Consider the following 144,179-nt stretch of genomic DNA (forward strand, 5'->3'; position numbering starts at 1 on the left):
TAGAAGCTACTGAAATCCTTGCATCTGATTGGCTCAGAACTAATAATAAGTCAGTGAAAGTCACTCACAAGATACTTCATTAAATACTGATGATGAAAGAGGTAATGGGGCAAATTGCATGAAAGGTGCAATCAATTGAAAGTCTATTTTAGGTCCTGAAATCATTTACAACTCTTGTGAGGAAATGCAAATTTGAGATTGATTGCTGATCTTCTTCTCACAACCGCAACTATCATGAATGATTAATATTAATTTAGCTACATCTTTCAATTGCAAATTTGCATGGAAATTTGCCATCAATCTCAAATACAACAAATTTCTGGTAACAGCCTCAGAGTTTTTTTTTTAAAAGAAACAAATCATAATGTGGTCATCTGCTTTAAAGTTTAGTGCTATTATTTATGGAACAACTTTTATCCATTGATAAGCCTGTTCACGGTTGTAAACTGCGCACGAGCAGAAACCAGTTTAATGAAATGAAAAATGAAAATCCATATTTTATTGTTCGAAAGATACATGAAATGAAATACTCCGAAAATTTGCTCTGCCCAATTGATCGTGGGGCCGGCAGCCGCTGTGCAGCGCCAGATCGACGAGGCTCTATCCCTTTAATCATTGAACGCCAAACAGGGTAGCAGCAACTCCCATCTTTTAACGTCTTTTGGTCTGACGCGGCCGGGGTTTGAACCCCCACCTCCCGGTTGTAAGACGGACGCTCTACCAACTGAGTCAACACACCGTTGGCTCACTGTGTAATGGAAGTAGTCTTGGAAGCAATCTTAACCCTAAATAGACTGGGCTTTTTCGACGCCTAAGAAGACGGGGGGGGGGGGGGGGGGGCTGAATCAGCCTACCTTATGATCTCGGCCGTTTTATGTATTCTATTGTTTTCTAAATTTCTTTTGTATTTCTTTTTTTTCGACTTTTTGTTTTTTATTGTTTTTTCAATGGAAATTGTCGGGGACTTTATTTTGACCATAAACAAGATAAAATTAATTGATTTTAAGCAGCAAAAGGAAAAATAATACATTTTATGAATTTTGGCTAAAAACACTATTTGCATTGGATTTGTACACAAATTCATGTTTTTGAGTAATTTTGGGTCTGCATGCTCTTACAAAATGTTGCGGAATTTCGGAACCGCGTACCTGGGGGTCACAATTTTGGTCTCAAAAGTTGCGTGAGACTTGAAAATAAAAAGTCAGAGAGCGACGCGGTCAAAAAATTTCGAGCGGCGGATTTATCGTGAAAAATGTTGAGGGGAGGGGGCTGAACCAGCCCCCCCCGTCTTCTTAGGGTTAAGTGGTCTAATGAACCAATTTGGAAAACCACCTTGCAGTGTGGTTTTCAAGACCACTTTGCCTTGTTAAACTAGTTTAACTGTTAAACTAGTTTAAGCATAGGTGAGGACACAACCGTTCTTCGGGAAGTGATCTTCGCCTGGAAGTACGAGTGTGTGCATGTTAGGTGCAATACTGTGTGTAGTATGCTTAACTTGCATTGCGATACATGTGACTCCACCGAGAGCATTCCCATAGCAAAAGGACTTCACTTTACGTGAAGGGGTTCTAGGAATTAGTTCAGGAGCCTGCGATGACGCTAGTGAAGCAATCTTCTAAACTGGTTCCCTAAACAGGTTCAAGGTAATCCACTTCAAGAAAATAGATGAGAATGTGGTCTTGGTCTCCTTTCTGTTCCATCTCACATGGTCTAATCCTAGTTTGTCTATCTCAGCTCATCTACCAACCATTTGGCCTAATTGCCACTGAGCGTGAGCCCACTTACCATTGTGTCTAATTTCCATTTAGGCTATTACAATATCTTCTTTTATCAACTTGAATTAACATTAATCTATAATGATTGGATGGAATATTCCTGACCAAATTTTCTTTTGAATAAGTGAAAAATAATAAGACGACAAAGTAAAAATCAGACCATCTGTGCTTGGACTAAACGATAGTTAGACCAAGTGGGTATTAGACCAAATGATGGTTGGAGCAACTGGTACTTACAACCACGTGAGTTGATCCATCTTGGTATTAGAAAATCTCAGATCACCCTATCTGCTATTAGACCATAAGGGTATAGCCATGGTGGTAGACAATCTCAGATCACACTATCTGCTATTAGACCATGTGGGTATAGCCATGGTGGTAGACAATCTCAGATCACACTATCTGCTATTAGACCATGTGGGTATAGCCATGGTGGTAGACAATCTCAGATCACATTATCTGCTATTAGACCATGTGGGTATAGCCATGGTGGTATACAATCTCAGATCACATTATCTGCTATTAGACCATGTGGGTATAGCCATGGTGGTATACAATCTCAGATCACATTATCTGCTATTAGACCATGTGGGTATAGCCATGGTGGTAGACAATCTCAGATCACACTATCTACTATTAGACCATGTGGGTATAGCCATGGTGGTAGACAATCTCAGATCACACTATCTACTATTAGACCATGTGGGTATAGCCATGGTGGTAGACAATCTCAGATCACATTATCTGCTATTAGACCATGTGGGTATAGCCATGGTGGTAGACAATCTCAGATCACATTATCTGCTATTAGACCATGTGGGTATAGCCATGGTGGTATACAATCTCAGATCACATTATCTGCTATTAGACCATGTGGGTATAGCCATGGTGGTAGACAATCTCAGATCACATTATCTGCTATTAGACCATGTGGGTATAGCCATGGTGGTAGACAATCTCAGATCACATTATCTGCTATTAGACCATGTGGGTATAGCCATGGTGGTAGACAATCTCAGATCACACTATCTGCTATTAGACCATGTGGGTATAGCCATGGTGGTAGACAATCTCAGATCACACTATCTGCTATTAGACCATGTGGGTATAGCCATGGTGGTAGACAATCTCAGATCACACTATCTGCTATTAGACCATGTGGGTATAGCCATGGTGGTAGACAATCTCAGATCACATTATCTGCTATTAGACCATGTGGGTATAGCCATGGTGGTAGACAATCTCAGATCACATTATCTGCTATTAGACCATGTGGGTATAGCCATGGTGGTAGACAATCTCAGATCACATTATCTGCTATTAGACCATGTGGGTATAGCCATGGTGGTAGACAATCTCAGATCACATTATCTGCTATTAGACCATGTGGGTATAGCCATGGTGGTAGACAATCTCAGATTACATTATCTGCTATTAGACCATGTGGGTATAGCCATGGTGGTAGACAATCTCAGATCACACTATCTACTATTAGACCATGTGGGTATAGCCATGGTGGTAGACAATCTCAGATCACATTATCTGCTATTAGACCATGTGGGTATAGCCATGGTGGTATACAATCTCAGATCTTCAGAATTAGGGAGGACTTGCAACCGACACCAAATTATGTGCGCATACATGTAGCGCACATCTCGAGCGCGGAGCGCTCGACCCTTGCGGCCGGGGTCCAGCTCTGGGTTTCTAGATGCTCTCTGGTGCAATCTGACCCTTATTTTGGAGCATTTCACATGTTTAAAAAAAAACATTGTTCCCACTTTTTTAACATAAAAATTAAAGAAAAATATCAAAAAATGAGGGGACAATAGAAGAAAAGTACCTGTTCAACAATAATAATGAGGAATTATCCTCTTTATTATTATTAAAGCACGGGTAACGTCTTCCTCCTCGCTGGTCCCTTGCTTGGTGAAATAAGTCAACAGGGTACTAGTGGAGCTCAAAAATCTCGTCTTCGCAATGTCCGTATGCCGTTTGCTCCCTACGTGCTTCCGAATATCAATCATCACGACCTGAGCCGTGCTCAACTGAAATGTCCACGCTGCAAATTGTGCAAAATGCATGGTAAATTCCTCTTTCCGACTTCCGAATACACGGGTACTGGAGACTGTTTTCAGTCTTATACTTCTGAGACCATTTCTTGGTCTTCTTTTGTTGATTTTCTGCCATTTCGTGTCAATATCAACAAATCAATACGCCGAAATCACACACCGATATTCCAGCGCACGACTTGACAAATCAAGCGGCCGCGAGACTGGTGCACAGTGGATTCCCGTTGGGCATATCACATGCACCAGCTTTTTGCTGCTCCTTATTTGTCTGCCTTTCACACAGAATTTAGTAGCAGCGAACGTAATGGAGTTACTACATGCTAAAGTTAGCAGATGATACATGTACTTCCAATCCAATTTGATCAATGCAAAAAATCGTAATTTCGGGAGGATAAGGATGGTAATCGTAAGGGCGGGAGTTGGGATGAATTTTCGGGAGCCTCCAGATGAAATCGGGAGGGTTGGCATCTCTGAGTACACCAATAAGGCTTGGCACCAATAACTATGTATATTGCCCTTTTGGCCAACACGTAAAGCTAAAATCTATTTGAAAGAAGAAAAATGGATATCAATCCTACCTGTCTCATCTTTTCTATATCCTAAGACAAGGGATTTTCTGAGGTCTACTTCACTTGGTTTGGTCCATATCCAAACAGATCCATCTGAGGAATTCTGTAATCAAATGAAAAATGGCAGAAAGAGTTTAATATTACTTTTTAAGCATTTTCTACTTAAATATTGCAATCGATATATTATAGAAACATGAAGTTTTATGAAAGATATCCTACTATGAATGGGTGTTTTGAAGTACAGGTATGTATGGTAGGGGGTCCTAAAGCTATGCGGGTCCTAAAGTTACGCACCACTCATCGCGCATGCAATTTCAATGGTAAAATGTGCACTCTGTGTGTGGACCTGTGACTGCAGAGTGACGAACGATTCCTACTCAACTTTTCTATAGAGGCTGCAATAATCACTAAATTCAGAGAAAACCAGCAACTGTTTGAATTTTGGAGTTATAAACTTATATTCACTCTTTAATTTCATATTTTCCTATAATAATATGAACATACTTTAGAAATTGAAGCACAGGAAATACTATTTCCTTGCATGATAAATCAAGTGCGTACCTTTAGGACCCCTTCTACATAGGGCGGCGAAATCAAGAGGTGTTCGGAAAACACAGCGGGATTTTCATATTAGCTGAGTTTTGCAATATATTCTTCTTGGTTGAGGATCTTAAGAATATTCACCACAAATATTGAAAGATAATTTGTTAAAATATTTAAATTGGCATAGTTTTATCAATTATAAACAAAGTGCATAGCTTTAGATCCCCCTCCCATCATACAAACAACCCGATCCATTCATAACAAACAATGAGTGTTACTTATCTATTGTAATGAATATTAAACTACATTTTTTATAACAGAGACCTTTGCCTTACATATAGGGGTAAATGGGTAGACTTCATGATCAATGGCTCTCATTTGTATTAACATTTTAAAAACATTTCTTTTTCTTTTCAATTTTGTCTTTATAAAAAACACATGGGGGGTGAAAACCAAAAAAAAAATCATAGCTTGTCATTTTTTGAATTTGAATTTGTACTTTTTGGATGCCTTTTCATAGGGGTAAATGGGTAGACTTCATCATCAATGACTCATTTTTTCAATTCAATTCAATTCATTTATTACCTCTTTCAATCTTTGTATATTTACAATGATAGTTCAACATACATATTTACAAACTATAACATTTAAATCAATTTTTATAATACAATACCATGAAATCACAGGGGAAGGAGACAAACTAAAAAGGAGAACTTGTAGGGTGAAGGCCCCCTTTTACATGTATAAGTACATTTTATGAATTACAAAATAAAATTAAATAAAGAAATCAACAAAACAATTGTATTATGGGTAGCTTTTTACCACAAATTTGTACTGTTTGGATGCTCTTTCAATTTTTACTTTTCATATTCATGTCATATTTTCATAACAAATAGTCACTCTTGTCTATTAAGGCCAGGCAAGTCTGGCAAGAGAACAGAACGTGGGGCCACTGAAGACAGGTGACCTTTATAGATTATACAACACACCAAAATTGTTTCTCATTTGAAAGGATATGATATTCCTTTCACATCGTCGGCGTTCATCCGAACCGTCGCATCAGGCAGCAATTAATTTTAGTTTGTGAAATATGAGGGGATTTTCAAGGCGATGCCATGCAAATTTTTTATAAAACACACAAATCCAGATGGGAATGTGTACTGTAACAAAGCATGCAATAGCTGCGCGTACTTAATATGCAAATGCGGTCAGCCAAACTGTCGTATCTGCATTGCATTGACTTTGCAGTTGAAAAAGCGATACACGTTTTGACTGATCATGCGCACTGAAATCGTGGTTGTTGTATGCCCTATGGTGTTTTTGTATCTATAGGGAGAATCTAAACTGCTCAGATCAAAATTTAAAGCATGTAGCTCTTTTGCGATATCTTCTCTAAATTATGGTTATGTGTAAAAATAAAATTATCAATGTTAAGCACTGGTCTTTGTCTTTCCTAACAAGTATTTTTCTAATAATAAAAATCTTGTATGGCTTGGGAGAAAAAGTGCAAATTATACTTTATAGTAAACTTTTCAGTTGATTTTCTCTGAAATGGGTTTCACATGGTCATATCGGATAGCCGCCAACGAAATGGGAAACAATTTGGTGGCCACTAAAGACAGGTGAACGCTAAAAAGACAGGTTTGACTTTATACCCAGTGGTTGTGTGTCCGGACAGGTCATCTGGACATTCGATTTCAAACAGCCATTTGAAAAATTTTGCACGCAAAGTTTCTACAATTTTAGGACAAAGTGTTAGGCAACATTATAGAGAACAAATACTGACAATGTTTACAATTTTTCAATTGATAGTGTTTGTTTAATAGAAAGAAAATAGATGAGGCCTCAATATTTTTCAGTGTCTGGACACCCAACCCCCCATCCTACCTTCTTTTTATAACAGCTGGTATCTCTGGTACCTATATACCCTTTCTGATCCTCTTCTTCTTCCATGGTCAACAGAGCACGTTTGATTGAACATAAGTCTATTTATACATCAAGATTAGACAAAACTAATAGTTGACCAAAAATCAATTAATCTATCAAGCAATCAAAATGGTTTAAACCCATTTGGTATTAGACTACCTGAGAGGAAGACCAAAGCAAGTAAGATTAACCAGATGACTTACCCTCCCTGATCCACGCCTTCTTCCATGATCACCAGAGCACTTTTGTTTAAGTATACCGATAGTGTCGAACAAAGTGTCCCGTTGATTTATGACCTGTTTGATGAACTGGGCATGTTTGGTGGGCTCCTTGTCATCTGCATATGTAGAAATAAAAATAGGATATTAATTCTTTTAATGCACGTTAACCCATTGCCTACTGGAACCAGGTGGTCAATGTACAATACTTGCACAACACATGTCAACATCTCTCCCAGTCCCGGGGGGCCACTTACATTGACGAGTGGATACCATGCGCGACCAAAAAAACACATAAAAAGGATGTCCTTTTCACGATAGGGCACGTTACGTACGTAACGTGATAAGGGTGTCAAAAACACAAAAATAATGAAAAAAGGGTGTCTATTTCGCTAGGAAAATTACGTGTATAGGGTCGAATTTGCGGGAATGATAAAACAAAATTAAAATGTTTTATAAAGGATGTCCATATTGCCCCAACACTTCGTGTTTAGAGTCCGATTTGCGCGAGGTTTAGAAGGTGGGGTCGTACTAAACCAAATAAGGTAAAGCCGACGACCGAAGGACCCGTAACAATAAAACATTCCTGTACTTGTTTAGGGGTTCATTTCAGGGAATATTTGCCAAGAGTATCGTTTTGTTTCTAATACTTGTTAAGGGTAGGGTTTCACACGCCAATACTTGTTAAGGGGTGCATTTTCAGAATATGGAAATTACGTGTTTAGGGTGCTTTTCGAGACCCTATGGTCGCGCATGGTATCCACTCGTGAATGGAAGTGGCCCCCCCGGGCTCCCAGTACTAGCATTCCTTCTAATCGCTACACCATAACTAATGACAATCATCATGAATCGGTTTTATTAAGGTCAGTTAAGAAGGATTACTGAATCTTGTGCCATGATGACGGTCGCTCCTCCTACTATTTTTTGGGCTTGAGCATCTTCCTCATTCAGACCAACATTACTGCTTTCCTTCTTCCTCACTAGATCTTTCCAATATTTCGTCTTCACTTTTTCTCTTTAAATCCATCCCCTTCCATGTACTTTGCACAGTTTCACCATCTTCTTTCCTCAACACACGGCCCATCCAGCCGGGGCCAGGACAACTCGGACCTCGGGACAAATCGGACCACGGGCCGTGTTGTCCCACCCGTTTCGTGATTTTTTTCTCTCACAAATTTGTGTCAATTTTTTCGTCTCTGTTTCATGCAGCTCAAATTAATTCCAAAGAGTTTCTTCCTAGCCATAATGGTACATTTCACAGCTTTTAAGAAAAAAAGACAAAAATGCTTTGCCTGAAAAGTCAAGGTCTGTAAGCTATATTATAATAATATTTCTATCGTTCATTTCTTGAAAAGCTACAAAGTGCAAATAATTTACAATGAAACAAACATATACCCGTAGATTGCTTTACATGAATGAGATCACACAGGTATGAGAGCAAATGACCGTTAAGGGCTTTGAAAACAAGTGTACTGGTGTCTTAAACTGTCCTATGTTGTACAGGTAGCCAGTGCAGAGTGTTATAAGTAGGGGTGAGGTGTGATGGTTCTTGGGCTGACAAAAGATAAAACATACATAATGGTTTTGGAGCAGCTGACGACGATGGATGTTCTTAGCTGTAGTGCCATAGAGAAGACTTCTTATTTTTCATTTCTAACAGACAGGTGCAATTAGTAAAATAAACTATACATCAAAATGCATTTTTTTTTGTAAAAGATCAAAACTAATTCTTGATAAAAAAACCCAACATTATTGTTTCATTTCATTATCACCAGTAAACACTAAGTACATGTAATAGGTAAGGTTGAGAAATAAAAACAGTAAAGTTGTTCTGAATGAGAAGGATTCTTAAGACAGAGTGAAAATGTTGACTGGAATAAAATGATGATGAAAAAAGTGCATACCTTTTACAGTATAAAGCAAACGTGCATTCCAGCAACTCACGATGCACAAAACGACTACGCCAGCATAGAGAAGTTTGTGAAGTAGTCTTGGGCGTGGCATCTTGTTGAGTGGAGAGAACTCAGGAGTGTATGGAGAGGTGACTGCCTTTCATTTCTCAAGTCGATGTTTGTCACATCATGTATTAGTGGACCAGTCTGAAATACAACAAATCACACTTATCCAATTAGTACAATGAAAGAGATTGAGAGCAAGAGAGAGGGAGAGACAAAGAGAGAGAGAGAGAGAGAGAGAGAAAGGAATTTAGTGAAAAGGAAAATCAAACTTCTAACAGATGGCCTCTTGAAGTATCAATGGCACCAACAAAGAAAAACTTCTGGGATTGTTTTGACAACAGTTAAAGGTCACTCTGAATTTTCTGGACACTGAAAAGATCCATCCATCAATATTGACATTGCTGTTGGTAACTTATCTATTAAATGCAATGAATGCATTTCCGTTCCATAAAATTGTTGCTTGGTTTCACCTATTTATCATGCAATCAATATACCACTCTTGGCTTTCATTTCAATTGAAGGGGAAGTTCACCAGGAGAAAAAAGTTTAAAGTAAAAATGGCAAAAATATTGCCGAAGGTTTGAGAAAAATCCATCAAAGAATAAAAAAAGTTATTAGAATTTTAATTATTTGAATTGTGATGTCATATGCGAGCAGCTTTTCTACATATTGTATGGTAAAATATAAATGAAATGTCATTTTCTCAGAAAATTGAAAATGTTTTTTACTGCATCTTCAGTACATCAACAAACAAAAATATGAACCATTGAAAAATTGAAATTCATGCATGTTATATCACACAACATATGGGGCAGCTGCTCGTTTATGACGTCACAAATCCAAAACTTAAAATTCTAATAACTTTCTAATCTTTCATGGATTTTCCTCAAACATTCACCAGTATTTTTTACTATTTTTACAACAAACTTTTCTTCAGGGTTAACTTCCCCTTTTTTAAAGTATCATTTCCAAATTCGTTATATCAAAGTACAATGAGAACAAATTATATAATAAAGACAAAGAAAAGATAAAAAAAAAAAGATATAAAAAATCAACCAAGTTAACCCCTTCTGAGACTTAGATCCATGAAATTGAGCTAGTTAGGAGAGACAAATAAGGATAAAGTCTGATTGTTTTCCTGTGTATAAACTAATATTGGAATTATCCCAATAATACCATATTGAAGGAACATTTTGAATTTATAAAACTATTTAAAAAATTAAGCGGATTACATACTAGGCTACCTATACCTTCTTCATCTGAAGAAAGGAAGAATTAGCAACATGAATTCACAAATTAACTCCTCAAGTGACACAATGAATGGCTGTTTTTTTTTCAAAACTTTATACACTGTTAATCGGCCGGTGCGAAACTGCATTAGCGCCGCCTCTCAAAGTAAAAGGGCAACCGTATCACAATTTGAAAGTTTTGAAATCAATATGGCTTTCACATCTACATGAAATACATCTAGTTCAAATTTGTTTATTTTCACTGCATGTCGTTTATTTTCTCTTCACTTCAGTCGATCTCCATCCTGAGCTATAACCATGATAACAAAGATGCAAATATCCTTCACAATGTGAACAAGACAGGCAGCATATTTTACACATCATCATTCTCTGAATGATTATAACAAACTCAACAATACTTTCTAAATTTTTCGAACTGATTTGTAGTGCATTCTAAACAGCCCAGCGAACTCTGCTCGGCTGCAGCAGTGTCGAGTCAGTCGGTCGAACACTCCACTCCAAAGCCACCGGGGCGGCGGGGCAGGCATGCCGGGCGTGCCATGGCACTCACTGTTGACTTACATCAATCACCGAGCTCACGTTCACATCATGCATCACAGCACAAATCAAATCCAAAGTTACTCATGAAAGTCGATGCAAATAGACGTGCACGTCTAGTAAAAACGAGTCGGCATATCATTACTCTCGGTTCTGAGATGATACTACTGAATTTTATCACATATTTACCTTAATTTTTCAGAACTCCATTCCACATTTCCGGCTCATGAAAGGAAGTGCCAATTTTCCCTGCAACTTTCACACAAACCTCCATAGTGTTACCACCATAATGGGCCATATAGGGCCTTGCCATACGGTATCTAGCGCCCCCGATTAATTGGCCGACCTTGAGCGAGCTAGCTAGCTTTGCGCGTAATTGACCCCTGCATTTTCATTTTACCATTTGTGGTAGGGTATAGGCATAGAGATATATACTAATAATGGTCCATACACGGCCCAGATACACGGCTGTTTCACGCTTCTTCTTCTGTCTGTATAAAGGCTTAATTAATCCCCAAACTGAAACGGAACTGAAATAAATCTATTTCTATAGAGGGATTTTATTATCATCATTATTTGTTTTATCTTAATTATGTGATGTGAATGCTAAGGTATAATTTTCAATTTTTGAGACAGTGAAATAGTGTTGTTGTTGTTGTTGTTTTTTTTTTTTTTTGGGGGGGGGATTTGTCAGAAACTATATCTCGGGCGTGCCATCACAAGATTATAGCTTTAGGGGTTAGAAAAATAAAAGCACTTTAATGAGCCAGACGGTCTAAGGTGGGGGGGGGGGGGCTGCTGTGACCAAAAATCACAATCAGATGGGGCGGCTGAAGCCCATGCACCCAGCCCCCTCCCATTTTTTCGAGCCCCTGCGTTGCTATGCCAAATTACTTAGCCATATGTCAATACGTACACTATATTTTTGGTAGAATCACCCCAGTTAGAAATAACTCAAACAACAACCAAGCCGAATTGTTCTATAATATATGGATTAAAAGTAAAATTAAACAACTACTAATAGGCATCTGGGGAGCCTTTCGTAAATATTTGACAAGTTTGAGAAGTAACAATTAAGTTGTCAGATTTGATATCCCTCCTCGATTGTAATTGGCTGATCGACCAATTAGCATAAGGCCCGTTGAATGCGTACGAATTCCGGGAATTTCCCTTGCTTTCAGGCGCCTGCGCACTGTGTGCATATTTCGGCGAGACGGGGACTCCCCTGTTCAGTGGGACTCCCCCATTTTTGTACGCGCGCGCGTATTATGCATGCGCCAATTTATACGCATACATATGTAGTTTATAGGTGAACGAACTTTTTGTGTAAACATACATGACATGAAGCTAGTGACGTCATTATGTGCCGAATTTGACGTGACAAAAGGAAGGAAGCTTTGAATTTAAGGATCATCGTCAGTGGATGATGAAGGGGCGAATGCAGCCTTATATACAGGGGCCGCGCGGAACGGTTTTCAAAGTGGGGGGGGGGGGGGGCTGACCATGCAAAAATGCACAATCATATGATCATTTTTACGTTTTTGCACACGGTTTTGAGTGGGGGGGGGGGGGGGGCTGAAGCCCCCCACCAGCCAACCCCCCCCCCCGCTTCCGCGGCCCCATATAGGCCCGTATTCTGAACTTGAGTCAAAATTAAACACTGGTCTTTGGTTTAAATTTCGATAGTTTAGTTGTGACACAAATTCTCAACCATGCAGTAGCCTACATGCATGTTTGTTTCATCAATTCGTTTTTATATACTCTCAAATAAATTACTGTCTGAGAATAGTTGTATACACCATTTAAGAATAAAGAAAGATGACAGTTATATGTATGATATGATAACACATTTCGCTTCCCAGCTAGCACTGATCAGGTGTGTGGGGGGGGGGGAGTGGGAGGGGGGAGGGTTCGAGGAGTGAAGTATAATGGTTTGGGTATCGAAGCCCTCCACTTTTCTTGCAAGCTGTGTATGTCAATAATAATAATAATAATAATAACAATAATAATAATAATAAAGACGCGGACAATTAATGTTATTGAAGCTAGGCGACGTACCAGACATCGTTCTCTTAAGGAATTAAGGAGAAGGAATGTCTCATCGTCGATATTGCGATTCCAGGGGGGGGGGGCACTCGACCAAAAAAGTGGTAGGGGTGTGCCGCGGGCGAGGCAAAAAACGGGGTCCTTGGAGCGGGCTTATTGTAAAAAGGAGGGTCCTCGGAACGGGCTTCGGAACTACAAATGTTTGTGAAAACGGGGGTCCTCGAACGGATCTCCGTATCTCTGTGAGTGCGTATGCATCCCTATGGAACGGGCAATCGTGCATGACGCAGCTAGCGCGGCTGCGCTCGCGCTTAGGCGATGGTCGAAAAGCGCTCTACGGCCGCTTTTCACCAAAATTGCAGTTCCTTGTAGCAGATCAATGCGACCGGAACGGCGTAACGAAAAATATGCGAAGCTTTGGAACGGATTTCTTTTTGCTTTTTTCTCGATAAGGAAATGCTATGCCTTGGAGCGGCTTTCTTTGTTCTTTTTCTCAAAAAGACAAAAATGCTATGCCTTGGAACGGAAATTTGAGTGTAAAAATGGGGGTCCCCTCCGCGGCACATACCCACTATGCATTATATACTGAGTGCCCCCCCCCCCCCCGGGGATTCCAGCTATAGGAAACTGCAGAGAGCTTGGCGTAAAGAGAAGGAAAAGATACAGAAATATAACGACCTGGCATGGGAGCTGAGAAGGATATGGAAGGTGAAAACGAAGGTACAATAGTCATCGGAGCCTTAGGAACTGTGACAACAAGACACAGAAGCTTTCTGGCTGTTCTAGGAGTCGAGGTGTCCTTTGAAACGAAACAGAAGGCAAGCTTGCTTGGAAAATTAGCTCATCCTACGGAAGGTCTTGAATTACAAAGAGAAGTGAACAATGAGAAGAGGACCTATTTGATAGAAGAATATTTAACCCTATATTTCTGGAGGAGTCCGGTTGCTGTTCAATATACTAACAGAACATCAAGTTGTGGAGAATTAGGGATCAATAATAATAATGATAATAATAATAATAATATTAATAACAAAAATGATAATGATGATAATAAATGCAAGTAAACGCTTCATTAATACTTTCAATTGAATCTCGACCCATGCATATAAGGGAATCAATTATTTCGCTCCCTCATATTGCCGTTATATTGCCAATGGAAGGATTTCCATTCTTCCGGGGGGTGGGGGGCACTTACATTGACGAGTGGATACCATGCGCGACCAAAAAAACACGTAAAAAGGATGTCTTTTTCAAGATAGGGCACGTTACGTACGTAACGTAATAAGGGTGTCAAAATAATGAAAAAAGGGTATCTATTTTCGATAGCAACGCGTGTTTAGGGTCAAATTTGCGAGGGTATTAAAAATCAAGACTAATATGTCTTATAAAGGACATACTTTTTGCCCCAACTAGTCAACACTACGTGTTTAGAGCACTGAACTGGAAATATGGTATTTCTAGTTCAGTGGTTTAGAGTACGATTTGCGCGAGTGGGGCTCCATTGATGCGACCGACGTCCGTGACATTCAGGAAATACTTGCCAATAGTATCGTTTTGTTTCCAACTTGTTAAGGGTAGGGTTTCACACGCCAATACTTGTTAAAGGGGAATCCAGCCCTGGCCATTAAATGTTGTGTTGGGAAGGAGAAAAATAAATTAAACAGAATGGTGAAAGTTTGAAAGAAATCGGACAAGCAATAAGAAAGTTATCTCTGCTTTAAAATTGAGATCACTAATAACTATGTAGATTTCAAATTGGCAACTGGGTAAGTAAATTATGACAAGGGGCAAGGACAACTTTCCCATAGGCCATGTACTTTATTATCAGGGATTTGTGGTTTTCTCTTAAGTACCCATTCCCCTGGGGCAGTAATCTAAATATAACCCAGGTATAGTATATTGTTTTATGTCCTCATGAAAGAAAAATATAATTTGAAATAAAACTTTGGGGAAAAATGACATTTTAGCCATAATATGTATTGGAGTACATGGAAGAGTAGTCCTTGCCCTACATCACTATGACATCCCATATGTGGCCAATTTGAAGTCTCCATGGGTATAGTGATTACCAATATTTACAACTTTTGAAAATTCATAACTTTTTTGTTGTTTGTCCAATATTGTTCAAACTTTCACCGATCAACTTGTCTGATTTTTCTTTTCCTTATAAAATTAAGTTTTTATTTGGGTTGGATTCCCCTTTAAGGGGTGCAAGAGTATGGAAAATATGTTTAGGGCCGTGCTTTTTTAGACTCATGTTCGCGCATGGTATCCACTCGCCAATGGTGGCCCCCGGGTCCATTCTATACTAATGTATGCTAATAGCTTTAGTATTCTTCGATCAAGTTTCAGGTTTCATTCGCTTCAGCTATTCTATAAATTTACGGGAAAAAAAGCCCACTGAATTTTTCATTATTGAAAATACCACAAAACGCAGCAAAAGGGACAATATACACTCAGGCCTCAGGGGCGGATCCAGGATTTTCCAAGAGGGGGGGGGGTACTTTCCAGAGGGAAAAATTTGACAAGCAATACGAAAAAGGTCTTCACTTTAATTCAAAGGGGGGGGGGGGCACACTTCTGTTTTACACAAATTTTAATTTTTGCCTGTCAAGGGGGGGGGGGGGGGCACCGGCCGGCTGTGCCCCCTGGATCCGCCAGTGATAGCCCTATATTTTTATTTTTTTAAAGCTATATTGCTTTTTTAACACATGTGTTAAAAAAGCAATATAGCTTTAAAAAAAATCAAAATATATAATTACCCAGGACCAAAATCCAGTTAAAACCAATTAGGGCAAAACCAATTGAAACCAGTTGGCCAACTGGTTTCAATAGGGAAATAGGAACAACTGGTTCCAATTGAAAACCAGTTGCCAATTGGTTCCAGTTAAAACCAATTGGTTCCAATTGAAAACCAGTTGCCAATTGGTTCCAGTTAAAACCAATTGGGCAACTGGAACCAGTTGGCAATTGGTGTCAATTGGTTCCAGTTGTTCCAATTTCCCTATTAAAACCAATTGAATCCAATTGGAGGCAACTGGTTTCAATTGGTTCCAGTTGAAACCAATTGGAGGCAACTGGTTTCAACTGGAACCAGTTGAAACCAATTGGTTTCCAACTGGATCCAATTGGAACTAATTGGAATGAACTTAATTAGTTACAAATTAACTATTGCTCATATGCCAACACAGAAGCAGTATTATATGTCTATTAATACCAATGTAAAGGGCATTGATAAAATACAGACTTTCATATGTATATATTGTATGGATGCATGATCTTCAAATATATGTATTTTTATTTGATGTAATTTGGTAACAGTTAGTGGTGTACTAATTATCCTTTAATCTGTTTTAATTATAATCTATAACATTTATGAACATGGTTTTCACTGCTAAGTATTCTAAATACTTATCTTTAAAAAGTGTGGCACTTGAAATTGAAAAGAATTAAATAGATACATTGTTAATGATGATGAATCTCATAAAACATTAATCTGTGCACACTGGCAGATAATATGCAAATTAACTGGTTTCAATTGGATCCAGTTGGGTAACTGGAAAATTTCCAATTGGAAACCAATTGGAAATCATTTCCAGTTACCCAACTGGTTCCAGTTTTATTTCCAGTTACCCAACTGGTTCCAATTAGAATTCATTTCCAGTTACCCATCTTTCCAGTTAGAAGTCATCTCCAGTTACCCAATTGGTACCAGTTAGGATTTCCAGTTACACAACTGCATGGTTCAAGTTAGGATTTCCAGTTACCCAACTGGTTCCAGTTAGAAATCATTTCCAGTTGGAAGTCATTTCCAGTTACCCAACTGGTTCCAGTTAGGATTTCCAGTTGCCCAACTGGTTCCAGTTGGGATTTCCAGTTACTCAACTGGTTCCAGTTAGAAATCATTTCCACTTGGAAGTCATTTCCAGTTACCCAACTGGTTCCAGTTAGGATTTCCAGTTACCCAACTGGTTCCAGTTAGAAATAATTTCCAGTTGGAAGTCATTTCCAGTTACCCAACTGGTTCCAGTTAGGATTTCCAGTTGCCCAACTGGTTCCAGTTAGGATTTCCAGTTGCCCAACTGGTTCCAGTTGGGATTTCCAGTTACTCAACTGGTTCCAGTTAGAAATCATTTCCAATTGGAAGTCATTTCCAGTTACCCAACTGGTTCCAGTTAGGATTTCCAGTTGCCCAACTGGTTTCAATTGGTTTCAACTGGAAATTGTTAAATTCCAGTTAAAACCAATTGAAACCAGTTGAAACCAATTGAAACCAATTGAAACCAGTTGGAAATCCAACTGGTTTCAATTGGATTTTGGTCCTGGGTAGTCCTATATATATATATATATTATATGTCCAGGGCATATTTGATGCAGGGGCGGCGCCGGTGGGGGGGGGGGGGGCGCAGAAGGGCAATATAGCCCTTCTCGATGAGTTGCGTGAAAATTCTATAAGTAATAGTGGAGAATTGGCCAGAGAATTTGATAAAGAGTTTCGTATTTCAATTGGTTTTAGATTGGCGCAAGACCACGCCCATTTCGAGCTCGAGTTGTCCACATGATCGCTTAGCTTAGTCGGTTCGGGCGCGCGGGCGGGGCCGGGCTGAATCAACAACACCAACGATCGATGAATCTAGCGTGAGGATATCCCGAACCAACGAACTGGGGTCTGGGCTGTGAACTTTTGTTTCCGTGAATTGAATCCAGAATGAGTGAAAGTCTGAATATGATCCAGGCTCAGGTACGAGATTACAACGGGCCTTTTAATACTTTGATTTTTTTTAAGAGTGCTGGTATAATCAAAGCGATGCGACGTAATTAATCGGATCACATATCATCGGGAATCCAAGGTCCGTCTCCCCCCGAGTTCTGGCGTTGCGTTTGGGCGCTCGACACGATGGCTATCATTGCATAGCACACAGCCGCTGCTAGCTGCTGCCAGTGCCACATGCAAATTGTCAGCTGGTATGAGCGTATGCGTAGATCTCTACATGCGTGCAATCAAAATGAGCGCGCCAGCTGTGCGTACGCTGATGACGTACGCTTACGCAAACTGTTTTCGTATGCATAATAAAACACGCAAGCTGCCAACAAAGCACTTGCTTGGCGTACAGTATAGATCTCTAGCTTAGCTGCTCGTGTATTTGCAACGTCATGACAGTCACTGGGAGCAATAACTATTAACAGAGGGTTTGATTTCTGATCCTCAGCTTTCTCAAACTCAACTCAATTTTCGATTTTTCATCATAATCAGAATCTCAGACTCAAGATTCATGCATTTGAATTGAGTATGCCAACAAGTGAAAGATTGCTGATTCCTGTCCTGATTCATCAAGTTCTACATAGTACATGTTCAGATATATTCATTCTCTAGGAAAATACTACTACTAGTACTACTACATGTAGGCCTAGTTAAGGTTGACTAGGGTCGCAGTGCAGTCTAATGTATTATGTAGGCCCACTACAGTTCTATCCACATTTATTGATTTGGAATTTCCTTGGTTGACTGCGTGGCACATTTAAAAAACAAGAGTAACCAGCTGGATTGGAAGATAACAACTTAGTCTTGCAGTCTTGAGAAGAACGTCACATGCACTCTGCTCCCCAACTCGAAGCCCAAGCCAGGTTAAAATTCTGCGCTTGGCCTAACTGAAAGGATTTTCTAATTAATCGCTGTTATCGTATCCTCTCTGTCTGAGCTGACGTCACAAGATTAAGAAATAGAATTTGAAGATAGAAGAAAGGAGACTAAGAAAGTCAAATAAAATGTCATCCAAAGTTAGACCTCGCAAGGGGGGTGATGGGCACCTGGCAAAATTTCAACCATCTTGGAATGAACTGTTCCCATTTATCCAGCCAGTTGAGGATAGACATTTTTTCTACTGTGCAGCCTGCCAGAAGACTGTGAAATGCTACCACCAAGGCCGCTTTGATCTTGTCCGCCACATGAGAGGTAATCGACACAAGATCAACATGATGGCTGCCAACATCAGCTCGGAGGTGACACCAGAGATGCTTCGAAAGGCAGAGTTCATGAATTTCCCAACCAAGTACCTCTATGAATTCTTATCCGATGAAGTGGCCATTCCGCAATGTCCCAGCTCAGGAAGGTCTAGACGGAGAAGTCGGGTACGAACATCGCAAGCACGAGCGTCGGCACCTAGCAGAATAGCCCCCAAATCAGCAGCAGTAGGATTCTCATCTGATGGATTTTATCAAGATGTCGGAAAGGATCTACCATGTCGTAAGACTCAGCAGGATGAAAATGACAGTTATGGCAGTGAACCTGAAGATTGGCAAGAAAGAGATCCAGAAGAAGCAGAACAGTTTGATTATGTTTTTGCAGAAGAGGTGCATTTGAGTGGGTCTGATGGCGAACTTGACGATCCTTCACAAATGATCGATAGTCCAGAGATGGATGTTCCTAATGATGATGTTCCAGGGGCTTCCATCAAGATGGACCTAGTACAACAGGCAGTCAGGAGCAAGTATATGGTCATAAATGAGATCATGGAGTGTAATGAGCTTCCAGTGACAACAGCACACTCCACCCATCAAAGCATCGAAACAGAGCTCTCCGGAGAAGATCAGCCCACCAGAACCCGCATCAAGTTAGAGCAAGATGATGATTCCTTGATCCGTCCTCAGGACTACGAGATAACGACCGATGCTCCTGTACCAAAGTCGTGGAGTACCAAACCAGATAGACACAAGACTGTCAGAATGCAGAGGAATGGCATGGGTGATGGCCAAAACACCATGCAGTTTAAGGAACATCGGTGGTATCGGGCTCATTCTGATGGGATGCAAATGTCTAATCCTAGCGATTTGAGAGAAAAAGAGGAAATGTCAAGGTCAAACCCTTATGAAATGATTAAGGTACATAAATGAGAAATGTTTACATAAGATGGAAGTGAAGTATTTTAGTTACAGCGTCAAATCAGAAGTATGAGGTGCATCAAGTTTGGCTTCTTCAAAAAAAAAAATCTTGATTTTTTTTCTACAAAATTGGAATTAGTGAAATATTTGTCTCCAAGTATTTCTGTTAATTGAGTATGTAATTTGCTGATTGATTACGCACATTGAATACATTACATTTATTAAAGTGCTTTGCTGTGTATTTTTCTATAAATCTATTTTTATTAGCTATGTCTTCTTTTAATTTTATTGAGTTAGTGGTCAGCAAGAAATTAATCCACATTGTGCTGCACTCAACCCAGGTGAGGTGAATGGGTACCTGGCAGGAATTTATTCCTTGAAATGCCGAGCGCGTAAAAGCTGCTTGAGCTACAGCCAGGGTAATAATATCCAAGTCCTTTGGAAGCGCATAGAGACGTTATTCATAATGTGTTATGCGCTATACAAGAACTGACTTATTATTTGGTTAACTCAATGATTTTTTAAATGATATCTTTATTTATAAATGTAAATAAATGATCTGCTTATTCGTCTTCCCCTGGGTTGATTATGATATGCCTCCTTCAAGATTGAAGATTCTTGCAGATTAGTAGTGGGAAGTGTAGCACTTGAGCAAATTCATTATATCACTTTTATAATATTTGTAACCATTTTATCTTTCAATTCTTAGGAGCATCCTAGGTCCTTGATTCCAGAGCTTCTGAAGCAGTTCTATGGGCTTGGCTGGGTCACAGGGACAGGAGGTGGAATCTCTATCAAATATGGGTAAGTAGAACTGGGGCCCGTCTTACAAAGAGTTGCGATTGATCCGATCAATCGCAACTATGGAAAGCCAGCAAAGTCAACATATAAAATGTATGTTTGTTCAAATGATTTTCTAGATATGAATGTATATCCAAGAATTCATTGATTTCTTGACAATTTGATGTGTTCTCCTTTGCTTACAAAAGGACATTTTACAAATTTCCTGTAGGAAAAATTATGGCACTGATGGATTTCCATAGAGTTATGATTGATTGGATCAATCGTAACTCTTTGTAAGACGGGGCCCTGGAGTCAGTTGCATAAAACTTACTATTATGGTCGCTTTGCCGTCCAGTGATAACTGCCATGGTAACGCTGATCAACAGCCAATCAAAATCAAGAATTCCATGCAAGATACCATTGGATCACAAAGCTACCAAAATGGTATTTTTTTAATGCATATGCAACGGCCCGGCCCTGATGGGTGTTTCATAAAACTGTAAGTTACAAATGGCTTTACAAACGACTGGTGATCCTTTCTTAGTTGCTATCAACGTCAATTAAAAATTTGGTGTATCATTTTACAAGTTGCTCATAATTTAAGAACAGCTTTATGAAATACCCACCTGGGGAGCGTTTCATGAAAGGACTTGTCGGACGTTTTATCCGACAAGTCTCATTTTATCCGACAGTTACCATAGTAACAGTACCTCTCAGCCAATCAACACCAGAGAAAGATGTCAGATCTGACAACTTGTCGGATGAAAATGTTGATGAAACACTCCCCAGGTGGGTGTTTCATAAAGCTGTGTGTAAGTTACAAATGACTTGACAAATATCTGTCGACTAGTGACGCTTCATTATACTATTATGATATATCCTGGTTGGTGTTACATAAAGTTGTTCATTAGATATGAGCGATGCTACATATGACTGGTGATCCACTCTTTGGAGCTTAATCAGCACAGCTTTATGAAACGCCTACCTAATTTACCAGTTGTGCGTAAAGTCATGTGTCTTTACAAGCAGCTATTTTAAACGCCCACCTGGGATCTGATACCGAAAGGGTTTCAATCAAATGAAACTCCAAAAATCAAATATGGCTTGATTTCCAACCAGTTACCAGAAGTATATATTTGGGACTTAACATTCTGAGGTGCTTTTCAACGCATCTTTTTCTCCAATGCTCTGCTGAAAACTTGCGTCTTACTTTTCAGCACACTGCAGTGACTACACAAACACATAAAGAAGAGTAACCTATTTTTGGGGATTACAGGAAGAGGAGAAGGGGGAAATGGTTGTTGTTAATGTGCTCCAGTAGGCCTACTGCAAAGACTTTATGAGGCTTTAAATTAAACTTTTTTTAAGAGTTTAAGAAACCTCCAACTGGTCCTTGAAATAAAGTTTCTCAGCAGCCACATAAAAAGCTTGATGGTGCTTGAAAGTGAAAAGGGAGGATTTTTTTTTTTTTTTGGGGGGGGGGGGTCTCGGTGAGGACAGAAGTGTTTTCTTGATGAAATATTCCTTGCTTAGTAAATATCGTTTTTATGAACTTATCATTTGCTTTCCAATTTTTATTAGGCTTACATTAAAAATAAAAATAGATTGTAGGGGGAGGGGGGAGGTGGGCAAATTGGAGCTTGATTCATTCATGTCCTTTTTTTTCATTTTACAGAAAGGCTATTAAACAGTGTTTGATATTTTTGTTAACCCATAACAGTGATGAAATCTTCATTGCGCCCTCTGGAGTCCAAAAGGAAAGAGTTCAAGTAAGTACAATCATTGATATTAAAGCTGGGTGTGATTTCATGTTATAACCATTCAGAAATTACCAAAATACTTTCATGTGACTATTGAGCCTTTGGTAAGTGCCACAACAGATTCTCTATCATTTTGATTATCATTAGCATAAGTTCAAATCTGAATGCAAAGTTTATTATTTGATTAAAATTTAGGTTTTCCATGGAAGTTTGCCCTGACAAAAAGTTTATTGTGAAAATAACAGAAAAAAATATGATAAAAAAGGAAAATCCATCAAAGAATAAAAAAATGATTAGAATTTCAATTATTTGATTTGTGACGTCATATGCGAGCATCTTTTCTACACATCTTATGGTTAAAAAAAATCATTGAAATTTCATTTTCTCAGAAAATTGAAAACGGTTTTGATTGTACCTTCAGTATATCCATACAAAAATTATTTCACATCCGCTGCTAATAACAAAATTAAAAAATAAATCGTCAGGAACCATTAAGAGATGAATTTTCTCCATTTTTATTTTGCACAAGATATGGGGCAGCTGCTCGTTTATGATGTCACAAATCTAAAACTTGAAATTCTAATAACTTATTTAATCTTAAATGGATTTTCCTCAAACCTTCACCAATATTTTTAATGCTTTTTCAAAGCTATTTTTACAACAAAGTTTTTGTCAGGGTGAACTTCCCCTTAAATGACAAACTTTTACTGTATTTGGAACAATTTAGGAAAAAAGGCCTGTTTGTGTAGCTTTGTAAAGATTGAATTAGATGAATAGTCAACTTGATATGAATTTATCAATTTTCAATCCGTTATTTTTATGGGGACAGGCTTCATTACTTTAGGCAATGACCAAACTTTTTGCATTGGTGCTGCCCCAAGTCATGTGATAATCATGTACATGTATAGTATTCACTGCCAGTACAGAGAATACTTGTCCTTGTTTTTCATCACATCTTTTTTTAAAGGGATGGTCGGGGCTGAAAATATTTATATCTTATTACATAGAGTAGAATTCACAGAGCAAAATGGCAAAAATTTCATCAAAATCGGATAACAAATGATAAAGTTATTTGAAGTTTAAAGTTCAGCAATATTTTGTGAAGGCAGTTGTCATGAATATTCATTAGGTGGGCTGATGATGTCACATCCCCACTTTCCGTTTTCTTATATTATTACATAAAATCATAATTTTTTCATTATTTCATACTTGTGTGAATAATATGTCTCCCTTATAATGAAATAAGTTGCAGCAATAAATATCTAATGCACTAAATCAGTTGTCAATCCAATTTTTCTAGTTCTTGGAGGAAAATTTTTTAATAAACCTAATTTCATATAATAAAATACAAAAGCACAAGTGGGGATGTGACATCATCAGCCCACCTAATGAATATTCATGACGACTGTTTTCACAAAATATGGCTAAACTTTAAAATTCAATTTTCAGCATTTTGCTCAGTGATTTCTTCTCTATTTATTAAGCTATAAATACTTACAGCCCGGACAATCCCTTTAAGAGTAGGGCATGCATTAAAATAAAATAATAATAAATCCCTTTTGATAGGGTTCCTGTTGCATGGAGAGATGCAATCGGAAGTAACTTGATAATCAGCAGGGCTCCATACTACCAGAAGATACCCAGTTTTTCAATTTTTTATTGGTCCAAACCTAACTTTTACTGGTCCCCCAAAATAAAGAAAAACATAAAAAAGACTGAGTTTATTTTGCTGTCTACTACATGTATTGCTTATTGTTATCCCCCCCAAAATGAATAAAATAAACACACACACACAACGTAATTCATGAGAGCCATTTCTCAGTTTTAGAGAGCCAGTTTTATGATTTACAAGAGAGAAGAAAATATGATTTGTATCAGTTTGATATATTTTTTACTGGTCATGTCGGACCAGTAAATCTGGCTATTTCTGAAAACTTGTAACTGGCCCGACAGCAATTTTGACTGGACTGGGACTGTCGGACCGGTGCCAGTGTCGTGCACTGCAATCAGAAATATATTTCAGACTTGCATTTGAGTTTTGAATGCAATGAAACAGGTCCCAGAATGAATTTGAGAAGATCAACCATACTCCTTTTTTCTATCAGTTTTGAAAACAGGAAGGACACAGAATATCTAAAACACAATATTTCAGGCCCCAGAATAGAGTCACCAAAAATGCAGATAAAAATCAAGATAAAACAAAATTATGCAAACTGCCCATCAAAGCTTTTTCAGGGTTTAGCATACAGTATGCTTGCCAAGTTTTATCTGCATGGAAACCCTACATTTTTGTATGTTTATCACCTTTTTTCCCCATTTGCTTTATCATGGATTGACCATAGAAGAACACAGATTATGCTGTTTAGAACACCAGAGTATACAGAATTTTAGAAAATGAAAACTGGTGTCTTTATATTTGTCAGTATAATTTCTTTGATTGGACCCATTGTACTTTCAAGCTAATTGTTTATATTTTCAGCCAGAGGATTTATTTGTGACAAATCTCCAAGAGGAGGACGTAAGTGGACCACCGCCAAGCAAGAAACTAAAGAAGAGTCAATGTACTCCACTCTTTATGAGCTGTTACACATTAAGAGGTAATTATCTCACTCTAATCTATCCATAACTGCTCATAATGTAGTTTTGTGGAAATGTGTCCTGGGGCCCACAACACAAAGCTTAGCAATCATCATAGATCGTTATTTTAACAATTGATTGCATTGACTACAATGTACAATCGGTCGTGAAAATAACGCTTAATTAATTAACGATTAATCTGTTGTGTTATGGGACCCTGGTTCATAAACTGTTTGTAAGTTCAGCATGACTCAAGACTGGAACATGTGCTTAGGTACTGAATCAGTTACATATGTAACATAATGTAGCACAATAAAGGGTCACCAGTCGTTCATATAGTCACTCGTAACTTAGGAACAGCTTTATGAAACACTCTCCTGTACCCTGTAACATAAAGCTTAGTGCTTGATTGTGATGCTAATCTTGCGACTGATCATACTCAGTCATTGATACAATCAATCACAGAAATCAGACCTACGATCATTTGTTAAGCTTTATGATACAAGGGCTTCTGACTCTCCTTGGTCCCGGAACAAAGATTAACGATTAATCCCTAATATGAAAGAGCAATTCTGATTGGTTCCTCATCAGTTTACTGAGCAAAATGCGCATGCAACGATGATCGTGATAGGCCATTTCATTTTTGTTACGAGGCCCTGAACTTAGACCGAGACAGGAACCAAGACCAAGACCTTGAGACACGAGACGAAAGCCAAGATTGAGACACAGGTCATATGACAGCCAACACTGATAGTTTGAAGTTTCAGTAAAGGCCTGGTCACACTGGCCGACGGACACAAAATGTACTCATAACAGATACAGCGGACAAGCAAAATTTTTTGGTGACTCCATCCGGTTTCATCTGCTCCAGACAATGAACAAAATGGGCGAACAATTTAATCACATTGGACGGACGCTTGATGGATATAGAGCGTATGAAACACGTATGCAAAGAGTACACAACAGATACATAACGTTTTCCAACGGATGGAAAGATTCTTTTCCGTTTTACATCCTCTCTTCATCCGAAAGTGCAGTGGAACCAAGCCTTTAAGCAGTGACATTAAAATTGTTTAAATTGAGCTCTGCTTCAGTGTTTTGGTGTCTCGGTGATACCTCTGACCTCCATTTCTCTTAGAGAGAGAGAACTAGACAGAGAATGAGACAAGATACATAGGAGGAGGGGAAAACAAATATCTACCGCATCTTGTGATTTACTAAGGGGTATCAGGGCAGTGGACTATATCAACAGCCACAATGATAGATAAAAGGCTTTATATCCTACATTTTATAAGTTAAATCCTGTATGTTGATTGGTTTAAATAGCATCAAGTGACCAAACATATTCTCACTATTTTGCGATGATGTTGAAAATGAAACGCCCACCGAAGAAACTGCTATTTTGTGACGTCAATGATGGAATAGTCGACTATTCCATCATTGACATCACAGATCATGATGGCGATAGCACTAATACACGTTCCGCGCACTGAGCGCGTAGCTAAGCGCTTCAGGAAAAGTAGGTCAGTCAGCGCAGCTGGTTTAGTTCAGATTAAAAAAAGGATGAACTAAGAGTACAAGAACTAGATTCACAAGATCTATTGCTCTAACTTTATTAAAGTAGGATATAAAACAAATATACCTGGGGCGGTATTCTGAAAACGTTCTTATCTTAATTTTGTTCTTATCTACGTCACGATCTCAAATTGGTATTCTGAAAACGTTCTTATCTTTTTCTTATCTTTTGTTCTTATCTTGCTAAATATCCTATGCTGAGCGCGTAAATGTATTAGTCGCGCATATAATACAAAAGCGCGCTAAAAAGATAAGAACAAAATGAAGATAAGTGGTATTCTGAAAACGTTCTTATCTTTTCTCTTTCTTATCTTTCACGATATTTATGATAATATTTAAGATAGCTAGAGGGTTATCACATCTCATGATGTCCGCATTCTTTCTTGCTCAAAATCGATGGCCACTAGTAGTAACAAGTACCTACAAGTATTCCTCCCACCCTTTCTTAAGTTCACCCTTTATTTTCCCGTCACTTTTTTCTATCCCTTTCTTTCTTTCTTTCTTTGTTTGTTTGTTTCTTTCTTTTCTCTTTTTCTTCCTTTGTATCTGTCTGTCTTTCTTCCTTTCTATGTGTCTGTCTTTCTTTCTTTCTTTAAGTTCATTCTTCATTTATATCTTTTGTTTCATTTTTTTGAATATTTTAATTTCTTTACTTTTCTCTTGCTTTTTTTTCATTTATTCGACATCTTTCTTCCTTTTTTATTTTCCCTTTCATTTTATCCCTTTCTTTCTTTACTTGAATAAGTCTTTATTTCTGCTTTATTTCTTTCCCCTTTTGTCTCTTGCTATCCTTTTTTTTTCATTTTTATTTCTTCCTCCACATTTTTGCAATCTTTTTATTTCTTCCTTATTTTTTTTATTTTATTCTTTCGTCTTTATATATGCTTTTCCTTTTTTCCCCTTTTTCTTTCTTTCTTCCTTCCCTTAATTTTCTTTTTTTTTTTCCCTTATTTTTTTTCTTTTATTTATTTTATTTTTATTTTTGGGTTCCTTTTTTATTTTTTTTTCGTTCATTCGTTTGTTCTTTCTTTCAGTTTTATTAAATTTCTGCTTCCTGACACTCTTGTGTCTTATTTACTTTCTTTCTTGTTTTTTGTTCTTTATTTCGCTCATTCTTTTTTCGTTCATTCGTTATTTACTCTCTTTCTTTACTTTCCTCTCTGTGTCTTTCTTCTATTAATATTTTTAAAAATCTTTTTTTTTCTTTCCATTAATGTTTTTTCGTTTTCTTTTTTTTATTCATTCTTCACTTTTCCTGACTTTTTATTTTCCCTTTTCATTTATTTTCTTTCTTTTAATTTACTTTTCTTTCTTTTTATCTTTCTGTAGTTTTTATTTTTGCTTTAATTTTCCTTTCATTTTTTCTCTCTCATCTTTATTTCTTTGTTTCATTTTCCTTTTTTCTCTCTTCCTTCACTTTTTACATTTTGTAATTCTCCTTCTTTTTCTCTTTCTTTCTTACTGTCTTTTTTTTTTTTTTAATAACTTTTTCGGTTCTTTATTACTTCATTTTATCCTTTTTTAATCTTTTTATTTTGTCCTTTTACTTTTTTCCTTTAAGTTTCTCTCTTTTCTTTCTTTATTTTTTCTTTCTTACTTTATCATTGATGATCATTCTATTTCTTTTTCCTTCTTTTATTTTTTTTCTTCATTTTTGTCTCACCTGCATAGCAGAGTGAGACTATAGGCGACGGCGACGGCGGCGGCGGCGTCAACACCAAATCTTAACCTGAGGTTAAGTTTTTGAAATGACAGCATAACTTAGAAAGTATATGGACCTAGTTCATGAAACTTGGCCATAAGGTTAATCAAGTATTACTGAACATCCTGCCTGAGTTTCATGTCACATGACCAAGGTCAAAGGTCATTTAGGGTCAATGAACTTAGACCATGTTGGGGGAATCAACATCAAAATCTTAACCTAAGGTTAAGTTTTTGAAATGTCATCATAACTTAGAAAATATATGGACCTAGTTCATGAAACTGATACATAAGGTTAATCAAGTATCACTGAACATCCTGCATGAGTTTCACGTCACATGACCAAGGTCAAAGGTCATTTAGGGTCAATGAACTTTGGCCGAATTGGGGGTATCTGTTGAATTACCATCGTAACTTTGAAAGTTTATGGATCTGATTCATGAAACTTGGACATAATAGTAATCAAGTATTACTGAACATCCTGTGCAAGTTTCAGGTCACATGATCAAGGTCAAAGGTCATTTAGGGTCAATGAACTTTGGCCAAATTGGGGTATTTGTTGAATTACAGCCATAAATTTGAAAGTGTGTTGGTCTAGTTCATAAAACTTGGATATAAGAGTAATCAAGTATCACTGAACATCCTGTGCGAGTTTCAGGTCACATGATCAAGGTCAAAGGTCATGTAAGGTCAAAGAACTTTGGCCACGTTGGGGGTATTTGTTGAATTGCCATCATATCTCTATAAGTGTATTGGTCTAGTTCATAAAGCGTGGAAATACGAGTAACCAAGTATCACTGAACATCTGGTGCGAGTTATAGTAGTTTTCAAAATCAGCACTGCTGCTATATTGAATCGCGTGATGCAGGTGAGACGGCCAGAGGCATTCCACTTGTTTTTATTTTTAAGTTCTTTTTGCTTGCTTACTTTCGTTTACTCTTTATTTCTTTCATTATTTTCTGCTTTGTTCCTTTCATCTTTTTTTTTATTTCTGCTTCATTCTGACACTTTTCTGTCTTGTTACTTACCTACTTACTTACTTTCTTCATATTTTATTCTTTATTCTTACCTGCTCTATTTACTTTTTTCCTTTACTTTCTTTCTTTCTTTATTTTGTGCACGTGTCTCATAATCAGTCATTGCGTATAATGTCTATTTCGCGCTATGCGCCAGAAACAATGTACGCACAGCGCCCATGATATTCTCTTGACATAAGGAACGCTTCTATTGGTTAAACTGCCAATATAAAGCGCATTTTGATTGGTAATATCCTAAAAATGGGCGTGTTGAAGATAAGAAGGAGGCAGTCCTTACAAAGATAAGAACGCGTTAAGAAGATTTTCAGAATACCGATTTGCAATGATTTTAGCGTCTTCTTATCTCAATGAGATAAGATAAAAGATAAGAACAAAGATAAGAACGTTTTCAGAATACCACCCCAGGCTTTTATTTCGAAAGTATAGCAGGAATTATTCATCCTCGGTTGTACTGGCAAAATCACTATTTTTCCCTCAGGAAAAAAAAGTAATGCCAGTCCAACCTCGGATGAATAATTCCCGCTATACTTACTCAAAGCCTGGTATATTTGTTTAATAGGTTTTTTTTGGTTTTAAAGCAATGGAAACATCCACCTGCCCACTACAAAGGATACAGAGATTACAGATTATGTTTTTATAATAAAGAATGGAAGGGAGATGCAGCTATCTGCTCCATGCATCTGGCGAATGGTTTACACATGCATTCTAAGCAAGTGGTACGCTCAATTTATCTCTAGTGTTTTTAGTCCAACAAGAGTTGATGATGACCTTCTTATTCAGTAAGGAAGTGGCTTTCAAAAAGATCAATGGCCATTCTGAAGATACTCAACGCTGGTCTGCCTGTCTTTACGTCAGTCATGTATGTAAAAGAGCGTGGAGCGTTGTGGCCCAGTGGAATAGTCTTCAGACTTTGAAACAGAGGGTCGTGGGTTCGAATCCCAGCCATGGCGTAATTTCCTTCGGCAAGAAATTTATCCACATTGTGCCGCACTTGACCCAGGTGAGGGGAATGGGTACCCGGTAGGATTTATTCCTTGAACGCTTTAGCGCCTATTAATATGGCGGCTCAGCTACAGCCGGGGTAATAATATGATACCAAGTATCAAAGCGCAGTTGAGTATATGCACATAGTAACTGGGCTATATGAATGGACATATTATTTTTATTATTAAATTCATGCGATGCATTGATATCTGATTCCTGTTTAGGAGCTAAAGCATGTATCCATTCCCACTCCAAGAATGCAGTCTATGCTACTATGATGTCACAGGGCTGTGAGTTCAGTATTACACATCAAGAAATGATCAAGGGCATCAAAAAGGCAACGACAGGACAAAATTACAGGTATCTCACCCTTTTATTCAATGGAATAGTCCGATGTGCATATTTCAAATGTTAGGGTTAGAACATTATGTCAGTCAGAAGGGGTTAATGCACATTTGATACAAAGAAAAGGGGCAGTAAAGAAGATAACAAGAAAATAAAATTACAGGTATCTCACCCTTTTATTTCATGGAATAGTCCTATGTGCTTGTTTGTAATGTTTGGGTAATGTCAGTTTGTAATGTCAGACATTTCATTTGTCTGAAGGGGTTAAATTTATTTTTTATGCCAAGAAAAAGGGCAATAAAGGAGGCAACAAGAAAATAAAGTTAGAGGTATCTCACCCATTTATGCAATGGAATAGTCATATTAAAGCACATGTTTTATATGTTAGGTTTAGAACATTCCATTTGTCAGAAGGGGTAAATGGACTTGACACAAAGAAAGGAAAAATAGATAGCAACTGGATTGTGTTTCATGAAGCAATTATTAATTTCACTGACAAATGTTATAAACTACTGAAATACCACCATCTGATTGACAGAGTAAATTCATTCGTGAAATATCTGGACATATATCGTGAAATATCGTGAAACCGGTGTGTTGGCTCAGTTGGTAGAGCGTCCGTCTCACAACCGGGAGGTTGGGGGTTCAAACCCTGGCCGCGTCAGACCAAAAGACGTTAAAAGATGGGAGTTGCTGCTACCCTGTTTGGCGTTCAACGATTAAAGGGATAGAGCCTCGTCGATCTGGCGCTGCACAGCGGCTGCCGGGCCCACGATCAATTGGGCAAAGCAAATTTTCGGAGTATTTCATTTCATGTCTATTTTCGAACAATAAATTATGGATTTATCATGGATTTATCATGGATTATCATGGATCTGACAAGTTTTGGGATGATATCTAGATCTGTATGTTCCCTGAAGAGCATATCGTGAAAGGATTTATCCGGGCCTCGTCTTGCAAAGAGTTGCGATTGATCCGATCAATCACAACTATGGAAAGCCAGCAACGTCTACATCTAAAATGCATGTTTGTTCAAAACATGCATTCATTGTTTTCTTGAAAATTCAGTGTGCTTCTTTGTTTACAAAGGGCATTGTGCAAATTTCCTGGAGAAAAGTTATGACATTGGTGGATTTCCATATATTTTAGGTTGATTGGATCAATCGTTATTTTTGGTAAGACGGGGCCCATATGTACATGTATTATTTGACAAATCTGTTTAATCCAATGGCTACCATATACAGTCAGAAATCTGTGTTCGTCAGATGACAATGTTGATATAATGCTCCCCTGAACTGAGCCAGACTCTACTTGAAAGCTTGTACTCCTCCCCCTGCAGATATGATGAACGGTTGGTCGTCCCTATAGTTGAGAACACACCATTTGAGAAAGACTTGAAGGTAATCAGACGTACCCTAAATTATTATTTGGAGATTTGGTTTAGTTTCACCCATAAATAGCATGGGGGGTGAGAATAAGTCTCAATTTTCCTCTCCATAACTGTTTGCTAGTATTGCCTGAAAATGCATCAACCCATAGGATGTGGTTACAGAAAGCATCATTTCAATTCTATTTTCACAAAAGCGATAACTAAAGAACCGTTCGATGGCTCAACTTCAAACCTCGTCTGGGTATGTGGGAGTGACAATGATCTGATTTTTTTTCTCTTCTCTGGTTTTAAAATTCACATGTATGTCTGTTGCAGTATACCAGCTGACATATGCAAATTACCATCTTACATCCATAATGCCAACTCCCTTGATCAATTTAAGACCTTGCTAAAGACCCACCTTTTTAATGTATAGGTATCAGTTGTGGGTTGGTCTATATTGAGGTGCACATCTTAGTTGCATTTGTTTGTTTAAAATTTTGCTTTGAATATATCAAGGTTTTTTTTTTTTTTTTCCGGTAATTTAGTTGATAGGCAGAAAACTGAGCGCTTAGAAACACCTGTATTAAGCGCCCTACAAATGTTATAATTATTATTATTATTATTAATATATCAGATATTAATTTATGTACATGCATTTAGGGCCTATATGGGTGTAGGTACTTGCATTGTTATGGAAGGATATATCTATTCATCATATAATTTGTAATGCCTTGATCCTTTCAATTTTATATTTTTAAATATTTTTCTTTCATTTATTCTGTATGTAATTGAAAATTCCAATAATAATAATAAGAATAGGCATTTATATAGCACCATCTATCTAGAAATATTCTATTCCGAGGCGCACAAATTTTATCAATCTGTATATTTAAGGTCATAAATTAGTTTTCCATCCTCCACAATAAAATTACAACTTATCTCACTGGGGCCTGCAGTTTTTACAAGCTTACTTTCATGCAGGACCCATCATATTTCTTTGAATTAAATTAAAGGAGAATTAAACTCTTGGAGCAAGTTAGCTTTTGTGAAAGCAGAAAAATCAAAGAATAAGATCAACAAAAGTTTGAGTAAAATAGGACTAGCAATAGAAGAGTTATGAGCATTTGAATGTCAAGATCACTAATGCTGTGGAGATCCTCCCATTGGCAATGCGACCAAGATCTATGATGTCACAGATGAACAACTCTCCCCTTTTGGACACTGAAAATATACCCCAAAATCTCTTGTTTTGCTCATTCTAATCATATGACAAACGATTCATCAATTATATAATGTTGTGAAACTTCTGTACTTGTCCTCTCATAAAGAGAACACCTCACCTTGTGATAGACTCTATAAAAGTGAGAATATAAGTGAAATAAGTACTAAAGTAATGAGGGAGTTGTACGTGTGTGACATCACAGATCTTGGTCGCATTGCCAATGGGAGGATCTACATGGCATTAGTGATCTCAATATTCAAATGCTCATAACTTTCTTTTTATTCATTCAATCTTCCTCAAACTTTCAACAATATGTTTCTTTAATTTTTCTCTTTGATATGGATTCAGCTGGTTTCAAGGGTTTCATTCTCCTTTAAGCTTTTACGTTATAACTCAACTGATTTTATCATATTATGTTATTGTATACTTCTCAGTTGTTTATAATTTAATAGTCATGCATTATTGTTGCTACAATGTATTTATGTGAATCAGATGTCAATGAGAAATATGAAAATAAATGAAATTAATTGATTTGGGGGTCATGAGGTCAAAGGTCACAGAGGTCATTGTATACCTGAAACTATATTGTTCTTCCGATAATTAAAGAACAGTTTTGGGGCTCAACTACAATTAAACTTTGGGGTCACTTGCTTCACCTTGTTATTATTTTCATAGTAATCTCTGTTCAAAGATATTGTATCTTCAATATTTGAATGGAATAAGCTTGATAATTCAATTAGAACAGCTCCTTCTGTCATTTCATTTAAGAGAATGTTTAGAAGAACTTGTAATTTATAAATAACTTGCGGAACATCCACTGTTGTGCATATTATTATCAGTATTTTCAAGATGTCGTTCTTAGTTGATTTGATTTATTGATATTTGATTATACGTCAAACGAGTGCCCGTCTGCGTTTTGTTTGCTGCTAAGTTTGTTAATGTTTCGTTTTACATTCATATCCTAATGTGAATCTTAATGCCGTAACATTCTGTACATACGTTATGCATTTTGTAAATATGTTTATTGTTATTCAGGGCCCCATGGAAGACCACTACTTATTGGTGAATGGGCTACCCTGTCAAAATATCAGAAATAAATAAATAAATATACATTGTCACTGCTACAACTTCCTCACACTATAATGATTTTTCTTTCTTTCATTTGGTTTCCTAGGGTTCATTGGAGAAAGCAATGCATAAATACCCTGATACTCATGCCGTGTTAGTACGTCGTCATGGTATCTACGTATGGGGAGACTCTTGGGAGAAGGCTAAGACTATGTAAGTATTGATGTGAATGGGTCTCATTTACAATGGTTTAGAAAACCCATTGTTCACTAAGACCACAGTTTTATGGAGTACCATTAGGCATCTTGTATAACAAGTAGAAAATTTGTGAATTCTTTGGCATAAGTTGTCCAAAAAATTATTGAGATGTAAAATGAATAGAATAGGATGTTATGGACATGCCATTAATTTTAATGAATTATTTAGAACTATTTCTTGGTAAAGTAAGATAAATCCGAGGATCCATAGAAGTGGACTAAATTTCTTGTTTAGATTTCAATTTACACATAGGTTTGATTATCAGAATACCACCCAATCAGTTTAATAAAATATAGTCAGATTCATGTTTAGATTTTGCTCATGATAGGTCTGTATATGTAGCTAAAAAGCAGATGTTGATGTTAATGTAATTATCACCAAAATTGTCCATCTTTCCTCAAAAGCCTGCATAATGCATCATCAACTTTACAAGAATTTTCAAGTGCTGATAAATAGATGTGACTTTTAATGTAATTCTGTCTTATGTAGATCCAGTAAGCACCAGTTCAAATTACAATATTTTATTCCACGTCTTGAACAATAATGTAGAACTTTCTTTTCCTCGATTTTTATTTGTTATTCATGTTTGTGTGCTAATTCGGTTGAAAAACTAAAAGAAAAAAGATATAACAAAAGAATGAGTATAAGTGAATTGATCAATAATGTCTGCTAATTGTTATGGGGAAAAATATATAAAATGAGATATGAAAAGATAATTAAAGTTCATGATCGGATACTAAAGTGGCACAGAACTAAGAATTTATGAGGTGAGCAACCCTATGCAACAGAGAAGATTTGCTTGAATTAAATTCATTTAAAGAATAATCTACATGCTAAATGCTATGATTTATTGACCTAAGTTTCTAATTTTGTACAATCAAACATCCAGTCATCCAGAAAAATTAATTACAAGGAGGCTGGAGGGTATTTAGGGCCCATTATGTCTTGGGAGAAGGAAGGGACTTGATGAGTACCAACCAGAAGTAAACTGCATTCTCATTTTGATCATATAAGCTTGAAACATTAATGTTTGTTTGGGTTTAACACTCATGTGACCTATTAAGAGTCTCAGACATTGGATAGTTGAGAACTTCAACAACATGACAATCTTGAGTTCGGTCAGATTTGATCTGTCTGAATTTTTAATACATTTTGCATACGTTTCATTTCCTCATGATTTGTGACTCTTTTGTCTGTTTTTCCCCCATGATCCAGGTGTGAATGCTACGACTATCTATTTGAGATTGCTGTAGGTCTGAAACAACTCGGCATAGACTACACAAAAGGTCCAGAGGGAGGAATTGTGGGATAGAAACAGACAATCGCTTTCCTGGTTTGAAACCCCATTCATCAGATGAATTGAACAATAGATAGCAGTGTGATGCATATCCACAGCAGTAGACAAAGAGAGTGACATTAGGAAAAAATGTTTCCGATGCTATTTCATGAAGATCCAAACAGCCCCCTCTATAGTTTTATGGACAGAGGGATCAGACATGTAATATTTGACCTTTGACCTCTCCCATTGACTTTGTGTAGAAAAGCGTAGCGCAACTGCCAATATATGATGTACTATGTGCAACTCAATGCAGCTGTATTCTGTGCTGCTAACTTATACATGAGTCGATCTTTTGAGAATGACAGTATTTTCACCTTCAACTATAAATACAGAGATTTACAAGTTAAGAATTTGCACAGATAAGAGTGTAGAGAGGGAATGATTACAATTGGTTTTGAAGTTTTCATTTAAATGTGTTCTTTTTTACTTAATTTTCTTTTATTCTTTTAATACTTATTTTTTTGACTACTAAAATGCTACTTGATTAGTATTTTTAATTTGTTATCTCTTATACTGTATCTGTGTGCTGCGGATAATTTGCTTTTGTTTTGGGAGATTGTATTCATTGCTAATCTCATTTCTTATTTTACTATGACTGAGTTTGACAGTATATTTATTTGGAAGGGTTCTTGTGCAAAGGTCAACGTTGTGACATTCTCTGTATGAATGTGATGGAATCTTATAAAGATTATTTCAGTTTTTACATGTATATCTTTTGGTTTGAATACTAACAAACAAGTATTTGATTTTTACTTTCTTAGGTTAGGACTTTTGAACTGTTCCTGGTTAAATCAGATAAACAGGAAAAATTTGTTTACTTTATTTGGATATTTTATATCTGGTTTTTGTTAAAACTAAATTATATTTACTTTATTTGGGTACATTGTTTATATGTTCCTTGCAAAAAAATTGAATTATATTTACTTTTTGGGGCATTTTGTGTTTTTGTTCTTGCTTAAACAGCTAAATTATATGTATGTATAGGTGAAGAAAAGTATTTCTTATAAGTCTTCAATTTTTTAAAATACAATTCTGATTTTGTTTTGTCCCTTTTGTCTTGCTTGAATGAACTTCAGCAGAGACCGGGTTATCACTTTTTCTGTTACAAAAATGACCTCATTTCCTTATAGACTTTGTTTAAACTTTAAACAAATGATCATTAGGTATTGTCACATATATACCTACAAAGCTTACATCAAGGACAAAGCTTACATCAAGGGCCATCTTGGGGTCAAAAGGTCATTTTGCATGTTTTATTGATGGTGAAATCAGGCGAGACTCTTGGTTCATGAACCATCTTGTTTATAAGTTTCAAGCTTGATTATGGACCGATTGGGAACACCCACACTTGGACTCTTGATACAAAGCTTAATGCTAAATTACAGTAGTTGCAGTAAAACACTAATTTCGTGAGAAAGTCTGTAAAACCAAGGTTTAGTATGACTATATCATCGTGGATCTAGATCTGGTACAGTTACATAAACTGAACTTTGTGAAATCATAAAATCTAAGCTGAAATACGATCACGCTGAAGATCGCCAACACAGATAGGCACACGTGGGACAGTGTATTATTATTGCTGGAATAAAGACCCGACGGAAGTGACCGAATCCGCGCTTATTTTGCTTATTTCTCAACAATTACACAATTTCTTCCAGAATCCTTTGGCACATATTTTTTATTCATACAAACAGACACTTGGGTGGTCATTATATTAGATTCTGTAAAAAGTCATTTTGAGATCGTTACCGGAACTGGAATTTACCTTTAAAGGAGAATGAAACCCTTGAAACCAGCTGAATCCATATCAAAGAGAAAAATCAAAGGAACACATTGTTGAAAGTTTGAGGAAGATTGAATGAATAATAAGAAAGTTATGAGCATTTGAATATTGAGATCACTAGTGCCATGTAGATCCTCCCATCGGCAATGCGACCAAGATCTGTGATATCACACACGTACAACTCCCTCATTACTTTAGTACTTATTTCACTTATATTCTCACTTTTATAGAGTCTATCACAAGGTGAGGTGTTCTCTTTATGAGATGACAAGTACAGAGGTTTCACAACATTATATCATTGATGAATCGTTTGTCATATGATTAGAATGAGCAAAAAGAAATGTTTTGGGGTATATTTTCAGTGTCCAAATGGGAGAGTTGTACGTGTGTGACATCACAGATCTTGGTCGCATTGCCAATGAGAGGATCTACATGGCACTAGTGATCTCAATATTCAAATGCTCATAACTTTCTTATTATTCATTCAATCTTCCTCAAACTTTCAACAATGTGTTCCTTTGATTTTTCTCTTTGATATGGATTCAGCTGGTTTCAAGGGTTTCATTCTCCTTTAATGCTTGATCGTTGGGTCAATTTTTAGCCCTGATTATATTCAGCATCATGTCAATCAAGCATAGAAATCAATGTTATGATCAATAACTTGGCTTTGTGTTACTGGGCCCTGTTTCATAAAATTATTATTGATGAGCAATGTTACAAAAATGTTATACTGATGTTAAATTAGGCTTTTAATGATGGCATGCTTTGTCTTGACAGAGGCAAAAATTTGAGAGTTCCTCCGGCATTCTCTTGAATCTGCCAGAATGCACTCAGGGAGGCTCTGTTTAGACATAGTCAAACTTTCGGCTACAAAACGCCAAGGCAGTATGAATTCTTCATCCACAATAAGAGGAATAACAGCTAGAAAGTGGCGAATGGCATAAAGCTGGCTTACTCACCATGTTTATGAAGTGGTCTACTGGGGAGTGTTTCACAAAGCAAATAGCTATTAGTCAGCCAATCAGAGACAAGTATTTCTGTGGCTTAATAGTTGTCAGTGAAAATTACGGTTTGTGAAATATTCCACCTTTTCAGTGTGTGAAGTTTTTACTCATCATTTGTTTTGAGGGTGTGGGTTCTAAACTAATTTGAGTTATACGTAGACATTGTTTTAATGTCAGTATGTTTTATCTGTTATTTATATTTAACTGATTTATGGCATTTTCGTTTTATGTTTTACATGTTTCTTTTCTTTTACAACACCAAATTTCTTTTTATGTAAGCATGAAAACATATTCAGCCAATAATAAAGTAAAATTTTACTTATTTTATTGAAATCTGAGTACCAAATGGTGGATCTGTATGCTAATTTACTTGTCACTAATAATATTTACTTTGAAATATCTATATGTATATTTTGCAACCTGATGGGTCATTATTTGTGCCTTATAAATTAATAATTATGACCTCAATGCTTTGTTTAACTGATTTTCTTTTTGTGATGGTATACTACATTTTGTGTGAAGTTTATATGTGTATATAAATGGGCAGAAACAGACATTGAGGGTGTCAGGTGGAGAGAGAGAGGGGGAGGGGGAGGGAAGAAAGATAGGAGAGTAGAGAGAATGGGGTGAATTAGGAGAAAGATATGGAGAGAAAGATAAGATAGAAAGTAATGGAGAGATAGATAACAGATAAAGGAGAGAAAAGAGTCAAAGATAAGACAAGAGAAAGAAAAAGACAGGAGAAGTATAAAAGAAAGAATAATAGAGACGGGAAAAAGAGAGGTGGGAAGGCGAGAGAATGAATGGAATTTTGGGAGATAGGGATGTGTGTGTGTGAGAGAAGGGGGGGGGGGGGAGGAAAGAGAGGTGGGAAGGCGAGAGAATGGATGAAATTTTGGGAGATAGGGATGTAAGAAAGACAAGGATAAAACGAGAGGAGGGTAAGGACGATATGAAAGGAAAGAAAGAGAAAAAAATGAAATCATAAAAAGGTAAGAAATGACAGAAAAGACAAAGATGAGAAAAGAGTGAAAGATATGAAAGGAAAAAAAGATACAAAATAGAAAAATAAGAGAGAAAGATGAGAAAGTTAAAGGAGGGAATGGCACGAAAGGAGAGAAAGACAACACACACAAAAAAACAGAGTGAGATCGAGGGGGTAGGGGTACTGTATTTCAGTATTTGGAAGTAATTAAACACAGTATGTAAAATAGAAATTTCTTCGAAAGAAAATCAAAAGTAACAATTACTAAATGGGCAATTTGGAGGGAAAATGAAAAAAAAAAATATTTTTTGAAATATGCAGAAACATTGACCTTTTTATTTCTTTTCAATGGAATATGGGATGGGAGAAGATATAAAATGGTTCAAGAACTGGTCGCCATTTATCATTTTCAAACATTGGCTCTGATTTTCAATATTAAAATGAACTACGAGCCTTTAGACTTGTATTTGTAAACTATCACGTTTATATATCAATGCAACAAATGTAAATCTGAAAAAGTCTTCAAAAGTTGAATAAGGAAATTGACATTGTCAAATTCGCTCAGATTCTTTACTACAAAAATTACTCCATATATTGACAAGCCTTTCAGATTGGTATTTCCAAACTCTTAATGCATATACAACATTCATATCACAAAAAGGGGAGTTGCTATTCCTCTGAATTTATACCTCGCCCAATTCAAGAGTCAACTTTCTTAAAAGTAGTTATAGAGAATACTGTTTTGATAATCTAACAAACACACACACAAAAAAGCCATTTCAGGTCTAACATTTGTGATTTTTTTGGAAGATTTATTCAATTCATATGTTTGCATAATTCACCAACGTACCAATATGCAGCAACATTGCATTTTTAAATTCTTTTGATAGGGTGCATTAATTTTTAATGAATACAAATAATACTGTTAGTATTTATACATCTTTGATCTCAGTCGTAATTAACATTACCTTATACTAGTAATAAATAAATTAATTTGTTCTTTGTAGAAGAAATGAGAAATAATTTGAGAATTCTAGGAAGTACGTACATCCACGCCCCTGGATCTTCTGTAAATATTTTGAATTTTTTAGTTCATATTAGACATTGTAATGCTCTTGAATTATTATTATTATTATTTATTTTTTTTTTGGGGGGGGCGATGGTGATCTTTTACTTGACTGCAGAGAAAGCATGTCATCAAGTAGTCAGAGGACTGAAGGCTTTAGATCCTCTCCAAGGGACCTGGTTATGAGGATAAATGCCTTACCAAAGGGCACTAGTGCACCAAGCGGGAATAAAATCCGGATCACCGGATTGCAAAACCACCACTTGTCCAATTGAGCTATCATGTCTTCGAGTCCTTTTCGCAACCAATTGCTTTGTTAAAATCATGGCTTACTAAAGTACTAAGAAAATTAAAAATGAAGAAAATTAGGTTTGGAAGTACAAATGGTTACTTAATAGAACTGCCCAACTGAAATACATATTACTATACAAAAATAGAATTCTCACCTTCAAAATCAAAAGGATGATTGCCCTTTCTAAATTATCTATGTGCACTGTAATAGACCTTCTTTATACAATTACATGTACTTGTGTATCTTATAAAATTTTCTCCCTAGAAGTAAATCTATTCTGATTTTTGCCCAAGGAAAATATGAAAATGTGAATTTTCACCACTTTGCTTGGAAAACAAATTTCTAACCGGTCATTTAAACTTTAAACTTTGAATGACATTTTAATCAACCAATTGTAGTGTTTATTCAAAAGAAAATATAATTGAAAGTCTTGATTAATCCCTTGAATATTTCAGGCAAAGATAACAAGTACTTGCTCCTAACAAACGTGTAAAGATTCAAAACTCTAATCAAAACATAGCATTCTAGCCAAAGAAAAAATAACAAATTGCCAAATAAAATTTACACAAAGAACAAGAAAAAGAGTGAAGTTTTACAACTAATGAGATGTGAAAGAATATGCAAATTAGATGGCAAGTGAGAGAGGAACAATTATGAAAAATTAATAACTTGATCAACAAAATTTGTGACTATGACAACATACTTCATACCATCAAACCTCTGTCTAAATCAAGATTCAAATAAATGTATTCCTGAAGTATACTCAAGGCTGTGAATACAAGCCCAAGAAGTGTGTGTGTGTGTGGGGGGGGGGTATGTATTGCTGTACAGATGAGGAACAATCTTTGCTTAATAATTCAACAAAGAATCTTAGTAAAAAAAATGTAACTATGTACACATGAAATTTTGGAACTGGAAGATATGGTGCAATAATTAGGGGTGAATTTATATGAGTAAATCTATACGTATCCTGCTATTAAAAAACTTTACCCACATCACATATTTATCATCAGGTAATCCTTTTGATTGGGGTATACTGCTACTTGGTCTACACCCACTTTGTATATTTTACATCAGTCTCATCCCTAATGGTCTAATCCTACTTCATCTAAAACTACTTTCCCTTCAAACCATTTGGTATCATTGCCATTTAAGCCATTAACTATACTGTTTGATTTCCAGTTAATGATAAACTCTTCTCTCACAGTGAATATCACATTATGAATTCATGATACATAACTAATGTGCTTCCAAATGATTCGAATAGAATTACCCCAGCTCTAGCCTGACAACCGATTGCAGCGCACAAGCATTTCAAGGAATAAATTCCTGCTAGGTACCCAGTCACCTCACCAGGGTTGAGTGCGGCGCAATGTGGATCAAATTCTTGCTGAAGGGTACTAAGCCATGGCTTTGAACTCACAACCCTCTGTTTCAAAATCTTGATACTAATCCAACGGGCCCAAACACTCCAATTAGGCTTACATTCGTCTCCTATCAACTTGGTTTAATACCACTTAGTTTATAATAATAATAATAGCGGCATATTTACCCAGGGTAGCCACTTCAGTTCCGAAAACTGTTCTCCCAGCGGGCCCTGCTATTATTACCCCGGCTTTAGCACGGCTACCTTTATCGGGCGCTCCAGCATTCAAGGAATTTCTTCCTACCGGGTACCCATTCACCTCACCTGGGTCGAGTGCAGCACAATTTGGATAAATTTCTTGCTGAAGGAAATTACGCCATGGCTGGGATTCGAACCCACGACCCTCTGTTTCAAAGTCCGGAGACTAATCCACTGGGCCACAACGCTCCACAAATGATCTGTTTATGAACCAGTTCAATTGACCAACGAAGTGGAAATTAGACCAATTGGGCATTAGACTAAATAATAGACTTAGTGGGTGTTAGACCAAGTGACCAGTAGACCAAATGGTAATTAGACCAAATTTACAGTAGAAAGGCGGGTTTAGCCCTAATGATCTCTGAGAAGTAGACCTGCTTATTGACTAATTATAACTGGGTCCTGTGGTTAGAGCATCGGACTCATAATTGCAAGGTTGTGAGTTCGAATTCCCACTTTGATAAACAGACCTGAGAGTAATATGTGTAGTCTATATGGTCAGCCACTTTGACTTATTAACCAGATGTAAAATGTTTCCTAGGTAATTGCTTATATACGGGAGTTCATACCATTTTCAGCTGCATACAACTATAAACTATGTTCTAATTTCATAGACGTAAAAGAATATTCGATCAGTGATGTCTGTTTAATTGTTAACTGAAGAAGCTATATACCCTGTTGAAATAACACTGGAAGAAAGAGGGCTTTTACAGGGACCAACCAGTTCCAATAGGCAATGTGTTGACTACTGAATTCTGTACTTCACATAGGCTTTGTACAGGAATCACCTGGTTCCAGTAGGCAATGGGTTAACCTGTTGACTACTGAATTCTGTGATTCCCATAGGCTTTGTAAAGGGATCACTTGGTTCCAGTAGGCAATGGGTTAACCTGTTGACTACTGAATTCTGTTATTCCCATAGGCTTTGTAAAGGGATCACCTGGTTCCAGTAGGCAATGGGTTAACATGTTGGCTACTGAATTCTGTTATTCCCATAGGCTTTGTAAAGGGATCACTTGGTTCCAGTAGGCAATGGGTTAACATGTTGGCTACTGAATTCTGTTATTCCCATAGGCTTTGTAAAGGGATCACCTGGTTCCAGGAGGCAATGGGTTAACCCTCAAGCTCCCGGGGTATTTTGATTCTTGTCATTCCCGGGGGGGGGGGGGGGGCCATTATGGCCCCCCCTTAAGATCTCGGCCGCCGATCGCGCGAGTGACGCAAAAATTTGCACGCTGGTAGTGTGTGATGTAATCTACAAGGCTGTATGGTAAAATTTTCCAAAATATTGAGATTTTATTTTATATGAATTAATTATGCTAATTTATGCATAAATCATACTTTTTGCTCTAATTCACTAAATAAAGCTCCTAGAATGCTAATTTTTGGTAAAAATATTCTTTGTAGCATTCTTAACAATCGCAATTAAAAAAAACTTCGGTTTGGAAATCAATTTCTTATGTATTTTATTGTTTTATGAATTTCTTATGTATTTCTTTGTTTTTTTACTTTTGGTTTTTTATTGTTTTTTCAATGGAAATCGTTCCAGACTTAATTCTGATCATAAACAAGGCAAAATCAATTAAGTTTAATCAGTAAAATTAGAAATAATGATACATTTATGAATTTTGGCTAAATACACTATTTGCATTGGATTTGTACATGAAATCACGTTTATGAGCAATTTTGGGTCTGACATGCACTTATATAATGTTGCGTAATGTCGTAACCGCGTACCCGGGCGTCACAAATTTGGTCTCAAAATTTGCGCGAGACTTGAAAGTAAAAAGTCAGTGAGCGGGGAGGTAAAAAAAATTCGCGAAGCAGATATATCGCGAAAATTGTCGAGGGGGGGGGCCATTATGGCCCCCCCCCCCCCGGGAGAATTAGGGTTAACATGTTGGCTACTGAATTCTGTGATTCCCATAGGATTTGTAAAGGGATCACCTGGTTCCAGTAAGCAATGGGTTAACATGTTGGCTACTGAATTCTGTGATTCCCATAGGATTTGTAAAGGGATCACCTGGTTCCAGGAGGCAATGGGTTAACCTGTTGGCTACTGAATTCTGTGATTCCCATAGGATTTGTAAAGGGATCACCTGGTTCCAGGAGGCAATGGGTTAACCTGTTGGCTACTGAATTCTGTGATTCCCATAGGATTTGTAAAGGGATCACCTGGTTCCAGGAGGCAATGGGTTAACCTGTTGGCTACTGAATTCTGTGATTCCCATAGGATTTGTAAAGGGATCACCTGGTTCCAGGAGGCAATGGGTTAACCTGTTGGCTACTGAATTCTGTGATTCCCATAGGATTTGTAAAGGGATCACCTGGTTCCAGGAGGCAATGGGTTAACATGTTGGCTACTGAATTCTGTGATTCCCATAGGATTTGTAAAGGGATCACCTGGTTCCAGTAAGCAATGGGTTAACATGTTGGCTACTGAATTCTGTGATTCCCATAGGATTTGTAAAGGGATCACCTGGTTCCAGTAGGCAATGGGTTAACATGTTGGCTACTGAATTCTGTGATTCCCATAGGATTTGTAAAGGGATCACCTGGTTCCAGGAGGCAATGGGTTAACCTGTTGGCTACTGAATTCTGTGATTCCCATAGGATTTGTAAAGGTATCACCTGGTTCCAGGAGGCAATGGGTTAACATGTTGGCTACTGAATTCTGTAATTCCCATAGGATTTGTAAAGGGATCACCTGGTTCCAGGAGGCAATGGGTTAACCTGTTGGCTACTGAATTCTGTGATTCCCATAGGATTTGTAAAGGGATCACCTGGTTCCAGGAGGCAATGGGTTAACATGTTGGCTATTTTGTTTTATGAAAACAAGTTCCTTAATTTACATGACATATTTGATCTCAACCTTGGTTGCATTATGTATCAATTAAATAAAAGAGAACTTCCACTTGCCCTTGATTCATTATGTGTTAGAAATGACCAAATCCATTCTTACTATACAAGACAAGTTTCTTTTCTCCACTTGCCATTGGTCAAAACTAGTTTTCGGCTAAATACATTCGTTTATACAGGGCCAAAATTATGGAACTCCCTTCCTTCTTCATTGAAGAAATCAGTTAGCCTTAGTGTTTTTAGAAACAAGTTACAGACCGATTTACTGAAGAAATACTTAAATCAGTAAACGAATGCCTGCTTGTTATATCTCGTCTAACTTTATAAATTGTATTCTTCCCACAATTATCTATGCAAAAAGCTCTGCCTATTTTCTTTATATTTTCCTCTTTTCTTTCTTCTTTTTGAATTTTAGATTCTTATACTTTAGGTCTAATAGAATGTTTGCATTCTGCATTTCACCTTTTTGTTACTTTTTAGTGTATCTTTTGTAAATATGTATATCTGTACTTTGGTTATTTACTCAAATTTTTTGTTTGCTTGTTCTATGATGTTTTAAAATGATTGCTAATATAATTTTTTAACATTCTGGTGGCCTATGGCCCACAAGCTAAGCTTCTTAGTAGGTCACCACGTTTCATTTCCGTCTGTTCTCATGGGTGTTACTAATGTTCCATAAAAAGTAGTGCATGTATTATGTATATTATCCTGTAATTATTTACTTTTGTTCTTTGCTATTTACTTGTATCCCAATAATCTACTGTTGTTATTGTTGTTGCTTGATATCGGAATTGAAACGAAATAAAGATTCATTCAAGATTCATTCATTCATTCCCATAGGATTTGTAAAGGGATCACCTGCAACCGCGTAGCCAGGATTTCATTTTGGAGGGGGCGGTAAATGCACGCGAAGCGTGCCAACACTTACAGAGCGCGCGAAGCGCGCTCCCTAGGGGGTGGGTGCAGGGAGGGGGAGTTTCCCCCTCCCTCGCGAAGCGCGAAGCTTTCGGTGTTTCATAAATTAAAATGAAAAGGAGCCGTCTATCATGTCTCTAGTACCTGTATCAGCTCCAATTCAGTTGACTCTATTGTGATTTTGAATCTTGTTTTCAAAAGTGATTGTGAACGCACAAAAAGGGATAAAATGAAGTAAATTATAATAATAATTACCCCGCGCAAAGCGCGGAAGCTCATGCATTATATAATTTTTTGGCAAAGAAAAGGGTCCCGAAATAATGGTATTCTCTAAGTCATATTGAATGCTTCCCTCGGAAAGATTTGATTACAATTTAGCCACAGTGCATATCTTTAACTCGCAAAACAGAGGAGAAGATATGCCGGGAGAAAGATATTCTTCCCCGCGCAGAGCAATGAAACTCTGAAATTTTAAAGGTCGGACGTTTCATTACATGCAGATATCTCTATACCCATTGGCTCTAATTCAATTGATTTTCTAAGATTATTTAACTTCATTACAAGGAAAATACTGCTCAAAAAAAGAAACTTAAGTGTCATTCAAAATTTCAAACTGAGGGCGCAAAATAGGACAGGGCAGGGAAATGACATGAAATTTACTAGAATTTGATTTAAAAAATATTGTACTTTTTTATTTGATACGACACAAATTTTATACCTTCTTTTTTTTTTAATTAGAAACCCGTTTGCCCCAAAATTATGGTTTTTAAATAATGAGCTGAAAAGCGGGAGAAGTTGCCCTAGTGGAGGTGACGGCAGAAATTGATATAAAGATTTGACCCGCCTGGAGTCGACCCGACCAGAAGTTTCGCGATCAATTTGAAAAAAAAAAGACTTCATACACTTCGGCCTAACCTTACTCTAATTCCATGCCCTCATGTATACATTTGAACTTGAACTGGCAAGAAACACGTATAGCTGAGGTGGAAAAACAGGGTTAGAGAAAGGGTGGGGGAAACAGAGAACTGCAATATTGTCATTTATCCGCGCGCAGCGCGGAAGCAAAATTCATATATATAAATTTAGAGCAAGAGTGAATGAGTTTCTCTTTTTGAAAAAAAAAAAAAAGAATAAAAGGAAAAACCCACAAAGCTACCTTTCTTCCCTTTCTTCCCTTCGCTTTTCCTTTTCTCCTCTCTTTTTTTCCCTTCTTTTTTTCTTTTTGGGGACGTTTTTGGGGGGGCGACCGCCCCCACCGCCCCCCCCCTGGCTACGCGCCTGATCACCTGGTTCCAGGAGGCAATGGGTTAACATGTTGGCTACTGAATTCTGTTATTCCCATAGGATTTGTAAAGGGATCACCTGGTTCCAGGAGGCAATGGGTTAACATGTTGGCTACTGAATTCTGTGATTCCCATAGGATTTGTAAAGGGATCACCTGGTTCCAGTAAGCAATGGGTTAACATGTTGGCTACTGAATTCTGTTATTCCCATAGGATTTGTAAAGGGATCACCTGGTTCCAGGAGGCAATGGGTTAACATGTTGGCTACTGAATTCTGTGATTCCCATAGGATTTGTAAAGGGATCACCTGGTTCCAGTAAGCAATGGGTTAACATGTTGGCTACTGAATTCTGTTATTCCCATAGGATTTGTAAAGGGATCACCTGGTTCCAGTAAGCAATGGGTTAACCTGTTGGCTACTGAATTCTGTTATTCCCATAGGATTTGTAAAGGGATCACCTGGTTCCAGGAGGCAATGGGTTAACATGTTGGCTACTGAATTCTGTGATTCCCATAGGATTTGTAAAGGGATCACCTGGTTCCAGTAAGCAATGGGTTAACATGTTGGCTACTGAATTCTGTGATTCCCATAGGATTTGTAAAGGGATCACCTGGTTCCAGTAAGCAATGGGTTAACATGTTGGCTACTGAATTCTGTGATTCCCATAGGATTTGTAAAGGGATCACCTGGTTCCAGTAAGCAATGGGTTAACCTGTTGGCTACTGAATTCTGTGATTCCCATAGGATTTGTAAAGGGATCACCTGGTTCCAGGAGGCAATGGGTTAACATGTTGGCTACTGAATTCTGTGATTCCCATAGGATTTGTAAAGGGATCACCTGGTTCCAGGAGGCAATGGGTTAACATGTTGGCTACTGAATTCTGTGATTCCCATAGGATTTGTAAAGGGATCACCTGGTTCCAGTAAGCAATGGGTTAACATGTTGGCTACTGAATTCTGTTATTCCCATAGGATTTGTAAAGGGATCACCTGGTTCCAGGAGGCAATGGGTTAACATGTTGGCTACTGAATTCTGTGATTCCCATAGGATTTGTAAAGGGATCACCTGGTTCCAGTAAGCAATGGGTTAACATGTTGGCTACTGAATTCTGTGATTCCCATAGGATTTGTAAAGGGATCACCTGGTTCCAGTAAGCAATGGGTTAACATGTTGGCTACTGAATTCTGTGATTCCCATAGGATTTGTAAAGGGATCACCTGGTTCCAGTAAGCAATGGGTTAACCTGTTGGCTACTGAATTCTGTGATTCCCATAGGATTTGTAAAGGGATCACCTGGTTCCAGTAAGCAATGGGTTAACATGTTGGCTACTGAATTCTGTGATTCCCATAGGATTTGTAAAGGGATCACCTGGTTCCAGTAAGCAATGGGTTAACATGTTGGCTACTGAATTCTGTGATTCCCATAGGATTTGTAAAGGGATCACCTGGTTCCAGTAAGCAATGGGTTAACCTGTTGGCTACTGAATTCTGTGATTCCCATAGGATTTGTAAAGGTATCACCTGGTTCCAGTAGGCAATGTGTTAACCTGTTGGCTACTGAATTCTGTAATTCCCATAGGATTTGTAAAGGGATCACCTGGTTCCAGTAAGCAATGGGTTAACATGTTGGCTACTGAATTCTGTGATTCCCATAGGATTTGTAAAGGGATCACCTGGTTCCAGTAAGCAATGGGTTAACATGTTGGCTACTGAATTCTGTGATTCCCATAGGATTTGTAAAGGGATCACCTGGTTCCAGTAAGCAATGGGTTAACCTGTTGGCTACTGAATTATGTGATTCCCATAGGATTTGTAAAGGGATCACCTGGTTCCAGTAAGCAATGGGTTAACATGTTGGCTACTGAATTCTGTGATTCCCATAGGATTTGTAAAGGGATCACCTGGTTCCAGTAAGCAATGGGTTAACCTGTTGGCTACTGAATTATGTGATTCTCATAGGATTTGTAAAGGGATCACCTGGTTCCAGTAAGCAATGGGTTAACATATTGGCTACTGAATTCTGTGATTCCCATAGGATTTGTAAAGGGATCACCTGGTTCCAGGAGGCAATGGGTTAACATGTTGGCTACTGAATTCTGTGATTCCCATAGGATTTGTAAAGGGATCACCTGGTTCCAGTAAGCAATGGGTTAACATGTTGGCTACTGAATTCTGTGATTCCCATAGGATTTGTAAAGGGATCACCTGGTTCCAGTAAGCAATGGGTTAACATGTTGGCTACTGAATTCTGTGATTCCCATAGGATTTGTAAAGGGATCACCTGGTTCCAGTAAGCAATGGGTTAACCTGTTGGCTACTGAATTATGTGATTCCCATAGGATTTGTAAAGGGATCACCTGGTTCCAGTAAGCAATGGGTTAACCTGTTGGCTACTGAATTATGTGATTCTCATAGGATTTGTAAAGGGATCACCTGGTTCCAGTAAGCAATGGGTTAACCTGTTGGCTACTGAATTCTGTGATTCCCATAGGATTTGTAAAGGGATCACCTGGTTCCAGTAAGCAATGGGTTAACCTGTTGGCTACTGAATTATGTGATTCCCATAGGATTTGTAAAGGTATCACCTGGTTCCAGTAGGCAATGTGTTAACCTGTTGGCTACTGAATTATGTGATTCCCATAGGATTTGTAAAGGGATCACCTGGTTCCAGTAAGCAATGGGTTAACATGTTGGCTACTGAATTCTGTGATTCCCATAGGATTTGTAAAGGGATCACCTGGTTCCAGTAAGCAATGGGTTAACCTGTTGGCTACTGAATTCTGTGATTCCCATAGGATTTGTAAAGGTATCACCTGGTTCCAGTAGGCAATGTGTTAACCTGTTGGCTACTGAATTATGTGATTCCCATAGGATTTGTAAAGGGATCACCTGGTTCCAGTAAGCAATGGGTTAACCTGTTGGCTACTGAATTCTGTGATTCCCATAGGATTTGTAAAGGGATCACCTGGTTCCAGTAAGCAATGGGTTAACCTGTTGGCTACTGAATTATGTGATTCCCATAGGATTTGTAAAGGGATCACCTGGTTCCAGTAAGCAATGGGTTAACATGTTGGCTACTGAATTCTGTGATTCCCATAGGATTTGTAAAGGGATCACCTGGTTCCAGTAAGCAATGGGTTAACATGTTGGCTACTGAATTCTGTGATTCCCATAGGATTTGTAAAGGGATCACCTGGTTCCAGTAAGCAATGGGTTAACCTGTTGGCTACTGAATTATGTGATTCCCATAGGATTTGTAAAGGGATCACCTGGTTCCAGGAGGCAATGGGTTAACATGTTGACTACCAGTACTGGATTCTGTGATTCCTATAGGCTTTTAACGGGGACCACCAGGTTTCAGTAATCAATGGGTTAATCTCCATCCTTACTGTTCAAGTCTGAGAGGCTATCACTGAGGAGGTTAGAACCCATGACCTGTTCATCACCGCTCTTAAAGGTCAATCTATCAATCTCACTCAGAGGATACCCATGGAGGAACAGCTCATCTTCTTCCCCGACCTGGATCTTCCGCGTCAACTTGGTACGCTCAAACTGCACATTCTGAGCCACGGGTGAGCGGAACCTACGACTGACTGGCTTCCGCGATTTCGACTTCCCTTCGTCAGAGTTCACAGAACTTTTGCGGGGACCAGACTCTGAGATAGATCTCCTGGGATTATCAGACCCCGGTTCCTCCTTCTGAGCTTCCGCGTCTTTGTTCTTTGCTTTGGACTCGTTCTCTCTGCTATCCAGCTTGTTGGTGCTAGGAGGCATTGTTCCGATGCCTTCGTCGATACCCTCGCTAGCTGTCTCACTGTTGTGAAAGTAGTCATGGAGGAGAGCAACGGTACCCATCCTGGACTCCCGGAACTTTGTTGGATCGTAGGGCGTCTGACTGGTATTCCTAATCTGACGTAGCAACCCAGCATGGTGTACTATATCTGTAGTCTGCGCTATACTGCTTGCTGTATCTTCCATACTACCTGCCGAGCTCATATTATCACCGGTCAGGGTATTCTTGTCCAGCCGGATGGAAACTTCACTCTCATTCGCCAACTTTTGACCATCGAGCGTAAGCAATGGTTTCGCGGGTGACTTTGCTAGTGGGAATCGACGGTCTTGTCGGGTTCCCACGAAGGCCTGGTTGCGGGCATCACAGTTACGGTCATGGAGAATGCTTAGAGCTCTAGGATTTGGGTGAACCAACTTCTCCAGTGAATCAATAGCTGCCTTCTTGGCCTCTCTTTTCTTCTGTCTTCTCATCCGCTGTGATAAAGAAGAAACAAGACGAAGATTAAAGCTAACAATTTCAGCAATCAACAATGATTTCATGGAAAGTCTTTAAAATCAAGCTTCATTGTCACCATACCATGGCAGATCTAGATCTGGTTTATCTACATAAATCTTTCTAGAAAATCACAAAATCTTATCTGAAAACTTACTACACTAAAGATCACCAACACAGACAAGCATAAGTGGGACAGTGTGTTATCATTGCTTGGAAAACACTCAACATGACATCTGGCTGGAGCGCCGTGCTTGTTTTGACAACTTTGTAACTCAAACTTCAATTTTTTTTAAGGACAACTAAGAAGTAGCTCTATTTTAGAGTTATGACACAAGGGGCAACCTAGAAAAAGTTTTCTACAGGAATTAGGATGCTGTCTTCACTTGCCAACATGGCCATAAAAAACAATTTTTTAAGCTGTTCTTGAATTTCTAAATTTTTTATTTTGATATACAAGAATTTAACAGCCCACAATAATATGATTCTTTACTGGATGGTTACACGACACAATTTATCAAAAGTAAATGGCCTTCACAAAGAACATCATCCGTAATACTGAAAGCTATACAACTTACAAAATACATCTTTTACTTGTTTATCAAAAGGTTGGATTCACTATATTTTAAGACTGAATAGAAATGTATGAAATTTCTGAATTAAGATACAGCTTAGTTAGTTTACATAATCGGGTGTTCCTTGATATTTACTTCTACTAAAATATGGTTTAATTCAAAGATAGTCATAACGGTATCAAAGCTGAACCAATCTGGTCTATGTATTTGGCCCAATTGCAATTTGGTCCAATCATTACTTGGTCTAATAATCACATGGGTCCAATTTCATAAAACCTTATAAAAACAAATGCATTATTCTTATATCATTTACTATCAACCAAACAAATTGAAATGATTACAGTAGCTTTAAACTATCATCACAAATTTGTCATTACGACAGGTTTTACGTCTAGCAGTCATACTTGGGCCTTGGATTTCTAGCCCTGTACAAAACACTGACCAATCCTTTCACGGTCATAAGAACCTGAACTCAATCAATGACAGACTTACCTCTTCTTCAATCTTAGCCAGCCTTGCATTCTCAATTTCTTCAGCTTCTTTTCGCTTGAGGGCTGCACTCTTAAATGTGTGGTGAGGTAGGAGTTCTTTCAGCTGGAAATGGAGGCTTTGCATGGTCCGTTCCTCCTGAAAGAATGTAACATGAAATCACATGAATGGGACTTATAGAATCATAATTAGAGTTTGTGTTATGCAGTTCTGAGTCAAGTCCCCAAAATATTAGCTAAATTGAAGTTACTTTGGACAAAAGCACAAGGAAGAAGACTAAAAGAAACACATTAATATGTGAGATGATGAAGGTAGAAGGTTAATCAGATGGATATGAAAGCTTTGTATACTATGTTTTTTGCAAAATACAACATATAAACATTACATATCCTCACCTTAAACAATTTAAGTGAAAAAACAATGTACTGGGGAAGTGTTTTTATGTGTGATATCACATCTTGGTCAAACTGCCAATGGGAGGATCTCTAGAAACATTTAGTGATCTCAAAATTTAAATGCTCATACCTTTATTTTTATTAATTTTTCACACATTTCATTGATCTATTTCTTTGATTTTTCAGTTTCATACAATTCAATTTGCTTCAAAGGTTTCATTCTCCTTTAACAAAGACTTAGATCACCCTGACAATAATTCAATTTTTTTGATAAAACGTGATGAATACAAATTATTCTCTTACAGAAGAGGTAATGAGCAGATATATCAGATGATATATCTTCCACAAAAACACAATCACTTTACATAATTTAAGAAATGGATATTTAGAAATTTAATCACACAACGTATAGAGGAGCTTCTCGTCTATGACGTCACAAAAAAAAATGTTAAAAATGCATTTACTGTTAAATCTTTGATGAATTTTTATCAAACCTTCCCAATGTTTTTCTCAAATCTTTCTGCTTTTATTAAAACCAACTTATCTTCAGGGTAAACTGCCCTTTTTAATAAAAGGGGAATAATCCCTTACCAGAGTTTCTATTTCATACTGCAGGCTGTCAAGAATATTTTGCCTTTCTTTCACATTCTCCTCAGTCACAACAATCTTTTCCGTCCGCTTTCGCTGCTTTTTCTTCTGTTTCCATGGTAACACATTCTCATTATCACCACCAGGTCCACCAGGGAAAGCCGAGGGAAGCATGCTTGGTGGAGGTTTGAACCTCAGACCTGCAGTTTGGATGCTAGATGGTGCAGAGTGCAGGGCTAGAAGACAGGAGAAAGAAAAAGAGATTATATAATGATGCATGTCAAAACTATTAAATACACCTTCATCACACCCAACATTATTGAGATGTTGGGTGTTACCATGGAGGTGTATTCAATGGTTGAAATTGCATTGATTTTGTCTGTTTATTGACTAATGAACAGACAAAATCTATGCAATTTCAATCATTTGAAATAGCCCAAATACCCTTAAAACAACAAACTCAAATTAAAATTCAATTGGAAATGAGATGAACTATTTCTCATCTAAATACTTTTTATAAGTAATAAAAAATAAGTGACTGAAATAAAACAAAATGAAACAGACTCAACCTGAAGTGCATTAGACCGCTATAAATTCACACAGGATATAGAAGCAGGCCCAGCTGACAACAGACAGCAGATAATGAATGAAGGCAAGATTAGACTACTTCAAGGATACCCATTTCACACGGTGACAATAGCTAATAGCTAACTATATTTGAACACTTTAAAAACATGATGTTATTTCTAGGGTTCAGAAAATCAACAGTATCCAATTAAACTTGAAAGAAGAGGGATTAAAAATTTAAAGATTTCTATATTTCTTGTGGAGTGCATTCAATACATGAATCCTAATCTTTTCATGAGATTAATTTTTCAATGCAAATAGGTCTACATGATCCATTTAGTTTTACATGAGATAACCCTGTTTGTAAACTGTGTTTAACATACAAAGGTCTAAGCATTGTATCTAGGGAGAGAGCCTTGTTTTCATAATCTTCTACAAACACAAAGAATACAAGAAGATAAGAAACCTTAGCGGGTATGAACATAGGGAGTATTTCATGAGACAAACAGTGATTTTTACTGACATTTACCTGAAGAGCCAATGATATACGAGGATTTCAGTAGCTTATAACAAATAGTCACTAGCTGAAAATCACTGACTGTTTGTTTCATGAAAATGCTCCCCCAATCAGCATTGTAAAGTTGGTCTACCAGATCTATTATTAAACTTGTTATCAGATTCAATCTTGCTTACCCGCTCATGTTTATAACAACAATAACAATTTTATATACCACAAAATCGCAAAACTGCCTCTAAGCGGTTAAGAGAAAGGAAAATGAAGTATAAAGGAAATAGAAATAGAAATAGAAATACTTTGCACAACAAAATGTATCAAAACTAATATTACAATTTACAACTTTCTCACAAGATCATGAATAAAGAAATACCATCAAATGGGCCAATAAACATATGATATGATCAATTTAAGTTTGACTTTCTCCACTCCCTGGGGAGTAATCGAGAAAGAGTTTTCATAATTACTCAATTGCTAGGCATACTACATAGGCTTTCTCATCCATCCAGGTACCCTGTTGCATCCAATCTATTAGTCATCCAATGGTAAATTGCATGGAATCCTTGATTTTGATTGGCTGATGATCATCGTTACCATGGTAGTCATCCAAAATTGCATGGAATCCTTGATTTTGATTGGCTGATGATCATCGTTACCATGGTAGTCATCCAAAATTGCATGGAATCCTTGATTTTGATTGGCTGATGATCGTCGTTACCATGGTAGTCATCCAAAATTGCATAGAATCCTTGATTTTGATTGGCTGATGATCATCGTTACCATGGTAGTTACCATTGGATGGCAAAGTTACCATAATAGTAACTTTTTATGCAACGGGGCCCAGGGGTGAAAGTGGCAAAGTGTGGAGTGATGCCTTGCCAAAGGATGCTAGGCCACAGTGGGATTTGAACACATAATGCTTTCTTTGATTGCAAAGCAATAGTTAAAACCAACACACCATGAAGGGAGAAGTTGAATGGAAATGAAGGAATTATAGTGAGGAAATAACTTACTTTTTCTGTCATGAATTTCTTGAAGTAGTCTAATCCTTGGATCAATGGAATCTGCGTCCGACTGTCATAATGTAAAAGAAAAATCAATTAAGTGTCTTGAATACCCCCAAAGGCTGACCTATGTGTTATGTTAAAATTGCACAGCATATTTAGTTTCACAATGAAAACAAATTAGTACAATGAAGTTTTATTATTATTTTACTTCTGGTACACAGTAAAAAGAATTGAGAAAGCAAAAGTTACATGACCCACCCTAAATTCGTTGATTGATAATTAAAAATTTGGGTTTTCTGTCAAAAAATGCTAAAATGCATAAGGCTTTTATTCAAATGTGATGAAATTTTGAGATGTGAAGAAATTTATAATGAGTTTTGGGAGTACACTCAATATTTACCAAGAAAATCTAATTCATTGTTTCCAAATTTTTATCATTTTTTTTTGGAACATGAAGACAGCAGTCATCTTTGAAAGGCAATTATTAAGTTCCCTTGAATCCACTCAATTTTGAGAAGCAGCATTTGCAACAATGACCTTTCAAACCTTTAGGAATTCATTTTCTCATTAAATTTGTAGCATGCTTGCCTTCAATCAAATGTTAAAGAGAATATTATTTTAAATTTTAAATTTCAAGCTTTCCAACAGTATCAACATGTATATGACTTGAAGGGATTAACCAGTATATTCTTATTCAGAAAGAATGAAACATACTGAATTTATGAGGCACGGTAGCTCGGTCGGTAGAGCGGGGGTTTGGGATTCCAGTGACCCGGGTTCGATTCTGACTTGGTGCGCTAGTGCCCTTTAGTAATGCTTTTATCCTTATTACCAGGATCCTCGCGAAAGATCATGCTTTCCTAGCAATCATGTACAAAATCACTACCATTTACCTTCCTGATCACCTTAAGCAAATGTGCAATAAAGAATGAAGATGCCTTCATGGCACAAACATCACAAAAGTGCAATTTATTAGAATTTCATTCCAACTTGATATTATTATTCCAAGTCCACCCCAGCAAAATGTTGATTTGAATAAATAGAGAAAAATCAAACTAGCATATCGATTTAAATTTCATCAAAATTGGATATAAAATAAGAAAGTTATGACATTTTAAAGTTTTGCTTATTTTTCACAAAACAGTGATATGCACAACTCAGTGTCATGCAAATGAGTCAGTCGATGATGTCCATCACTCACTACTTTTTTTTTTTTTTATTGTTTGAATTATACAATATTTCATTTTTTTATTAAAGATTTGACAATAAGGACCAAGTTCACTGAACCATATAGTATTAAACAATGCTAATTCCACATGTTCAGGGAGGGAGTTAATCCGTTGTTGTTTCACTTGACAATGAGGAGGAGTGGAGGACATTAGAATATTTCATATTTCATATAAAAAAATACAAAAGAAATAGTGAGTGGGTGACGTCATCAGTTTCCTCATTTGCATACCGACCAGGATTTGCATTTAACTGTTTTGTAAATTAAGCCAAACTTTAAATTGTCATAACTTTCTTATTTTTCATCCGATTTCGATGAAATTTTCAGTGTTATGCTTGTTGGGTTTTTCTCTTTTTATTCAAATCAGCTTTTAGTTGGGGTTGACTTGTCCTTTAATGATGCCACAATCACATCGAAATATAGAAGAACTTTGCAAGCAGGTAATAAAAGAGTGCTACAGCAATGTATGCGACAGAGTATCCTAAACAACTAGGGATACTAACACAGAAGAGTCTGGTGGCCATAAATTTTCTCATTTCTGGAAAAATATGAGAAAAGAACATCTAAGATGGTATGTTCTTTAATGTAACAATATCTTTAACCCATAGAGGTATACCTTGCAGAGAAATGATATAAAAAAACGCTGTCTGTGAAGTGCGACATAATTATTTGGGATAAGCTCTCTAAATGAACCCCTCAGGCAGGTAGAAAAAGAGTAAGATACCAATGCAGCTAACACAATCCATGCACTCGAGTGCCGTTTGTTATTCTTACCTTTAGGGTGTCTGAGCGTGCAGATAGGGAACGGGTTGTTGTGCTAAAATGTGCAGAATTGGTTGACTGTGAAGGTCGAGGGGGGCAAAGGTTAAGGTCATAGGTCACAAGGTTAAAAGGTTATTACTTCACAATGTTATTACTAAGACAATTAGAATGGGATGGTAATGCATGATTAAATTTGTGGCAAGGAAGGAATTGACACCAATTCTTTATCAAAATCAAAGAAATAGATTTCCATTTATGAATATCTTTGTTTTTAAATTATATTCCATCACTAAAACAAAGAATCTTTAGTATGTATTTAAAATGGGGTATCAAGACCCCCTTTCAAAATCCATGTTGAATTCATTGCCTGGTATAATAAAAGATAATATTATAATTGTATTTTTGCTCACACACAGTCAACACCTACATAACAAATTATCTGATTTTATATCAGGGGTCATTCTTAAAAAAAAAACACATTTGTGCCTTAACACTATTCATATATATTACTGTATGATATTTGAGATAAATTGAATATAATTTTGTTGATACACAATGATAAATTCTATTAAACAATAAGTGCACTCTTTCAATATAAGATAATAGTGACGGTGAGTGGGGATTATAAGCCTGGTTAGTTACATGGGTATATATATATAAATATATACATATGTTACCAGTTAATTCTGAAAATACGATTAGGTTGAAGGATTAATAAATTATTAATATATTTACAGAAATGAAACTGATATATACATGTATGTACACACACTGAATAAATATGATATAAGCTGTGAGGATGTGCAAAGTATTTTTGTACTTGACTTGAAAACAATGACATGCTATGACAGCAGGACATCAAATACATTTTGCAAATCAATTACTAAGTGAAAAGAAAAATAACCACTTTAAATTCAACATACTTTTAAGCATATGTTAACTTCTCTTTTTTTCTTTCACAAAAATTCACAATTCCACATATAGTTTCAAATTCTTTGTATGGTTTATTGCAAAAATCTTAATGTAACTACAGTAATTCTGTGATGTGGTGCTACAATTAAGCATATGAAAAGCCAATATCACATTGAACATAACCTCAGAATTTCATCAATTTTAGATCTGAAAAAAAGAGAAACCGAAATTAGGTTTATTCAAAGTTATAGAGTTTTATGTTAATAATTCCGTTTGCTTATTTACTAATTTATGTCCTCTTAAAAAAAACTGTTTTTAAAAGCCTAATAAGGTCCATAATCTGTAAATGTTTCCATACTGCTTCAGTGTCATGCTATTAAGGCCACCGCACACCTTACAACTGTTCGCAATCCGATTTTTGAAACAAATCGCATTTTGCTCATTTTCTGAAAATGTGAATGGAACATTTAATTTTATTTATTAATTGAAAGAATACTAATATAACCATTTTGAAAGATTGCAATCCTTTATTTTAGAGTAAAGGCCAAATTAGTTTCAAATCGTAGCCAATCGTACGACTGCTATGACGTCATTACGACTAGATATTAAATTCGCTTTTATTCTAAGGGTGATAGCATAGTCACAGATTTGAACATAGGTATTCGTACGATGATTTAGAACATTACACAGTAAGATATTCCAAGTCTCAATATTATTATTAGCATCAAATTCTACTTCATTTTATTCTGAAATCGGGTCGCAGACCAATCGTAAGGTGTGCGGTCGCCTTTAGTGGTAACATTAATAGAATTGAGTTTTATTAAATACCTCTGCTACAGTACGTGGGCGTGTGTCGAAGATTGGTGGGGGTGTGGCCGGCACGCGGAACTGGTCGATCCCTGGGGCCGATACCGGTCTTGCTCTAACGTGGCCAGCCTTGGTGTTCTGGACTTGACCAGTAGATTTATTGAGGGAAGACTTGAGTTCATGGTAACGACGCGAGTGGTAGCGCACCTAAAGAAAGCAAGTAGTACACAATGAAACATAATTGAATATAGGTGAAGATCATTTAATAAAAGCAGAAAAATTAGAGAAACACCTTAGTGAAGGTTTGACAAATAACAACACAGTAATGAATGAATGTGCAAAAGTCTCTCTTTATAATAATAATAATAATCTATATTTTATTGTTTAAAATAGAAATCAGAAATAGAAAATCCACAAAAATTAATGCCCAGTTGAGCAGCACCAGATCAATTGAACGCCAAACATGATAGCAGCAGCAGCAACTTCCATCTTTTAACGTCTTAGTCTGATGCAGCCAGGGTTTGAATGGGCTTGACCTCCCGGTTGTGATGCTCTACCAACTGAGCTAAATACACCCCGGTTTCATCCAGAACCATACGGAATATGATAAGAAAGAGAAATATGTAATGACAAACTATGTATCATTCCCAGTGCAGTACGTGGTGCTGAAAAACATTCATTTAACTTAGGCTAATCATTAAATCTCTAAATTGGCAACCTCTTACATACCTGAGTTTTCCTGAGACTCGGATCAACAGATGATTCCCGGGGAATGCGTTTGCTGCCAAGGATCTCATGTCCATAGTTTCGCTCAGTCCCAATGAACTCCCTGTTGAGCTGGTCTTCTAGCTTTTCATCGCTGGTCGAGAAAACTCGTTGAAAATCATCAAGCTAAAAAGACAGAAAAAATAGCAAAGAGAGTGAGGAATATACTGCCATTATTGCCACTGAATAATTTTGAAAAGTAAAAGTTTCTCTTGTCAAATAATTTTGAACAGCCTCCTTTCTGACTAATTTTTTTTTGAAAGATAGACATTTGACATAAAGCAACATAATTGGATAAGGAATTGTTATATATATATATATATAGAGAGAGAGAGAGAGAGAGAGAGAGAGAAACAGGGTTAAAACTTTCATGCTTTAATCCAACAAAATTTATTGAAGTCCACAAATTTTTGACGAGTACATACCGTCTTTATCAAGTGAATGACAAAAGTATGGCGTTTCCATGTACAATTGCCTTGTGTAACTAGGCGTATTGTCATGGAGACGCATTAGGCTCAAAAACATAGATCATAATAAATAATAAAACATCATTTCAGAAAGTCAAAAAGGGGCCTAAGCTTTCGATCCTAGCAGAATCTTCGTCGGAGGCAAAATGACAAAAAAAAGGCAATTTTGCCTCCGACGAAGATTCTGCTAGGATCGAAAGCTTAGGCCCCTTTTTGACTTTCTAATTTACTCCATTGGCTCTCTTTTATTAGATAAGCAGTTTTCAGCAGCTTCTTTTTGCCATAAAACATCATTTCGACGTCACAATATATAATGTTAATCAAAATAGGTGAAAATAAAATAATAATAATAATAATAATAATAATGTACATTTATATAGCGCTTATTACATTAGTTTCTAAGCGCTTAACATTTATATCATTAACGTAATACATGTATAAGGATTATGAAGAGCATAATAAATTATATTACATTACAATTGCATAATATTACATTAAATTACATTATATTAGATTACATTGCATTATCAGTAATTAAAGAAAACAGACGGGGTGACATGGAATCAGTGAATCGAACTACAGTCCATTGAATAGATATGTTTTGAGTCTGATTTTGAAGGTGTCTACAGAAGGAGAATCACGGATTATCACTGGGAGATCGTTCCAAAGCTTGGGGGCACACACACAGAAAGCACGGTCACCGTAGCGTGTCTTAGTACGTGGACCTGGTGCTAGCTGTAAGTGAATTGATGATGATGAACGGAGCCGGATGGAAGTGGTCTGCGTCTTGGGCTTGATGAGTTCATTGATGTATGATGGTGCGAGTCCATTGAAAGCCTTGTAGGTCAGAAGAAGAATCTTGAACTGAATACGTTGTGGAACAGGAAGCCAGTGAAGTGAACGAAGAATAGGAGTAATGTGCTCATGCTTTCTTGTGCGTGTGATTAGACGTGCGGCTGTGTTCTGGATGTGCTGGAGCTTAGACAAGTGAGATGCAGGCAAGTTGATCAAGAGACTATTACAATAGTCAATCTGCGAAGTAACAAATGCATTGACCAGTCTCTCCGTGGAATTTTTGTCGAGGTACTTTCGGAGTTTCCCTATTCTATGGATGCCGAATGAAGCAGTTCTGCAGATCTTCTGGATGTGTTGTTTCATGCAGAGTTTACCGTCCACTACAACCCCAAGGTCCTTAGAGCATTCCGATGGCTTGACTACAGCCCCATCAACTTCAAACTTTGGGAGCTCTGATGACTTGCGGAATGAGGATGTGACATGGATAAGTTCAGTCTTGGCACCATTGAACTTCAGATGATTTCTAGTAGCCCAGGATTTCACAGAAGATATACACTGTTCTAGTTTTAACATCCCACTTGCAACCTCACTAGATTTTAAGATGACATACAACTGCGTATCATCAGCGTACATGATGTGCTGAATGTCCTGGTGAGCATTGATGACATCAGTCAGAGGTCCGGTGTACAATATGAAGTCGAGTGGTCCCATGACTGACCCTTGCGGTACTCCACATGGAAGGGGAAATGGGTTCGACTGCACATTGTTGATAGCTACAACCTGCGTTCGATCTTCAAGGTAAGAACTGAGCCACTGCAGGACCATTCCATCAAACCCGTATCTGCAATGGAAGCGCTGTATCATTGTGGTGTGGTCGATCGTGTCGAATGCTGCAGAGAAGTCCAACAGAATCAGAACAGCCTCATGTCCTTTATCTATAGCTAACAGCAGATCATTAGTGACTTTTAGAAGGGCTGTTTCAGTTGAGTGGCATTGGCGATAAGCGGACTGCATTGCGGGAAATAGACTATTATCGTCAAGATGTGACCTCAGTCGGGCAGCAACAATCCTCTCAAGGACCTTACCAATAAAAGGCAGGTTCGCAATGGGACGGTAATGATTGAAGTCATTGCGATCCAGTGATGCTTTTTTCAGGAGAGGAAAGACATGCGATTGTTTGAATGCCGCCGGTACTACTCCAGAAGACAAAGAGTGGTTTATAAGTCTGGTTATGAATGGAGCAAGCTCCTCGATGCAGTCCTTTACAAGATACGTTGGGATAGGATCTAGTAGACATGATTTTGAAGGGCTTTTGTGAATCTCCTTCCGAACTTCCGAAACCGTAACAGGTTCGAAGATGGAAAGTCTACAGGACGTTGTTTCTCCATCAATATCGGGTGAATGACAGGAGACCTCTTTAAGACTCGAGATAATATTCTGGATCTTGTTGTAAAAGAAGAGTCCAAAGTCGTTTGCAAGACCTGTATCTGATTCATGATCAGGAAGAACTTGTGCCGTTGGACAAGAAAGCCTCTGCGTGAACTGGAAAAGCTGCTTAGTGTCACACTGCGCTATCTCATCAGTCAGGTACTGAGATTTTGATTGCTGTAAGATAGCGTTGTAGGATTTACACTTCTCCTTGTATATTTGTCTATTGATTTCAAGGCCAGACTTATTCAATATACGTTCAGCACGGCGTTTGGCTCTTTTCGCCTCGCGAACTTTATCCGTATACCAGGGAGCTTTTGGCCTGAGAGAGACGAGTTTAGATTGCTTCGGTGCATGCTTGTCAAGGAGTTGTTTCAAGACAGTGTTATACTGAACAGCCATATCAGAAGCATCGTTGGTTGGAGGGAGTTCAAGCAATGCATGTTTAAGGTCATTCCTGAACTTGAAAATGTCAATATCACGAAGTTTCCTACAAGTGATCAGCTTCTTTTTTGACACAGGACGTACAAAGTTCAGAGTGGTAAGCACAGCTGAATGGTCAGAAGGAAGTCCAGAAATGATGTCCGTGTTCAATATTGGATGACCGAACTTCCTTGTAATGAGCAGATCCAAAATGTGCCCAGCTTGGTGTGTAGCTAACCTAACGTGCTGTTGCAGATTACTTGCATCTAAGATATCCAGGAATATCTTAGCATCTCTGTCAGATTCGTCATCAACATGGATGTTAAAATCCCCCACAATCATCAGTTGATGTTGATCAATCACAAGTGATTCTAGTAGTGATGAAAATTCTGTCACAAAATTGTGATATGACAGTTTGTTCCTCGATGATGGGGGTGGTCTGTATATGACACAAGATCTGAAAACGACAGAAGTCGAGATTCGGACCAGGACATCCATGTGCTCAAAAGAAGAGAAAATCGTGGAGGAATTCCTGGTGAGTTCCAAGGAGGAGCGATGTATGATGCATATGCCTCCACCCCTAGATTTGCGAGGTTCATGTATTACACGAAAGTCTGGCAGAGTTGAGGTAATGTCCGCAATTGTGACGTTGTCATGGGAATCACCACACAGCCATGATTCGGTCAGGAACAGAAGATCCAAGTTGTTACTAATGATCAAGTCACAAATCTCTGTAGATTTATTGTTCATGGATCGACAATTCCATTGGCCAGCTTTAAGACAGGTTGCACCATTTTGAGGTGTTGAAGGAACAAATCCAGGCCCCTCCTGCACCGGAGTTAAGTAGACGAGATTGGAATGATGGGATGAACGAGATAAATCTCGCACTTCATGTCTGCAGGATGAGTCTGGGATGGAGACTAGCACAGGAATTGGTTGGAGACAATTGATACGTTTCCCACCCCTCTTCCCGCGTTTTCTCCATCGTCTGCGCTTTCCTTCTTTCCAATATCGTGAGCAAGGTGAAGATGGCGCTGTTGTTTGAACTCCATGGAGACTGCATGGTTTGCGTAGCAAACGTAGACAACTAATCCGAGAGCAGACTTCACTGTCAAGTGTGCAGTCATCCTCATGAGGTCGTAGGCTTTGAAGATACAATGCTGAGTACTGAATAAGTCTTACATTCAGAGCCATCTTCATGTGAATGGACTTAAAGTTTGGATCACAATAGTCCAAGTCATCACTGAAGTCCAGTCGAACAAAAGGCATATGATGATTAGAGAATCCAGTGAATAGAATGGTTGAATGACGAGCCTGAAAGGGCACAGTGGCAGATTCACTGCATGTAGAAATCCAAAGGTGATGTGAAGTACTTTGATACAGAAAAACTGCAAAAATTAGATGATAAATACTGGAAAATGCAGAATCCATGGCAGTACCCAAAGCCATCATTCTATTCTATGGACTTTATCCTCTCAGCTAGTGTAAAAATCACCATGCCTAATCAACTATTCCAGGACAAACTAAAGAGTAAAGTGGGAGCCTGTGAGAGCGCTGTCCAGCGCTGCACAGCACTCAAATACATGTGAAAAATTAAGCAAAATTCAAAATGTCATAACCCTCCCACATCACATCCGATCTTGATGAAACCTTCAGCGTTACGCTGAAATAAATAAATTTTGTTGGATTAAAGCATGAAAGTTTCAATCTTGTTTCTCTTAATATTACTCCAACACGTGGAATATCTACCGAATATATATATATATATATATATATATATATATATAAGAATGATAATATATCATTATGTATATTGATTGATACTGGACATACAATGAACATAAAGAGTTTATAGATGTTAGATGTAATACATGAAATTTTTAGATTTTCTTTAAAATCTTCAATATGAAATGTTATTTGATCTATTTCTTAATTCATTGAATGCCAAACAGGGTAGCAGCAAGTCCCAGCTTTTAATATCTTTTTGGTCTGATGTGACCGGGGCTTGAACTCTCGGCCTCCTGGTAGTGAGACGCTCTACCAACTGAGCCGATACACCGGTGACATAGAAGTACAAACAGACAGACAGACATTGAGAGACAAAGAGAGAGAGAGAGAGAAAGAGAGACGGACAGACAGAGAAAGAGGTAGTAGTGGAATAGTAATGTATTGTAAAATCGATCTTCTTACCTCAAATAGTTTCCTCCATGTTTTCTCCATCGGCCCTACCCTAGGATCAGGAACAACAACATCTTTGGAAAGATAGCACCTGTGATTTTAGAAAACAAGACAAAGTTTATTATATCATTTATCAATTTCATCTTTTTTGAACTAGAGAAAGGAAGGTTTAAAGGTCAAAATGGCCTAAGAAATGTTGGGAAGGTAATGTAACATTTGCCCCTCCACTAATTTTTCTTAAATCATGGGGTGGGTCTTATGCTACATGTAGGTTTTTTTTTTTTTAGTTAAGAATGATGTGAGGATTAGGATTAGGTTAGGATTTGGTTTGAAGTTCAGGGGAGCGTTTCATGAAAGGACTTGTCAGACGTTTTATCCGACAGTTACCATAGTAACATTGCTTTTAAGCCAATCAGAATCAAGGAAAGTTGTCAGACGAAAATGTTCATGAAACGTTCGCCAGATTTGACTTCATGCATGGATTTTCGGTAGGAGCAATTATTGCAGGAGAAAATATCATAGAACCTTGGGGACATTACACTCATGGCATTACCTAAAGAAGGCCAACTGACTTCTAGCTAAAGAGTCCTAAATACATGTAAAATCCCCTCAACATTTTTCATAATTCATGCATTAGGGTGTTTTGTGACTACAACAACGACAACTATTACCACATCGTAGAGACTTACAGAACGATCAGGTCAAGAAATTCATAGAACTGGATGCGACCAGGCTCATCCAACCTCTCCTCCATGTGTTTAACCCTGTGCATCAGTTTCAACGGGGCTATGGTACGTCCACAGAGCTGCATGGGGATGAGGTTGTCAAAAACATTTAGGTATACAAAATAGAGGCTCAAAAATAAAACCTTTAAAGACTAAAGGTAATATTCAGTAGGAGAGTTAGCACTTTTGATTGTTAATTACACGATTTTAGATCCAAAATTTCAAACACAGGTGACAATCATTTGAGCAAAATTGGTTAGGATATGGCTTAACAAAAAATAAGAACAATGAGAAAAAGGAAAGTGGGGATATGACATCATCAGCCCACCTAATAAATATTCATGATGATATGCATATAACTGTTTTACCAAAAATTTTTAATTTTTTTAATTCAATAACTTTTTTATATGTTATCAGATTTTTAATAGTTTGCTTGGTAAATTTTACTTTATTTATCTAGATATAATTTTTTTCAGCGGAGATTACCCCTTTAGTGAGTGATTAAACTTAGGGTACACCATGTGGAGTGTAATAGAAACAGTGGATAGAAGAAGAGAAGAAATGGATAGGCGAGAAAGTGGAGATTTGAGAGTAGAGTATTCTTTCTTGAAAGTTGATGCTGGCTTGAGTCGGCGAGTAGAGATGATGAGTAGTAGAGAGACTCGACGTTTCGGACAGCTTGACTGTCCGTCATCAGGAGTGAAACGTCGAGTCTCTCTACTACTCATCATCTCTACTCGCCGACTCAAGCCAGCATCTCCTCACTAGCTCTACTACTCAAGCTGTTCTCAACTCATCAATCTTTCCTGGTTTACAGTCCTTTTCAGGACTACTTTCAAGAAAGAATACTCTACTCTCAAATCTCCACTTTCTCGCCTATCCATTTCTTCTCTTCTTCTATCCACTGTTTCTATAACACTCCACATGGTGTACCGTAAACCACATCAGCGATTGTACATGCCACCATGCAAACCTTCAAACAACATCTGATTAAACTTAGTAAACCATTTCAAATTAGGAAATGTATTGTTACCTTAAGAGTTCTCATAAGTGTATGTTTATCTATGATCATTCCTTTCATGTCTCCTGCTTCGTAAACTTGGAAGGCAACTCTCACATCACTCAGCTCATCAAAACTGTCAAGAACATCAATAGAAAATAACCAGTCTGTATTTATTTACCTGAAATTAAGTTCTAGTAAGTAGAAATGAAGGGAAAACCTAGAAGAATTAATAGATTTATGTTATATTGTGTAGGTTTTGGGTTAGAATGTGGAGATAATACAAATTTGATGTGGCAATCATTCACACAAAATTGACAACTCTATGGCAGATTCTATGCATTAATTTAAGCTCACTTTTTATTTTATATTCATTTCCTTTGTTGAAGCATATTAGTGACCATTGAATTTTATGCTACATGTAAAACCAAAAAAACCGACACCTTGGGTATTTTCTCCACTTATCACAAATAATTCTGTCATTATTTTTTTTCCCCAAATCAAATTATCTTTGCATTTATTGATATGACAAGAGAAATGAGTGAGTTAGCACATCATCAATTCACTGTATCAACCTTGAACTATCTGTATCCCAAGGCTCAGTCTTAGGCCCTCACTTATTTATGTGTATAGAAGACATCTAGGCTATTACATGTACAACATGTATGCTGTTGATGTTTTATTGAAAAGAGTTTGCTTGCATCGTTTTTATATGTTTGTAGATTATATCAAACAAAATAATAAGTAAAATATAATAATAAGTTAACTTTAGAAACCTCAAATAAAAATAAAATTGATTTATTCATTTATACTCACGTAAGAAACTTATGATTTATGAGGTTCATGCTTTTCCTCAGGACATTGATGTTGTAATCCGCTGTGTGCATGTTGACAGAAAGGTGGAGTGCTTCATTGAAGTACTTGAGATCAATTAACTTCAATATTTCCTGGAAGAATTAATAAATATTACCTTTAAAAACTATTTTATGATTACATTAATTGCCTATAATATTTAAAATTTTCTACAATGTTTCTTTTCAAGCTGCATTGCTCAAGTAATATGTAAAGACCCAAGTCATATACAGAGTTTGAAATTCATGTGCATTGGAAAAAGGTAAATCTTAATGGAAAAATCTTGTACCAGTTCTTTTTTTATATGTAGATTATATGAAGTAATTATTGTGAATTTAAAAATTTGTAGTTAATTCAGAAATGTTCAAATATATTTTTGTATTTTGCCTTTGATAAAGCAAGATATTATTAATCAAAGTTTAGATAGGTTCTTTTCCCCCTTTGTTGTCATGTATAAACACCAACATGCAATGCTTATCCAAGAGTTTAGAATGTGAATAAACTATGCTCTTATAAATCCAGCTTTATTAATTCATGAAATGATTTTTATGCATACTGAAGAAAATAAGGGCCATGTTGGCCTGTATTACATAAACAAGATAAGCTTTTTGCTTAAGTTTGAGCAATTTGTCTTAGCATTTTGCTTGTCTAAGAAATCTTCCCTAACGATATTCTATAAACTTTAAGACATTTGTCTCAAGTCGGACGATGTGGCTAAGCCAAAGTCTCAAATTCTATGACGTCATGAGAAAATTGCAACGTCACGCAACTTTTGTCGCGAACATAACAGCTGCTCCAAGTAAAACGTCTATGCATTTTATGTGTTAAAGCAAAAAATCGCATCATAACAAATATTAAGATGGAGGCTGAGAAAAAAGGAAGGCCAATTTTACTGAAGGAGAGAAAATTACGCTAATAGCAGAAATAAGAGAAAGGGAAGAGATCTTGAGACAAACGCTTAATTCACGTATCGCATTTCAGGATAAAGAAAAGGCGTGGGCCGAAATTGCCTTGAAACTAAAACAATTAAGACAACTCACAACTGTCTTAAAGTTAGAGCAAAATTCTAAGCCATGTTGAATTTATGGAATAGAGACTCTGCAGTTTTAAGAAAAGTTGCTTAGCCATTCATCCTATATCTGCCTTAGTCACGCAAAAACTCTTAGCCAAATTCTAAGACAAAATTCTTAGCCCATTCTTTATGGAATACGCGTTTTGGCTAAGAATTTTGTCTTAGACAGAAAATAGGAAAAAATGCTTACATTTTTTACTTAAGCATGCTTATCTCGTTTATGGAATATGGGCCATGGTTTCTGATGTTTATTTCAACACTCACCCGATAGCTAACTCCATCCTTTCTGATTATATGGTCATCAGGAATACAGTTACGAAGAGTTCCATTGGGATACTTGATAAAAATTAGAATTGCCATTATCAATTTACATTTCGTGTACTTGAATGAAAAACATACAGCAGTATCATTAGGACAGGGTATGTAGTAGTGTAACACATATCACTGTAAACAGTGTTATTATCTTGCATAAACTATTTTATCATCATTATAGTTATATAGTACATGTAACATCTTCACCATTATCATCAGAATTATCATCATAACGGTAAACCATTTTGATTTTTTACCATTTTCATCATCATTATCATCATTCTTTTTTTACACTTATTAATTATCATTTACCATTATCATTATTACTTTACTACCCTGTATCATCATAATCATTATGAATTTTGGAAATTATATTTGATTTGTATCATTTAGGGTTTAATACGTACAAACAACCAAAAAATTACTTTTTTTCTTTCCAGGGCTCTTTTTGGAGAAACTTAAAAATTTTCCAGGGCTACTTTTTCATTTTCCAGGGCTCTTTTTCCACTTTCCAGGGCTACAATTTCTGGAGCTATTTCGCGGCTTTTTTGCGTTTGTGTGTGTGTGTGTCTGTGTGTGTGTATGTGTGTGTGTGTGCCACATTGAAGGGATGCTGGTCAGCATGTACCACATGCACTATTCACGCCCGTAAACAGAGATTCACAGGTAAGTTCTCTTAGCTGACACGATCCTATGATGGACTCGCGTGCGCTGAAATGAGCAATGTTATTGTGCCACTGTATCTTGTATTTGCTTGTGTGACTCTGCGGGCAGCTCCGCGGTGATTTACGTACATATATACGTGATGTTCGCAACTGCAGTCGGGCAATGAGTTTGGGATTTTGTAGCACAATTGGTGTGCGCGTAGGAAACAGCTCAAGATTGTAATATAAGCGGTCACACGCAAATGCAAACAAGTACACATTTAAATGCAATATAATGTATAATTTAAATGCAATCACGTACGTATGCATGAAATGCTACATAAATATACAGTGTTGACGGGGGCGATTATGAGTTTTGCAGTCGCCCTCGTGTGAATGTTTTTAGCCCTTTTCCGGGGCTCTTTTTGGACTTTCCGGGGCGAATTCGCCCGCCGCCCCCGTGTAATTTTTTGGTTGCGTACAAATTATCTTTATCATTGTCAATTTGTCATCATTACATTATGCATGCATTAGTGCAATCCCACAATCAAGGGTCCAACTTGTTCCCCTCCTCCTTCTCCCCAATTTATCATGTTTATTTCTCCTTCTTTTTCTCCTCCTCATCATCTCCCTGCTCCTTTGCTTTCGCTTCCCTTTCCCGATAAATTTCTTTCAAAGATCAGAGTGAGCCATCTACTTACCCCTAGAGCACTGGTAAGGCAGCTGAAATGAAATAAAGTTATGAAACAATATATTTCTATCAAAACAGAATATCAAAGAATGCAATGCAAAAATTGAAATGACCAAATTCCAATCATGGTATCTAAAATGATTATTCTGTTTAGTCTTTAGAGTATTGTCGTAGCTACTGAGATAATATAGTTCAACACTTATTAAAAAAAACAAAAAAAAACTTTGCATCTGCAATAAATAAAATGATTAATCTATGAAATCTGATTCTGACTAAAAAAGTGAAAAAATATTTAATTTCAGGCATTTTGTGTGACGGCCTCAATTAAAAATGAAGCCTTTCTCATCAAAATCCTTGAATTGTGTTTAGAAAAAGTGAATGGGTGCACAGACATGGGATGAGGCACCATTTTTTGTTCAATCTGAAAATGATTGGCTGGTGAGTTTTTCTTCCAAGAAAATATTGCACACTGACTTAGAATAAAAAGTTAGTCATTAGCATATAACAAACATTTTCAACTGATTTTTTGAGAAATTAAAAGAAATTCAAGATTGATCTTCAGTTAGAATGTTAGCTTGGGCAAGGCTTGGTGTGCAAACTGGATGTTTTTACCTTTTTTTTTTGCTTAATTTTAAATTAAACCTGTTAATAAAAGTTTTATTTTTAATTTGTCACTGTTAACAATTAACAATAGTCAATAACAGTGCCAGTGGCAGTGTCAGTGCAATGCAAACAACTTATCATCGACATTTGCATATGGCAATTGGCAAAGATGGATTGCACACTTTTAACAATTGATACTGATGATTTTTAAAAATCTATTTATCATATCAATTGTTTAACTTCGACGAACAACTGATGCTGCAATGCAAGCGTCGCGTCTCAGCTCTGTCTGTCCACTCATTCAATGAACAAGGTTATGATATAACCTTGTTCTCAGTTATATCTCCATGTGTGGCAAAATAAGGATGGCAATGTTTGGCTTATTTTCTCTTTTTCTTTGGGACAAATGCTTGATTTTTTTACACTGACAGTTTCCATTACACCTATTCGTCATACAACTTGGCCCTTAAAGTAAATTTGATTCTTTAAATTATTTTTTCTTAATTAAAAATAGAGATAAAAAAATGAAAATTTTCTTGCCATATTATTTTCCACCAATAGAGGGCGTACACAAAAATATGCCCAAAATTCAAGTTTTTGAGCGCTCTAGTGAATACAAAAATTATTCCCAAGACCAAGTTACTAATGAAAAATAAATTGCAACTGTACGGAAATGAGTAATTTTGGTCACAAAAGTGATATTTTAATTATTTTTTAAAGTGTGTGCTCTGTACAGCATTGGCATGCCATAGTCCAACGTGTAGATTCAAGTTTTTGAATGGATTGAACTTGAATGGATGATGGAATTGAACACCAATAAGTGTGAAGTCATCACAGTCACCAGGAAGCGAAACAGGATTGTACACCAGTACAAACTCAAAGATGCTATCCTTACTCCTGTAGAAGCAACAAAATATCTTGGTGTCACTATTAGACGGGTCAATATACGACCAAAAATAGCCTTACCCGGAACAAATTGCAACAAATGATTTTTCAACGGTATTTTGTACTATTTGACCTCAGGAATAACATACTAAAAATCTACCAAAATCTGCATCCGGGAAAGTGGTTATTTTCAAGATGGCGTCCAAGATGGCTGCCATTCACTGAAAATGGTTACAAGTGACACATTATCCACCCTAGAATCCTATTTCGGTCCATATTCCATGGTCTGGGGTACAAAAATTTATTTAGGCTAGAAAGAATTATAAGCCCTCCGGTGTACCAGGCAAATCCAAGATGGCGCCCAAAATGGATGCCGTGGGCTGAAAATCCATAATTCATCTAAATTTGTTTTTTATTCAATGGTTTTAAGGGTGAAATAGTACATTGAAACAAGTTAAAAGGACATCCAGTGGTCTGGTGTGTCCAAAAATCCAAGATGGCTTCCAAAAATGGAGTTTAAAATGGATGTTGATAATTAAAATGGACATAGTTCATTTCATATCCGCCTGGGACATAATGATTTTGGCGTCTAGACCATGATTTCAATGGTCAAAATAAGACATCGGGACAAGTTACAAGGACAGTCAGTCGTCCAGTATGTTCAAAAATCCAAGATGGCATCCAGAAATGGAGTCGAAAATTGCTGTTGCTACTTTAAAAACCCGACATAGTTTGCTCAATGTCCAGAAATATTATTTTTTTGTCTATATCATGGTTAAATGGGTCAAATAATACATTGGAACAAGTTACAACGAAAGTCAGTGGGCTGGTATGTGCAAAAATCCTCGATGGATTCTAAAAATTGATTCTTAAATGGCTGCTTATACTTAAAGCGGACATAGCTCATTTCATTTTGGACTGGGATATGTGATTTTGACGTCTAAACCACTGGTTTCAAGGGTCAAATAATATATTAGGATAAGTTACTAAGACAGTCAATGGTCTGGTATGTCCAAAAATCGAAGATGGTGTCCAAAAATTGGTCTTAAAAATATGCTGCTGATACTTAAAGCGGACAAAGCTCATTTCATATCGGCCCGGAAAGGTGATTTTGGTGTCTAAACCACTGGTTTCAAGGATCAATTAATTCATTAGGGCAAGTTACAAGGACAGTCAGTGGCCTGGTCGGTCAAAAAACCTAAGTGGGCTTCCAAAAATTGAATCTAAATTGACTGCTGCTACTTAAAGCGGACATAGCTTATTTCATATCGACATGGGAGATGCGATTTTGGTGTCTTAATAACTCGTTTAAGGGCCAAAATAATACATTAGGACAGGTTTTAAGGCCAGTCAGTGGTCTGGTATGACCAAAAATCCAATATGGCTTCCAAAACTTGATTCTGAAATGGCTGTTGATACTTAAAAGTGGCATAGCTTGTTTTAAATCCGCCTGTGAGATATGATTTCGGTCTCTAAACTATGGTTTCAAGGGTCAAATTATATATTAGGACAAGACAATGGCAGTCAGTGGCTTAGTATGTCCAAAATTACAAGATGGCTTCCAAAAATGGAGTAAAAAATGTCTGATGTCACTTACATAAGGACATAGTTTGTTTAATATATGTCTGGGGAATATGAGTTTGGTGTTAAAAGCATGGTTTAAAAGGGTCAAGTAATACACAAGGGTAAGTTACAAGACCAGTCAGTTGTCTGTATGTTAAAAAATCCAAGATTACTTAAAAATATGGGGTGTAAAATGACTGTTGCTGTTTAAAAGTATGCATAGTTTATTATAAATACACCTTGGAGGTATGATTTTGCTGTCTATACTAGAGTTTACAGGGTCAAGCAATACATTGGGTTAAGTTGAAACGACAGTCAGGTGTCAGGTATGTCCAAAAATCAAAGATGGCTTTAAAAATGGGGGTCTTAAATGACTGCTGTTACTTAAAAGTGGATGTAGAACATTATAAATACACCTTGGGGATATTATTTTGGTGTCTACAATAGGGTTTTAAGGGCCAAACAATACTTTGGGACTGGTTACCATGATATGCAGCAATCCATTTTGCCTTAAGATCCAAGTTGGCTTTAAAAAATGGGTTCTAAAGTGACTACTGTTACATAAAATATCTACCTGTTAGAAATAATCTTGGTGCCTACACTTAAATGCATGGGGACAAGTGATCATATTGTTTCATGTGTTGGTAACAGCACCCATTTTGATAAAATTTTATAATCCATCATGGATTCATTCTTGGACAAAATGGGGTACTAACCATCCTTGTTACTTGTCCGAATGTATTATTTGACCCTTCATACCACAATTTGGACACCAACATTATTTCTTGCAGATGAATATTGTAGAACTCTGACCACTATTGAATTATATGAGTCGTTTTAGATGCTCTTTTTAACAACCCTCTTGTGTTTTAGGCAATCTGGACAACTGCATATCAATTTAACCAGTCTAAACGTATTATTTTAATCATGAAACCATAGTGTGGACACCGAAATCATATCTCCTAGGTGGATTTTAAATGAACTATGTCCATTTTTAAAGTAACAGCAGTCATTTTAGACTCCGATTTTTTAAGCTTTCTTAGATTTTCGACAAACTGGACCACTGACTGTCCTTGTAACTAATTTTCTGCCTTTTGAAACCATGATATGGAAACCAAATTAAAGCCACTTAAGTAAGTAATAGACGAATTGTGGATTATTTTTTTACTACGGCAGCCATTTTGGGCGCCATCTTGAATTTTCCTGGTACCCTGGAGTGCTAATATTCTCTCTAACTTGTATAAATAATTCTTTTACCCATTGGATCATGGAATATGAATCCAAATAGGATTCTAGGGTGGATAATGAGTGAGTTATATCCATTTTTAGTGAATGACGGCCATCTTGGACGCCATCTTGAAAATAACCACTTTCCCGGATGCGGATTTTGGTAGATTTTTAGTATGTTATTCCTGAGGTCAAATAGTACAAAATACCGTTGAAAAATCATTTGTTGCAATTTGTTCCGGGTCAAACCATATATTGACCCGTCTATATCACATCAGACCTAAAATGGAACAGTCACATCAGCAATGTTTGTCAAAAGGCTAATAACACCCTTGCCTTCCTACAAAGAAACCTGCGAGTAAACTCTCCCAAGTTGAAAGCTACAGCATACCAATCACTCGTCAGACCTTTGGTGGAATATGCATCTACTGTCTGGGATCCATCAACCTCCAAGAACATCCACAAGCTTGAAATGATCCAACGCAGAGCAGCTAGATTCACACTGAATCGATATCACAATACATCAAGTGTGTCATCGATGCTGCAGGAGCTAGGATGGACATCCCTTCAACAACGACGGGAAATCTCTCGCCTTGTGATGTTCTACAAGATCCACAACGAGCTTGTCCCATTCAACTCTGATGCATACATCACCAAATGTACTAGATCAACAAGAGCTGTTCACATTCAATTTCAAGGATATCTCATGCCACAATCACGGACCCAACAACATCAATGCTCCTTCTTCCCCAGAACCATCAAGATGTGGAACACTCTCCCAGTAAATGTTGTGACAGCCCCATCAACCGAAGCCTTTCGTCTGCAACTGACGAAAGGCAACAACAGCTAGATCCATACCTGTTTTTACTCGCACCATCAGCATGCACTCTAGGCGACACCCCAATACTTACCCGTGCTAATAAACTGGGACTCCACTCACGCGCATTTGGGCCGCCCTAGCTTAGAACTAAGCAATATTATCTAGAAATTGTTAAATTGTAGTCATGAAATATGTTCTATTAAATAAATTGATAATGTTTAATCGGTACTCACCGGTTCTTTTGTTGCATTTTCAGACCATTTCTCACAATTCTTCGTAAATATTCGCGGCAAATTTTGTCGCCATAGACAGCTATACGTCCATCTTTATTAATAAATGGAGCGCCCTTTACGATAGTTGTTAATGCCGCGGAGAAATCGTTAGGCATTTTGGCATGTGTTCAAGGCGTTCTTTCTGTTTTATTTTTTATATTGAAGATTGTGCATTTGTTGAATAGCGCCGTCTACGTCAGGTATGAGATCGAGTGTATAAATACACTCTTCCAAAATAATTATGATTCCGACCTGGCGCTGTTTAACTTCAATCTCTTTCACCTAAATTAGCGATGAATGCTAGCATTATAAAATATATATTATTAACGTCTGACGAAAAGAATAACCAACCGATCAGCTGACGAGAACGCGAATCACGTGATCTTCATATCAGCTTCGATCGTGAGTCAGAAGTGAAGAGCAACTGCCCAGAAAATCAGGAAAAAGCCGTGAAAATGTAAGTTCCCCTTCATTTCTTTCATTTTTTTGTTGTTGCTATTATGCATTTACACTATAAAATTATAATTTAAATAAGAGAAAGGAATATAGCTTGTACTTGTGATATAATATATAAATATCCTGTTCTCAGAGATTTCTAACCAAAAATACTACTGATGTCGCCTATGAGGTCCATACATGTAATGTTTGGACCTCATTGGTACTAGGAGTGTCAGCATGTATATATTTGGCACATGCACTTTACCCTTGTGACACACACTTCACCAAGTTCTGAAAGAATCTTCAGGATTGAAGGAAGCAGACTACAAAGAAGAAGAAGATTCCCCACAGGCAGGGTGGTTGCAGTGAACAAGTGTGTCTGTCCAACTCCAAGTCAGAGTCCAAGTAGTCTACACAATGATTACACAGATATGGGGGCATCGGACTGTAATGTAACTTAAGTCCTTATTAAATAATCGATGCTGAAATTGGTTCACATTACAGCACAATCACATACATGTTCAGCTATCATCTTACCTCAACTCTTCCCAAGTGAGAAACTTTTTCGAATGTGGATATTTCAAATGCATTTTAACGCACTGTAGACCTAAACAGTTATTTTATTGGTATTTTGCTAAATCCCTATGTAGGCCGCCATATTGTTTATAACCGGTACCTTGGTTTCGTCATTACCCTTTTAAGCAACACTCCCTTCGTGCATCAGACTTTCGTTGGAGTCATTTCTTTACAAATCAATAATTTCGAATGATATTTCTTTTTATTTTTTGTAATTTTTATACAAGTTGCGCAGTTTTGAGAAGATATTTATAAGATGGTCAATTTATCGCGATATCAGAATAAACTTGTAGCAACTTTGCTTGGCGTAAAACCAGCAAATAAAACAGCCACCAGACGAAATCGATGAGTTGCTCGATCGGAGGTCTCCGTGAAATCGATACTTTCGTCTGATGACGTCACCGGACCTCAGACCGCGCCCCTAAATTGAATATGCATGCAATATTTCACCCAAAGTCACATTATTCACGACTTGCATGGCAAATAGGTGTGGCTTAGCCAAATAAGGCATGGCCTACGTGTGCTCCGTGCGACACCACATGGGCTGGCAAAGAGTGAGAGCAGTATGGAAGATAAACGTCAAGATTATTATTCCCATGTCAAGTGCAAGCGAAGTCCAACATCCATGCACCATTATCAATACATACTTTAGCACATGGTGTCATTAAGGCGATTCTCCCTCATTTTCAGAAGCGCTAGCCACGCGCGAAATCTTTAGATGTCAATTACGGAGCACCCGTGATATAGGGCATCCATATTGCAAACTTTGAAGATAGACTGATTTGAAATGAACGCACCTGTAGATCTGATGCATATGGATCGAAGGAGCCCGCCAAAAATATTATCGTCGGTGAAGGTGACGAACTGGAGCTTGTGAGAGGAATGACAGACGTTTCATCAACTCGACTAGACTGCCCTTTGTAAGCCTATCTTTCTCTATGATTTCAAAAATTTAATTTAGTATTTAGACGATCTGCAGTTTTTATGGTAATTTTTGTTTAATTTATTGTTCAAAATATATATATAGCCATGTCATCTTTTGGCATGATGGTATATTTATATGTAGATATCTAGGCCTATAATAGCCTATATTTCTAATTACATTTGTTCATGATTGTCTGATTTTACGAGATGGTCACTAGCGTACCTACGGGGGGGGGGCAGAGGGGGCAGTCTGCCCCCCCCTGACGAGCCACAACCCATGCAAAGGACGTATCCCTGCCCCCCCTGACGAGCTTGAAAGACCTTTTTTGCCCCCCCTCCTGACGAACTTGAAGACCTTTATTGACCCCCCTAACGAACTTGAAGACCTTTTTTTTTTTGCTTGTCAAATTTTTTTCTGGTACGAAATCCTTCACTTGTGATTGAAGACCTTTTTTTTTTTTTTTTTTTTTTTTTTTTGCTTGTCAAATTTTTTGGCGGACGGTTTTACTGTGAAAAATCCTAGGTACGCCACTGGAGATGGTGCTACCAGGAACTGATCGGCCGCTCCATGCAAGTTGATTTTTGTTTGTTTAAGGGGTAGTCCTAACAGTCACCTCTATACAAAGCAACATAATAATCAAGCCCTACGTTGAATAGTGCGAGCGCGAGCTAAGTTTTTTGTTGTTGAAATTTTGTGTATTTTGAAAATTGAACATATTGTGATCCTGAACAAGATGCGTGTGCACTGGAGCGCGGAGCGCGAGCAGATCTTTCTGCATGCCTGATCGAAAATTTGTAAATCATGAATAGGATGGGTATTAATTGGGTATCTTCCTGCTGGTTAGGGCCTAGGCTGGTACGTAACCAGTTCTACAATAAAATCACTATCATGACTATGCATTCGCTACTGCTACTTATCATAAATGCCTGTTGTACTGTTTGATAGATAATGTTCATCTTGCATCATGCGAAGTAATTCATGCCCGCTCTTCTAATTGCTCACCTATCTTGCTCTTTTCTTCTCTCTTCTATTTCTTTACTTTCCCGTCGCCCTTTCTTTTTGTATTTGTTGTTGAGTTGTATACTCTTACAGGCGTACGTATCCTGACACAAACTCCTAATGATTTCTGGGTTTTTACACCTTCTTCCATGTACATAAATATTATATTGAATTTACATTGATTGTTGTCGCTATATTACTTTTCTTTCTGTTTTTAATTAAGCGTTTTTACTATCAAGTTAAAAAATTTACTATTTTCCGCACTGCAGGCTGCCCCCAAAATGGGGGGGGGGGGGGGTTATGAAATATTGGAGTGAAAGTGGATGAGATGGTCAAATATACTACAACAACTGCTAATTATACATCGTCTCCTACCAAATTCACTTTTTTTTTCCAAAATACTGAGAAACCAACAGTTAACTTTATTCCCAATTTTTTTATTCATCCCTAAATTGGGTAGAAACCCAAAAGAATGCCAACTCATAACCACGTGCACATGGTACCTATGAATTACTTTATTTCTTCGTAATTTGGTATGCAAATGGAATATCACCAAAACCGGTAGATTTGCAAATCATATAAACACTAGCTTATAGCCTACAAAACGTTACTTGCTTGCCATAATTTTTTTAAGTGCAACGAGTCCTCATTTAGCTACTGACGAAGGCCTACTCGGTTTTATAAATGATATTATAAGAATGATGATGAATTAATGATGGTGATGATTATGGTGATGATGATGATGATGGTGGTGGTCATAGGCGGCGGAAGCGGGGGGGGGGGACGGGGGGTCCCCCCTAAATTTTAGGTGGGGGACGGACCCCCCCTAAATTTTTAGTTGATAACTTTTTTTTTTTTTTTTTTTTTTTTTTTTTTTTTTTGCTTGTCAATTTTTTTTCCTACGTCCCACCTAAAATTTTTGGTTGATAACCTTTGTTGTTTTGGTGATAGTAATGTTGCTATAAAAGATAATGATATTTATAGTTTGATAATAATAATTATTACAAATAAAAAATTAAGAAAATATGAGGCTAACGATATATGAGCTGTGGTTCTATGATGATTGAAGTAATTGACATATTTTCCTTCCTCCCTCAACCAATACTAGGCCAAATATTTATTATTATTAGAAATGATAAGTGTAATTCATTTGGCATTCACATAGAGTGATAGAAAGAGACTAGAGAAAGAAGGGGGAAAAGTGCTTGGCCGTATGAAGCAGGGTGGAGATGTTGCACCAGCCCCCAGACATTTTCAATTTTTGTTTAAGTATGCAATTAACAATGAACGACTTCTGTGGATTCCTCGCTTACAGATTGGTCCTTTGCCCCCAGGAAATAAAATCTGAGAGAGAGAGAGAGAGAGAGAGATAGAAAGAAATAAAGATAGAAAGAAAGAATTCAAAGAAAGAAATGAAGAAAGAAAGGAAGGAAGAAAGAAAGAAAAAAGAAAGAGAGATCAGGGAGAAAGGAAGGGCTGTCTGGCTCAGGAGAATCACTGAATCTTGTTTCTTTATGAAATTCTATATATCGACGCCGAAAGTCTTATAATTCTATTATTTTTCTGCGAGCAAATTCCATGACTCACTTCCCATAAATCTGGCACAAGTAAAAAAAAAAAAAGTAGCAAAATTACCATTTTCTTGCAAAAGATTCGGGTAAAATACCCCGCGTCACTCGTGGATCAGCATCTGCCCTTCAGCTGTCTGATGGAGACTTGAAGATGATTTTTTTTTATCAAGCGATATTTGAGCCTCTTTGGGAAGTCCCTCACTTCCTTTGTTCAGCTTAACGTGGATCTAGCTGGTAGTATTAATTTTCTGTATGAGCACATGTAGGCACTTCATTGCCCGTTAATTTTGACAACTTTATATGAAGAGAACTAATAAATGAATGCTCGCGAAGATAAAACACGCTCATTCATATATAATACAGTATAGTGCGTATGAAAACAACTTTACACTTAGAAATAATCCTGTAAAATTACATGTTTGTTATATCCTGAAGCTTTTTCCACATTTAAACATTGGTACAGATCTTCTTAAAGCAAATGACGATATAACTGTCGAAAAATCTTTCCGCTTGAGCATATACTACTTACTTTTGGAAAGTTCGTGATATTATTTGCGCAGAACTTGGAAATAGATATCTGGATAAAAGTAGACGTTAACCATGAAGAACACATGGACTTTAATTAGGAAAATTGATTTGAAGATATACTTTACCTTTTTTACTTGTTTCCTTGCCTGAAACACTTCATAGAGCGCCATTCCACCCCCCCCCCCCCCTACCCACACACCCGGCGAGGCCACTGCTTTAAATACACGGAGCTGTGATTCACATGAAATGGCTTAGGCTTTATTTTCCTTCTGTTACAGGCGCGGATCCAGGAGGGGGCCGAGCCGGCCCCGGCCCCCCCTATTTTTTGACAACCTGCAGAAAAAGTGTACTATAGGAAAAACACTAAAGAAAAGTAGGAAAGAGGTATCATACCCAGGATGTGTAATTTACAACCTCGTAACGGCCGGCCCGACCCCGAAAGGAAAGAAAAAAAGGGTGAGGGGAAGAATTGGAAAAAGAACTTTATATAAAAAATTTCGCTCGCGCTTCGTGCTCGCATTGCCTGTGCCAATGAATCCCATTCAAGAGGATTAAATGACACTTATATATCCAGATCTGAAATCAATTTGCACACAATATTTTAGCTCGCACATCAAGCTTTAATTACTTTGTTTGTTTTACACAAATTGTTTATATCAAAATTTTCAGCTCGCGCTGCGCGCTCGCATTGTTTGATTTGTGAGTTATCCATCCTCTTTGGAAATTCTTACCAAAATTTGTCAAAATGCTCCTTTATCATGTCAGTATATACAAAAATTGAGCTTGAACTGCGCGCTCGCATTTAATTGTTTGAGACACACAGCTTTTTCTGTATTTAAATAAAAACGCGCTTAGACTGTCCAGTTTTCAGGTCGGAATATCAAAAATTTTGAGCTCGCGCTTCGCACTCTCATTATTTAATTGGTGATACTTGTATCCTCTTCATTAATCACTAAAAACAGTCCTAATTGAGTCCCTTTTCACGTTACTATGATAAAATTTCGGCTCGCGCTTCGCGCTCGCATTGTTTAGTTGGATAGTTATCTTTTTCATGATTATAAAATCTCCTCAGAATCTTTAGGTCTAAGGACATAAAATATTAAAGAATTTGAGCTCGCGTTTCGCACTCTCATTATTTAATTGAGGATACTTGTATCCTCTTCATTAATCACTAAAAACAGTCCTAATTGAGTCCCTTTTCACGTTACTATGATAAAATTTCGGCTCGCGCTTCGCGCTCGCATTGTTTAGTTGGATAGTTATCTTTTTCATGATTATAAAATCTCCTCAGAATCTTCAGGTCTAAAGACATAAAATATCAAAGAATTTGAGCTCGCGCTTCGCGCTCGCATTATATATTAAGACCACATGATATACCTTATCTTGTTTATAACAATAAAAGCTAACATATACTTATAACTTCAGTCTCTAGTTAGGACTACCCCCTGAACCCCCCCCCCCCCCCCCCAAAAAAAAAAAAAAAAAATCAGATTATAGCGGCCAATCGAGAAAAATGTTGATGAAGATATTTTTCGGCCCCCCCTATTGGCGAAAGCTGGATCCGCCCCTGTGTTAATCATTGTCATGCTTGGGAAAAGTGTGGAGGAACAAGTATTCAATGAAATATGAATGTAAACCAATTTCAAATGATGAAAACTTATGAAAAAATGCTGGAGAGATGTCTGAAATAAACTTTGTTTACATTCAGTAATGTCCTCAGATCCAGCTGGCACAAAAAAAGAGTAAAGATTGTTCTTATCTAGGGTTAAATTGTTAATTTGGGCGGCAAAGTTGTTACAAAATTTAAACTGTATCCTATTTCAATTGGCTAAAATATTAAAAGAAATGTATGAAAAATGTACCGCATGGTCAGTTTTTGCCTAATTTCCTTGACGCATGCAGCGTGAAAATGAATTATCTGCGCAAACCGATTTCTGCGAGCTTTACAAAAATGGACGCTGCTCACTCAAGTGTAACATTTTGTCATTTTTTTAATTTTCATTTGATAGATGAGACCCAAACCCAAGAATATATGTGAAAAAATCATCACCATATTGTAAAAAGAAAAATCTCATAACGATACAAGAAGGTGAGGTAATTATCATTGACTACCCCACTTTCAATATTGCCCAAGGATTTTGGGTTTTGTGAAAAATCGCAAAATTCGATTTCGATGTTAGATTCCTCACTATATTTATCTCAATTTATCTGTTGTTGGAGTGGAATTCGACCTTTGAAAACTAAGGAATTAATCTTAAAAGAGTGAATAATATATAGCTAACTTGGATAATACAATTTTCCCATTATTTCTAAAGTGACACCATAAACCACTCTGGGAGAATTCTAATTCCACTCAAAGTTGATAAAATTTCCCTGAATTTCACTGGCTCATTCGCCATTATTTTTATAAGCCAATAATTTTCATTGCACTTTTAGAGAGTGAAATCAGCCGCGATATACATGTATAATACTGTATAGTCGTAAAGACCTCTATTAAAATGTGTATTATGAATTTTATTTAAAACCAAATAATTTTTTAAACACTTTATTTATCTCTTAATTCTCATGCATCGTATGTAATGTGATTTCAAATTACTTTTTTTGGTTGTAAATGAATTAATATGAATTTGAAATGACACATAGGCTTACATAAGGTCAATGAGATTCGATTAGGTAATAAAGTAGCTTATGCCTTTTAAGGAAGCAATTGTATCAATGATTGTGATTTTTAAGATGATACATAATACATAAATTACAATTCATAATTATAAAGCGACAAACGAAATTTACAAAGACGCCCCCACTGCCACCCCCCCCCCCCTCCGATCCACCCATACACGTGTGATTTTCAATATCTGAATTCGCCATGTTTTGATAATGAATGCAGACACGGAGTGAAGTCTTGTCAATCAGCAAATATCTTTTTTTTTTTTTTTTTTCGAGCGGGAAACATCGTGTATCATTTTGCACCTTTAAAGGGGCAGTTCGCCCTGCCGCGAAGTTGGTTCTTATTAAAGCAGAAAAAAAGAGTTAATCATGGTTTACGGCTTGATGAATATCTAAAGAAAAACGGACATGACGGAGTTACGAATGTTTACAATATTTATATATATATATATATATATATATATATATATATATATATATGTATAAGGTCACATATCAGCAGCTCCATTGTTATGATACTGCATGTATTTTTATTGTAATTTCTATAAAAAAGTATATAAATAAAGTGATTTTATATTGTGCGGGGATGTACGTCTTCATATGCACCATTTCATATCCCTTCTATTATGATGAATATTTTTATTCATCATGTTTCATTAAAAGAAAATGTATATAGGCCTAAGGGGGAGCTGCTCGCATGGCATCACAGATTAAAATCTTTTTAAAAAATCCCAACTTTCTCATTCTTTGATGGATTTTCATCAAACCTTCATATTTCTCTATTTTTTCCACTTGAATTAGACCAACTTATTAGTGTGAATAGCATTTTTCAAGACTGCGTTGCATGGGTTTGCATGTTTACTCGTTGTTTAAGATTTCAAGATTTTTATTAATTTGGAAATAATAATAATAATATAATAATATCAAATACCTTGATCACATTAGTTAAACAAATGAATGAGAAAAATTGGTATAATAATAATAATGATAATAATAGCTGGATTTATAAAGCGCTTTTTGCCTGAGGATACAAAGCGCTGCTACTATTACCCCTGCTTTAGCTCGAGCTACCATTATAAACAATTATTCCTGGCTTGATAATAAAAAAAAAAAAACATATTGTAAAAACACGAAAAAATGTCTGCTCAAATTAATAAACATAGTCAGAGAATCGTTGAGCAGACAACCTACCTGTTCCCTGTATATCAATCAAACAACCAACCCACCCACCCACCCAACCGAAAAATCAACCAATCGATCAGCCAACTAACCAATCAATCAATGAACCAATCGATCAGCCAACTAACCAATCAATTAATCAATCAATAATCCCAGAGAATCAATCAATCAATTAATCAATCAATCTATCAATCTATCAATAATCCCAGAGAGGGATGCCCACGAACACCTCCGCATTTTTTAATCGATTATTTTTGTTCAATATTTAGGCCTAGGTCTATCTGAACTTAAATAGGGAATATCGTCTGTAAGTGTAAACTCGTTCATATGCGCTTGTGGAAGATATATTTTGAAATATTTCAAAAAGATTAAATCTACCGAGAATGATTTGTTAATGGTTACACTTAGTTCCGATTTCCCGCCAACCGTTTTTCGATTCTTATTTTATCGATCAATTTATCACCTCTTTCATTTTCGATCACATACCAGTTAAAAGTCTACGTGCGAAATATCACATCTTACTTTTATTCAAGTGTAAATAGCAATGGGCATTGCATGACTTGAAAAATGAGTTATGGACTCTGATATTTCAGTGTACAGTCCTGCGCCCCACTCAACAGACAAAAGTTGAGATAATTGTTTAATGGGTAAATAAAATGATTTGCTCTATGATATTTTTGTTTTGTTGATATACCCAGGGCGTGCATGTATGACTCAATCTATTTGCAGTTGTGAGAGAATTTGATGTTTGTAGATTAAATTTAGAGTCCTTTTCCTTTGAAACTTCAAAATTGGATATCGATCGCCTCAGTTGAAATGGACGTTGATAAACCTAGTGCTCTCTATGATAGTAAAGACCTACACATTTAGGTGTTATAGGGCAAGTCCACCCCAACTATAAGTTTAGGTTTGAATTAGCACCATACAATGGTATAGCAACGGTTCTTTATACCAATATTATGTAATTTTTTAATACCAAGTTGTTGTTTTTGGCAGTCAATAGAATGATCACTCGAATAGATTCAACTGAATTATAGTGGAAATTAATTATATTTTTATACACATTTTCATACATTTTTTAAACCAAAAATTCGAACTTACCAACTGTTGGTTAAAAATCCCAATTCATTTTGCATGCATATTTTTTATAAGTCTGTCTTGACGTATTATATGATGTTTGTTTATATGGACCTCCGTTTATGCAGCTATGTCTGAAATAAAGTCTTGAATTGAATTGAATCAAGGAGTTTTAAGACACCTCCATGGTTGAATTGGATAACAATTGATAGGCCCATCGGTTCATATTCGTAACAACTTGATTAAACACGTTTGTATGTTTTTTTTTATTTTTTAGATTGTTCTTTGGGCCTAAAGTTGCCATCATAAAGTGATGAAAAGTAGCCAAGACTGCCACATAATAAACCATAATTAAATAATGTGACAATGGTAATCAGGTGGAATGGGCAGTCAACCCAAACCAAATATAGCCATTGGCGGAATATATTGTACCAATATTATTCGTGCGCCAGTGATCCATGAACTTATATACGTTTTAACCATACAGTTTCTAACAGAGAATAACTTATCTTTAAATTGGAGTCGCATGCACTATAATACGACACTGGGTCAAATTATATCTTACAGTGAACTTCATAGACACCAATATCTATTAGGTCATCATACAATTTGAAAACATGATATCTTGTGACAAATCCAGCTTAAGGTTGTTAAAGGAACATTTAAACCATTTGAATTTGAATTTGATTTTCAATCTGAAAATTTTCTCATGCTCCACAAGTTTGCAATATACAATTGAATATTAATGACCATACGCACCGGGGGTGGGGCAGGTCACTTAGCAGTTTCGTGTCAGAAATAAAATAAAAAATACATTTTTTTACTGAATACTTTCATAAAATTCACCAAAATGGTGCAGAAAATCCTTTCAAATTTAATCTATAAAATAATGAGTTTATTATAAAAAAAAATATGCGTATGGTCATGTGAATAATACCATAAAAAGCACCAAAATTGATAAAGTATTTGTGTTACAAAAGAAGAGTGAGAATAGTTGTGAGAATGATAGAAATGACTGGAACCTGCAAAAACAAATAGGATGCCTAATTTTGTACCTTCGCGGCGTAAATTATTTTGTATTTTTAATCTTGCTTTAATCCGTAATCAATATGATTAATACTTTATAGTGAACATCAAAGTTGATATTTTTCATGGCGGCCTAGCTATTATGACCCCAACCTAGTTTCATGTTTTTCTCATTAGTCAGTGCATGCAGTGTATCAATTTTACTTAAGCAGGGGTATATTAGGCCTACCTGTAGCCTATAGCGACTCGTGCCGAGCCCAGGATTATTTATTGTCATATTATGGTAACGTGGATGATACTAAGTTAAAATGGGGATGTTTTTATATTGTGAAAAAGCAAACAGAAAGAAGGGGACATGGAGACCGTTTCATCAACATTTTTGTCCGACAGGTTGTCAGATCTGACAACTTTCCTTGATTTTGATTGGCTGGGAAGCACTGTTACTATGGTAACTGTCGGATAAAATGGGACTTGTCGGATGAAACGTCCGACAAGTCCTTTCATCTGTTCATGAAACGCCCCCCCCCCCCTCCGGCTTCGAAGGTCTTATATGATATTTTCAGCGTGACGGTTATTTGGTTTCTCTCTTTTTATTAATATCAAATTTTTAATAGGGTGGACTCGGCTTTTTTTTTTAATTCAATCAAATCACTTTCTGAATAGCACGTGCCAAATACCCATTTTCCATGAATGTTGCACATCTGTCCATACCAGGGTAGCATTTCATGAAAGAACGTTTTATCGACAGTTACCATAGTAAAAGTGCCTCTCAGCCAATCAGAATCGGGAAAAGTTGTCAGATCTGACAACTTGTCGGACAAAAACGAAACAGTACCCCGGCCTGATAAATCTCAAATTTGGCGCGTCTTTTTGGTGAGCCATTTATATTCACGCATCAATGTAATTTCTCTTATCCACTCTAAACAGTGACACAGTCATGTTTTAATTGTCATCAATAGTCATGGCTTTAGTCTGACTGCCACTTCGACTCGCTTCCGAACCCATGACCCTCTGACTATAAGAGTCAATGGTCAGAACCACTAGACCAAGATGCTTCCACGGTGATTATGGTAAATTTTACGAGAATTCTGGTCATTCTATAGTGGTTTCCCTATGCGATATCTATTCAAATTCAACTAGATTTTTAAGGGGGTGTTGCAGACATGTGAGCCATTTTGCTACTTGAGACAAGAACAAATATGATCTAAAAACAACAGGACTTTCGACCCATTTTACTTTTCTTATCTTTTCGATTCATATCATGTTGCTTTTTTTAATGCGATGATGTCATTCATTTGGTTGTCCGATATTCTCTTCAATGAGGTCATGAGATAAAGTGCGAAAGATGTTATTCTGTCAAAAGCTAAAAGCGTTAAGTAATGTTTTTTCTATTAAACTGATATTAGGAGACGATAGGGAGGGCCTCTGATTGGATGAATGGGTAGTTTTTTCCTCGGAATAATTATTTGAAGTGCAATCACTCCTCCCACTATTTAAATATTCGTCAGATTTTGCTTTTGGAGCGATTGTAGTTTGTCACTTTCTCGTCAGATGTTTACATTAGAATTGAAGAACTTGCATGGATTTACCCCTTACAAATTTCCCATCTACAGTGAGTCTCCCGATTCTTTCACCCCTTCGAGCTATGCCCTTTATTCTTCTCCTCACCCCTGTCTTTTTACTATTTTTCTTGCTTAATTTCTTTCTTTCCTTCCTTCCTTCCTTCCTTCCTTCCTTCTTTCTTTCTTTCTTTCTTTCCTGTTCACTCTCTTCCTTCATTTCGTTGTTTCTTCCTTTTTTCTCTCTCCCTTTCTTTTCTTCAATATTTCCTTTACTATTACTTCATGCATTTCATTCTATCGATTTTCTCCATTCTTTATTATTATTATTATTGTTTATTGTTCTTCGTTGCCTGCTTATTCTTTTCTGCTTATTTCCTTTCATTATTGTTCCTGAGATGCATCGACCAATCTTTTCCATTCGAGCCCTGACCCGTTATAAAATTGCACCATTTTATGCATTTGGGTTTGCAATTATAGGGTATGGGGGTTCCCTCTACCCAGGCACCACTTCGTTGCCCCCAAAGTCGATCGAAGGGAATCTAAATTCGGTCATCGTGCACATGGCGAGGACGAGACACACTTTATCAAAATAGAACCCTATACAATAGAGGGCAAGGGTTAGAGACAGCTAGATTGAACTCTCATGTGACTCTGCTCATCTCACATTTCAGAACATTATCTGTCTGATAGACTATACTACAGCGATGAGTCTGAGTGAGGAACTCACTTTACAAAGGAAAGGGGTTGTTATCTTAACTCCTGCCCCCTCCCCCTTCTCAAATCTGTTATATCGTGTGCCTTTCAGTATCATTAGGGACGCACCATTAGATACCGGGGGGGGGGGGGAGGGGGCTGGAAGTTTGGGTTGATGCAATTTTTTTCCCCTTTCTTCTTCGAGGAAAGTTTTTTTTTTCCTTACTCCATTGAGACAAGTTTTTTTCTTTTTTGTTTTTTTGCACCTTTCAGATGATTTGTCAATGGACCAATTTGTTTTTTTTCTCTGATGGTGAGTCAAGTTTTGTTGTTGTTGTAGCTCATATAGCAAAAACCTCCAGCCCCTTGGATATCTAATGGTGCGTCCTTATCACACACAATGTATATGGAGAGGGGAGGGGGGGGGGGTGGGACTAAATGTGCATGTGGGAAATGTAATAGCATGCCCTCCTCAAATTTCAGAACTTCATCTGTCTCATGTAGTGATGAGTTTGAGAAGTTCACGTAGAAAGGAAAGGGGTTATTATTTTAACCCCTATTCCACCCCCTAAAATCTCCCAAGATGCATATCTCTCATGTACCCTTAACACACTAAAGGTCTAGGCGTTTTAGTTATTTTTCCCCTCTGTTTTATTAACCGTATATAATTATTGTTGGGGCCATTTTAGCTTCGTTTATGGGGCATTTACATTAGATCAGTAATACGTCAATAAATGTGTCAGGTACATGTATTATCAACGAGACTGGATTCATTTCATGAATGTCACATGTCATGTAATTTCTTATCAGATCGTCCTTTCATGTCAAGCAGGTGCGGATCTAGCTTTTTTTCCAAGGAGGGGGTGTGACCGAGAAATTTGACAGGCAAAAAAAGTACAAAATGAAGGTCATTTTTACCCTCCGAAAATGTGGAATAAAATGGAATGATGCCAATGAAATGAAACTTCGAATTGTTTATATAATTTGTATAGGGGCACTTACCAGCGATTGAAGGAGTTCATCCTCATGATATGTTGATTCCAATGAATGCAGAAAATTTTGAGAAAAATATTGATGAAGGTCTGATGAAAATCCATCAAGATAAACAGAGCTATATGAATGTGTAAACTTTTAATTTTGTGATGTCACAGGCGAGCAGCTCTTATGTCATATGAATTATAAAATTGTAATTTTCTATTTAAAAAAAATGAAATGGATTTTGTTTGTGGGGTGGCTTTATCATTAGATACATCAATTCATATTACACACTATAAGAAATATGTATCTATTCATCATGTTACATTAAAACAACGGAATTTAGCATGATGTATGGGGAGCTGCATGCTCGCATATGACGTCACAAATAAAAAAAACCCTTTAAGATATCATAGTTCTCTTATTCATTGAGAGATGTTCATCAAACAATCATATACTTCTCTATTTTTCTGCTTTTATTAAAACCAACTTATCAACACGGTAAACTTCCCCTTTAACATATTCAATCAGTAAATATTACTCTTAGTTGCGTACCTGGCAAAGAGCCCCATTGGTGTCAGGGGGCACCCCCTTCTCTCTCCCTCATGACCTCCTTCCTTTGTACTCAAATAACACTCTTCGGTAAATTGAGGGAGTCCATATATTGCAAACATTAAAAAAACAATAATGAGCAACAGTTACAAAAAGTCATGAGCGAGCGAAGCGAGTGAGGATATTATTTTAAAACTCTTTACATATAACGAGAGCTAATTTTGTTATTGGTTTTTACCGTATATTGTATTTTATTCATTAAATATTATATTTCATCCTTTTTCATTTCTTTTGTTTCGCTATTATTTGGTGGCAGAAATTTTTTATCAGCCTGTACACGGCAGTTCTTTTGAGCTCTCACTTGCCTAACATTTTAGGAAAATAATAATTGACATTAACAATTGTTAAGAAACTCGGGTGAAAATGTTAACCCCATCCATCTTTTCCTTTAGTATGATTGCACACCTTTAAACGAACAGGCATCATCATACATCCCCTGCTAGAGGATGCTAAGATTATCTCCAATCTTTCATCGGCTTTCCCGCCTTTTTCCTTTTAAACGTTTCACCGTCTGCTCTGCATGAACCTGCATCATGACGCTATGAAGTATATAGGTCAATATGATGCTGTTATGCGACCCTTAATGTTTCGATTGCATTGAAAAGTAAACGTTGCAAAACATATTATATTCACATTAATGTATACTATGAATGTATTACAATATTTTTAACCACAATTTGCGAGGTAAAAGTTAACAGCCCTCGTTATCATAATAAGAAATGAAAATTTATTACATTAATGATATAGAATCTTAAAATATATATGATTCTGTGTCTGTACTTTGTCATGATCGAGATACTAAAATGATACTGATTCTTAAATCATAAGCAGAGTATAAAGTATTTTTGTTAGCTTTGCTATCTAATTATGACTATTACCATTATTATCAATTTGTTTACTTTGTCAAATGAAAAATTTGTGTAACAGCTCTTATAACCTTAATATAGACTATTATGTTAGACCATGTAGACGAAATGGATATTATACAAAATTGGTATAAAGTATCAAGAAATTAGACAAAACTAGGCTAAATGGCGATTATAGACCGAATGATACTGATTGTATCAGAAGGTCTATAATTAAGTCTATAAATATTGGACCAAAATGTGGAATGAGACCAAATGGAACGTATATAGACGCCAATAGTAATCTGCAGTTCACAGTAGGCCTATATTAAATGTTTTCAGTTTCATATGTATAAGGTTCATAAAAAATAACAATGCTCCCACCTTCGTCGGTGAGTTAAGCTACATCACTCAGGTTTTTCCCGCTGTTTAGTTTATTCTTGAGAAATAATGACGAATATATATTGGAGGTCATTTTGAGAACATACGTGTATTAATTATGATCGCACGTGCGGTCAGTGCAGGGCGTGGCATGTCAAGTGACGTCATGATGTGGGCGGAGATACGTGATTGAATTTGAATATGAATATATCAAACAGAGCGGCGTGCATTGAACATGAAATTTATTATTCCCCCGTTAACTTCATCAAGATGCAGTATATATCAGTCTACTCTAGTATCCCGTTAATATCTCATCGACAGTTATTTATTGTCATGTTCATAGTTATGTTCCGAATCGTAGTGTGCTGTAATACTTTATTGAGTTGCAGGAACATGTGGAAATGTGACAATATTATAGTAGATGAATTCTACGAATTGAGACGAGGAGTATTACTTTTGAAAAAAAAGAAGGAGATGGATTATACCGACATGTGTGCTTCGATCTAGATAACGGGATAGTCTGAATATTCACTTGGAAATAAGGAGGAGAAAAAAAAACAGTAGCCGGGACCTTGTCGACTGACTCATTTTTTAAATTGAAGGTGAAAGCGTTCGTATAATTATGTACGGGAACAGTGAGATAGGCCTATACTTTAATTTTATGGGCATTTGCATGTTTGGAGTCTTGGACATTTCATTTCTTCTGACAGATACAAGTCTGGATAAACCTTATTGGGTATACCTTCAGCTTAGCTCAAAGAGCCCCAAAGAGATACCGACTTCCATTTTTTCCAGTTCCAAAATTTCACTCCCCCACTTTTCTTTTTTTGTATCAGTCATTTATTTTTTTATTTTTTATTTATTCATTTATTACTATTATTATAATTTTTTTTATTTATTTATTTTTTTTTTTTTTTTTTGGGGGGGGGGGGGTTTGCCCCCAAGCCCACGTCTATACGCCAAATGAAGTATATATTAATAGTAGTTCCAACATCGGAAATGATAAACCTATGTATGCAAACTTGACACGACATTGAAAGACGAGTTTGTGTTAATACATGCCCCCACGCACGTCTACATGTGGTATATGAAACGGATATATTCAATACACTGGATACCCAGGCAAGTTCAGATTTCAATGCATTTATCTCCAGCAACTCAAACTTTGCGTTGGCAATCGAGTGTATTATTTGTTCTACCTTTTTTTTTGTTCATCGGAATTGTCTTGTTTTGATAGAATGTTTTATCATGTTTATGGAGTTTTAAACGTACACTTAAGGTATATGTACACGGTTTGGTATAATTAATGTACCATTTTATTAAGTATAATGAAATAACAGTTTAATTTGAGCACCCTTTCCATAGTGATATCTTAGAAATGATATCCCTCGGTTAATATGTAATGTTTATCATATTGTATTTAACATCATACCGGTTCATTATTTAAATCATGAGTTTTAAATGAATTGACGCACAGATCCCTTGTACTTAATTTGTATGGTTGGTTGGTGTTGCCTGTTGGAGTTATGTTGGCGCTCTTCAATCTAGTAGATTATCTGCGCCAGGTCGTTTCCGAATTAATTGCTTAATTCCCGCTTCAATGTCTTCGGCGTTAGACTAGTCTGACCTGTCATATAGCGAAGTGCAATATAATTAAGATTAGTTGCCTCCATTAAATTGTGCGTTTTTGTACTTCATAGTATTCAAACTTATATAAGAAGCTAGGTCGAAGCTCAATTTTAGTAGTCTAAGAATTAACATCATCGGAACAAAAGGAATAGAGAGAGATACATGGAGAGAGATCAGTGGAATAATCTTATTCGAATCTCTTTGTTTTTTCACATAGTTCAGGATGACTTTATAATCTGCATTTCTTCCCAATAATGTTTCTAGATCTGATATTGTATGATTCCAATCATTTTTATATGTTGCATTTCTAATACGTTGCAGTTATGAAATGATTTTTTTTACAGTTATATTTGTTTCCATACGTATTATTAAAATGTATACCATTCATATTTCTTTTCTTAATTAAGCTTTGAAACGTAGGCCTATATATAAAGAGCGGTTTATAAATTTTGTGTATTATTATTATTCATTTTGAGGGAGTAACCTAAAATCCGTCTTAAATGTTACTCTCCAATTCACACATTATGTTAACATGTTTATAGAATACATCTTAAACATGAAGGTCGCTGATTGGTCGAAAGTTTTGTGACGTCCTACAGATATACCTATCTCTGGAAGCTGATTGGCCAATTTACACCCAGCTCTCTGGTTAGTTGCTGTCACGCGGCACAAGAGAGCCATTATGTCTATACACTCTTGTGCGTGCGACAGCGACTGATAAAGAGCATCACTGCATCACAAACTACCATGGCAACGGGACAACATCAGATGAGCGATTCATATAAAATGACTTTTTACCGAAGACAATGTCTGAAGCTGGACGATATATATAACTTGACCTTTCTTAAGAATTTACGTATTTCCCATCCGGAAGAATTGTATTGTATTTCAGTGTCAAGAATGACGGAAATATCTGTGGAAATGCGACATTTGAAAAAAAGAAATACACATTTACTAGTAAAGAACGGGACTATTACCATAATGTAATTTGTTTATGTGATAATCTTGATTATGTAACTTTTGTACGTAGAAATTTGTTAATTGTTTAATTGCTTTTTATATCAAGATACAGTGCCATACATTGAACTAGTATTTTAATGTTGGAAATGAAAATAAACGAAATGAAATGAATTGTAATTTTGAAATATGAACAAATACAGTTCCTTCAACGAAGATGAATAAAACCGCTAACCAATTTCCGTGAAACTTGATCTCTCTTGACAGGCAATTTCATTATTTTCATATTTCATTTTTTCGTTTATATTTATTTATTATTATGAATTATCTCTGCTTATGTTTGAACGATTTTGTAGCATTATTCATTAATACAATTATACTAAAAGGTTAGTGAACCACACCAGAAAAATAAACATAATAAAGTGTTCAAGTTCTGCCATATTATAGAATTCAAATGTGAAGTGAGTCAGTTGATAAAATATTACATTATTTCAATAAAGTGTGTCGGACATTATACTGTTGTCATTTCAAGATTCAAGATTCAAGATGTATTTATCCAATTTAGCAGCCACAAAGGCTGAATTGCCGTTGAATTTACAAAAAAACACATATAAATTGCACATAGACATGAATAAAATCTCAATTACAATAATAATCTTAATTCAATTTAACCATAATAATTCAAATATCCAGTGATAATTCAAGTTTACATTAATAATTATTCTAATTTGCAATACTAATTTCGATTAACTGTAATAATTTCAATGAACAATAATGATTGCAAAATAAGAGAAATGATAAGTTGAATGATAAGTTGAAAACATTCCCAAGGTCGCTTGACCTGGGACAGTCATGTTACATATGTGATCTCTAGGGCGAATCGGTTACTTGGTCTGATAACTAGCTTGGCCTCAGGCCTATCTTCATTGGCCGTGTTCACCTTATACAAGAGTTTGGTCCTACCAATCCTTGAATATGGCCTTCCCGTTTGGACACCTCACAAAATAGGCTCTATCAACAGACTCGAGTCAATCCAACGTCGTGCAACACGCCTTGCTTTAAAGCAACGGCGGGGACAAATGCCCTACTTGCAGCGACTTCAAAGATTGAATTGGAAATCTCTCAAGTTAAGAAGAACTTACTTGACCCTGGTTTTCATTGCAAAGTGTTTGTTCAAACTTATCCAGTGCCCTGTTGTGAACGCTCTTGTAGTGGTGAACACACGCCATTCGGATGACCTGAGATTCATGCATCTCCTTGCACGCAAAGATGGTTTGCGTTTCAGCCCAATTCATGAGTTCCCCAGACTCTGGAACTCTTTACCTTGTGACATGAGGTACTCTATTCTTACTGTATATCTTTCAACATGGTGCCATCACCTAAATTTCTATCTTGTTGATTCTGATTAAGTGTCCAAATTCGATATGACACCATATTTATGTATTTTTAGAATTATCTCTTTTTATTCTTATGTATTTAACTGTATCTATTTATATATTCTTATTATCAAATACTGGCCAATATCTATATCCAATGGTGTTTCAATATTTCAATAGCATTTTCATTCATTGCAGTTTAAATCTCAGGGGGTTGTATTCAACATGTTAAGTGCAATATAATTAATAAAATTGAATAAATATATGCTGTATTTCTTGCCAAGATACCACAGTACTTTCAATTTTCAATTATTTATTGCAATTTATACAATCTCATACCGAATCGCACGACAAAGCCAACCAAAGTTAATTTAGATAATTGGTCAGCATATTCCCTTTCTGTTATTCAATTTCTTACCTTTTAATGCAGTGTATTTATTACCCTATTTGTTTGTATGATTTTATGTTTTGATTCTGAGTAATTGGACATTTTGTTATATTATGTAACTTTGACTGAAATTTTATGCTATGTTTATTTCGCATGAAAATACTACAGTGGATTCACCTGGATGGGGTATGGGTTAGGGCGGTCCGCGGACTATAGTTATTTGGTTAACTTTGCCCAGTGCCTGGCAGCTCATCCAGGTGAATCCAGTGTTTAATTTTTTTGTGTTACTGTATTATTGTAACAATTATTTTTTATCATTGTATTTGACTTGTTTGATATTCTGCCAAATAAAATAATAATAATAATAAGTTGAGTGTGTGTAAGGAAGCGGTTATTAGAAGTGATGCTACATGTAATTACGAGTAGGCCTACTGGCAGGGGTTATAGAAAAATATACATGTACATATAATTGATGGAGCATTTACAAGTAAAGAAAAAACGGTCCTGCTGAACAAAAAATCTTAAAGGTTCAACATAATGGAGATAAAGATATGGAATGGGAGGGGAGGGGGGTAAAAAACATCTTTCAGCAAATTATTATTTAAGTTTCAAAATAAATGGGGTATTGTTTCAAAATAGGATAAAGGCATAATCTGTCAAATTGGCCATTGTTTCGTTCATCTGCTGTTTGCAATATAAACGAATATATAATTACTTAAACATACATAGGAAATTGATAATATTCAACATGGATATAAAAAGGGTAATTAATACATTATAAGATCAATTCATTTGGGGAAATACATAGCACATTTAAACTTCATGGAAACATTATGTGTGTTAGTCATCTATCATTTAAAAGCCTGATTAGGTAGGGCATGGTACTTTTCTTGTATCGTTCTGTGCGGCACTTCGTCAGTCTATATTTCTCACTATTTCGGAGTGCTCTGAATTCAGATTGTTTGGGGGGTAGCCAGTGGGGAAAGAACTTTTCAAGGGACAGTGCAAATTTCATACACAAAGTGACACGTCTGTCATACAAGGTTGTAAAGCCAGAAGTTGAAAGTGCATTATCATATGAGTAATAATCTTTGCCAAAAATTATACGCAATGCTCTTTTCTGGATAGATTCTATTCGTTTTGATTCATTAGCGCGTTTTCGCCCAGCGTCGTACGACGCTATCTACGACGTAGAACGATCTCTTGGTTCGTGCGTCCGTCGCGCTCAACTCTCGCTTGTAAGCAGTTTCGCAAATCGCTGAACGCGGCCGGATCGACCGGAAGTACGTAGACTGCATGACGTCACCACTACTAGGGAAAATCCCGCGCCCGCGCTCTATGAACTGGCTACATCGGCTCAGCTTGCTCGCTCTACAAGCGATCTGATTGGCTGTTGACGGCTGTTGACAAATCCTACGTTCTAATGCGGACGCCCGCTAATTTGCGGAAGAACCGTCCGTGATTTGAGCTCAAGAACGCTCGGGCCTCTGTTTCCATGGAAGTTGGCGATATTTGCACACGACCCTTACGTTCTACGTCGTACGACGCTGGGCGAAAACGCGCTATTGGCTGTTATGGACGAGTGCCACACAGGTGCACAGTACTCTAGTGTGGGTCGTAGATAACATGTAAAGATAGTTAGCAGGTCTTTTCTAGAGGTTGAACTTTTTCAGACTACGAATCATGTACTGTTTTTTACTTGCTCTGGATACGATGTCAGTGATGTAAAGACTCCACTTCAAGTCATGTTAGATTGAGACACCCAACAGTTTTACATGATTTGAATTTTCGATGACTTGATTAGAGATAATAATAATCATAATAATAATATAGGGTATTTATATTGCGCACATATCCACCTTGTTAGGTGCTCAAGGCGCTCCTATATTACCCGGCTAAGCTAGGCGTTCATAGCGCACACAGCTTTTTAAGGAATTACTTCCTACCGGTACCCATTTACCTCACCTGGGTTCAGTCAGACCGCAGGTCCCTATGCTAATGAGCAAAAAGGCCAGATTCATCCAAATCATCTCGTGGCTGAATCCTCCTCCTTGCAAAATCTCGTGATTCGTGAGATTTTCTTTCTCTAAGAATTTACCTGTTTTAACCTCAAGTTAAATGAAATATTATTGCACCATCAGATAGAGTAAAAGTTACTCTTTCATATTGGTCATTTATTTTGTATACAATATTTTGTTAAATAAGTGAATTTCTGGCCTGAAAATGTGCCTCAAAACTGAATTTTCTTCCTCTGTTTTCTTTTGCAAATTGTGCAAAACTTTTTATTTTGAGCCTCAATAATATCTATATCACCATAAAGCTGAACTTCTGTACTTTCTCACAATGCCACTCTTGATATGCGGCACCTTTTAATCGGGTCAAGATCACACTTTTCCCACCAAGGTACAAGACGAGATTTCTGAAATTTTGTACTTGCATGAATTCCAGAGTTCTGATTGGCTGGATAAGGTTCACAGAACAACAGGCGCGGGGTATTTGAGGAGATTACCACATGGGAAGTGTGACCTTCCCACGAACCCAGGCACTGGAATCATTGGAATTTGCCATTGTGTGGTCTTTTTGACCAATCAGAGTGCAGTATTCTTGTTTTCAAGCTGCTTTATGTACTTGACAAATGAAAAGTGTGATCTTGACCCGATTAAACCAATTCTTATTTTGAAACCTATATCATTTCAAAGCATACATATTCAGCTTTATCATGATATAAAAATCATTTGGGCTCAAACAAAAATAAAGTGTGAAAATAGCAGCTTTTGTCAGGTGAAAATATTTATTTTGTAGCATATTTTAGATCAAAATTTTAACCTATATTACAAAATCTTTGAATAAATCCAAACACATGACCTGAAAGAATGATTCTTTTTCTTTACAATGGTACCAAATTCATGAAATTCGATGCACAATTAGAGCAGCAATGACCGAATGAAAAGAGGTGTTTTGGTCCGCATCAAGCTCATTAAATATGCAAAACATCTCAAGTCATGAATATCACTTGGATGAAAGAAGCCACTTTCTTGGGACCTGCAGTCTGACTGGGTTGAGTGCAGCACACTGTGGATCAGTTTCTTGCTGAAGGAAATTACGTCATGGCTGGGATTCGAACCCACGACCCTCTGTTTCAAAGTCCGAAGACTAATCCACTGGGCCACAACGCTCCACATGCTAACTGGTTGTGGCAATGGGGGGTTTCTACCGAAAGACACTTGAAGGGATTGACATTTACTAGGGTTTAGGCTTTAGCTTCATATTAGCGTTTCTACACCAAGTCTCTAGTTCGTGCACAGCGACTGAAATGCTGCCAGTGGATGTTGATGGTCGACTCTCTGCCAGTGTAAGATCATCAACGTACTTCCACCTAGCAACACTGTACATCGGAATTCTTTCTTGCGGCTATTAATAAACCATCTACCTGTTAAACGTAGCAAAAATGCTCTTACCTGGCATATTGTACATGCTTCTTTTTTTATTTAATTTGATTGTTTTTAAACCTATGTTATGCCAAAATAACTATGACGTAAACAGTCCCGGGGAGTGTTTCATCAACATTTTCATCCGACAAGTTGTCAGATCTGACATCTTTCTCTGATGTTGATTGGCTGAGAGGTACTGTTACTATGGTAACTGTCGGATAAAATGGGAATTGTCGGATAATACGTCCGACAAGTCCTTTCATGAAAGGCTCCCCAGAAGACGACCTAAATTTACCCAGGATGCATCATTTCGGTAATATAGTCTTATGATATAAACCATCTAGATTGATAAATAAATTCATCCAAAGATACATTATTTGCCAAGAAACAAATACAGTATGCATTCATCATTCTTGTTTTTTTTAATAAGGTTAAAATTGCCATAATTTTTTTTCAATCAAAATTCGAATTGTATTTCTGATTAGTTTATGAAAGGGTATATCAAGACTATTGTAAAGTGCATGTCCCTGTTGCAGGAGTAGCACTTCGTAATAGAGCTCATTTTGGTGTACCTACCTTTAAATAAATCTGTTGTCGCGTTGGGCGTGGCCTTAGAAGTGGGATTATCAATTGATGATCATCTAGAAGCTCAAGCACATTATTTTGCTCTAAGAATACTAGAAAATTAGAAGGAAGTGAAGTAAAGACTAGGAGGTGGGCGTGGCCTTTGAAGTGGGACTATCCCCAGTGTCACCGTTATTTGCTCTAAACTATGTTAAAGAAAGAAAATTAGAAGGAATCACTTGCTGTTTAATAGCTTATCGTATCGGTATTTTTCAACATTATATCAAGCCTATATACACGTGATTCCAAAGTAGATTTGATGGATATGAACTTCGCCCTAGTCAACATAAAAATGATGTTCATATTTCCTGTAATTGCATTGTATTGCTGTCAACAAGACAATGCATAATAAATATTATGGAAGATATGCAGAGGTATTCTCGGAATAGGGAATCATGGGGGGGTTTGGGGCAGGTAGTCTGCAGGCACAGACCCTGATTGGAACTTTGATCAATAAGTGTGCCTCCACGCAAAGACTAGCACATACAAAACTTGCTGTTCCAGAGCCTTCAGTACACAAGGCATGAGTAGGCTGCACATTCAGACCCTTAACTCGAGTGAAGGGTTTGCCCAGCAGACTAGGGGGCAGGTGCTTATTAAAATTAACTTTGGTGGCCATTTTTTTTTTTGGGGGGGGGGGAGGGGGCTGATGATGATTGATCCAATGATATATTTAAGTTGCATGTTATAGCACTTTGGGTATCATTTTACAAAGCTAGTAATTAATCGATTTCGTCGTCTTTTTTAAAATTAAACCAATCTGTTTGAAATATTGAAGCATATTCTATTATTGGCTTTACTGAAGAGAATCAGTGTGGCATTTGGTCGGAGTTTCCTTTTTAGTCCCTACTTTTCCTAGCAGTGTTACCCTTTCTTAACCCTAAGTAGACTGGACTATTTCGACGCCTAAGAAGACTGGGGGGGGGGGGGCTGAATCAGCCCCCCCCCTTATGATCTCGTCCGTCGATCGTGTGATTGCGACGAAAATAGACCAGTTCGTAGTTATACTTCTGGGACAATTTTGGTCAAATGACCTTTCATTTCTTTCATTAAGATAGGTAGATTTCAAAGCAAGATATTACGTATGCATGCCTTACATAGCGGGATGAAGAAATTGAATAGACCAGGTGACTAGAATAGCACATCAATGAACACTCTATGAAGATATTTGTTGCATTTCTACTTTGAATGCATACTAGAGGATGTTGTACAATGTACTTGGCAAACTGTGAAATATACCAGTCATTCGTGGACGCATTTTTTTGTGGATGTGAATGAAAAACACAATTCAAAAGAATATATGAATAATCAAGACATCGAATTTGGTGCTTATCTCATTAAATTTTAAACCACCATGTCACTTTAGTACAAATGACCTTCCTCTGATCATGCGCAGAATATTCTGATCATGCGCAGAGTGGAACTACGAACTGGCTTATTGGCACGCGCGTTACCCATGGCATAATTTACAAAACTATAAGATCAAATTCTGCCAAAAAACTCATTGCTAATCATTTATGCTAATTTATGCGTAATATCAAAAATTTGCTCTGATTAACTAAAAATGCCCCTAAATTGCTAATTTTTGGTTCATCAAATGTACTTTTAAAAAAGTCAACATCACATTCATTTTTTTATGTATTTATTTGTTTTTCAACTTTTTTTAAATTATTTTTTTCAATGGAAATTGTCGGGGATTGTATTTTGACAATAAACAAGATGAAATTAATTGATTTTAATCGGTAAAAGCCAAAATAATGATACAGTTATGAATTTTGACTAAAAAACACTATTTGCATTCGATTTGTACTCGAATTCACATTTTTGATCAATTTTGGGTCTGCATGCACTTACGAAATGTTGCGTAATTTTGGAACCGCGTTCAGGGGGTCGCAATTTTGGGACCCCAAAAGTTGCGCGAGACTTGAAAGTAAACAGTGACAACACGGACAAAATAAATTGTGCGGCGGATTTATCGCGAAAATTTCGAGGGGGGGGGGGCTGAATCAGCCCCCAGTCTTATTAGGGTTAACAGGAACCCCTTTACTTGTTTTTCATGCAAATTTTAACGGTTGTTTTTTTTACTTTTTAAAAAGTAAATTTTTTCCCCCAGGGAATTTGTCGGAAAGCCATATTCTGCCCCTGTTTTAGCAGACCCCTTGTAAAAAGGATCTTTTGTGAATACTATCGTATCAAATAGCTCAACAACTCAAATAATATTTGGAAATATTATTCCCATCGTTGCAAAAATGGGAATATTTTAGTAAACAACAACAACTGGGCGATGTGAATTTGTAATCAGAGTATGAAGTTCTTGGCATCACATGTATCTTATTACCACGCTGTCACTTAATTATCGAATGATAATGTATATTGGACGGGGGGGGGGTACCCTTACGATACATCCCCTTTATGGCAGACATTAAGAAAGGTCATTATGTCATCACGTAACCCATGCATGTCTACAAAACTTGCGTGATTAATGGGTTAAAAGTCTTCGCGCCATATCTCTCCTAATATTTCATAGCGGTCTATGAAAGGTCAAAGAACTTTTCATAATCAGATAGTTTCAGTATTATCAGTGTCAATTGTAAACAATGCAGTTATTTATACAGTAAAAAAAGAAATCATATAATCAGATAATAATAATAATAGTAATTTCTTGTACAGCGCATAACACATTATAAATAACGTCTCTATGCGCTTCCAAAGGACTTGGATATTATTACCCCGACTGTAGCTCAAGCAGCTAGCTTCCAGCGCTCGGCATTTCAAGGAATAAATTCATGCCAGGTACCCATTCACCTCACCTGGGTTGAGAGCAGCACAATGTGGATAAATTTCTTGCCGAAGGAAACTACGCCATGGCTGGGATTTGGGCCGATGAAATCACTCTGATGAATAATGTTTTAGTTTTTTCTTCATTTTTTTCGATTCATGTAATTGTATCATAATTTCAATAATTTGTCATGCTAAAAATCTATGTTGAACTACAGTGCGTATCAAAAAAAAGTTTACACTTTGAAAAAGCCCTGGGAATTAAAAAATATACAACATGTGGGTATTTTTTTCACATATAATCTTAGGTTTGTGTCTCATCTATCCAATGAAAGTAAAAGTTTTGACAGAATGTTACACTTGAGTGAGCACTGTCCATTTTTGTAAAGCTCGCAGAAATCTGTTTGCGCAGAAATGCTCGTTTTCACGCTGTGTCAAGGGGAAAGGGTGAAATCAAATTTACCCTGTGAAACATTTCTCATACATTTCCCTTGCACTTTTAGTTAATTGAAATACAACAGATACATTCAAGCATTTTGTAACAATTTTGCAACCCAAATTGAAATTTCAACACTTAGTAAGCACAACCTTTACCCTTTTTGTGCCAGCTGGATCTGAGGACATTACTAAATCTAAACAAAAGTTTATACCAGACATCTCCAGCATTTTTTCACTAAGTTTTTATCATTTAAAATGGGTTTACATTTCTTTTTTCATGTAATACTTGTTTCTCCACACCTTTTCCAAGCTTGACAATGATTAACAAAATGAAAATCAAGCCTAAGCCATTTCATGTAAATCACAGCTCAGTGTAAAGCAGATATCGCCACGATGGCCTCGGTGTGTGGGGGAGTGGGGTGGGGCGCAATGCACTCTTCGAAGTGTTTTGGGCAAGGAAAGAAGTTAAAAAGGTAAAAGATATCTTCAAACCAATTTCACTAGCTAAATTTAACGTGTTCTTCATGATTAAGGTCTACTTTTATTCGCATAACTATTTCAAAGTTCTGCACAAATCAATTTCACTAACTTTTCAAAAGTAAGTGGTGCTCACAAGCGGAAATATTTTTCGACAGCTACATCGTCATTTGCTTAAATGGATCTGTACCAATGTTAAAATGTGAAAAAAAATTCAGAATATTACAAATGTATAATTTTACAGGATTTTTTCTAAGTGTAAACTTTTTTTTGATACGCACTGTATATTACTCTCAATATTTTGATAGTACTAGTAGATGGAAGAAAATTATATTCTACAGTATGTTGAAATATTGAAGGGTATTGTAATTAACAGTTTTAACCTAAGGTTAAGTTTTTGAAATGTCATCACAACTTAGAAAATATATATACCTAGTTCATGAAACTTGGACATAAGGATAATCAAGTATTATTATTACTAGGTCAAAGGCCATTTAGGGTCAATGAACTACCTCGTTGGGGAATGAGCATCGAAATCTTAACCTAAGGTTAAGTTTTTGAAATGTCATCATAACTTACAAAGTATATGGACCTAGTTCATGAAACTTGGACATATTAAGGCCGGGTAATGAAGTAATAACTGAATATCTTGCCTGATCGAGTTTCAGGTCACATGAACCGAGGTCAAAGGTTAGTTAGGTTCAATGAAATTGTTGGGGTATTTGTTGCATTTTCCATCGTAACTTTGAATGTTTATGGAGCTATATATCATGATACTTGGACATAAAAGCAATCAAGTATCACTGACCATCCTGTGTGAGTTTTAAGTCACATTTCCAAGGTCAAATGTCATTTAGTGTCAACGAACTTTAGCCATAGAGGTATAAATTGTCATTATAACTTTGAAAGTTTATGGATCTAGTTCATGAAACTACAGTAGACATAATTAAGAGTAATCAAGTTTTATTAAACATATCTTTCATGAGTTTAAGGTCATATGATTAAGGTCAGCTTCAATGAAAATAGTATTTTATTAAGTTATGAATTGTTATACATATTGAATTATTATTCAATAGTTGTTTTTAAAATCAGCACTGCTGTTATATTGAATTTCTTATGCGCGCAGGCGAGACTGCCAGAGGCGCTCCACTTGTTTCTTTCTTTTCTCTCACTTTCCCCTTCTCCTATACCATGTAATCAGTGGCGTACCTAAAAAAAAAAAGGTCTTCAACCACAGATAAAGGATTTCGTACCAGAAAAAAAAATTGACAAGCAAAAAAAAAAATAAAAAAAATAAAAATAAAAAAAATAAAAGGTCTTCAAGACTCGTCAGGGGGGCAGGTATATGTCCCTTGCATGGGTTGTGACTCGTCAGGGGGGCAGTCTGCCCCCTCTGCCCCCCCCCCCGTAGGTACGCTAGTGCATGTAATACATAATTGCTGATGTTTTTTGGGGCAGTTGCTCCCTTAAGAGCCAGGGGCGTCGATCCATGTTTCGGATTGTGGGGGGGGGGGCTGCAAAAATGAATACAAATTTCCGGCGCTCTTTGCACGCCAGATTATGATTCAGAATTTCGCGCGCAAGACGCGCCAAAGATTGCCAATTTTTGTCTCGCCTGCATAGCAGAGCGAGACTATAGGCGCCGCTTTTCCGACGGCGGCGGCGGCGGCGTCGTCAACATCGAAATCTTAACCAAGGTTACGTTTTTGAAATGTCATCATAACTTAGAATGTATATGGACCTTGTTCATGAAACTTGGACATAAGGGTAATCAAGTATTGCTGAACATCCTGCTCGAGTTCCAGGTCAGACCAAGGTCAAATGTCATTTAGGGTCAATGAACTTAGACCATGATGGGGGGATCAATATCGAAATCTTAACCAAGGTTAAGTTTTTGAAATGTTGTCATAACTTCGAAAGTATATGGACCTAGTTCATAAAACTTAGACATAAGGGTAATAATGTACGAAGATCCTGCCTGAGTTTCAGGTCACATGATTAAGGTCAAAGGTCACTTAGGGTCAACAAACTTTGGCCATGTTGGGGCCGGGTTTTTAAGAAATTGTTATCATAATATAAAAAGTTTATGGATCTAGTTCATGAAACTTGGTCATATAAGAGCAACCATGTAGGGGAGATCGAGGTTAGTTGGAATATAAGATTTTATTCGAGAAACAATCAATATATCAGCTTGAAGCATATATCTAAGGGCTTTAAATGTACCCCATAAAATTTTTAACTCTATTATGGTTACTGAAAAAATCCACCTTGAACAACACCTTGGAACACTGCATGGTCAATTAATAATTATATATACTAAAACAACTTAAAACTGTAATAATGGTTTTAGCCTATTTGCTTTATTTTTTCAAGTTCAAAATATTTGAAGTGTGGATTTGTTGAACTTTATGTTTTCTATTATACAGCCACTCACGCAAGCAGACTGTGTCGTATAGAATTCCGCATACAGTGCGTTTGATTTTACATGCAATTAAGTGTACTATCAGCAATTTCATGTACTTCTGCATCAAATTTACAAGACAAAAATTAATTGTTTATATCTTTTTCATTAATTAATTACGCAAATAAGCATATGAAATTTGCCCTAATTTTTTTTGCCTTTAACTCTATTTATTAAGCTAGTAGAATGCTAATTTATGGTGAGAGTATCAATTTTCACATTTATAACAAATATCCACCAAAAATTGCAAAAAATATAATTTTTTATGTATTTTTTGTTTTTTTATATTTGTATTTCTTTGGTTTTTTTGAACCTTTAATTGTTTTTTCCGATGAAGTTTGTCGGGACTCTTTTGCGATCATAAATAGCAGAAAATAAATATATTTGAACCAACAAAAGTAAAAAATAATCATACATTTATGACTTTTGGTTCACAATTTGCACTGACCTTGTACATGGAATCACGTTTTTGAGCAATTTTGGGTCCGACATGCACGTACAGAATGTTGCGTAATTTCGAAACCGCGCACACAGACATCGCAAATGTGGGTCTCAAATGATGCACAAGACTTGAAAGTAAAAAGTCTCGAGGGGGGGGGGGGGCTCAAATTGACCCCCCCCCCCCCAGTTTGATAAGGGTTAATATTGCATTAGGAGCCTACAATAGGCCTTAAATGCACACTCAGATCTAACTGATAAACAAAACAAGCATGGTATACAATACATATTCAGAAGAGTGTATAAAATATAAATATATATATTTTTTCATATCCAATGTTTTTATTCATAATTATGTTTGGGGTAAGTTGGAACATGTTCCAACTAGCCCTTTCAATTATGTTCCAACTAACCCCGGAGGCCCATTTGACGTTTTTAAGCTTACAGCACAAAAGGGGACTTCACCATGGCATATTAATAACCTTATTTTGTAGCTTGGTACAAGTGTCTATTATACCCCCAAACTGGCCAACTTGATCTATAAACTTCTCTGAGATAATAAAACATTTCTGAAAGAGATTACTCAGGAGGTCAAAAAACAAAAATTCCTTTCTAACTTCACCAGGCTTATTGCACATGTGTTGTCTGGCTGTTGATAATGACAATAAATTGAGGTTGCAGAAATTTATTTAAAGACGTACGTTAAAGAAAATTACAATGTTTCAGCTTATCCCGCGTTCCAACCAACCCCGGTCTCCCCTATCCCTGAATATTATGTGCGAGTTTCAGGCCACATGAGGTCAAAGGTCAACAAACTCTGGCCATGTTGGATTTTTTTGAGGGATCGATTGTTATCATAACTTAAAAAGTTTATGGATCTAGTTCATGAATAAGAGCAACCATGTATCCCTGGGTATTATGTGCGAGTTTCAGGTCACATGACCGAGGTCAAAGGTTAGGGTCAACAAACTGTAGCCATGTTGCGGGTATTTGAGGAATTGTCATCATAACTTTAAAATTTTATGGATCTAGTTCTTGAAACTTAGACATAAGAGCAATCAAGTATTCTTGAACATCCCGAGTAAGTTTCAGGTCACATGACCAAGGTCAAAGGTCATTTAGGGTCAAGAAACTTTGGTGGGAGATATTTGTGGAATTGTCATCATAACTTTAAAAGTTCATGGATCTAGTTCATGAAACTTTGACATAAGAGCAGCAATGTATCCTTGAATACCATGTGTGCGTTTCAGGAACATATGGCCAAGATCAAAGGTCATTGAAAGGTCAATGACCTCTGGCAGTGTTGGGAGTATGTGTTGAATTGGCATCATAACTTTAAAAAAAATATGGATCTAGCTCATGAAACATTGACATAAGGGTAATCAAGTATGAATGATTGTTTTCACATGTCTTAGGTCACGTATATGATCACGGTCAAAGGTCATTTTGAGTGAATGGACATATCTTATTATATCATATTAGTGTTTTCTTCTGTGAATAATTATTCATTAGCTGTTTTCAAAGGCAGCACTGCTGCTTGATCGAATTGCGTAATGCAGGTGAGACTGCCAGAGGCGTTCCACTTGTTATATGTTTACAGAATTTTTATGCAAGGTTTAATGGTTTTTATTTTTATAGTGGTTTCCAAAGCTTTTTAAAACATTGCATTGTATATTGTATTTTTCAAGTTGTCAAACTTATGCAGGGGGGGGGGGGGGGGGTGTTCACCACCAATATGATATATAGTATTAGTGGGTGCGTCGTGGTCTAGTGGTTCTGACTCTCGCCTTTGAAACAGAGGGTCGTGTGTTCGAATCGTAGCCATGGCGTATTTTCCTTCAGCAAGAATTTTATCCACACTGTGCTGCACTCGACCCAGGTGAGGTGAATGGGTACCCGGCAGGAGTAATTCCTTGCATGCACTGAGCGCCGGTGATGGTAGCTCGAGCTAAAGCCGGGGTAATAATAGCAGCGCTTTGTATCCTCTGGCACAAAGCGCTTTATAAATTCAACTATTATTATATGTAATTTTTTTTTTTTTTTTTTTTTGGGGGGGGGGGGGTGATCTCTTCCTGCCTTCTTATTTTTCCTGAGATCTATCCCTGCAGCCAAACCTAAATATGCCTGCGAATAGGTACTGACCTAATTTTGGAAGTCATTATGAAGAAATAAAGTTTCTTCTAACTTTAAGATTCAATACGAGATCTGGTCTTTATTTTCTCAGGAAACATGGAAAAGGTGCCAATGGATTTATCATTTTCCTCTATTTTATAAGAATTCATCTTCTTAAAAACATCCTACCCCCAAACTGCAAGTTTGCATGTTATAACCTATATAATCCTAATTTATACTTATGAAATTTGTGGAGCATTTCATAAACATATAGTCATTTTCCACTGACAATTGTGGTCTGAGCCAATCAGATGCAAGGATTTCAGTAGCTTATAACAAGTATTGTAAATCACTATTTTGTTTTATGAAATGCTCCCTTCATCAAACACACATTGCATAGTGCCCAGTGCAAATTCTAGCACAAATCAAATTGACACAATAATTAGGATCATTGATGAAACAGAAAGAATCTGCACATGCCATTATCCATGAGGCATATTCGTTTCTGCTATGGTAACTCCACATAATATAAGGAACGCGGCAGCTAGGACAGCTTTTTTCTGTTAAACATCAAGCTGGAATATAATGCCAATTACAAAGGAAATATTTGATGTCGCAGTGGCTGACCTATATGACTGAAATTATTCTCGGGTCTGCTTTTTTGTCAAAGTGAAGACAATTACGGGCAGAGTAAGGATTTGAACTCATAACCTTATGATTATGAGTCCAATGCTCTAACCACTAGACCACATAACCCGTAAAGTGCTTAAAGGACGAGTTCACCCCAACAAAAACTTGATTTGAATAAAAAGAGAAAAAATCAACAAGCATAACACTGAAAATTTCATCAAAATCGGATGTAAAATAAGAAAGTTATGACATTTTTAAGTTTCGCTTTATTTCACAAAACAGTTATATGCACATCTCGGTCGGTATGCAAATGAGGGAACTGGTGACATCACTCACTCACTATTTCTTTTGTATTTTATTATACGAAATATGAAAAATTTTGATTTTCTCGTCATTGTCATGTGAAATGAAGTTTCATTCCTCCCTGAACACGTGGAATTCCATTATTTTAACATTTTGTGCGTCAGGAAAGGAGGTCCTAATCATCAAATTCGTAAAAATTGAAATATTGTATAATCCAAACCTTAAAAAACAAAAGAAAAAGTGAGTGACATCATCGACTCTCTCATTTGGATGTAACTGGCTCGTTCATATAACTATTTTGTTAAAAATAAGCGAAACTTTGAAATGTCATAACTTTCTTATTTTACATCCGATTTTGATGAAATTTTCAGCATTGTGCTTGCCTGATTTTTCTCTATTGATTCAAATCAACATTTTTCTGAGGTGGACTTGACCTTTAAGTCAGACCAGCCGAAAGTCATCTGTAGAAAAATAAAATCTATTACAGTATTTGTGATGAAGTACCACTAGTTGGTTTGGAGCTTGGTTTCGTTGGTGGAACTGCAGCATAAGTTTATAGGTTACAGACCGTGCATCTGATATACGTGATATATGCAGAGATATATACTCAACATAACACATCAAACTTGTAAATATACTCTTCAGAAAAGTTTAGAAATCTGATTTTGAATGACTTCAAATTCCTACCTTCCCATAGAGATAACCAGTCTAGCTTTGGTTCGAGTAAATAGATTGATAATTTTCGTACTATAAAATTATACTTTTTTGGCAATTGGAAAAAGAGCAATTTTATGCTAGGGGATCTAAATTGAAAAGTTACAAGATTAAAAATTTAAAAAAATGTAGGAGAGTAATTGGAATTTATCCATTTGTAATATATTAATGGGTAATTTTGCAAGATTTGAATTTTGATGCTACCCTATATTTCAAATTACTACCTTTATGCAAGCCATAGTCATAACGAGTACAAAGTCATTTTACAGAGAAACACGTTTGCTGAAATTTACAACATTACATCAACTAAGATAAGAAAGCAATAATTAATCAAAACACTGGCTGCCAAATATAACACTTGAATGAATGCTACTTTCACAAACAAGCTGCACGCCTTGTAAAACATTATGTCAGACATGGGTTAGCCTACAGAATAAATATAAAGGATATACAAAAAAATAATATACAGACTTCCTGTTAAGACTCAGTCCTAAGAGTCTTAAAAATAACAAGTGCAGTTTACAATATAAGCGAAAATATGTTGTTGCATAATTTTTATGATGTGCAGTTTGTGCGCTTCTTGATGCAAGTCATATATCAATTAATATGATAGAAGAATCATTTTTGAGGATGAAAACGTGACCAGTCAAAAGTTGTCATATTAGAAATTAATTGACGAACAAAGATAATCATGACTTAACCTAGTGAAGCCTAAATCATATCCCAATATGCATGTCTAATTAATTTGTATAATAGCCTTGGTAAAATTATAAGATATAATTTGCCAGACGCATGCAGATGGGATTTTAAAGGAACACTTAAATTTTACATTCACATCTAATACTTGTATCATATTTCAAAATGATTGTTTATGCATTTGAATACTTTTTAAAATAAAACATTGACCACAATTCTTTGCAAATTTAATCATCAAATCACAAAAATAAGAAGTTTCTTCATATTTTCAATCTCTTTTGAAGTTATTATGGTTTGTGCACTTTCTTCATTACTCTTGACAAATATATATCAAACATGATTCTTTGTTGATGATTTCACGAGCCCAAATATGTAGTTCTTTAAATATTTGTTTTCACTTTTAGACTCTATATTACTTTGAATGCTGCATGGGTCAATTCCTCCATCAAAATCTATTCCTCAAAATTCATTTCATGAAACTCCCCAAAGCCCTTCTAATTACTTTAACCCTTAATCAATCTTAAAAATGCGTCTTCCATGTTACACAAAGAAATAAATTTCAGGATAGCGTTTCAATCAATCATCATTTAACCATAAAATATATTCCTTGCGTGTTTGTGTGGTCATAATGTTAAGGTCTGTAGTACTTGACAAACAGTAAGAATACCCCTAAAGGATGGATACAGCCAACACGCAAGAGGCACATCAAATTAATTTATCATGGAGAAGAGATTCTGTTTTAGTTTCATTCACAAATAGACCTGATAGGGGGTGTGTTTACACTGAATATTAAGAGTTTGAATGAGTGTTTTGAAACACACTTGGCAAACTCACATTGAAAATACAATTCTTGCATCTTACAGTTTATGCTCGAGTGTTGGGGCCATGGTTGGGGGCTATTACAGAAAGATACATTTGAACGCAGCAAATCATATACAAGACTACAATACACTCTTATTGCTTACAAATAAATCAAAATTATGATATACAACATTTATTTCTTAAATTTGACTGATTTTATTGCTCAACTGGTCTCTTTTGGAATGTTATCAATTTTTATTATAGTGAAGCAATTGTCAAGTGCTTTGTAACAGCAAGAAAACGATGCTATATACCAGATACTCAATAGATTTTGGATGAAAAAATCAACTTGTAAATTATTTTTGGAGATGCAATTGATTGCAAAACATTCTACGTAGGCCTATCCCAGGGGCCCATCTTACAAAGAGTTGCGATTGATCCGATCAATCGCAACTATGGAAAGCTAGCAAAGTCAACATATAAAGTGCATTTTTGTTTCAAAAAAATTCTAGATATGATTGTATATCCATAAATTGATTGATTTCTTAACAATTTTGTGTGTTCTCCTTTGCTTACAAAGGACAGTTTGCAAATATTTTGTTGAAAAAATTATGACACCGATGGATTTCCATAGAGTTACGATTGATTGGATCAATGGTAACTCTTTATAAGACGGGGCCCTGGGGCCCGTTGCAGAATCGCAAATCTAAAAATCACGCGCAACTTGATTTTCAACCAATCAACAGCGCGCATTTGGAACTTGCGATTGATTTTTTTACTTGCGTTTAAACGCAACTCTTTCTGCAACGGACCCCTGATCTCACAAGGAGATGAGAGAACACAAATTGTGCAATCTTTGGGCTGGCATAAATGAGGTATATATATCTCTTTAACGTGGACATGATTGTAAACGTAATGGCTTTATGTTTCTCTGTCAACTGCATATTTATCCAAGCATTTAAAATTACACTTTTGTGCGATTTTGTTTGGTGTTCAAGGTCTATTACTTATTCAAAATTAAGTAAGGATTTGACTTTGCTAAAAATCTGCATTTCCGTTAATTTGACATAAGCACATCTAGTACTTCAACCATATAGAAATTGATGTTTCAGACAGGGGATACAAAATCTTTCACAACTATAAGTGATAAAAAGAAAGATGTCCTTATGTTTAGTATCAGACATTATTTATCATTAATATAGACAATGTTCTCTATATTGTCAAAATCGTAAGACAATATCATACTACATTTTACAAGTCTATTGGATTAGTTTTGTTTCTTGTAAAAGAATCACTAGATACTTAAGAAATGATAAAATATAGGTTAGGGGCTATTCGTTGAAACTGTGCCTATTGAAATTCAATTGTACTCGGAATGATTAAGGGCCTTTTCACACGTGAATCTTGAATCATCATTGTAATGATGATTGCAATTCGTCTTTAGAATCATCTTTTCACACGCTCGCTCGAAAACTGCATGTGATTTGAATTTGAATTCCCGAGCGAAGGCGGTAAGTGTCCTTGGTGACTTGTCAATCAAAGCACTGCATTGCAAACAAACTATGATGAGTGCATGACAATTGTATAATCTACGGAAGTGCATGCTAAAATTCGTCATTAGCCTTATTTTTCATTGGAATCATCATTCAAATTACTCTTTTTTTACCGTGTGAAAGGGCGGTAAGACACATGCAAAGTGGTTTGGTATTGCCCTACATTCTATATTACAAGTTTTTGAAATAATAGCACACATCAAAGGGTAATGTCTTAGGGGGATTTGCAAGTAATTTGAATTGCCATTGATTGCAAATATTAATGCAAGTTGACTTTACATAAGATGAATCATTTCTAAGCTAATAAATTGATACTTTTTGTTGCAACAAGCATACAAACAGGCATTTGTAAATGTGCAATAACATGTGAGAATTATGGTCTGACTTTAAAGACTTCAATTCGAATTTTGATTGATAGTAAGGTTTGTGCAATATACCCTAAGATAATTAATATATTTAGATGGAAATAAGGACATAATATCTTTATTTCAAAAAAATATTATCCTTTTTGCCTATTTCCAAATCATATTGAGTTTCTTTTTAAGTTAAACATTTTTTATCTATTATAATCATATTGAGTTTTTTTTCAAGTTGAACATTTTTTTTTATCTATTATAATCTTAACATGACAAAAAATGAGTGTTAATTGTCTTCAGTCGAGCAAGTTTATTTTTAAAGCACTGTTGAGATTATAATTATTATTCATTTTTAGAACAAATAAGACAGAACAGTATTTCCTTTTCAATTTGATGTAAGTCATCAGTTTACCCATATGTTATAAAATCCTCTCAATTCTGCTTTATTTCAAAGTAAAAACTTTCTCTTTATATCTTCAGAAATATCCATACACATATAGGTAGATTAATAACATCATTTCACAAGGAAAGGGTTCATAAGTCAGGACGACCCATTGGATATTGATATCACACAATTTACAAAGAAAATGATGCATTCAGAGACTCCACCAGGAAGTTCAGTTTTGCATACTCTATCTTCTTCATAAAAGCTTTAAATTTCCTCCAAAGGTGAAGGATATTCTGCAAGCTTAAAAATCAATACCACGGAATAACCACAAATAAATATTCATTTCACGATATATTCTATTTTAATACAATACTGTAAATACAATGAAAACATCAAAATTCATATAGGTTATCAGAAAAAAAAACACTCTTCATAATTTTGCATAATCTATCATCAAAATCTAAATCAGTGCTGAGATGTGCTATAAATGATAATAAAACATCTTAAAGAAAAAAAGGACAATCTGGTTTCTTATAACAAAAGCTAAAAAAAAAACAATGTGCAAAAAAAATGTTCATTCATATTAATGTGTAGTGTGTAACTCACTATTTTTTTAATATTAAATATTTGTGTTTGTGGAAAAAACTTGGAAGGTTCTCAAATTGGACAGAAATATCCATGATTTTTTGAAGAAATAAAAACAGAAATCCTGATCTATTCTGATTACTGATGTGAAATATATGCATTCCTGGTTTTCTATTCACTCAAAACAAATCTAACATTTTAAATATTAAAGAAAATATATCCACTATACATTTTTTGCAGCAACATTAAGAAATGATAGTTTCTTACACAGGTTTGTATTTAACCTACTGATGTAATACTAACTACATATAAATCCATCAATTTCAAATTCTTTCACCGTGAATGCATCCAGTTCTATATCTACAACCATGCATAGAATTTGATATAATAATTTGTTATCTTACATATTCAACATATGTATTTCATAATAATGTGTTAGCACAATCGTACAGCATTATGAGACATTTGTTCAAAGTTTTATAAATATATAGCTGCCATGTTTCAATAATTTTGCAAAAATGTTTTTAATCATTAGGGTGGCGTTTCAAAGCTGTTTGTAATTTACACACAAATATGTACAAGACTGGTGTTACAACAAAGGTTCTGCTTAACAAACAAAAAACTACATTTATATGCATGTCAACAACAAGAATTCCAATGGTAAAAGATCAGATTACAATTTTAGACGATGGGAATGCAATAGGGAAGCCAGGGGGGGGGTGATCAAACACCCCTTAAAACTTTCAAAAGCAAGGAAAAATGGGAAGAAAAGAAGAGAAAAAGAGAATAGATCATACCCCCTAATTGAAAACCCTGGCTACAGGCCTGGAATGGGAATCTCAGTGTCCAAGTCACCGGTTGTATGTAAAATTGTGCGGAACATACAAACAGCTCTCTGAAACACTGGCCCTGATATTGAACATTATTTTTATACTTTTACAGATTCGTCTACATAATTCAGTAACAAACTATTCAAATTACATTTTGTTTATGTAATGGCACAAAATAAAATATGCTTTAGCTGATCATGAAAGATTTGCAGTTATTATTTTCTAACCGACTTTTAAAATAATATTTTTACATTTTATGGCACAATAATTATAAAGGAAAAAAAATGGATAAGAAATTGCATACTTGGCAGATTTGCATATATCAATTTGTAGCAAAATTATTTGTACAGGTTATCATGGCACAATAATATATGTGATCGACTATCACAAATAAATGATAAAATATTATTATTTTTCCACATCAATATGCAGCATAATTGCCACCACAAAGAATTCAAAATTAGTAATATTTACAAAATATAGAACTAGAATTTGTTATTATACATCATTTGTTGTATTACATGAATATTGGATTAAAAATATTTGAAATTTACAAATAAGCCTTGCGATAACAGATAAGACTAAATAATTCAAGAAATAGGAGAGGATTTGCATAAACAAATAATACTTAAGAGTTAGTTTGCATAATTATCAATACAATACAATTTGCATAGTTTCAGCTGAAAGACAATTACAAATAAAATAAGAATCACATATTTTCATGATTGGTATATCAAGAACAAATATGTTACTGCAATACATTAATCAATTAATACTTAAGAACATAGACATGATGTAGATACTTTAAATACTATGATTTGATCATAGAAAACAAAGTTCTGGACGGAATAAGATGAATATTTTTGCACACATTTAAAGACATTTTACAAAGAAAAAAAAAAGATTTCAGAATAGAATGGATGGTACATATCAACAGAGTTAAAAGATACAAGAAGATTTGGATATAAATATATATGAAAAGTTTCTTGAGCACTAGAACACATCACTGTAGGGTGTGACAGAAAGATTGCTCACTCCAAATTGTTTTAGAAGAGAGCAATATCATATTCACCCTAGGCATGGCATACAACTGATAAGGGGTGTGGTCAACATCTTATAATCTTTTGAAATAATTTAGAAGGTAGGACTGACACAACTCAGGGAGGTCTGTAACATCTTATATATTTAACATTTCGATTTCAAGAAAACAATGGGAGTGGTGCAAAGTTGATATTAGGTGTGGCCTACCATGAACTTATGGAGGTGAGGAAACAGGGGTGTGGCAAACAGCTGATGGGAGGTGTGGCCATTAGATACACAATGACATGATGGGAGCTCTCTTTAATCTTGATATTTCACACAGTCGGGTGTGGTTATTTAAATGGAGGGAGTGGCCTACATCTCACCATGACGATATAACAGGTGGGCGTGGCATCGGGGGCTTGAAGCTAACCTTCTGTCCTCCGTCTAATTGACTGAGTTGGGCGTGGTGCTGTTGGTGGGGTGACATGAACGGGCTTGGTTGTGCGCTATAGCGAATGCTGCCACCACCCTATCAATACAAAATTTGTTTAAAAAATGTAAAAATACATAAATTTATTGAAGGTACTATGTACCACATGGAAGACAAGGGATGACTGTTGCCATATGATATATCAAGTAGTACAAAAATGAGGTAAAAAAAATAAAGGAAAGAAAGAAGAAAGAAAGAAAAAGGAAGACTTAGGAGTACTAAAAAGGGAAGTCTAGGTGGCATATCTCTACATCACCCCTGTTATTCCATTGAGAAAACAAAAATGTTATCACTTTCAGGTAGTCTTGCACCCCCCCCCCACTTCCCATCAAAATATCCAGGCATTGCCCCAGCTCAGAGAAGACTTTTTGATATAAAATATATCTATACTCAATTACAATTTTTTTCAGAAAAAGCTTATGACTGAAAGAAATGAGAATTACCATTTTTACTAGGGCTTTTTCATATATTCATTTGTTTAATTAATGTAAAAACAAAGAAATAAACAATAAGAAAAACCTTGCTCCAACTAAATGAAGAGACACAGAAGTCTGGTCCGTGATTGGATCTTATTCCCTAATTTCAACTGCCATGAGAGGGCGCCAGATAGGATATTGTAAACTCAGGCATCTTGTATTGTAACTTCAACACTTACCCTTGAACTTCCTGCAGATGACGGGGCAGACTTCCTTAGTGCTGCAGATCCCATTCGGCTACCTGGTGCCCCGGAACCTGCATACAGTTCTCCTGGAAGAGCATAAGAATACAGGCAATGTCAAGGCAAGAAAGCTTAATGATTATAGGGGTGTTGCAAGAAACTTGCATGAAAAGTTGGGGTCAAAAATCCATTGCAACTCTGGCAATTAATTGTAAATGTGCACTTAGTTGCTAGTCTGCTTCTCACAATAGAGAGTAATAATCCCATTATACATTAGCATCAATTGATTTAAAACATCTTCTTGCATCGTACCCTGCCTTTATATTATACCTCCAAGCGAATTCATAAAAACATTTTGTGCGTTGATAAACAAAAATAAATTTGAAAATTTTCAAACCCCTGAGTAATATTCTGGAAAACACCTTTATCAAAAAAGAAAAATAATTTTTCTAAAGAAAAATAATTTTTCTAAAGTCCATAAAATGGACAGGTAAAAATGATTTCAGTTCAATGCAAAAACCTACAATATACATACCAGGAACAGGGTCTGGAACTGGTTTAGAGTTCTGGGACCTGGTCTGTCTGCAAGTGCTGCTATTATCATTGCCGTTGGTCAGTACCCTAGGCTGACCAGTAGAAGGGTGCGTTGATTCTCCACTGTAGTTACCATGGGGATGCTTGGCTGGGGACAGTGAAGGAGGGTCTTGCTTCTCCCTACAATGAAACAAAATGGTATACTAATATGATAATAATAATAATAATAAATATACTTGCTTATATAGCGTTTGACACTTACTCTTTCAGAAGTCGCCAAGCTACTCTGGCTTTGGTAGAGCAGCTGTTAGGCATGCTGTGTTTCAAGGACAGAATTCCTGCCAGGTCTCCATTTACCTCACCTGGGTCAAGTGCAGCATAATATGGTAAAATTTTTTGCTGAAGGAAAAATTGATGCTGGGGTAGGATTTGAATCCCTGACCATCTGAATGACAGATGAGGGTCAGAACCACTAAACAATGCCTCCATATAATATTGTAGCTCAGTATATGATTGCCATTGTTATATAATATCAAGTTCACTTGTATAGAAGCCAAAAAGAGATTTGTTAAGTTCTTTCCTTGTTTTAATAGCTAGTCAGAAACTAGTCTGTAAATACAGACCTTGATTGCATCTTTAATCAACAAGTGAGTCTGGAGACTAGTCTAGCACAATCAAAACCTTCAATGTTTGAGTCCCAGTAACTGCCTTTAGGCTGAAAATTCAGTCCGCTTTCACAAATTCAGACAAGAGGCAAAAAAGGGTGTTATGTCAAGAGACTATCTATTTCTTAGACATGTCTCATACATCTTTATCCTCCTCATGCTAAATTATTTCATTTTATCTGACATCCATAAAGTTTGTCAATTTTGTTATTTTCATATACTGGTGGCAGCGGTGGGATACAGCGTCAACAAGGGGAGCATTTCATGAAACGTTTTGTCAGTGATTTTCCCTAACAGATATTACAAGCTACTGCAAATCCTTGCATCTGATTGGCTGAGAGCAAAGTATCCTGTGAAAATCACTGACTATATGTTTCATGAAATGCTCCCTTGAAAAACAAAGTGAATAATAATAATAGTCAGTTCTTGTATATCGCATAACACATTATGAATACCGTCTTTATGCGCTTCCAAAGGCTTGGATATTATTACCCTGGCTGTAGCTCAAGCAGCTTTTACGCGCTTGGCATTTCAAGGAATAAATTCCTGCCAGGTACCCAGTCACCTCACCTGGGTTGAGTGCAGCACAATGTGGATTAATTTCTTGCTGAAGGAAACTACGCCACATGGCTGGGATTTGAACCCACGACCATCTGTTTCAAAGTCCGGAGACTAATCCACTGGGCCACAACGCTCCACATTGTGACTAGTGACTCAAATACCACTATGTGGGATTAGACTATACATTCATTACTCCAATTACAAATCGAGGGTGTTGCAAGAAACTTATGATCAATTGCAAATCCCTTTGGGACCCACAAATCAATCATATATCTTGCAATTCATTGCTGACCTGCTTCTTGCTACAAGGCATGTGAAATGATTTGCTATGGTTAATCCTGATCTACCAATATTGTAAAATTGCTTGCAAATATTTTCTTGCAATGCCCCCTTAGAGTGGCTTCATCCTGTTACTGACCTTTTTAGGACGGTGGCAGGCCTGCCGTCAATCTCCACTTCAAGCTCAGGATGAGGGTTAGAAGCTCCGCCCTCGTACTCCTGATCCAGGATGTCATGACCTGCCGAGCTATCTGTATCACCATCAAACGACCTTGCCGTCTTTGTAAAACGGTGAGCAGCAGTCGTCCATGCAATAGCCTGTATTGAAAAAAAAACATGGCTTGGATGAACTATCATTCCTTAACTATGCAATAAAAAAAGAAAACATGGCTTAGATGTCATTCTTTAACTATTTTGGGGATTAGTTAATCATTTCTTGGGCACACCAAGAATGCAAATAATCACCTTGGCAAAAGAATTGAGTGCTCTTATGGGATTTGAATCTCAGATCATGTGATAACTGAATAACCAAAATACAATATCATGTACCTGTGATGGCATTGTATTACTGTGAATGGTAATTGTTTTTACCTGATTACTAAGAGAGCATGAATGCTTTCAAGCAGGCAACCAGAGGATCAAAGTCAAGGCAAGTTTTGAGGGACATGATAGTGGGGATAAATGCCTAACCAAAGGTCACAAGCACACCGAGTGGGGATTGGACCCAGGTCGCCGGAATCCAAAACTCCTGCTCTTCCGACTAAGTTATTGCAAGACACTGAACGTTCATTTTGGGAGTAAACAAGTTTCTGTAAAATTGTCTGCAAGAAATGTTGTTCCTCCAAAATATTCTCAGTCAGTCCGCAAGCCCCTGCGTTAATGAGCAAGATTTATCCAAGTCCTCTCGTGGCTGAAATCATGTCCCTGCAAAATCTCGTGAATTGTGAGACTTTCTTTCTCAAAGAATTTAACCACTTTCTCCTTGAGTAATATTGATTATTTTTTACCATGGGCAAGAGTAAATGTTACTCTTTTATATTGGTCATTTCTTTTGAATGAAATATTTTGATAAATAAGTGATTTTTTTACCTGAAAAGATGCATCAAACATAATTTTCTTCCTCTGTTTTCACTTGCAAATTGTGCAACATTTTGTGTTTTAGGCACCAACATTATTTATATCATCAGAAAGCTCAAACTCTATACTTTCTTACAATGTCACTCTTGATATGTGGCATCTTTTAGATGGGTCAGCAGCCAGCTTTTTCCATCAAGATGCAAGACGAGATTTCTGAAATTTCTGAGTAACATAAAATCCAGAGTTCTGATTGGCTGAATACTGTTTTCAAAACAAACAGGCGCTGGTAATTTGAAGAGATTACCACATGGTGAGTGTGACCTTGCAGAGGCCCAGTGTGGGGATCATTGGAATTTGCGTGGGTGTGTGGTCTCTATGGCCAATCAGAGCGCAGTATTCTTGTTTTTGAGCTGCAAAATGTACTTGGCCTATGAAAAGCTGGCTGCTGACCCATCTAAAATACATCTTCTTATAAAAATTATATCATATTAAAGCTTAGATCTTCAGCTTTATCTTGATCTAAAAATCATTTGTGCCCAAACAGAAATTAAGTGTGAAAACAACAACTTTTGTTGCATGAAAAAAATATTTTGTTTCATGATTTAGATCAAAAGTTTTTCCTATATTACAACATTTTTTAAAAAATCCAAACACATGACCTGAAAGAATGATGCTTCTTCTTTACAAAGATACCAAAAACATGAAATTTGGTCAATATTAAGAGCAGCAATGGCCGAATAAAAAGAGGTGTTTTGGTTCGCACCAAGCTCATTAACTATGCAAAAACCTTCTAGTCATGAATATCACTTGGATAAAAGAAGCTACTTTTTCAGGGCTTGCGGACTGACTGTTCTCCATTATGATAAAGACCTACCTGTCCGTTAGGTTTACAAAGAATGGTTGTACATTCTGGTCCTGTTCCCCATTTATGCTGCTCCTTCCAAAGAAAGTCTGTAGGTGGGTTGTGATGGGCTAGACTAGATGCTGACCAGACCTAAACCATTTCAAAGAAAACAAAATCAAATTAGCCATGGAAATCATAATGTACAGTCATACTATATTAATATTATATTTCTTTTTTAAATCATAGGTAGATTTCCTTTCTTGAGAACCAAAAGGTGGACCTGTGTTACTGTTATTATTATCGTTATCATATCATCATCATCATCATCATCATCATCACCATCATCATTATTATTATTTATATTATTATTATTATCATTATAACTATACCAACAATGAACTTCATGTTAATCTTATAATATCAAAGTCCTTTAAAAGCATGCACAAAATCAGCACAAATAGTGCCATAAAGAGGACATGGGAAATAATCTGTTAAAAGATCAAGAACAAGATGTAATTTTTCCAGTTATAGTAATGCTATGATTAAACATCCAGCAGATCTTACCGTAATGACAGATCCTGGTCTAAAGCGTGTCCTCGGAGGGAAGCGAAACACAGCGACAGGATGGCCACCAATATTCTGCTGGATGAGGAAACCACCGACCTCAACCTCCTCGTTGCCTGAAGCGTTGAAGAGACGCACAAACTTGCCATCTTCATTGATCTCTAAGATTTTCAAGGAGCTTGTTGCACTGTAAGAAACAAAGTAGAGGTGGCTTAGTAAAGGACAAGAATATCAGTGATATTCTTGAGATAGTGTCAAAGACAAAGATCCTAGAAAACTATCATGCTCATCTTCGCCAGGAGTATTGCAGATAAACAAAAACATGCCATCTTTATCGCTCTAAATTAGGCTACAAGTATTAACGTTTATCAAATAATTCCAAAGACAAAAGTCCTTTTATCAATCTCCCTGGTACAAGATATGTTGACATGAGGTAAAAAATTCCATCTAGTACATCAATTTATATGTTGTTTAGACCTCTATAAAAACAGATCCTAATGATAGTTTTCAAGACAATAAATTGCAATAAGTAGGGATCCAATAATAATGATAATATTTTGCCAAGCACTGCATGTTATTACCCCAGCTTAAGCACTGTTTCTTGATCAAGCACCTTGCTAAGAACGTGAGTGCTGCGGAGGTATTTGAACCCCAGACCTCATGATTTAGAATCTAATATATTTACCATATCTTAATATTGGAGGGGTGGTAGCCATGTGAAATTAGTGGTGGGGGGGGGCTACATGACCCTGTTTTGCACATAATGATCAATACAATGAAGCATAAATATCAACCATGTGATCAGGTCCCTTGTCACCAAAACAAACCTCCCCCCAAAATCCTCTCAGGGGAAAATAAAAAGATTTTTTTTCGTTACTTTGATGTTTCAGTAGTGTAATCCTGTGACACATCAGTTTATTTCTACGATTTCTGATCAAATAGCACTTTAGTATTTTGCTACAAAGTTTCATATTATGAGGCCCTTGTCATCAAAACAAAACAAAATTTCCCTAAAGTTGTGATAAGAATATTATCCTCTCATGAGCAATATAGAGATTTTTCTTTACTTTGATGTTCAGTAGTGTACTCCTTTAAAACATCAGTGAATTTCTAATATTTCTTTTTGAATAGCACTGTAGTGTTTTGCTATGAAGCTTCATATTACAAAGCTCTAGACATCAAAAAAAGAAAGAAAGAAGACTTTCCACAAAGTTGATATACAAATTTTATCTCCTGAATGATGTTTTGTTTACCTTGATGTTGCAGTGGTGTAGTCATGTGAGACTGGTGTTGGACTAGGTGGACCAGTTCTAGCCTTGATGATAGGACCAATGGTCTTTCTCTGGGTTAGATCACCAAACATAGCATCAAAGTAGTCCTTGCCCTGGCCCATGGTGGATAGGACTGGTACCGAGGCTGGTCTAGTGCCTGTCAATTTAATTTAATTTGATTGGATTACATCATGGTTCTTTTGAATTCATATCTATCAGTTAAAAAGACACAACCAGTCATGGGGCAGATCAAGAAACTTGGGATCAATTGTAATCTATTTTGGGTTTCCAAATCAATCTTATGTCTTGCAATGAATTTCAAGTTTGCAAACAACTTTTGATCTGCTTCCTGCAAAAAGGAGTGTAAACTGATTTGCAACAGCTAAAATTGATACATCAATCATAAAATTGTGATAGATATTTGTGATTGATTGCAAATATATTTTTACAGCAATCCCTATGATAGCTGCACGAAGAGTGAAAAATCGCATTTTGATGGTGCATATGGGCCAGATGATAAAAAAGTGAAATAGGAGTTTGGAAAAACACATTGTGTCTTTTATAGTTATAGAATTACAGCCATTAGGCAAAAGCAAATTGACCCCCAAGTATAGCCAGGGCCCCATAACACAAAGGTTAGTGATTAATCGCTATATGAAACGGCCTATCAAGATCAGTTTTGCAAGCGCTTTATGCTCAGTAGACTGACAAGGAACCGATCAGAATTGTTCTTTCAAATTAGCGATTAACTGCTAACCTTTGTTTACGTGGCCCTGGTCTGAAATAGCCCAGTTAAATAGGGGTTAATTCTTGTGACTTACTGCGAGGGCTGGTACTCCTAACATAAGAAGCTGAAGGATCCACAGTGGCTGGCCGATGGTAAAGGGGTGGATTAGGGAGTGTGACCGTTCGGGCTGGGAGTATTAATGGTCCTGGGATGTTTGCTAACCTAAAGGTTAAAGGTCAAGAAATTAATTAATAATAACATATTTATAAGTAATATATATGTTTAATATACTGTATTCAAGTCTTACAATAACAGGTAGGTTTTACTACTTGAATGATTTGTCGTAGTACTGGTCGATATTTCTTTTCAATGTTCATCAATTATCACCAGCAAAATATTGCCGAGTCTGAAAATTCATTACATATACTGCGCTTTTATCAGATTATGAAAATAATATTGAAATTGACTGTTAAAATTTGATTTATTGTGAAATCTACTTACTTTCTCTCCTCTTCCAAAAGCATGCCTTTAAGAGCTTCAAGCTCCACCCTCATTGGTTGCTTAGCATCGGTTGCCTTGGTAATCTCCCTCATCTTCTCAACAAGGGCCTCCTGCATATCTCGTAGTTTGTCTTCCAGATTGCGAATGTGAGCAGCTGTTTTTTCGCGCTCTATTGACACAGTATCACGTAGATTACGGTTTGCGTTCTCAGCTGCAGTGAGCTGTTAGAAACAAAAATATCTTTGCATGAGTTTTAATCCCACCGTTGCCACCATAATTACAAAGTTGTTATCATTAGTACTAATAATAATTAATGAAAATAATATTGATGAGAATAAAAGTAATTTATAATGAAATTACTTTTATTATCATCATCAATATTATTTTCATTAAATACTATTAATACTAACATTATTATCATCATTGTTATAATTATTATTAATATTCTGTTCATCATTTTTATCATTAATATCATTATTAGTTTTACTTTTTCTGTTATAATAATCAATTTATCATAATCACAATATTAATTATTATCATGATCAGTATCATCATCACAATCATAATAATTGTTATCAATGTTAGCATTATTACAATTACTACAATTATCGTCATCATTATAATTATTATAATCTGTGTAATTCTTATTATTGTGATTAACATTATTTCCTCTATCATCATCAATATGACAAAATTTAGATGACAATGATTTACCTGATTGTTCAGCCTGTTGAGGTCACACTGTTGTTCTTCAATCTTTGTTCCGAGTCTCTTGTTCTCATTGCCCATATATTCCATCTCTGTAGCATCTGCATCAATCTTGTTCTTCAATTGTTGAATCTATTCATTCAAAGGAAATGTAGATCAAATTCATCAACTGTACTTTAACTGTTGAATCTATTTATTCCATAAATGAAAATCAAAGTCTTTAACTGTTTCCTTTTGGAACTGGATGGTCCTTACATAAAATCTTCGGAAATATAGAATACAAAGTCAATGGGTAAACTTTTTGCCCACTGTTAATCTGAGGGGAAAGTAATGATAATTACCAAATTTTAATTCAAACCCCACTTCCCTTAGAACAGTACAAATACTCGTTATTTCCTTCATTCAAACCGTTGTCTGTGGGGAGGCAGTCCCTTCAAATTTTTAATCAAAAATTTATACCTGTCTTTTCTTTGCATCAGATCCACTCTGAAACAATTCTTAACACCATGATATTGTTGTCATGAAATGTTGGCAAATAGATTCATAGCGATTTGTTAAAAAAATGTATGCTCACAATCCATTTTGAGAAATTTCCCGCTGAGCATGCCATCCATTCAACACGTTGAGAACTGTCTAAGATTTAAGAATAGTAGCCTGGACAAAATCATTTTTCAAGAAAACTCCCTCATTGTATAAACACTGTAACAAAATATCCCGATACGACTAATGGATATGACGTCTACATGGTAGTTCATGAGTATGTTTTACCAAGACAAATGCACAATTACTTAAAATAATTTACTATCAATCAAAATATTTCAGTAGACTTAACTTTTAGTGATAACAGGTTTTATGAAACAAGCCCCTGATAAGAAACTTACATTTCTATGAAATGTTGATTCTGATTGCTCTTTATATTTCTGTAGTTCTGCAGCGGCCGCTGCTCTCACGTTAGCCAAGACCTCTTGAAGTGTGTTATCAGGACGACTGAGCTCCCTCACTTTACCTTCTAATTGGAGTATTCTATTGGCTTCATCTTCTAGTCTGTTCCGCCATTCATTAGTTTGCTAAAAATATAATAATAATAACAATAACAATAATAATAGTAACAATAATACTAATAACAACTATAATAATAATAATAATCATCATCATCATCATCATCAACCAATTAACCATATAACATGTAGATGTAAACTATTGTGAAATAACATGTTTATCTTATGTAAGTTCCTTAAAATCAAAGCAAAATTTTCCAGCTGAATTATGCATAGTATGGTTAATATTTTAGAAATATTTTTGTGATCTCAAGAAACCAACTTGTATCCATACATCCTAATAGTTACATTTAATTGTATCTTATAATTCAGAATTATAGAATAAAAGAAAATAATGTAACATTGAACTAAATTAACAATGTAAACTACAGTAGATTCTGCTGATGTCAACCTTTTCTTAGTCAAGTAATAAAACTTTCATAACGTCAAAACATTTTCTTCAGACTGGAATACGCAAAAAAGGTCGGTTAAAGTTTCTATGTTGGATTTTACCTAGGTGAAACTGAATACTGAGTTCCTAAATGCTTGACTTTGGCAGATTCACCTGAGTCCCTTAACACAAAATTTAGCGATTAATTGTACGCTTGATTTTCACAATTAATTGTACATTGTAGTCAATGCGATCAGTTATAAAAAAATGGTCTACAATCATTTTAAAGCTTTATGTTTTGTATTTGTAAAATGTAAAGTGCAGTCGAGTAAACATTTATAGATGGCATTGGTGCTTTGATACTTACTTCTTTATGTAGTTGTTCTTGAAAGTCAAGTTTCTTCAGAAGGTTGTTCCTGGCATCCTGAGCCTCCTGTCTCGCTACCATCTCTCGGTCCAAGCTATTCCAAGTAAAAACAAACGATATCCATTAAATGAGAAAAAAAAAACATGAAACCAGTTCAATAAAAGATAAAAATTAAAGAAACTGACAATGAGGGTTTGAGAATCATTGAATAAGTATTACAAGAGTTATCAACATTTGAATGCAGAGATCACTAATGCTATGGAGATTCTAGTAAAGAACTTGTCATATTATAATATAATGTACCTATGTGCATACAAAGGACTACTACCATGAATTGTTATAGCGCACAAGCATTTCAAGGAATACATTCCTGTGACTAGTTACCCATTTATCTCACCTGGGTTCAATGAAGCACATTGGGGATCAATTTCTTGTTGTTCAAAAGAAAGTATGATACACCAAGGCTGAGATTTGAATCCACGACCTTCTGTTTCAACGTCCAGAGACTAATCCACTGGGCCACAACACTCCACATTATGTAGTTCAAATACTTGCAATATATGTGGTTTCACATAGATTCAAGTATGACTTAAAGTTATAATTAAGCACCAATATGCTCATATCATTTAACACATATCTTGTTGGTGACTATATGGTAGCACACACCCCCTGTTCATCATCTGACCAATGCATTGAAGTGTTAAATTCTACAAGCAATAAGAATCTAATGGATCATTGCAAGAAACTCAAGTTCAATTGTAAATTGTAAAGTCCCCAAAACAAGTGTCATGAGACGAGTTTTAACTTAACGTAAGTCAATAAAAAATGTGCAATTTATCACAGGAATAATGCTTGATTTTGGAACTAATGCTTGATTTTGGTAGTAACGCTAGATTTAGAATTGGATTGCAATGCCTCATAAATTCGATATTCAATCTTAAAACTATGTGAAACACACCCCTGCACATAACATCATCTCACCCTCTTTGAGTGTCTTCACATTTTCGTTGCGATGCTCCCAGATCATCTTCTAAATCTCTCACTCTTCGTCCCAGTTCCTCTGCCTTTCCTTTGGCCTGTTGGAAGTCCATGTCCCTCTGAGCACAAAGACGCTGGAGATTGTCGATCTCACCGTCGAGAGCCTTGTTCCGATGGTTCTCAACTGACAACCTACACCAGAGCAATTCAAGAGAAAGATTAATTGAATGCTTAAAGGCATTACGATATATTTGTATGCTTGAAAATTTAAATATCAGAATCCCAATGGTAGGATTATATATGATACAGTCTCATTAACATATTTATAAAAAAAGAGGGGCACAGAAAGTTGGTTCAAAGTTGAATTCTTAAGAATTCCTGGCAATAAAGGGTTATCAATACTCAAATAAAGATTGAATAACATACCCCCTCTCCCTACCATTTGAAAACAAAGCCCCCCCCAAAAAAAAAAATAATAATAATAATAATAATAATTTTTGATAGTAAATAAATAAAACAAAATAAAACAAAATCAGAAATAAAATAATGAATAAACAATACAAATATCTCAAAAAAGGAAGAATGATCTTTCAAATAAGGGAAGGCATGCAAAGTGACCAGATTTTTGCAGGGGGGGGGGGGGGAAAGTACCCCAAGATGGACACATGCAAACAAATTATATGTTGGAAAGGTGATAATCTTTACACTACTTGATTATTAAATTAATCATTGCGACCAAATGGGATGGATGGGAGAATATGTCACATGAAATAATAAAAATAACAGATTTCTGAAACAGTAAGTGGCACTGGAATCCCTCTCTTTACCTATCCTGTAGATCGGTAGCTAGAACACCATTCCTATGAGCCTGTGTCTCAGCATTATTCTTCAATGTAGTAGTATCTTCAAGCTGTCTTCTCAGGGTGTTTAGTTCCATGTCATACATGTTCTTTAGTGAAGCGACCTCATCTTCTAAAACTCTGATTGAGTTCAGTAACGCTGATGAATCAACCTGATCAACATATTAGAAAAGGTAATGATAATACTTGCTTAGTGCTTAACACACTTTATTAAGAAGTCTCAAAGTGCTCTTCAATAATGCAGTATTACACGGGGGGCAGGGTGACTTTGCTATCAAAGTGTCCAATAGAGCCCTCAAAAACTTGATAAGAGCCCTGGAGATACCATAAGGGTCCAATGCTAATTGTACATAAATTTTGGTTAGTGAGCCCAAAACTTAGCCCCATAATTTATTAAAAAATTATTTTTCCCCCTGGTTTCAAGGAATAAATTCATGCTATATCCCCATTCACCTCACCTGGGTTGAGTGCAGCAATATATGGACCAATTTCTTGCTGAAGAAAATTGATGCCCATAACCAACTGAAATCGTGGTTTATCAAGGGATAAAAGCTCAATACTATTCTTTTCAGAGAAAAATCAACTTTCAGATGGAAACACAATTTCAGCCCAAACAACATTAGTATTACTGTTTTAATTATCATTACCATTATAAAAATGTCAATAATTTATATTTAATAAATTGTTATATTCTTTTGATACACTACTTATATGAATAACTACTACTACTACTATTATTATTATTATTATTATTATTATTATTATTATTATTATTATTACTACTACTACTACTACTACTACTACTACTACTACTACTACTACTACTACTACTACTACTACTACTACTACTACTACTACTACTACTTCTCCTACTACTCCTAATACCACTACTACTACTACTACTACTACTACTACTACTACCACCACCACCACCACCACCACCACCACCACCACCACTACTACTGCTTCTACTACGACTACTAGTACTACTTCTTCTATTATTACAACTACTATCATTATCACCATTACAACATGCTATCCATTCCCAAATCATTATTATCCATTCCCACATTTTCCCTGAAATATGCTGGCTTAACCTCTTACGTACCTTATTTGCTTGTTCACGAATCTTCTTCACTTTTCCTAGGTAATTTTGCATCCGGTCATTTAGTTCAGCAAGCTCTGCCTTCTCCTGTTGCCGTGACAGCGGCGCAGGAGGGTAGATAACAGCACTCATGATGGCGAGCTGCCTTCACATATATTCTGTTAGGGATCGATGGAAAAAATTATGAAATATTCATCAATTTCATCAAAACAGATGGTTTAGTTCTCATTAAAATTTTAAGAATGTAAAGAGCATTAAATATCAAATTGTGTACATGTATGCACCTATTATTTGATACACTTAATTCAGTGAAAAATGGTGAATAAAGGAATATACACACATACTACATGCAGTAGCACTAGCAGCTAGTAGCGGATGTACTGAAAAAATGCAGAGGCCTGCAGTCGAGTTTCCAGATCTTTCATCCAAATAACTGTTTGTATTACCTCCAGTAAATATTTCCATATGTTTAATTTGGATAAAGTAAAAAGTAAAACTCAATTGAAAAAAGAACAAACAGAAACAATAAGAAGTATAATTGGCAAACCATCAAAACTGTTGTCCAGAGCAAATTCTCGACTTTGTGTACATGAGAAACAATAAAACCATTTAAATCTTCTCTTTAGTACACCATCTGTTGTGTTTTCATAGTGCAGAGGCTTATCTGTTAAAGCGCTTAAACTGACCCCCCAAAAAAGATTTATGTATACAGTATCTGTATTAGATCTTGCTCGACACTTAGTCTCAGGAAATATACAAAAAGCCTGGGTACTTGGGCTTGTGCTTTTATTAATTGCCAACACATGATAAAATTGTGAATTAATTACATTAAAATTGTCAATTTTCTGAACTTCATTCAATTCATTTATTTCAATCAATAAAAATAACATATGTACAGGTAAATACGAAATACATGACAAGATAGAACAAAACAAAGTAATGAAAATGTAAATTGTGTACAAAACAGGCTTCGAGTGTGGACTGTTGGATCTTAGAAGTTCCATTCAGTATTTATGTAATTGGAATTTCTTTTCAAATTGAAATAAATTGTTACTTCATCATGATAGTAATCAACAACTTAAAAAGTAAAAACTTAATAATGCATCACTTCGTCTCTTATGTCTTTGGCTTTAATTATAAACAGGAAAGGGTCCACATGTCATGTATGTGATCAAGATAATCATGATAATATGAATAATAAACACTGTATGCTCAAAATTGTAAAATAATTTTCACTTCATACTTCAGCCAGCCAACACTTGGCCTTCGCATAATACATCGGTACAACCCACAACAAGCAAAGCAATATCAAGCTGGTCAATATATTCTCGGTCTGGATGATGGACGTAAACATTCAGCGAAAACTATCCCCAAGCAAAGGCCAAAACTTGAATTCACAACCAGGACGCAAAAACAGAAACCCGTTGTAAACATGATATTGGCATCTTTTTCGCATTTCATATAACTACACCCTTTTACCAAAAAAATCTGGAAAATCAAGTAAAATAGAAAACTTACCGTGTGCCCGTGAAATACTATCCCAAACAAGGTAACACGTTTTGAGAATCACTTCGCGTGGATTAGCCGTCGCTTTGCTCACTTCGCAGACAATAGGCCGGTATCTAAGGCGGCTATTGTCTGGTTACTAAGGGTTGCCAGATCAGCGCGGATCGTATCGCGATGATCAATTAACATAATTGGTTTGACCCCCGATCGAGGAGACAGGTGCATGACCCGGAAGCACAATCCAACTTCCTGTGTGCGAAACTTTTTTCTTTCAAATACAGAACCGAGAAGACGCAAGAGGGACGACTTCGGCTTGCCATTATGCATGGCCCTCACTGGAAAGCGGGGGTGCTGAGCATCCCCAAGATTTTCCCAGGGGATACTGCCGGTGGTATTTTCCATAAGCAGCACCCCCTGGAATTCTGGTATATTAGGTGTGTAAAGTTTGAGAAATGTTACCCCCCCCCTTTTTTTTTGCTTGCTTACATAATTTTTTTTTTTTTTTTAACGAAAACGACCTTAGCTTGTGAAACCCTTTTTTTTCTTATTAACTTCAGCACCCCCATCCAGAAATCGTTCCCGTGCAGGGCCCTGTGTAAATATAGATTTGTCCAATCTAAAAAAATAAAGAAAGAAAGAGGAGGAAGAGAGACGAGAGCAAATAGTAAAACACCCTATCCCTCTATCACACATAGACCCTATACTTCTATAACTACCGATTGCGTGCCGCTCTCCTTTTTCGCTGATGTGGTTTACGGTACACCATGTGAAGTGTTACAGAAACAGTGGATAGAAGAAGAGAAGAAATGGATAGGCGAGAAAGTGGAGATTTGAGAGTAGAGTATTCTTTCTTGAAAGTAGTCCTGAAAAGGACTGTAAACCAGGAAAGATTGATGAGTTGAGAACAGCTTGAGTAGTAGAGCTAATGAGGAGATGCTGGCTTGAGTCGGCGAGTAGAGATGATGAGTAGTAGAGAGACTCGACGTTTCGGGCAGGTTGACTGTCCGTCTCCTTTCCTGGTTTACAGTCCTTTTCAGGACTACTTTGAAGAAAGAATACTCTACTCTCAAATCTCCACTTTCTCGCCTATCTATTTCTTCTCTTCTTCTATCCACTGTTTCTATAACACTTCACATGGTGTACCGTAAACCACATCAGCGATTGTACCTACCACCATGAAAACCTTCAAACAACAGCTCTCCTAGCTTTTTGTTCACTTTCCTTTCTCAACGGGCAATAATTACGCTAGCTATACGGTGGGGGTGGGGGCAGCAGGGAGGCAACTCCCAAGTCGATCGATGTTTAAAGTAGTGAAAAAAAATGAGAAAGAGGAAAGAAAATAACGAGATACAAGAGGTAAGCTTTATATTACGTAATTGACAAAAATGCCCCTGTATCAATACTGGCGACTATAGCTATACCTTTTCTAGCTCTCACACCCAAGCATACAAGCATTTCTCACCCGGAACTACGGTCATCCATTAATTCATGTACTCATATCAATTGTATTTCTTTGATTCTTCCCGCTCATCCATCAGGTTAAGATCATTCATTCATCCATCCATCCATGCCGTGTATCCATCTACAGCGCGTCTAAAACAAATATATACACTTTTGAAATGGCTATACCAAACAAAAAATATGTCACAATGGGGGGAAATATCTACACATATGGAAAGCCAATAAAGTCAATTTTCAGATGACACCAAAAAGTTGGAAAACTATTCATGCTTGAGTGAGCACTACCCACCTAAACAAAGGGTGTTGGAAATTAGGCTGGGCAGGAATATGCCTTCCGATTTTTTTCAGTTTTTTAGATGCGAGTCCCTTGGAACTTGCAAAGTTGAGGGTGTTCTGATAAATCAATGATCAAGCATTTATCAACTTAGGTTTTTAGAGCAAATTTCAAGAATAATTAAATTGAAATTAATGCATGAGAGAACATGAAATACAATTTTTAACTTTTTCACATGGATCTCAGCAATGTGATCATGGAAGGGATAGGACTTAGGTGGGGGAAGTAGGGTGATGGGATAAGGGTCAACAGGTCACTTAACCCCCCCCCCTCCCCCTCCCTCTCTCTCTACCCCTTTCACCCCTCCTGAGAGACTAGTCATTGCTAGGGGGAGCAGGAATTAGCCTTCCAGTTTTTTTTTAGAGGTGAGTCCTTTGGAACTTGCAAAGTTAAGGGTAGGGTTTTTTATGCTAAATTACTGATGAATTGAGATCAGTATTGGTTTCTTACGCAAATTTCATGAGTAACAACATTGAAATGTAATACATGAGTAAACAGGAATTGTAATTTTAGTGTAGCATTTATAGTTTATTATGCGGATCTTAGCAAGTGTGCTTGTGAGAGTCAGAGTAATGTGATTGTACCTCTTACCTGCAAGGGGGTGAGATAGGGTAAGACTGGGTTAAAGGGGCATTCTTCTTTGTGTTCTCTTACAAATTACATGTCACGTACTCACCCCCGCTCTCCACCCCTTTCTTTCTCCTGGATGGTAAATACTTGAATGCCTCGTGACTTATGGTTGATGGGTCTTTCTTTTCCATTGAATGATTATTAAGAACTTGACTAATTATGGTGATTTATGAAATAATTTATTGAAAAAGCCGAATGTTTGATTGATAATTTATTGAAAAGGTGAATTGAAAACATGGATTAAGTTGATTTACTAACAAATTGTTGATTGAATGAAAATTTAAGTGAAAGTTGATGACCTAATTTTCAGAATTTATTATCAAATTGACAGTCCTCTCTGGACTTAATGCGTGTATGTAATAGCAATCAGTCTCAAACTCAACAGAAGGGGGAGGGACGGACCTGGAGGGAGGCTAAACATTCTGTTGACACCTTTCCCATCAGCTTACTTCACCCACTGAAGTCCTATCTTACCCCTATTCTCCTGACTCCAATGAACACACTGCTGAGATCCACATTGTAAAGTTAAAATGCTGCACTAAAGATTGCGATTCACGCTCACTCATGCATGAAATTTCAATTTGATAATTCATGAAATTTGCTCCAACAATTTAAATCGATCATGAATGACCATTAATTTTATATAAATTCATTTAAGTTTGCAAGTTCCGAGGGACTTGCCTCTCAAAAACTCAAAAACTTGCCTCTCAAAAACAAATTCATGAAATTTGCTCCAACAATTTAAATCGATCATGAATGACCATTAATTTTATATAAATTCATTTAAGTTTGCAAGTTCCGAGGGACTTGCCTCTCAAAAACTGACAGAAATCGAAAGGCTAATTTCTGCCCACCCTAATTTTCATACCCTTTGTTTAAGTGGGTAGTGCTCACTCAAGCATGAATAGTTTTCCAACTTTTTGGTGTCATCTGAAAGCTGACTTCATTGGCTTTCCATATATATAGGTATATTCCCCCAAAGTGACATATTTTTTGTTTGGTAGCCCTTTCAAAAGTGTATAGTTTTTTTTGAGACGCACTGTATTTACCCCATTTCAAATTTGTTCACTCATCCACCCATACATTCGTTTACCGATTCATTCATTCACTTCATTGCTCATAAGACTTACATTTGGTCGCGTAATTATAATTCATCTATTTGAAGTTCCACCTATTATTCTTTCTGCATGAAGGAAATTAATTAATTCAATAATAATTCATTCATTTACTCATTTATTCACAAACTCATTCAGTCACTAAATCATTAATTCCTTTACTCCTTCATTTACCAACTCATTCATTTACTTCATTCATTCATTCATTCATTCATTCATTCATTCATTCATTCATTCATTCATTCATTCATTCATTCATTCATTCATTCACTTAATTCATTCATTTGCTTCATTCAACCATCCATTCATTCATTCATTCATTCATTCATTCATTCATTCATTCATTCATTCATTCATTCATGCACTCACTCACTCACTCACTCACTCATTCATTCATTCATTCATTCATTCATTCATCCATTCATTAATTCATTAATTCATTCATTCATTCATTCATTCATCCACCCATCAATTCATTCATTCATTTACTTCTTTCTTTCATTCATTTACTTCTTTCATTCATTCATTCATTCATTTGCTTCATTCATCCATCCATCCATCTATCCAGCCATTCATTCATCCACCCATCCATTCATTCATTTAATTCTTTCTTTCATCCATTCATTCATTCATTCATCCACCCATCCATTCATTCATTTAATTCTTTCTTTCTTTCTTTCTTTCTTTCATCCATTCATTCATTCATCCATCCATTCATTTATTTACTTAATTCATTAATTTGCTTCATTCATCCATCCATCCATTCATTCATCCACCCATCCATTCATTCATTTAATTCTTTCTTTCATCCATTCATTCATTCATCCACCCATCCATTCATTCATTTAATTCTTTCTTTCTTTCTTTCTTTCTTTCATCCATTCATTCATTCATTCATCCATTCTTTCATTCATTCATTTATTTATTTGATCATACATTAATTTACTTATTCATTCATCTACTCATTAATTAAATACTTAATTCATTTACTTCATTCATTCATCCATACTTTCAATAATTCATTCTGTTTCTAATAAAAACAAGTAATGCATTGACATATCTTATTCAAACTAAATGCATTTGACCATTTCAAATACTGTTTTATTTTTTAACATAGTATAATATCACATCATTATAAGGCACAAAATATGAACAAGAACAAAAAATAACTATAATCAATCACATCCATTATACATAGTATAATGACTGATCACATGATAGATTTCAGCCAATCAGGATCCAGGGGCTTGTTTCATAAAGACATGTTACAATAACAATGCACAGTTTACCATCAGCCAGAAGTTAATCATAATGAATGATAAGTAGTAGTAGCTTTAAAATGTAATTTACAAATTAACAAATATGAAATGGGTCCTCGTATCTGGTGTGTGTTTCATAAAGCTGTTAGTAAGTTAAGAGCGACTTAAAGAACGACTGGCGATCCTTTCTTACATGCTAAACCATCGCCTATGGTGTATACCATATGTATACCATTTACCAAAAGAAAGGATCACCAGTCGTTCTTAAAGTTGCTCTTAACTTACTAACAGCTTTATGAAACGGCCCCCAGTTCATACAAAAATATATAATCATATTCATCAACAAATTTTACTCACTCAGAAATGATAATATATTGTCATTGATAATATGGAAAAGGGGTGACATTTATCACTATATATTTGAACAGAAATAAGATGGCAAGAAAGAATAACTTACATGTAGCACTGCTGGTAAACAATTAATACACATTAATGGCACCTTGCATAGAATCGTTGATTTTAATTGGCTGTTGATCAGCGTTACCATGGTAGTTACCACAATAGTAAGTTTTATGTAACAGGGCCCAGGAGGGAAGTTTGGACTGTTTCAAAGGTATTAGATAATCATTTTAATGTCTGAACAAAATGATGTGATTTAAATATGTTTTGGGACCGCGATATGGATTCTCTTGATAAACCAGCCCCATCTCAAAACCAGGGTTGGCAATTTCCCCGTAAACTTCAGTATTTCTTTTCCCGCCCAGGTAGGAAATATTGGGAAAAACTTATAAATGCTGGGAAGTATTAAGATGTAAAGGGAAATGCTAGAAATGTTTGAGAAACACATAGGCATATAAAATATTCAAGAAATACATTTTGTAGCATTTCCCTGCATTTCCGGTGACGCAACATATGCTCCTGCGATATTTGCTCCAGTCTCAATATCTATTTACCAGTATCTACCACCAGTATTTCCCACCTAGCTAACCCTGCTCAAAACTATGACTGGTCAATATAACAAGTCATTAGTACCAGTCAGTCATTAGCACATTTTTCTTGTTGGCTTTAATAAATGACTGGTCATGTGATTGATTTAAACCAATCATTTAATTAGGATCAACAACACCACTTTATTATAAAACATTATTCCCATCAATAAATATGATTCACAAATAGATGATAAATAACTATCAATACCATAGAAAGACATTATTTTTTCACTATATCTTTGAACTGAAATAAAATGCCCCCCCCCCCCCTCCTGCAGAAAATAGTTTTAAAAATATAAAGGTTCACTTTTTGCCTGTCTTCTATGATGGGGACTTCCCCAGAAAGCAATTTATTAGAAAATATTTCATTGGGATACAATGGACCATATAGTATGAGAAAAAATAGAACATTCCTTTCTATTTCACTTTTAATTTTTTCCCCAGACCATGTTAAAAACAAACAAACAAAAATAGATACTTAGAGAGTCAAAAGGGGCTTAAGCTTTCGATCCTAGCAGAATCTTCGTCGGAGGCAGTTTGTCATTTTGCCTTCGATGAAGATTCTGCTAGGATCGAAAGCTTAGGCTCCCTTTGACTCTCTAATTTCCTCCATTGGCTCTCTTTTATTAGAAAAGCAGTTTTCAGCAGCTTCTTTCTGCCAAAATAGATACTTAACAAGGTCATGGGCATAGGCCAGAGTCAAAGATCTAACGTAGGACTAGGTACTTCTATCTTGGCCTACCGTTAAGTCTACTAGAACTTTATTTTGGTCTAACTTGTTAGTTTTTATCAAACATTAGCAGTTCCGTTTAATTGTAGATTTCATAATCACTATTTCGAAAACTATTTATATTTTCAAAAGTCATACTAAGTTCATTGACCATAATCCTTGACCTTATGATGACTAAAAAAATTACAAAAAAAAAGTTCATACCTAAAACATGATCAAAGTTCATTGACCCTAAATGACCTTTGACCTTGGTTATGTGACCCAAAACTCATGCAAGATGATCAGCGATGCTTGATCAATCACCCTTGTGTCCAATTTTTATAAACTAGGTCTATACAAAGGTAAAAGATTACTTGCTGATGAAACTGTCAATTTAGCATGAGACTCTACTTTGAATGAGAGTCAAAGTGCTAATGATATTGATTTATCAGTGTCCATGAGAGACTTGAATCCAATGCAAATGTAGATATATCTACTTGGAATTCAACTAAAAGAAAACTCAACTCACTGATAGAGGAGAACATCCTCTCTTACTGGAAAGAGGTAGACAAACTATTTCTGACCCAAGCAAGGCAAATTTTCAGAGATGCTAATTTCAGAAAATGAAAATCTGACTTTTGAAGTCAATGATGTACAGAAAACCCTACCTAGTAGAGCCTGTAGCAAATGCGTGGATAGATTCACTCTTCGACAGTTATATACAGTTATACACATGCAGCCACAGGAGAATGGTTTGACGATGACGAGGAGGAATATGACACTGCATATGAAATACATGTAGATAGTGATTTTGAACCGGACAACGACTTTGCACTCGACATAACCTTCCACGAACGGTAAGTTGAAGTTATATACAGTTATACACATACAGCCACAGGAGAATGGTTTGACGATGACACAGACAGCAATTTCGAACCGGATGACTTTGCACTCGACATAACCTTCCATGAAGGGTAGTTGAAGTTATACACATACAGCCACAGGAGAATGGTTTGACGATGACACAGACAGCAATTTCGAACCGGACGACTTTGCACTCGACATAACCTTCCATGAAGGGTAAGTTGAAGTTATACACATACAGCCACAGGAGAATGGTTTGACGATGACGAGGAGTATGAAACACACAGCAATTTGGGTGTGTAAAAAGTGAAATGTATTCATAAAGCATTATGAATGTATTATTTGATTCTCTTGATGAAAAAGTAACTATTATTACGTGCAAGAAGTCTATTTAATATTAAGTGATCGAGAATATGATAACTGTATAGGGACTATGATTATTGTTATTATCATTATTCTTTATTAGTAGTTAGACTTTGATTGTTGGTTGATATTTTGTTTTTAAATTGACTTTGTGTTGGGTTTTGATGAATTGTGCATTTTTGTTGCTCATGGGAGTGATCATTTGTAGGTTCGTGAATTGTGTTTTGATGTCGTACAGGTGTAATTATTATGCATATTAATTGTGGTAATTGTTCGATGCTATAATTGATGTTGATATTAATTGCTTTGTATACTAGATTTATGAAAGATGTGTACAAATTAAGATGTATATAATAGAAAAAACAGTAGATATTTCATTAGTATAGTATAAACTAATGAAAGGTGTTATTACTGCAGACATAACAGATCGGAGTACTATGAGTGAGTTATTGTAACATCATTTTGTTCCATTATGTTTTGTTAAAAGTGCTGACGAAAGTAAGCGATTTTGCATATGATGAAAGTGCTGTGGAAAGTTTCTACAAGCCCGAAGTCATATCGGTTGCAGAGGCTAAAGGATTCCCGAGAAAATGGCGTTTCAGTGTTAAAGGAGACATAACAGAGGTGGAACAATTTTCAACAAATTTCATCACATTCTGTTGTGAAATAAGCAAGTTATGGACAATTATGATGTCTTGCACTTTCTACAGGGATCCTGGGATTGGCAAACGACGTTTGAAAATAGATAACTTTGTAGACAACTCTCCATTTGTGTTGTACTGTTTGCACACATTTTTTCAGATTTTTCTATTATTTTTAAAATTGTATCTTGCTTCATTATGGCATAATATATGTAATGGTGAAATATAATTTACACTACATATGTGAAGGTCATGAGGAAATGATGTGAAATGTACAAAATAAAGGGGAAAATCTGTGAAATTTTTGTAAAGAACAATTGGAGGTTTGTTCACAAAATCAGTCATTTTAATAGAAGCATGTTTCAGGGTCCGCGGAAGCATTTTGTCATTGTGTGCAAATTTATTGGTATAAAAGATGGGAATGAATAAAATGACATTATAAATGTGGTCATTAAATATTTATGAACATATATCTAGACATGTTCTATCAGAGTAATGCAATATTTTAAAATGTCATAAGAATATCACGAAGATGGTCATATAGCGCATATCAATGCCAAATTGGAGAGAAAGAAAAAGGAAAGAAAACTGATAATTCTGCTGGCATTTGTGGCACTAATTTATAAAAAAATAATAATTAATATGTAGTTCTCGTCTGATTGTGATCAAAGTGTTAGAGTTTTATTTGTCTGAATTTTGCATGTGTTGAAATAGTTATATTTTCACTCTGGAGTAAATGTATCTCTTTAATGAAATTGTTAGTCGAGGTGACTATGTTTCGTAATGTTTGGTATAATTTAGTCTCGAAAGTAATAGCTTAATTAATAATATATTGTGTATATTATATTAGAGAGGATATGAGTACAGTTGTCTTGACAATAGGAAATTGTTTGACATTGAAGTGTGGTTTATGTGTTGTTGTTTGTTTTGTTTATAGTGAAAATTAAATGTGTTATTTGTTATATTGTATTGTAGGTTGGAGAATGTTATTCAACCGAGACTTATCATCGTCGGTCTGTTTGGATTGAAGGAGATGGAGCCAGGATAGAAGTGGTGCTGTGGGGGCAGAATGCCAGAAAGAAGTTATGTCCCAGCAACGGAGTGGTGTTTCAGTGCATGAAAAGAGAAGATTGTAGACTGAGTTCAATTCAGTTTGTTTAAAGATATCCCGGATGACTGGATGACATCCCGGATGACCACTTTATTCCATCAACTGGACCATGTACACATGGAAATCCTGATAAATTCCATACACCAGAACACAAATACAACAGAACACATATTTTAAAAATTAAATTAGTAAATATGTATTTACTACTTGCTGCCATTTCTTGTATAAAATGTACTAATAAGGAAGTTTTTGTAGGCCTATATAATAATGAATTACATTCAGCCTTTACCCTTTCCTAGACGACAAGATTTAAAACTTGTAGGATGTGCAAAATCATAACTAAATCTTAAGATAAATCTAGATCAATACGCACAAATTATAGATTTTGCCTAATTCAAATCCCCTAACAACACTCGCGCCACAGTGATTTCTGTGCCTTCTGAGCGGTCATTCTACCCATGTTGTTAGTAGCTGATTTGTTAATGAATGATGTTATACAGATTGTGATGTCAAGCGTTGATCCCAGATGTAAATAATGCATTACTTTGACATTAGCCATCGTGGCGACATTACCAGTTATAACAGGGCCCTTTGTTAGCGCAATGTTACACTAACAGTGTTTCTGTGCGGCCGATACAGGTTGTTGTAAGAATTTTAACACCCCGTGTTTTGCAGAGTATAGTAAGAGATTTGGAATCATCTGTATTCATCTACAGTATTAGTTTTTCTTAAAATTTTAGTGCAAACGTCTCAGCAGAATCGGCTATGAGTGTCTATTTCTGGCTGTAAGAAAAGATGGTGACTGCGTAGAAGCAGAGAGTGACGAGGGTCTATCCATATCGGAGGAAAAGAACGTCCTATTCACATTCTCAAACGCAATATCACCAGGTAAAACCTGCACAAATTAGAAATTTATCAAAACTTGATTGAATCCAACATTCTTCATAGAATGTATTAAAAAAGACTGAAGGTCACCAAGATTCAGATGAATAAGAACTTCATTTAAATTTTCATCATGACCTTTCCAGGCCAGAGACCTCTAGAATCACTGAGTGATGATACCATGCGCATGAGGCTGGAGTCTCACTTTAATGTGAAGTACAGTGAGTTTTCAAGGTTTCTTTATTCCAGGATGTACATTTTGTATAAGTCATGCACATTCATACATGTATAATATGACAATTATATTGCTGTCATACCCTGTAGAAGAGAACCAGGTAAACTGCATGCATATGGGCGAAAATTCATTAAAATATTACTGTCCACAGAGTTTTTATACTTTTCTTTGTTTGCACCTACTTATAATCTCCGAGATGATCATTTGACAATATAAACTGCATGCATAGCTGTCTTTCAAAAGTGAACAGGTTGTAAAGCTTATTAGAATGATTAAAGTTGGTGGTTGTCGGCAGTTTTCTGTTTTGACAACAGAAATTGATAAGATCCTTATATGTACCAATTAAATGTGTTTATTTTCAGTGAGAGACTTAGGGTTGATTGATTGATTGATAAAAAATTAACGACACTATCAACACATGCGTGTCATATAAGTGTCGGACAGTTAATCTGGAAAGGTTACTATAATACAGTACAAATTACCCTAATGCAACTTTATAAAGGAACAGGATTATAAATGAGTAATTATCAGTAATAAATTAATATGTACTGATTTTGCACATATTCTTACTAACTTTTATGATGTTCCTGACCATAAGACATTATTTAGAGATATTTCACGATTATGTATTGTAAATTTCCTAAAGGAGATCAATCTTTTTATTAGATTTTAGGTGGGAAACTGTTTGAATCTCAATCACAACAGGTATACCCTTGGGCAAGGTATTTAATTCCAATTGTCTAGTCTTTCGGAGGAGACTCTAAGCCGTCGGTCCCGCGTAAAGGAGAGTCACACCATTTGCATGTTAAAAAACCTACTCCTCTTTTCATAAAGAGTAGGGAAGTTATCCCGGAGACTTAGGGTTGAGGAGGGTCCGCTACCAAGACGTTGCGAAAAGAATATTAAGGTGGATGGACTCCCGAATGGCATAATATTCAAACACCCATCATTTCACAGGAATTCCAC

At 36.3% G+C, this 144,179-nt stretch overlaps 4 protein-coding genes across 8 annotated transcripts in view; 1 reads left to right on the forward strand and 3 right to left on the reverse strand.

The window, feature by feature from the left end:
• LOC129268025 (alpha-1,3-mannosyl-glycoprotein 4-beta-N-acetylglucosaminyltransferase C-like) overlaps window positions 1–11,366 on the reverse strand; it is a 14,069-nt gene extending 2,703 nt beyond the window's left edge. The window contains exons 1-4 of one of the 2 annotated variants that reach the window (XR_010294615.1): window positions 11,035–11,175; window positions 9,005–9,199; window positions 7,086–7,219; window positions 4,423–4,516 (exon numbers count right to left, since the gene is read on the reverse strand). Coding sequence is in view for 1 of the 2 variants with exons in the window: in XM_064104455.1 (XP_063960525.1) it covers window positions 4,423–4,516; window positions 7,086–7,219; window positions 9,005–9,104 (328 nt within the window). In the remaining variant the exon portion in view is untranslated. Of the gene's footprint in view, window positions 1–4,422; window positions 4,517–7,085; window positions 7,220–9,004; window positions 9,200–11,034 lie in introns of both variants that reach the window. The other variant, XM_064104455.1, reaches the window with a different exon arrangement.
• A 6,563-nt stretch (window positions 11,367–17,929) lies between these two features.
• On the forward strand, window positions 17,930–38,300 carry LOC129268457 (uncharacterized). Its single transcript, XM_064104456.1, has 9 exons — window positions 17,930–19,770; window positions 20,480–20,574; window positions 22,274–22,322; window positions 24,793–24,910; window positions 30,412–30,547; window positions 31,872–31,932; window positions 34,301–34,407; window positions 35,668–37,521; window positions 38,132–38,300. The coding sequence occupies exons 1-8, from the start codon at window positions 18,658–18,660 to the stop codon at window positions 35,762–35,764; spliced, it is 1,776 nt and encodes a 591-aa protein (XP_063960526.1). The 5' UTR covers window positions 17,930–18,657; the 3' UTR covers window positions 35,765–37,521; window positions 38,132–38,300.
• Window positions 38,301–45,810: 7,510 nt separating this feature from the next.
• LOC129268456 (uncharacterized) lies at window positions 45,811–77,836 on the reverse strand. 3 transcript variants are annotated; one of them, XR_010294616.1, is made up of 14 exons: window positions 77,431–77,581; window positions 71,096–71,117; window positions 69,703–69,774; window positions 68,331–68,461; window positions 67,548–67,650; window positions 66,479–66,594; window positions 65,802–65,880; window positions 60,463–60,624; window positions 59,755–59,940; window positions 56,031–56,091; window positions 53,940–54,172; window positions 52,957–53,091; window positions 48,138–51,870; window positions 45,811–46,262 (listed from the first exon to the last, which is right to left on the reverse strand). XR_010294616.1 is itself a non-coding variant. In XM_054906007.2 (14 exons), exons 1-14 carry the CDS (start codon window positions 77,481–77,483, stop codon window positions 50,977–50,979), a joined length of 2,313 nt encoding a protein of 770 aa, XP_054761982.2. In that variant the 5' UTR covers window positions 77,484–77,575; the 3' UTR covers window positions 47,544–50,976. The 3 variants fall into 3 exon arrangements, 2 of the variants coding, with proteins under 2 accessions (XP_054761982.2, XP_054761984.2); XM_054906007.2 differs by lacking the exon at window positions 45,811–46,262 and adding an exon at window positions 58,027–58,092 and having other exon boundaries at window positions 47,544–51,870; window positions 77,431–77,575; XM_054906009.2 differs by lacking the exon at window positions 45,811–46,262 and having other exon boundaries at window positions 47,544–51,870; window positions 77,431–77,836.
• A 37,121-nt stretch (window positions 77,837–114,957) lies between these two features.
• LOC129268455 (prelamin-A/C-like) lies at window positions 114,958–132,793 on the reverse strand. Of its 2 annotated transcripts, none has more exons than XM_054906006.2 (16): window positions 132,633–132,793; window positions 131,118–131,272; window positions 129,977–130,161; window positions 129,153–129,341; window positions 128,172–128,265; window positions 127,258–127,443; window positions 126,383–126,508; window positions 125,669–125,889; window positions 125,262–125,389; window positions 124,423–124,597; window positions 123,170–123,356; window positions 122,636–122,755; window positions 120,824–121,002; window positions 119,181–119,359; window positions 118,643–118,734; window positions 114,958–118,026 (listed from the first exon to the last, which is right to left on the reverse strand). In XM_054906006.2, exons 2-16 carry the CDS (start codon window positions 131,244–131,246, stop codon window positions 117,877–117,879), a joined length of 2,340 nt encoding a protein of 779 aa, XP_054761981.2. In that variant the 5' UTR covers window positions 131,247–131,272; window positions 132,633–132,793; the 3' UTR covers window positions 114,958–117,876. The 2 variants fall into 2 exon arrangements, with proteins under 2 accessions (XP_054761981.2, XP_063960527.1); XM_064104457.1 differs by having other exon boundaries at window positions 116,162–118,026; window positions 132,358–132,637.
• Window positions 132,794–144,179: the final 11,386 nt, after the last annotated feature.

Source organism: Lytechinus pictus, chromosome 9 (genome assembly GCF_037042905.1).
Source record: "Lytechinus pictus isolate F3 Inbred chromosome 9, Lp3.0, whole genome shotgun sequence".
NCBI classification, from domain to species: domain Eukaryota; kingdom Metazoa; phylum Echinodermata; class Echinoidea; order Temnopleuroida; family Toxopneustidae; genus Lytechinus; species Lytechinus pictus.

Bases quoted from the DNA above. Each gene is read 5' to 3' on its own strand.
- LOC129268457 (XM_064104456.1), top strand. From the start codon at position 18,658: ATGTCATCCAAAGTTAGACCTCGCAAGGGGGGTGATGGGCACCTGGCA. The intron at 22,323-24,792 runs GTAAGTACAATC...TTATATTTTCAG, and splicing joins TCCAAAAGGAAAGAGTTCAA to CCAGAGGATTTATTTGTGAC. The intron at 34,408-35,667 runs GTAAGTATTGAT...CCCATGATCCAG, and splicing joins TGGGAGAAGGCTAAGACTAT to GTGTGAATGCTACGACTATC.
- LOC129268456 (XM_054906007.2), bottom strand. From the start codon at position 77,483: ATGCATTTGAAATATCCACATTCGAAAAAGTTTCTCACTTGGGAAGAG. The intron at 60,625-65,801 runs GTAAGAAGATCG...CTGTCTTTTTAG, and splicing joins CATGGAGGAAACTATTTGAG to CTTGATGATTTTCAACGAGT. The intron at 58,093-59,754 runs GTATTTAATAAA...CGACCTTCACAG, and splicing joins GCCCACGTACTGTAGCAGAG to TCAACCAATTCTGCACATTT.
- LOC129268455 (XM_054906006.2), bottom strand. From the start codon at position 131,246: ATGAGTGCTGTTATCTACCCTCCTGCGCCGCTGTCACGGCAACAGGAG. The intron at 130,162-131,117 runs GTACGTAAGAGG...TATGTTGATCAG, and splicing joins TTCGTGAACAAGCAAATAAG to GTTGATTCATCAGCGTTACT. The intron at 127,444-128,171 runs GTAAGTATCAAA...TTATATTTTTAG, and splicing joins AAGAACAACTACATAAAGAA to CAAACTAATGAATGGCGGAA.